General features: G+C 40.9%; 15 protein-coding genes and 1 pseudogene across 15 annotated transcripts; 2 read left to right on the forward strand and 14 right to left on the reverse strand.

Annotated features, from left to right (window-relative positions):
* Positions 1-4,264: 4,264 nt before the first annotated feature.
* Positions 4,265-5,272, reverse strand: LOC117058577 (olfactory receptor 6B1-like). The gene is given in 2 exon segments (XM_033169817.1): positions 4,265-4,578; positions 4,580-5,272. Coding segments are annotated over 2 exon segments (963 nt in total). The 3' UTR covers positions 4,265-4,308.
* A 3,660-nt stretch (positions 5,273-8,932) lies between these two features.
* Positions 8,933-11,284, forward strand: LOC117057858 (olfactory receptor 10A7-like). Its single transcript, XM_033168697.1, has 2 exons — positions 8,933-8,950; positions 10,337-11,284. The coding sequence occupies exons 1-2, from the start codon at positions 8,933-8,935 to the stop codon at positions 11,282-11,284; spliced, it is 966 nt and encodes a 321-aa protein (XP_033024588.1).
* A 2,684-nt stretch (positions 11,285-13,968) lies between these two features.
* LOC117058722 (olfactory receptor 6F1-like) lies at positions 13,969-14,979 on the reverse strand. Its single transcript, XM_033170066.1, has one exon. The coding sequence runs from the start codon at positions 14,977-14,979 to the stop codon at positions 14,008-14,010; it is 972 nt and encodes a 323-aa protein (XP_033025957.1). The 3' UTR covers positions 13,969-14,007.
* A 5,701-nt stretch (positions 14,980-20,680) lies between these two features.
* Positions 20,681-21,625, reverse strand: LOC117058723 (olfactory receptor 6-like). Its single transcript, XM_033170067.1, has one exon. It carries the CDS (start codon positions 21,623-21,625, stop codon positions 20,681-20,683), a length of 945 nt encoding a protein of 314 aa, XP_033025958.1.
* A 5,560-nt stretch (positions 21,626-27,185) lies between these two features.
* LOC117057860 (olfactory receptor 6A2-like) lies at positions 27,186-28,138 on the reverse strand. The gene has a single exon (XM_033168698.1). It carries the CDS (start codon positions 28,113-28,115, stop codon positions 27,186-27,188), a length of 930 nt encoding a protein of 309 aa, XP_033024589.1. The 5' UTR covers positions 28,116-28,138.
* A 5,088-nt stretch (positions 28,139-33,226) lies between these two features.
* On the reverse strand, positions 33,227-34,168 carry LOC117057861 (olfactory receptor 12-like). The gene has a single exon (XM_033168699.1). It carries the CDS (start codon positions 34,166-34,168, stop codon positions 33,227-33,229), a length of 942 nt encoding a protein of 313 aa, XP_033024590.1.
* A 2,193-nt stretch (positions 34,169-36,361) lies between these two features.
* Positions 36,362-37,294, reverse strand: LOC117057862 (olfactory receptor 12-like). The gene has a single exon (XM_033168700.1). The coding sequence runs from the start codon at positions 37,292-37,294 to the stop codon at positions 36,362-36,364; it is 933 nt and encodes a 310-aa protein (XP_033024591.1).
* Positions 37,295-39,016: 1,722 nt separating this feature from the next.
* LOC117057863 (olfactory receptor 12-like) lies at positions 39,017-42,887 on the reverse strand. Its single transcript, XM_033168702.1, has 3 exons — positions 41,941-42,887; positions 40,234-40,266; positions 39,017-39,092 (listed from the first exon to the last, which is right to left on the reverse strand). Exons 1-3 carry the CDS (start codon positions 42,852-42,854, stop codon positions 39,017-39,019), a joined length of 1,023 nt encoding a protein of 340 aa, XP_033024593.1. The 5' UTR covers positions 42,855-42,887.
* Positions 42,888-50,283: 7,396 nt separating this feature from the next.
* Positions 50,284-52,253, reverse strand: LOC117057864 (olfactory receptor 226-like). Its single transcript, XM_033168703.1, has 2 exons — positions 52,152-52,253; positions 50,284-51,228 (listed from the first exon to the last, which is right to left on the reverse strand). Exons 1-2 carry the CDS (start codon positions 52,251-52,253, stop codon positions 50,284-50,286), a joined length of 1,047 nt encoding a protein of 348 aa, XP_033024594.1.
* Positions 52,254-57,127: 4,874 nt separating this feature from the next.
* LOC117058724 (olfactory receptor 6Y1-like) lies at positions 57,128-58,051 on the reverse strand. The gene has a single exon (XM_033170069.1). The coding sequence runs from the start codon at positions 58,049-58,051 to the stop codon at positions 57,128-57,130; it is 924 nt and encodes a 307-aa protein (XP_033025960.1).
* Positions 58,052-65,570: 7,519 nt separating this feature from the next.
* LOC117057865 (olfactory receptor 1E3-like) lies at positions 65,571-78,743 on the forward strand. The gene is made up of 3 exons (XM_033168704.1): positions 65,571-66,526; positions 73,557-74,474; positions 78,629-78,743. Exons 1-3 carry the CDS (start codon positions 65,571-65,573, stop codon positions 78,741-78,743), a joined length of 1,989 nt encoding a protein of 662 aa, XP_033024595.1.
* A 20,966-nt stretch (positions 78,744-99,709) lies between these two features.
* LOC117057866 (olfactory receptor 14A16-like) lies at positions 99,710-100,642 on the reverse strand. The gene has a single exon (XM_033168705.1). It carries the CDS (start codon positions 100,640-100,642, stop codon positions 99,710-99,712), a length of 933 nt encoding a protein of 310 aa, XP_033024596.1.
* Positions 100,643-105,856: 5,214 nt separating this feature from the next.
* Positions 105,857-119,752, reverse strand: LOC117057867 (olfactory receptor 1L6-like). The gene is made up of 2 exons (XM_033168706.1): positions 118,824-119,752; positions 105,857-106,811 (listed from the first exon to the last, which is right to left on the reverse strand). The coding sequence occupies exons 1-2, from the start codon at positions 119,750-119,752 to the stop codon at positions 105,857-105,859; spliced, it is 1,884 nt and encodes a 627-aa protein (XP_033024597.1).
* Positions 119,753-123,864: 4,112 nt separating this feature from the next.
* On the reverse strand, positions 123,865-124,773 carry LOC117057868 (olfactory receptor 24-like). The gene has a single exon (XM_033168707.1). It carries the CDS (start codon positions 124,771-124,773, stop codon positions 123,865-123,867), a length of 909 nt encoding a protein of 302 aa, XP_033024598.1.
* A 4,452-nt stretch (positions 124,774-129,225) lies between these two features.
* LOC117057869 (olfactory receptor 2AP1-like) lies at positions 129,226-130,188 on the reverse strand. The gene has a single exon (XM_033168708.1). It carries the CDS (start codon positions 130,174-130,176, stop codon positions 129,226-129,228), a length of 951 nt encoding a protein of 316 aa, XP_033024599.1. The 5' UTR covers positions 130,177-130,188.
* A 9,528-nt stretch (positions 130,189-139,716) lies between these two features.
* Positions 139,717-140,685, reverse strand: LOC117057870 (annotated as a pseudogene).
* Positions 140,686-144,179: the final 3,494 nt, after the last annotated feature.

Here is a 144,179-nt window from a genome sequence, read left to right on the forward strand (position 1 = left end):
GTAGTGGTTTGGGAGGTCCTGCATTTGTGCCATACTATCAGGAAAGAGAAATTGTGAAGAGGGCTGGCAAAGTGATTTCTTCTTATGACGATTTTGCCAGGGCCAGGCTCCATACTCTTAAATGGAGAACACGATTGCTCTAGACACACTATTATCACAGCAGAAATCACATAGTGTGGAAAACCTGTTAAAACTGCAATTTGTATTTTCATGTCATATAACTGATGATTTTGATTATTTTCAATGTGGAATTTAAAGGAAATACTTTTTCTGAAATTCTGAGGTTGTCAATTCCAGTTTCTAAAATTCGCACTCCTTTATGTCAAAACTTACTGTCCTGTAATATTCTGGTATAGGTTTTCTTTTTTCTTCCCCCCCCCCAACATGTTAATAGCATAAATGAATCATCAGGAGAATATTGACCATTCTACCCAGGCCCATTCACAGTAAAACCAGAAGGAACAAATCAATGGTGAGCTTTGGTCTTTAAATTTTCAGTGGCACTCTGTGTAAGGCCAAAATTTCAGCTTCCATTCTGCTCAATTCCCAATGTTATAATTGCGAACAGCTACAGTACCCTCTGGATGCAGGTGGCGCTATGGTCTAAACCACAGAGCCTAGAGCTTGCCAATCAGAAGGTTGGTGGTTTGAATCCCCGCGATGGGAATGAGCTCCCTTTGCTCGGTCCCAGCTCCTGCCCACCTAGCAGTTCGAAAGCACGTCAAGTGCAATAAGATAAATAGGTACCGCTTTGCCGTTTCTGTGTGCTGCTCTGGTTCGCCAGAAGTGGCTTAGTCATGCTGGCCACATGACCGAAAGCTGTCTGTGGATAAACGCCGGCTCCCTTAGCCTATAGAGTGAGATGAGCGCACAACCCCAGAGTCATCTGCGACTGGACCTAACAGTCAGGGGTACCTTTACCTTTACCTTGCAGTACCCTCTTGTGTCGATGCCCAAGGCAGTGGAACCAGTTGCACCCCCTGAAATCTGCCTGTGAATGAACACAGAGGCCCAGATATTGGAGTAAAATAAGCCCCATTTACTCCTCCTCCTTTCCTGTTTGGGGTGTGTGTGTGTGTGTGTGTGTGTATATATATATATATATATATATATAGAGAGAGAGAGAGAGAGAGAGAGAGAGAGAGTTTATACCCCTCAATTTCTATATTTCAATCATAAGTCTCATACCAGCAGGTTTCAGTAATGCCTATTAGGTCATATCTGCTACCCTCTATTTAGAGCACAATTTCATCTTGCTTGTTTCCCCTACTCTGTGCATTCTTATAGAGACCACTATTCATTTGTACATCTCAGAATTTCTTAGTTTTTTTAGAATTCCCACGCAACAGTAGTGCTAAATTTTTTTTCATTATCTTTCATGTTTTAGTTCAATGTTATACATTGCTTGCAAACAGAGAATTAAAAGTTTTGATATCCACTTTCTGTCCAACATTTCCTCCCTTAATGTATTTCTCAATCATGTTTGGTCACATATTTTTAATAAGGGTTAAGCTGGGCCATATATTTTACCAGTTTCATTAATGCTCACTTTCTTGCTTTCTTAGTGCATGTGGTATTTTACTTTTGTTGTATCTCAACACAGTACAAATTCAGTCTCCTACAGGGATATATTAACAGCTTGCTTCTAATTGTTGAACAAAGAAAGCCCTGCAAATTCTGTGGATACACTAAGGCCTTATTATTCTAACTTCATTCCTCTGGACCCCTGGGTATTCTGCAGTTAACTCTTTGTGTTTTCTTTATTATTATTCCTAACTTTGTCAATTGATACTCCCTCTAGTTACTATTTTAGAGGTAAGCATCAACTTGATATGTGTCCTGTATATATAATCAAAGCCTGTAATTGAATTATATTGAAAACCAACATTGCCCTTTTAATAAACTATTAAAGCTTCAATCTTGGGACCAGAGAGCAATTTGGTCATTTCAGTGTCTTTCACTTTGAACCTGAAAGCAAAATCACTGGGGCTTGATGGTACAGAAGAAGAAGTCACCCAACTCAATGCAGTAGAATAACATTAAAAAGGCAGAAGAAAATAATCACATCTCACCCTATTCACACTTTACACGCACACAGCTGCTTTTGCTTAAAAAAGGTGCCTTGTCTGTATTAATTTTATATTATTATTTTTTCCTCGTCCCATACAGATAGACAAAGCTGCTTGAAAAAAGATAGCAACATTGACAATGCCAGTGCAAAACAAAGAGTATTTGTAAAGTGCCAATCACAAAACACAAATCATGGACAATTAAAAGAGAACCATATCTTGTTACATCTCAAACACCCTCAGAAATAAAATGACATTTAGATGATCCTTAAGCTAATAGTGAAGAAGCAAGATGTTTCATAGCTTGCCATTCAAATGACTCCCCAGCTTTGGCCAGGGAGGGCGGGATACAATTATTATTATTATTATTATTATTATTATTATTATTATTATTATATAATGTGTGTGTGTGTTGTGTCATTTGATTGATTATGTGGGGCAGGTCAAGTTGACACCCATGCTACTGAGAAATTATTTGTGTGTTTCATCAACCCCCTGCACCTCAGAGATGAGGGAACACAGATCAGGGCCTTAATAGTTGACCTAGACCTATAGGTAGGTCCACAGAGAATCTGTTGGCCCATGACATCTCAGGTCCCATATCAGTTACGCAGGGCTAGAGAACATCAGGCCTGGGGGCCCAGTGCACTGCCCCAGGCCTTTCTGTTTGGCCCTCTGGACTTCCCACAGGTCTAAGTCCCTTGCATACATGCTTTTTCTGGCTGGAATGTGCTCTTAAACTGTGATATTTATTATTATTATTATTATTATTATTATTATTATTATTATTATTATTATTATTATTTATACCCCGCCCATCTGGCTAGGTCCCCCAAGCCACTCTTGCTCACCTAGAAGGAGCAAGGAGCAAGGAGATTTGTGGTGCATGTGCAAACCTTTGGCATTTGCATGGCTGGAATGTAGGCTGCTATATAAAGAGTCATAGCTATTCCCCTGCCCATTTTTGCAGCTAGTTCTGCCCAGTGTACAGCCATGCAACAAGAAGCTTTATTAGAGTTCAATGATGCATTCCAGCTGGACAAAAACACTCAATGGGGGTGCAAACCAGGACTTGTGCCCATCTCTTCAAGGCTGACCCATATAGACTATAGTAAAGTTAAGCATATGGCCCACCACCCAGATCTAGTTACCAGCCCCTGGGAAGCAGCTGGCAAAGGATACACTGCACTATGCAGGATGAGCACCTCACTGTTCAGGGGAGATGTTAATTCTGTGCTCCTTTGCAAGCAGCTTCTCTCCTGGGATGCCACTTACAAAGGAGCACCCTGAATCATGCAACATCAATATCTCCTTTGAGGGGGGCATTGAAATTTCATGGAGCACCAGGCCTTGAGGGACAGGCCTCAGGCAGCAAGGAGAGTCAGGCATCAGATGGGAAAATTCAATGGAAAGACTGAGACCTGCCATTACCTCTGACTGCAAGCTCTTTCTTTCCCCAGAAGATGCGGCCAGAGGTCATTGTTTCCCCACCTGATGCCTGACTCTCTTTCCTGCCTGATGCCTTATCCCATGACAAAGCCTCTCCCCTGAAGCCTCTCCCCTTGTATGCATGGCCCTGGGTCATCAACTCAACTTATAGGGATACATGGTTGTCTGTACCAGATTTGTCCAATGCCATAGTCCTTCTGAATATGCCCAATTTGGCCGAGGACTCAGCTTTGGCTCAGGACTCAGGGTTGCCATGTGTTTTCTTTTTCCAGAACACATCCTCTTTTTTTCATGGGTTTGTAAAATGAGAGTCGTCATAGCGATTCATAGTTAAAAGTAGAAGTCGACAAATGTGTCCTCTTTTCTCTCTTCAAAATATGGCAACCCTAATAGATTACTTTAGACAAGTCAATCTTTTTGAAAACTGCCTTTTATCTGTAGTGTGGGGTTACGCAAGAGTTACTGAATCAACCCTTTCTGGCGATCTCTATAAAATTTATAAAACAACTAGACATGGTTTATTTTTTTATTAGTTTTCTCTGAACAACAAGAAATGGGGATTACCAAAATAATCAATGTAAAATCCTGGAGGCCTTCTTCTGGCCATCCAGACTAGCTCCTTCCAACATCATTCTTACCATAATGGTAGTCATATGATAAGGAGAAAAGGAATGACCAGGTTATTAGGGTGGGTTGATTTTCACTTACTTCCCATCCCGCTGGCAGAGACTCCTGACCTTGGACAATGGAATTCTTCAGACTTATTTCTTCTTCGTTTAGAGAATCCCACTTATCTTGATTTGGAAAGGCAGCAATATTCTGAGCCAAGCCAGCATTTTCTGCCCAAATTTTTCTTCAACGTCTCTTTTACTTCTTTATTTCTCAGACAATAGATGAGAGGGTTGAGAGCTGGCGTGACCACAGCATAGAAAATGGACACTATTTTGTTGAGATTAAAGGGATGAATTTTTCTAGGTCGAGCGTACATGAAGACTGTTGTTGAAAAAAAGATGATGACCACAGTGAGGTGTGAAGCACAAGTTGAGAATGCTTTTTTTCTTTCCTTCGGTTGTGGGGATACGGAAGATTGAATTGATGATAAAAAGGTAGGACAGGATGGTAACAGACAATGGGATTAGGAGGATGACCAAAGCTAAAATGAAATCGACCAACTCAGCCACTGACATGTCAGTGCATGAGAGGTTGAGTACAGGGGAGATGTCGCAAAAAAAGTGATTAATGACCCCAGGCCCACAAAAACTCAGTCTGGAGATGAAGGTGACCTTGACCAAGGAGATGGAAAAACCACACACCCAGGAGAGCACACCTAGCTGGAAGCATAATCTATGGGTCATGATAACCGGATAACGAAGTGGATTGCATATGGCTACATAGCGATCATATGCCATGACTGCTAGGAGGACACACTCAGTGCACATAAGGGAGATAAAGAAGTAGAGTTGTGTCATGCAACTCTCGAAGGAGATTACTTTGGTCTGTGACCAGAAGTCTAACAGCAATTTGGGAAGTGTGACAGTGATATACCAGATTTCTAAGAAAGACAAGTTTCCCAGGAAGAAATACATGGGCTTGTGAAGGTTCCGGTTACCTTTTACTACAGAGATAATAATGAGGTTCTCCGTGACTGTTAGTATATAGGTAATGAAGAAGAACACAAAAAGAAAACTCTGGATCTCCAGCCCAGTGGGAAAACCCAGGAGGATGAATTCAGAGATGATAGTTTGGTTCTTCATCTCCAAATATATCTGTAATAATGCAAACCTAAAGAATAAAATGGAAAATCATGATATTTAGTAAAGTAAAATATACAATAGAAATTATTATTATTATTAGTAGTAGTAGTAGTAGTAGCAAAAGTAGTCACGTAGGGCACATTACAGCCAATTTTAAGCATTTTGAATTCTCACTGATTTCACTAACAGAGCAATCCTAACTGGGACCAGGGAGGAGTGAAATGGCAGATTCACCACTGCATCCCAAACCTTTCCAGCTTACCTAAAGGTGGTGGAATAGTTCTTTCTTCAATTACTCTGTGCCAGCTACAGATCAATGTAGCTGAGGAGCCCAAGGATCATGTGCCTTAGGGTAACTACCAAGCTTTGGATCAAGCAGATCTAATGCCACCATTGCCCAAGTCTGAAATGTCCAATACCAGGATTTTCCCACTTGCTACCACCAGCAGAGGCTGTAGCTTTTGGCATCGCAGTGGTCAAGTTATCCACCAGCAGTTTCCTCCTCTACTAGAGGAGAGGCACCCCTGCACCACCAAAGTCCCCTCTTCAGTCATCAACATTGTGGGCAAAGGAGCTGTAGGATTGGTCTCCGAGAAAGATTTAAGCACAAACATTTTAGTAATAAATTAATACCTAAGCTTCAGCAGTGAAATACCAGCATGCATTATAACAATCACCTTTATTGACATACAGAGGATACAAAAGCATATAAGCCAAAGCATAAAATCTGTGGCATCTGTTCAGAAAAGAGAATACTTTAAGATAAAATTAATAAGAAGGTTAAAAATTGCCTCTCAAATCTTACAGTTTCGTGACATCTCTCAGAAAAGGTCCTGGAATTTAACCTTCGTTTCAGCATGGAGTTTAAATATTTATCACAGATTTTTTAAAATGTGTAAAATGGGCAGTAAAATAAAACATGTGCAATGGTTTCAACCTGTTTTATATTGCAAGGATAACGCCTTTCTGAATATGGAATTTTTGAGAATATTCTGTGCAGAATCGCAGGTAGCATGATGTGAAATATTGCAAGGGAAAAAGCTCTATGTTGGTGGGGGTCATATAGGTGATGTACATATGAAGTGGCCTGACCAAGCAAAGGTAGAATCCGTAACTCCAACAGAGAGCAAACCTAGGTGGTATGTCTGGAGGTCCTGGGCTATGCAGATGATAAGACCTTCTCTCAGCCTCACTGATGTGGTCCAAAGGAAAGCAGAACAATACGTTTGATACCAGCTTGGCTGCAGGAGTTGCCAGAAGGAGGCAACAAGGTGCCATCCAACCATCTTAGGCACTCCACTCCAGATTTGTGTAGGGTTTACTCTTTGCCCATTTATTCTCCTGAAGAATTCCCCTCACTTCCCTCTACAGAAGTGTTTCCCAACCTTGGGACTCCAGCTGATTTTGGACTACAGTTCCCACCATCCCTGACCACTAGTCTTGCTACCTAAGGATGATGGAAGTTCTAATTCAGGAGCTCCTGTCTGAGAACTGCAACTTGATTTGAACAATTTTCCATGAGGAAAAAAATCAATTGGATGGGGATAGGGGAATAAAATAAGAGAAATAAGCAATTAAGTTAAATCCATTTCCTATACTTTAAATTGAAATGAATATTTATAAGTCCCATTAATGTTCCCCCAATAAATAAAAAGCACAAAAACAAACAATTTATCAACAAGACTGATTAGATAAATGCCATTATTGCATTTGGTGTTTGTGCATCACTGAACACACAAGGTCTGATAATTTTCTACTCACATTTGCTTTAAATCGTTCCAGAATCAGGCATGATAGTTTCATAGGTAGCTATGTGATGGCTTCAATTTTTTTGCTCTGTGAATAAATCTAATAATGCACGTGCCTTCATTTTGTCTATGGCCCAATTGTAACAGTCAGCTTGCTTGTATTCTTTTTTCCAGTGGCTAGATACTGTAGATGTATTTCCTTTAAATAAGTCCCCTGGCTTTCTGAAGACACACCAATGAGGGCATCTACTAATGTGTAATTAGTTAGCAGGCAGTTTCTCCAACCTGACACAATTGCCTGGTGGGTGGGTTTGGGTGTGGGTGGGTGTAAAGGGGTTAAAGGAAACAACAAAGTCTTAAATGAACTTCTGCCTTGGATTTGCTCTAAAGTATTCCCTTGGTATTAATTTATCCAGTTTAGTCTAATTTAAGTCAGTAATGATGGCGTGAAGGTTAACTCTTGTTCGGATCATTTAATATTATCAATATAGTGAATATGCTACACTTCTGTATTTGGCTAAGTGTAGAGTTCTATTTTTCATAAATGTCCTCAAATGGCTTAATGGATTCATATAATATGGTCAAGGACAGTCTGGAGGTTTCTTGGAAGACTTAGTTTTATAATACTAGATTCAAGGACAGCGCGAAAAAAGATTGTGAAGACCTACCTAAATCCCATCTAAATAAAGACTAAGCTGATGACATGTTACAATGCACACAACTATAAACTGTCGGTACCCAAGTACAGGTGTTTGTGTGGAAGAGTGTACACTTCTTGATTTGTACAGCTCAATCTATTGTTACTGAGGGATTTTTAATTCGTATGATTTGGTGAAGGGTGTGAGATGACAGTCCCCTGGCCATGTCACTGTTTAAGTTTGCTGCAGCCATGCCTCCCACCAGCGCTGATTGGACAGCAGGGCTGCCCATGGGCAGGGCCCTGCCCAGAACCAGCAACATAGCCAGACAGCTATGAGGAGGGTGTTGGTCTACACCCCCAGCTGGATCACTGCGGTGCGTGATGCCCACCTGCAACACTGCCCACCATAAAGGGTAAGCAGACTTTCTCTCCCCCACCCCCCAGTTCTTGGAACTCAAATACTTGTGGGTTGTTTTGGGGGAAACTTGGTGGTTTATAGACTATTAAAGAGCATCTGTTTAACTGAAAGGCCACAGGGTTGTTGTTGTTGTTGTTTAAGAGCTGATTGTGCAATCACTCAGGTGAAATGGCTTCAACTTGACAATTTGGCAATTGACTACGTCAGACCAGAAGGCAAACCTGACTCAGAAGCTTTTAAAATGGTCATGTGTCTTCATCCAAACCACACTGGGTTTATTATAAAAAATTCTCACTGGTGTGTCTGGTATCCCTAGAATTTTGTCTTTTACCCTGAGTTGGCTTCTAATGCACAGAATGGTTTTCTAATCGTCATTTTTAGCTATGGGATAAGGATGAGGGGGATTTACTAATTCAGACCCAAATTCTGAAGGACACATCTTGTTTATTTATATAAATGACAAGGTCTCATCCAAAAGAGAAAGAGGCTGCAAATATTCTCACAGTTTCTGTCTTTTAGAGTTCTCTGCTCTAGCATCTGTTGAAAATCTAATAGCAAGAGGATAAATTATTGGGCAAGTGTCTGATCTTTGGTCCTAGTCTTCACTAACTCTTGCTTTCATTAAATGGGGCCATATGCTCCCTCATATCGTGGTAGGAAAGTGCCGGACAATAAGAGCTGCGCTGATTCCCCAGGCCATATCACAAGGAATCCCCAAGAGAACAAAAGAATAATAATCTCTTGACAGAAAGTGCCACCTTGTAGAAAATAAAACCCTTAAGCTATGAAGTTGTTAGATGTAGTTCTCTTTATTTCAGAGCATTCAGTCATGTTGCTGAGAGACATAGTGGAGTATGGTATCAGTGAATGCGGTAAGTATACAGAAATGTAGGACACAATATCCAAGGCTATAGTCATTGGAATACATATCTCATACCAATAGTCAAATACTTTTCAGATTGTTAGATCATTGTTTGCAGTTATGCAGAGGAACTGCAGTTAGTAGCATATGCATCTGATTATCAACTAGATCTTCTCAATCTTCTACCAAAATCAGTTATTCCCCCCCCCCAGGATTTTTAATGGTTTTAATTCAATTTCATTTGAGATATAAATGAGTAACCATGTGTAAGTGATGATTATACCATGACTATGTGGTAGGCTAGGCTATTGACTCCAATGTCCTGTTGCAATGCAGTGTTCCATACCTAGATAACACTATGCAATTTTAACTCCAGAGTGCATCCAGCAGAGGGGGAAAAATGTCCAGACATATGCAGGGATCAGGTTGGGTTAGAACTTTATTATACATTTGCACATGAGCTGGTCTGAAGGTTGACTGTCTTCTTTTAAAAATGTAATTTCATCTGCATAAGAGCAGCTAGTCACTCACAGGGCTCCTGCCTCTGCACACTTTGAAATCAGTGCGGCAAGTCCCATGGGGAGCAATAAGTACTGATGATGTGTTATCCCTCTCACATGCAATTTTTATGTATTATATGTACATTTTATGTATTTTATGTTCAATTACTCCTAAGACCCTGAGAATAAACTATACGTCAAAACATGTAAAATGCACATAAAATACATAAAATTGCACATAAGAATAATGACATGTGATTAGTAGGAATGTACAAATGTGCCTCAATTCACCCCAATTTATTTGCACTTTATCTTGGTATTTAAATTTACAGCAAAGATGTATGGAATGCATGGGGAAAGATGAGCTGAGTTCAATGTGCTATTAAGCAACTGGAAGCATTTTTTTAAAATACAACTCAGCTTGGACCACCTCGTGTTTTTCCACCCTTGGAATTCTTATATAAAAGGTGTAGATTTTTATGTAGGGTTGCCATATTTTGAAGACAAAAAAGGGAGGAAACATGGCATATGGATATATATGAATTGATCCTCAAAACCTGCACAGAAATGGGATGGAACAGACTTTAGTCTTATTTGGTGGTGAACTAGTCCCAGAACTGATTTTGTCCTTGAAATTTTCCCTATTTGTGATTCATGGACTAATTGCTCCATTCAGAAAGTGCCTTGGTTCATGCATGCCAAACGATAGCTACCATTTTGCCTAGCTCCATTTATCTTATCAATTCACACTGAAATAAAATGTGTGAAGAGCTCTGAACAATATAAACGTTAAGCAGATTGTTAATTTGTTTATCAGGTGTCTGTTATTATTACATTTTCCTGTTAAGAATACCATAGCTGCCGTGATAGTATTTTCATTGCTATTTTTCTCTTAGGTAGCCACCTCAATAAATCAAACTGCCATCACAGAATTCACCCTCCTGGGATTTGGACACCATCCTGAACTACAGATTCTGTTCTTCTTTATATTTCTGAGCATCTACATTATAACCTTAATGGGGAACCTTCTCATTGTTGTGTTAGTTGTGAATGATAGACATCTTCATACACCCATGTATTTCTTCCTGGGGAACTTGTCCTGTTTGGAGATATGCTATACCTCAACTATTCTGCCCAGAATGCTAGTCAGTTTCCTAACAGAGAATAGAACCATTTCCTTTTCTGGCTGCTTTATACAATTATATTTATTTGGTTTTCTGGTGACTGCAGAGACATGTCTCTTATCTGTGATGTCATATGATCGGTATTTAGCAATTTGCAAACCACTGCAATATTCATTCCATATGAACAGCAAGGTCTGTATCTCTTTAGCAGCAGCATCCTGGATAAGTGGTTGTTTCTCTGTCTCTGTGGTAGTCATATGGATGACACAGTTAACCTACTGTGGTTTCAATGGAATTGACCATTTCTTTTGTGATTTCATACCTCTCAGTAAGTTGGCCTGTACTGACACTTCATTGATTATGGCAATAGCCCTTATGTTATCTTCCTTATTCACTTTCCCTTTATTTATGTTGACCATAACATCTTACATTTGCATAATCTCAGCCATTTTGAGGATCTCCACCACTTCTGGGAGGCAAAAGGCATTTTCCACTTGCTCCTCTCATCTTATTGTAGTCACCATTTTCTATGGGTCCTTAATGATTGTTTATCTCCTCCCAGATGATCCCAAACTGAGAGGCTTAACCAAAGTGCTCTCTACTTTTTACACAATCCTTACACCAATGATCAATCCCCTCATATACAGTTTAAGGAACAAGGAGGTTAAGGCAGCTTTGGGAAAGCTGGGCCAGACGTGCATGTTGTCCCTTAGAACTTAGAAAAAACACATTATCTAAGTAGGACTAGATATGTAAAAAAAAATACACAAACAGAAATAACTTCTTCTTTTAATTGGCTGTAAAAATAATGAGAAATAAAATGTGATGGATATTGAAATAAAAACACATCATAGGATTTGATTTTCTTTGAATTTTGTCTCTCTGAACCGGGGTAGGCCACACAATTTCTTCCAGATGTTGCTAGACTACAGCTCACATCTTCCCTGTTACGTTAACAATAACTAGGACTATTGTTCTTTGGAGTCTAACAATATGTGGAGGTATAAATTATTAATTCAAGCTCAACCATATGGTATAACTTTTATTACCATTGTATGTATTCCTAATTAACACACATATCTAAATTCCAAATTATGGCAAATATGTACCTCATGAATACTTGATCAATTGAAATGATAATTGTATTGAAATCAACATGACTTAAGTTATTACCAACCTAAGTCACATTGATTTCAATGTTTCTACTCTAAGCATGGTTAAATCTGGAACCAACTTGTTCTGTACAATACTTTTATCTGCATTCTGTCAGAATATGGATGGAATGTTTGAAAATTAATTTTAATCCAGAGCTATGTAAAGATTAAAAATACATTGACACTTATGCTAACATACAGTGGTACCTCAGGTTACAAATGCTTCAGATTACAGACGCTTCAGGATACAGACTCTGCTAAACCAGAAATAGTACCTCAGGTTAAGAACTTTGCTTCAGGGTGAGAACATAAATCATGCAGCGGCAGCGCAGCGGCAGCGGGAGGTCCGATTAGCTAAAGTGGTACCTCAGGTTAAGAACAGTTTCAGGTTAAGAATGGACCTCCAGAACGAATTAATTTCTTAACCCAAGGTACCACTGTACTTTCTAAAGGATATAACAACCAAATGGGATAAGACCAAAGGTCATGAAGCCCAATCAACTGTTCTCACAGTGACTAACCAAATGCCTATGGCAGGGAGAGCCAATGCTGTATCATTTTTTGCACCACGTTGCATCAAAGGTTTGGGGAAAAGTTGTAGACCCGAACATCTGGAGAGCACCATGGCATGAGTGTGGCAGTACTTTCCTGCTCATGATCCCCAGCAAATAGAACCCATTTTTACGTAGCTAAATAGATAGATAAAAAGTCCTTTGAATTACCACTAGCTATTGTAGTTTATACACAGTAGCTATGAAGCATTAAAAAAAATGTGCAGGTTTCCTATGGGTCAACTACTGTAGGAACAAGATACTGCAGTAGATAGACCTTTGCTTTAATGTAGCACGGCTCCTCTTATGTTCTTAGGTTCAGAACAGCTTTCAAATGGAATTAGATTGCAAAGAAGCATTCGGAATGCATCCTGGTACAGGATAAAAGTCTCAGGAATTTGGACAACTTACAATGGACTTAAATGGACACCAGCTCATATTTTAATCCCATAAAATCATTGAGCTAAGTGTTTAGTCTTAAAAAATCAAAGTGCTGAAAGTATAACAATGTGATTTTGTAAAAATGCATTAGTGTTCAAATACTCTGTAACCCTATGTAAGTGTCCTTCAGAAGACCCATGTATCTCTAGCTATGAATTTCTCTAATGCTCAGTGAACCTGGTGCTGAAAACACATTCTAAGCTTGCAAGAAATCCTAGGAAGTAGACAATTATTCTTGATTCAATTTTGTTGTACAACAAACACTTTGTAAAAACTTTATTTAACACTTAGTGTGGGGAAAGTAATCTCCACCAAGATATTGTAACACCTTTAAATAAATACATACTTTAATTATTACACAAAAATGTTAATGATTAAAATAAATTGCATTACACACAGCAATTAGGCACATGTTTAAATATGGGTGACAATTAAAAAAGGTGTGTATGAAGAAAGGTTTAGTTACATTATAGGCATATATAGGGTTTATATTACTCTGTCAAGTCTTCCCATAAGAAATAGATGTTATTTGAAAGTTGCACTTCTCCAAAGTTTGTGATGCAGCTGAGAACACATACAAAAATCGAAAAATGCAGGCAAAAGAAGTGTACAAAAGTGAAAGTAGTGAACAAAATTGCATTTGTGAAATGAAAAGAGCTTGCAAAAATGCTAGGCAAAACTTTGTACAAAAATTTGTATATGTGGAGAAAAATGTGCAGAAACGTGAAAGAATTTCCATCAGAATTTAAAAATAAAAGACAAATGGGGGCAGAATTTGGGTGAATTGGATTATGACTGGAAAAAGGAGAAACTGAGAGAAACCAAAACTTGACAGATTCATCCAACTGCAAATAGTTGGATGATAAAAATTGTGTGGTAATTCTCACCACCCAACTACACTTCCTGTGGTTGGAGCAAGTGAATGATTTTAAGCCTTTTAGGGAAGGAGGGGGGCATAAGGGAGAAGAAGAGAATAAAGGAGGGAGGAGAAAGAGAGATTTTGGCACCAGGGGTGGAGGAAGGGGGCGGTGGGGGTGGGCCGCCCCGGGTGTCACCATTGAGGGGGGTTACAAACGTGCCGCCCCAAACGGTCCGCCAAACACCTCCCCCTCAGCTGTAGGGTGGCTGAGTGAGAGGAGGCAGGCAGACTTCTTGGAGACCCCAGGGAGCACCCTGCCCCAGCTAGCCCCTCCCCTGGGCTCAGGGCACGAGTGCTGCCCCAGGCGCCCAATCGGCTTGCTCTTCCGCTGTTTGGCACATCAGAGCTAATGAGCATTTTGACCACATATTGTCTTTTCTACCAGCAAACCATGATCATAGCTCCAATATTTTTAACAAAGACCTGGTTCCTACTAATCAACTTCTTCAAAGCATCCTTTACCTCCTTATTCCTTAAACTATAAATCATTGGATTGAGCAGTGGGGTGACTACTGCATAAAAAACTGATGCCACTGTATCTAGCTTAGAAGGGAAAGGGGAAATGGGTCTTGCATATATGAAGATAACTGTGGCATAGTAAATCACCACCACAGTAAGGTGTGAACCACAAGTGGAAAAGGCCTTTTGTCTCCCACTGGCTGAGGGGATCCTAAGTATGGTTGAGATTATAAAGATGTAGGATACCATGGTGAGCAAGCAGGTGCTGAGGATGACAAAGGAGGCCAGAACTGTGACTAGGGTAGAGCTGACAAAGGCATTGCCACATGACCGCCTCAACAGGGGCCCAGCATCACAAAAGAAATGGTGAATCTCCTTAGGCTCACAGAATGAGAGCTGGGAGATGAGGACAATGGGGAGCAAAGGAGCCAGAAATCCACCCACCCAGGCTGCTGTCACCAGCCATGTAGTTACTTGCAGAGTCATAAGAGTCGGATAATGAAGAGGACGGCAGATGGCCAAGTAGCGGTCATAAGCCATAGTAGCCAGGAGGAAGCATTCAGTGGAGCCCAAGGCAAAGAAAAGATAGAGCTGGGCAATGCAACCCGCCACAGTGATTTTACTCCCACCAGCCAGGAAGCTTTCAAGCATCTTCGGTACAGTGGAGGTGGTATACCAGATCTCCATGAAGGAGAAGTTGCCAAGGAAGTAGTACATGGGTCGCTGCAGTTTTGGGTTTGCCTTAATGACTGAGATGATGGTGATGTTGGCGGTAATGGTGAGAACATAGGTGGCCAAGGCTAGGGTGAAGAACAGCATGGAAAGCTGTGGAGAAGCTGGGAACCCCAAGATGACAAACGCCTTTACCACACTCCTGTTGGAAGATTCCATGTCAACATTCTCTCTCTGGTTAGCAAAGTTGTGGAGAAGGAGTGACAAAGGGAACAAAAAGGGGAAAGATTAACGTGCTATATTTAAGAAACTTCATTTACATTTGTTATTAGGAATGTAAGAAATGTGATGAACAGGGATGGAGAACCAAATGTGTCCCTCCAGACTTCTCTATCTATATCCATAAGTGTTGAGGAATGTTCATCCATCGACACTTCATACTTCATGTCGCTGATGAAAAAAACAAATGTAACATGGGGGCATCCATTATGAATATGATTGCCAACTCTAGATCATGGCAAATTCCTGCAAGAGTACATGTGCAGGTATTTCCCCAGTCTTGGCAGGCCGTATGGATATGACTAACTTAACATCATTAATTTCAATAGATCTACTCTGTTTATTCAAATCTTTTTCCATGTCATGTGGGAATTACCCATCCAAGAATTAATGACCCGTGCATTTTTTTGAAAGCTGAAAGAAAGATCTGTTCAGCGATATATTCAACAAATGTTATTTTTACCTACATATTTCCACATGAAAACAGTTACACAGATGTTGTCTTCTTTCTTTAAAAAGAATGGGATTATTTAAAAGAGGATTCATGAGCACATATCAGAAGAAGCTATAGTACCTATTATGACTGATAATGGCTTCCAGAGCCTCAGGCAGAGATGATATTATTATTATTATTATTATTATTATTATTATTATTATTATTATTATTATTATTATTCTCCACCCATCTGGCTGGGTTTCCCCAGCCATTCTGGGTGGCTTCCAACAAAAGATTAAAAATACATTAAAACACCAGTCATTAGAAACCTCCCTAAACAGGGCTGCCTTTAGATGTCTCCTATCATCTGCTACCCGATCATTTTAACTTCCCAGAATGGAAAGGGATTTAAAATAATGGGGCATCTGCATGAAGAGACAGTACTGTACCCCTGAGCTATGCACCCTTCCTGTTTTATTCCTTCTTCAGTGAATATAAGGGATACCTTCTGAGGTTGTGGAACTACAATTTTCATTAGCCCATTTTTTTTTGGCTACCCCAGAAAACTTACCAGGCATCATTCTATGATTACAAAGTAACAATGCAATTGTGCCTTCCTAGATCATACTAAAAGATTATCTATTCCACTCAATATTCTGTCTGAAGCAATGGTGAGCAAAATGCCCCAGGGAATCATGAAGAGCTAAAGAAGGTTATAATAATCATTTCAAGGAAATAGTTCTCAGAAGTGTCACTGAATTCAAAGGGGTTTACATCCAGGGAAACTGACAAATGATTCAATCCTGTAAACACTAATTTGGGAATAACTCCGTTGAAACCAATTTGATTTACTTTGGAGTAGATATTAATAGTATTGTGCTGCAATATGCAAAATAAAAAGTTTTATTTGTAGCAAACAAAGGTAACAGTACGAGCCTCTGATATTCACAATCCTCTTTTTCCCAGGCAGAAAGAAGATCCAAAACGGAAAGATTTCAGGTCTTCTCAGTGTCAATTAGTGCACAGTGTTAAGTAGCAACACATACCACAGTATATTTATAATTAATATTGAAATATTTGGGTTCTCAATCTCTCTCAGCCACCCCTCCTTTAAAATAGGCATATCATATACCTAATTTAGGGCTTTTGTTTTTATTCACATTAGCTTTATCTTACTGTATTATGAAAAAGCTTTAATAAAAATTTATTAAGAAAAGAAAGGATGTAAAGCCTTGTATGCCTATGGATATAAAATAGATAAATGCGTACTGCCCTATATTAATGTTATGGTTTATTCCACTAGAAAAACACAACACAAACACAACACTTATACTGGAAACATGACAACACGAAACTCATAGGTATGGTTTAAATTCTAAAGTACATGCTGATGTGCACAACTTGCAATCACTTTTGTCAAGTTTATCTTCCACTTTATTTTCAGAGATGCCTACATGTTTAAGAAGTAATTAAGTAATTAAGAAGGATTGGTTGGAGAAAATGAAATCCTCCCATTATAGTGTAACCATGTAGAGGCTGCTCTACTTGGCCAACCATTCATTCTAAATGCCTCATCATAAGATTCCAGTGATCTAACTGGGGTGGGTGGGGGTGGGGGAATGTTGCTGGAAACACAAAGCATAATGATTTAAAATGAACAGAATGGTATAGTGGGTATCCTTTCCATTGCTAATAAGAAAGAGAACACTACAATGGATGGATGGAAAGAATGGAGGGGATTGTGCTGGGAAGCTGCAGCTCTTCCTATCTACCTATTTTTATTTAATTAATTTTTATTTAATTTAATTAATTAGTTTTATACCAGGGTTATCCAACATGTCGATCCCTGGATGAAAGTGGCCAATCACGACCGTTTGAGGGATCCTTATCGCTTGTGTTGTTTAGAATCATGTCTCCACCCCCTCCCCCTCGTTCTTTTCCCGCATTGTGTTTAGTGGTCATTCCTTTGTTGTCTGCTGTAGCGTTGCATTCGTTTGTTAGCAGTTGAGTTGTTGGTGAGGGATTTCTGCACCTTTAATGTTAAAAAAAGCTCCAGAGGTTTGGGAAGCTCCCTCTAAAAAAGCTCAACAACAACTTTGAACTGTCCCCTAAAAAAAGCTTGACAACTCTGAACTCCCCCCCCCCCCAAAATGGGTAGATCATTGCCAGGTGTTTTTTTTCTCTCTTGGGAAATTGGACATCCCTGTTTTATACAACCACCTCCTTAGGCAGTATGACCCAGTGTTATTTTTCTGGGAAAAGGGGGAGTTCTGGAACTCACTGTGAACACCTCCCTTGTTCTTTTAGAATGGCAATGGTGCCCACCTGAGAGGTGCTGGAATTGAGTTCTGTTGAGTTCTGGCTGGGAAAAAGTCCTAGTATCACCAAAGGTTGTATCTCACCGACATGTCTTATGCAAAATAGATGCATTGACACCTATAAACATGACTAACTTCACTCCATTAATTCCATTTAGCCTACTGTGAATATTGCTTACAGTGTAATCCTAACCATACCTTCTCAGAAGCAAGTCCTATTGAATTCTGTTGGGCTTTCACCCAAGGAAGTGGAGTCTGGATAGCAACCGTACAGGGGTACAAACCTAAATGTTTTTGTTTTTGTTTAATTATGAACTTGAAAAGCAGTTGTTAGAACATATCTGCATGGAGAAAGACAATCAGTGACAACTTTGAATTGAATTCTTCAGTGTATGCATGCACATGAAAGTTCATACCAAGAACAAACTTAGTTGGTCTCTAAGGTGCTACTGGAAGGATTTTTTGATTTTATATTTTGTGTTAACACTTTGAATATAAAAGTATTTTAACAGTACTACTGGGGATCCAGTCAGCAGATCATAAAGGTACCAATTCACACTCCCATTGTTTGTCTTTAGCATTCATTATTCAGAAGTACACACTAATGAATCATTGCTTATGACACATACTATAGCTGTTGACTATCACTAGAACTAAACCACCTCATTTTAAAGCCATCTAATGTAGAAGTGGTTCCCAGACCCATATTCAGTGGCAGTGACTACTCTAAGTTCATTATGTATTACAGGAAGTTGAATGTATCCATACCTACTTTGTCCACACTGATCTGTAGGTTGTGCCTAACTAAGTTATGCACACAGTAAAGTCACTGAAATGGATGAATCGAAGTTAGTCATGTATATCAGCATCAATAAATCTACTCTGAGTAGAACTAGCATTGGATGCAACCTGTAGTTTTCTAAATTTCTATTTATACTTGTCAGCAAAACAAAACTCATCTTTTTCAGTGTAGAAAAGGTGCTCCAAATATCTGATCATATATATATATATATATATATATATATATATATATATATATATACACACACTTCAACTCTTTGTATTAATGTGTGCATATTAATGCATGCACACACACATAGAAACACAGACACCTATATCTACCAATCCACATCTGTTTAATTCTAAGGATTTATTAGATAGACAGACACACAGACATTATAAAGGATAATATAAATATATATGGTAAATTCATCAATAACATATGCATTCACCTGAATGAAGGGTAATCCACAGGGCTCACACAAGCTGCCAGTTATCCAGGAGGCATCAATACTATTGAGTAGAATGAAATCCTATGAAAATGGCAAACTAATGTAGATTATTGCCAAATGAAACAATGATACTGAATCCTTGCATTAAAAGGAATACAATTTTCAAGAGGCAATTCATAACTTAACCACCTACATCTTTGACCTTCTTATCTCATCTATCCTTGTGCCTAAAATTTCCTGCATCATGTTATCCCGCAAAAAAACATAAGACGGGAAACAGTACAGCCTGAGAAACAGCTTTACATTGTTTGGTGCTGCTATTTCAAGAGTCACTTCACACACACACAGGAGACCTAATCTATATCTCTGAACATTAGATAACCTTTGGGATATGTTTAATAACAATCAATTATTTACATATTTTCTCTCTTCCTCTCCTGCCAATAGCCTAGATCATAATTCTTGTTTACCTAACTTAGAGGTGGAAAATTGTTCCATGCACTTTTTAGGATGCGGATAAATGAACAGAGTAGTAGGCAAAGGAGATCCAAAGGGGCCTGCATCATATGGGAGCCTACAGGTCAACAAATTTTCAGTGTTTGTTCTAAAACAAACAAAGAAAAGTATCCCATTAGTCCTTCAGTTTATGCAGCTGTAAACAAAAGTCACCCTGTGTGCTCTGGCTAATGTTTTCAAACGCACTGGACTACTGGCAACCACTAGGGGAAGGTATTCAAGTATTAAATATATCTTTAAAATATTTTAAATCAACCGTAAACTAAAGGCAGATTAAAACATCTGATATTTCCTACATGTCTGAATAGGCTTGCCAAAACAAAAATGTTTTTAGCTACCATCGGAAACAATCCAGTGGAAGGGGCTGCCTGATGTCAGTAGATAGTGAGTTTCAATGTTTGCATGCTGCTATACCTAAAGATAAGGGACCCAGGTGGCACTGTGGGTTAAACCACAGAGTCTAGGGCTAGCTGATCAGAAGGTCAGTGGTTCGAATCCCTGCCACAGGGTGAGCTCCCGTTGCTCGGTCCCAGCTCCTGCCCACCTAGCAGTTCGAAAGCACGACAAAGTGCAAGTAGATAAATAGGGACTGTAAACAGCGTTTCCGTGCGCTGCTCTGGTTCACCAGAAGTGGCTTTGTCATGCTGGCCACATGACCCGGAAGCTGTCTGCGGACAAACGCCAGCTCCCTCGGCCTATAGAGCGAGATGAGCACCGCAACCCCAGAGTCGGACACAACTGGACTTGATGGTCAGGGGTCCCTTTACCTTTACCTATACCAAAAGATAAATTTCTTACAAATGCTGAATGACTATATGTGACACTTTAAATATTGCCAGTTCTGCAGCTTGAAGTGATAAAGTGGGCATCTATGGGGTAAAGCAACCTAGCAGGTAAACTAGTCCCAAAGTATTAAGGGCTTTCTTCCTATTTATTTCGTAAAATTTATATACTGCTGCATTTTCTGAGCACATGTGTTAAGTGCCAAAGGCACATGACTTTCTGCCTGCCAACACAGGTTATCCTTGCCCACACTGTCTTCATTGTTATATTTTAATAAATATAACCCTGTCTGAAGTCCTCATTTGAAGTGTGGTGCAAGTAAATATATGCCCTTCAGATGCACTGAAATGTAGATATTAGCCCATTCTCATTGATGAAGGTCCACGCACTGATTTTCTGAAGGCATCTTTGAATTCCTGATTCCTCAGGCAGTAGATGACTGGATTGAGAAGTGGTGTGAGGATGGTGTAGACAACAGACACCAGCTTATTGGCATAAAAGGAGGTGAGGGCTCTTGGCCGGGCATAGATGAAAATAGTGGCAGAATAGAAAATTGTGACTACCAGAAGGTGTGAAGCACAGGTGGAAAAGGCTTTGTGCTTCCCTTTGGCTGAAGGTATACGGAGAATTGTGGAGATGATGCAGATGTAAGAGGTGATTGTTACAGAGAGTGGGCCAATGAGAATGAGTAAGGCAAGAAGGAAATCAATGAGCTCAGCCAATGACATATCAGTGCAGGCCAAGTGGAGAAGTGGAGAAACATCACAGAAGAAGTGGTTGATAACATTGGGTCCACAGTAGCTCAAGCGTGAGATGAAGATGATCTTCCCCATGGCGGTGAAAAAGCCACTCAACCAGGATCCAGCTGCTAGACGAATGCATAAGTTTTGACTCATAATAGCAGGATAGCGCAATGGGTTGCAGATGGCAACATAGCGGTCATAGGCCATAACAGCTAAGAGGACACACTCAGTGCATGCCAAAGCCACGAAGAAGTACAGCTGAGCCATGCAACCTATGAAAGAGATTTCCCTCTTTTCTGCCACAAAGCCAGCAAGCATTTTGGGGACTGTGACGGAGACATACCAGATCTCCAGGAAAGAAAGATTACTCAGGAAGAGATACATAGGCTTATGAAGCTTGATGTTCATCCAGATTAAGGCAATGATCACCACATTCTCCATTATTGTCAGTGTGTAGGCAACCAGAAAAGTGGTGAATAACAAGAGCTGCAGCCTCAGATCTCCAGGAAAACCAACCAGGATGAATTCATTCACTTGTGTCCAGTTTGCCAGTTGCATTTCAAATGCTTCCTGGTATCATAGATGAAAGGCAGAAAGATATATAGAGAAGATTAAAACACATGACTTTTTCAAAAGCAAATGACATTGAGTGCCCTTTTACTCTGCAAATTTAATTTAATTTCTTTATTTCCTAAAATTTATTCACCAATTGATTGTAAAGGACCTGAAAGTGATCAGGAAAATGAGAAAACCATACAATCAGGAACTCTACTTTAAAGCACACAAAAGTTAAAATACTAAAATAGATTCAAATTAATTCAACTTTCTCTACATAACTGTTGTTGCATAGAGAGCTTTATGATTTCTTTATTCAGTAAACCATATTTCACAGGGTTGCATCCAGTCTAAATCCCATTCAAATCAACATGAAAGCCATAACTAAGTAAAGCCTTATTGATATCAGTAGGAACTGAGTTCAACTATAACTTAGGCTGTAATCCAAACACAACTTATAAGAAGCAAAGCTTACTCATCAAGCTACCATAGCCAGGTGGCCCACTCTACAGCCCAGGGCAGTGCATCTTGTTTCACTGCTCAGGGAAAAACAGGAAGTTCCACTTTGCCCTACTGCCCCTGCCCCTGTTCCCACCCACCTTCTCTTGCTCCCACCTGCTTTGCTGCTGTCACGTGCCCTGCCCCACCCTCTGCTGGCATAGAAGCGGCACTGCCATCGGTGCCAATTTTCAGTGAGATATTGCTCCAAAGTGGTGCCAATGTTGGCAGTGCTTCTCTGCCACTTGAAAAGGAGGTGAAACAGATGGACCACCTACAGACATGCCACCTGGAGGGGCTTCTGTCACCTGCCTCATGGCTGGGCCAGCACTGTCTACAGTGGATAGATTTTGAAGGACTGTCAGAGGACATTGTCCTCTCCTTGAGAATTGTCCAGTCTAGATTAAAGATAATGAATCAGAAAAAGGGAGAGCAGGAACCTTGAAGATACCCATCAGAAGTTAGTAGCACCTGGTCAAAAGTCTAATCCAGCACCGAAATCACCTGATTTCTTCTCCTCTATATTGAGATGTATTGGATTTCTATTTAAATTCTTGTAATTATTTCTAAATGTGTGTCTATACATATAAAGTACCATATGAAAATTTTATGCAAATATTTCATCCTCTTTTTTTGTGAATGGGAAGCCTCTATTTTTTGGCAATACATAATTGGCCATCCTACATTAAACGTAGACTTATTTCAGATTATACATACATAAGATGGTGCTGGATGCGACTCTTAATGCATAACCGATGACTTAAGTTTTTAATGAGTGTTGCTATCAAGTTGTTTACCAAAACTGATTCATAAATCCATGTTCATAAGCATGTAGGATAAATTTTATAACTGTAAAAGAAAATATATATACAGTATACTTATTCACAGCAACAGCAACTGGAGACAACACAATCATTTTGGCATGGTTAAAAAAATGAACACCCATAGTGGGACAGGAAGCCAATGCATCATTGCAACCCCAAATGGTGAGCATTAGACATTTTCAGTAGTACCAGGATTTCCCTTTGGTGCTGGTAATTGTCACTGCACTTATTTTGTCAACCTTTATTCAGAATGGTGACAGGCTGCACCTTTTGGCCATTTTAACCCCACTTATTACAATTACTGTAAGGAATATGGCTGGATTGACGCTGGCAAACCATGTCGATTCTGCCAAGGTTAGAAATACAGCACTGGCAAAACACGCTGACCCTGGAACGTCAGGATGGGAGACACAGGTCAGCGGAACAGCAAAACAAAGGAGTGGTGGAAAAGTACTGGAAAGTCACAAGATGAGCACGGGAGGGGTGCATGAGAGAGAGGCATGGAGGATAAGCATGTACGCAATGGAGATGTCATGTGGGGAAGTTTTGGGGTGTTGCCGGGGTGCCCTGTGTAGGAGCATGTCCTTATATGGTGTGGATGTACCACCATTGGGTTATATGTTTCCTTATTTGGTCCTTGAAGTTGTTACTGTGGGACTAATCATTAACCAGATTGCCAATAAAAGGGAGCCCTCGGGTGTGGCTCGGGGTTGCCTTCCCGTTGATACCATCCTGTCGTCATGTCATTTCTTTGCCGCTGCAACAAATTACCCTTCGATACATGCCAACTGAGCTGTGCCCCTGTCCTTTGCCATTATAAATTTGCCACCAAACATTTGTTAATTTTGAAGGTGCTTCAAGACTTTGTTGCAGGGCTAGCCTCAAGTAGAACAGCCAATGGTGACTCTCATCCCCCTCAAGTAAATGTTCACACTACCCAAACAAGCTGGTAAAGGTTTTGGGGCATCTTGAGGCATTATATTGCACAAGTGTTTGTCTCCCTCTCCAGCAGTAAAAATATAATAATGTTAGCTCGATGTTAGATGGCTCCCCTCCCCATACTTTAGTTAGTGGGTATTGCTGCATTTATTCATTTAATTCCAAAGAAATCATTTTAAAAAAATATTATCTTCTTTCTCAGGACCTCACATTGTGCACTAACATCCTTAGTTTTTTTTAGTTATTTACATTGTGAATGTCCTCTCCTACATCAGCAGTCAAACTAGAATGCATATACAAACAAGTAAATGCATATTTTAGAGATGCTTCCAAACATTCCAGTGTCATAATTATAAATTGGTTCATTTAAAATATATAATATGGCTGTTAGGTTCAATACTAGATACCTCACATTTATATTTCATTATCTATCCACCCATTTAAAATATCAAACATAATACCCTTCCATTTTAAAAAGTCAAGGGAAACTGATTAATAAATATTCTTCAATAAAATATTGATTTCCGATAATCGTATATTGACTCAGATAGGACTTGATTCTGAATGGACGTGCATAGGAACATGTGGTCAAGCTGCAATTCTATACTCAATTAATTTGGAGAAAGTCACACCAAACTCAGGAGAACTTACATCTGATCTCAAACAGCCTCACAGCTAAATAAGACAACCTTCTGAACAACATTTTAAAACTGAGTTATTAAAAAATAGTCTGTGCTACCAAAAATAAATTCAGCTGCATTTACTGATTTAACCTCACCAAAGACAAATTGAAATTCTTCTAAATATAATCTTGATACAACTGCATTTAAGGAAACAAACAAACTGCTTCCAAAAATTAATCTCATCTTATTTTTTTCCTAGTAAATTTACCACTTGGTGAATGGTTTTGTATATTCACTCTTGGACTAATAAGTACCACCTAGTTCTGTTCCATTGGTGAAAACTACTGATCTCAGAAAGCTGTCCTAAATGATACTAGCACACAAAACCCTTATTTTAAAATATACATAATAGGAACAGAACTGCAAACAAAACAACAACAGTGCATTAATTCAAAACCAAATACTGTTTGTCATACATAGAAAATGAGAAGTGCCTCTTTAATCCAAATATCAAATTTGAATTACCATATACAAATCATAAAAATGCACATGTGAAAGAATGAATACATTGCAAATACTTGCAGATGCTAATTTTGAGGTTTACTTACACAGCAGAGATGAAGAAACTATGGAAAGAATTTCTAGCTTCCCAAAAACTTGTTCAGACAAAAAGTTACAAGAAAATTGAAAAGAAAATAATAATCAAAAAGAGAAACTATTTCATCACTGATATATGGGCACCGCTGCTCATGAAGTGGAGTGATGATGGTCACAAATGTAAAAGGGCAGGGGAGATCAATGCAGAAATGATAGTCAGGCTGGGCTGAGAATCACACCATTGCTGAGTTTTTCAGAGATCTGCCCACAAAAACAGCAATAGGAAGGTTTCTATTATGTTCCTTTGGCAGCCTTTTCCGTTCTCCTTCCCTTGAGTTGCTGCACTTGGAACAAACTCCTAAAGAAAACTTGGAACAAACTACTAAACCAAACCTCTCAGCGGGTGCCACAGCTGTAAAAGCCCCCTCCTCTATCACCATCTGCTGCCCTGTAGATCGAACCTGGGATCTGCAGATACTCTGCCACTGAGTCACAGCCCTTTCCTAACACCTTCATCTCTAAACTCTATTAATAAAGTCTTCTCCTATGTTGACACCATCTGTCTCACTTGGGGGCACCCAAAGGAAAGCTGAGAGGCCATCCTTCTACTTGCCACGAAAGCATCCCAGTGACTCTGGGAAATGTTTTCTTCTTCTAGAAAATGCACTGACAATGCCCCTTGCTCTTAGGATGCTATCATTCATGAAAGCAGGGATGAAGAAAGCCTGGGAGAGTCTTTTAGTCCTCCCAGAACTATGTATCTGATTTAGCTAATATCAGGGGCAGGTAATTGAAGGAGGAGGGGGATGGCCAGGCAACGTTCAGCATAGCAGGGACTTACAACTGACATATAAAACTCCTGATGATATTTGGTGTGGTGGTTAGAGTGTTGGACTAGGACCTGGAAGAAAAGGGTTCAAATCCCTACTTAGTCATGAAGCTCACTGAACCATTCTCTCGGACAAACTTACCACATATGATTGTTGTGAAAGTAAAATACAGAGGGGGAGAACCATGTACACCAGCTTGACGCTTGAATAAGCAAAGAATCCACACACACACACCCAGCCAATCCTTTAAGAAAATAGCTTTAATTATAAAGTGTGGGTCTGAATCCAGCCTAGAGCAGGATAAGGTGCTTCACATCACTAAAACATACTTATGGAAAAACAAAATGAAGGAGGGAGAGAATGATGCAAACATATATAATGGGTGACAGGATAGCAGATACTGGAAAATGTCTTAAGCATGACGCTTAAGAGATTAGACCTCAAAACACTTGGTTTGAAATAGAGCTGCATATCCAAAAACTTTCCTAGTGTTGTTGCCAATTTCTGCATATCCTAGCTTGGAACTATATGGAAATAATAATAATAATAATAATAATAATAATAATAATAATGGATCTCATCTCAGATATGTTCATCTCATGTTCATCTCAAATAAAATGCTTATATTGCAGCTCCAAGAATTTCTCACACCAGTTTTGAACATTTTTTCTTCTTCTTATGATACCAAAAGCATTTGTTTAACTCCCCCCCCCTGCCGCCATGTTAATGCTTACTAAATATTTAGATGTAAAATTCCAGGGACCGGTGGGCAAGATTAGTGTCACTCCCAACATTCAGGGGAAAGTAAGCCATATAGTCCTATCTTATTTAAAAACAATCTTCTTCAACAAAGCTTTTGGCTGATTAACATCTGATGCGCTTTAAAATGCAATGGGAAATGGAGAAATATTGGTTTGTTATTGTTCTTATTTTTACTATAGCTGTTTTATATATATATTGTAATCTTATGAACTGCCCTGGGATCTGCGGATTAAGGGTGGGGTGGTATAAATAAAATAGAAAATACAGTAGACCCTCAGCTTTGGATAATGAAAGCAACAAACCGGGAAGTATATTTCTGGATTTTGCCACTCATACATGCGCAGAAGTGCTCTACGCACCGCACATGTGCGCAGAAATGTTTCCACTGGTTGCGGAAACTTTGTGATATGGACGGACCTCTGGAATGGATCCCACCCGCAACCGGAGGTACCACTGTATAAGTATTAGGAACTGTCTCTTTGCCTTATGCTTAATGTAGAGAAGGTCCATGAACTGTTTTGCTGAGGGCATCCTTGAATTCCTGATTTCTCAAGCAGTAGATGACTGGATTGAGAAGCGGTGTGAGGACTGTGTAGACAACGGACACAAGCTTGTTTGAGTTAAAGGAAGTGAGTGCTTTTGGGCGGGCATAGATGAAAAGGGAGGCAGCATAGAAAATGGTGACTACCAGAAGATGTGAGGCACAAGTGGAGAAAGCCTTTTGCTTCCCTTTGGCTGAAGGGATGCGAAGGACGGTAGAGATGATATAGAAGTAAGAGGCAATTGTCACAGAAAGGGGGACCAGGAGAATGAGTAAGGCCAACAGGAAGTCAATGAGCTCAGCCAATGACATATCAGTACAGGCCAGGTTGAGAAGTGGAGAAACATCACAGAAGAAGTGGTTGATAATGTTGGGTCCACAGTAGCTCAGGCGTGAGATGAAGAAGACCTTCCCCATGGCGATAAAAAAGCCACACAACCAGGATCCAGTTGCTAGCCGAATACAGAGGTCTTGACTCATTATGGCTGGATAGCGCAATGGGTTGCAGATGGCAACATAACGGTCATAGGCCATAACAGCTAAGAGGACACACTCAGTGCATGCCAAAGCCAGGAAGAAGTACAGCTGAGCCATGCAACCTATGAAAGAGATTTCCCTCTTTTCTGCCACAAAGCCAGCAAGCATTTTGGGGACCGTGACAGAGACATACCAGATCTCCAGGAAAGAAAGATTACTCAGAAAGAGATACATAGGCTTATGAAGCTTGATGTTCATCTGGATTAAGACAACGATCACCACATTCTCCATTATTGTCAGCGTGTAGATAATTAGGAAAAGCATAAATAGTGACATCTGTAATTCAGGGTCTCCAGGAAAACCTACTAGGATAAATGTATGTGTCCTGTTCTCCCATTTCATCCTCAATAATATGTTGTTGCTGTTTAGAGCTGCAATAATATTCAAAGTTCAGATTTCACAATTTTATAAATACATATTATTCAGCACCAAATCACATTCAAAATTAATAGATAAATCAGTATCTTGTTGCATCATATTTCTTAATCTGCTAAAATCCCATTGTCTATAAAGATTTACCAGACTGAGTCAGAAAACAATGGCACAGTTCTGCATCTGCAGAAATCCCACCACATATTACAATGCAATAAGGATTATGAGCATGAAAGAAGCCATTGGTTTCTCTTTAGGTATGGTGATAGTCTTGAACATTTTAACTTCTGAGGGAAGAAAATGCTTGACAGCATGTTCAGAAATAACCCAGATTTTCTGATGTGTGTGAAAGGTGTTGTTCGCTATAGAAGCACCACACAGGACCTAGGGAGCAAAGGATTTATGTGGAGAGAGCTAGAGAGTGAAAAGCTTAGTGGCATTGCTAAATCATTTTGGAAGAAGGGGATTGTAATAGACAAGGTACAGCAACATAACCTTCCCTTTTTAAGAGCTACAGCTCATCATAGGGGTCTAACTTGGAAGAAGCCATAGTACAGTTATACAGTAGAACACATGTTTTGTATGCAAAATTTCCCAGCTTCAGTCTCTGGTGCAGGGCTCATAAATGATTCCTGCTTCAAATCTTAGAGAGCTGCTAGTCAGTACCGACAACATTTCACTACAGGGATTTACTTACTTACTTACTTAAGACCATCAAAGCAGTGTACAATGTCCAACATACTGTAGTTCTATGTTTCTAAGTAATGTTAGCTTTAGATAAGCAATGCCCAATATACCCAGTGGTGTTCTTATTCAGTTTTATGAATTGGGTCCATCCATTTAATTACAATGAGTGGATGACATGGGTGACAGATTTCTCTGCCTTTGATTTATTTATTGGGGGGGGGGTGAAAGAGGGGGCAAAAATGCTTACATTTTTTCCAGGGGACGAGGCAACACTGATCTGCTTAAAAACACTATAATGAATAATGGAAAAGCATATCCTTCCTATTATCTTGTTCCTTGTCCACAGTACAGGTGGAAGTATGCAGAATAGAAAATGCTCTGTACAGAGTGTAATTCGAGCAAGCCAGTTAGGCAGAAAGCCAGCCACTGCTGCCACTGCCTGGCTGTATAACTGCTGGGATAGCCAGATACTGAACTAGCTAGATAGGACCACCCTTGACCATGCGCAAGCGTGCACAATAGCACACACGCACACACATGAAAAGGAGGGGGGAATTTTGAAAGAACCACTCAACTTGTTGCAACATACGGGCTAACTAAAATGCTGCTTTCTGTACATACTTGAGACAATTTGTGCAATTTTTGCCTCATTCCTCTGAAGTTGGAAAAATGTTCTCAAGATAATTCTCCCCATGAAAATGAGATTCAAAGGCATGGGTAGGTGGGAAGGTATTTCACAACAGTGGCCTTGCATTACCAAAATCCCATTTGCTCAGATTTATATAATTCTAAAACAAATGTTATACATCAAGTATCCACTTTCATGCACATCCTTTTTTCTTTTTATTTCTTTTTAAAAAAAAGAACAATTCACATAGATTCATTTTGTAAAGTGTTAGCTGATATAAAAAGGAGACATCTGATTGTTCTGCATTGCAAAGATTTGGCATCATTATTGACAAAGTTTACTTACATAGCAGTACATCCACAGGATAACTTGTTAGTTTCCACCCCCAAATATATATACGTATATCTGTAAAGGCAAACAATGCGAGTCTTTTTGTGGTTGTGCCAAAGCTGTAGAGAAGAAAAGTCTCTCTGGATCACTTTTGCAGGCTTACTGGTCTGCTGCATGTGAAGGAAAGCTGGGATGTAATGCAAAGAGACTCATGATAGATGTGTGAGGTAATATTGTTTCTTCCACAACCCAAGGTCAGTCAGTCATAAAATGTCTGGGGAGTTTGCTTGAAGTTCCTCTGGCCCTCTCCTTTTTTTTTTTCTTTCTTGTTTCCTCTGGTCATAGCAGCTGGAACACAATCATCAACTCTACTACTCTATCACATGTATTAGCACAGTTCAGCTCAAATTTGTCAATCTTTAATGCTTGAAGTTAAGCATTATAGTAGGCATAGTTATAGACTACATTTCCCATAAATACAGTTGTGCTCACAGTGATTCACATTTAAAAAGAATAAATGCAGTAGTAATATTGATAAATGTTTAGGGAGGCTTTTAATGTTTAATAGATTATTGCATTTAAATGTTCTGTTGGAAGCTGCCCAGAGTGGCTGGGGAAACCCAACCAGATGAGCAGGGTATAAATAAATTATTGTTATTATTATTACTATTACTATTAGTAGTAGTAGTAGTATGTCACTGCAACACAACACTAACAGAAAGTCACTAATTAACAGTTCATTTAGCATACACAAAAAAACAAATGAGCATAAAACTTGCCAGTATGCCAGGTAAAAAATATGCAATAACATCACATCCAAAAGTAGCCGCAAAACTGGTAAAACCCCCTCCCCCAATCTTTAATACATGAAGCCCAAATGCTGGAAAATCATGCACAAATTCTTCTGGGAAAAGCCCCCTTTTAGTTAAATACTGCAATGTGCTTAATGTTTCTGAACTCTAGCCCTTTGCTGTGTGTGCATATTGAAGGGTGAAAGGATGGTGGTTTACCCAAAGCTCTGCCAATTAGCAACCAAAAAGCCATCTCACTCAAACCTTGTACCACTTCTTGACAAGCAGCTCTTATTAAATGTTAGTAGAATATGTGCTCACCTGGGGCTCGGGGTGGGGGTGGGGTGGGCATTTGCTGTACATGGCCATGGTTGGTCCAGAGAGGCCACCAATTTCTGGCACAGTTAGCAAGGGATAGCCACCTGGAGCTGCCCACACACAGCCATGCCAAACCTTCCAGATGTGGGCAGGCACCACCCATTAGATTAATCAGGGGCAATGACATGACGACTGTGCTCAGCCCACCTCTGGTGTACATAAGGGGATGACTAGGTACAGGCCACCTTCTTTGCCGCCTTCATGGGAATTTTTCACCCACCCACCTACCCAGTCTGTTAGGGCCCTGCCCAGTAGGGGAATATAGAGAATTTGTTTCCAGCCCTTTCACCTGGGTGCCTTTTAGACACAGGTGTCAGGGTGTTGCACTGGCAAAGGAATGATGCGACGGACAGGATGGTTTCAACCGGGAAGGCAACCACGAGCAGCGCCCGCGGGCTCCCTTTTATTGATCATTTTACATAGTACCCTGTTTCTCCTAAAATAAGACATAGCCATAAAATAAGCCATAGCAGGATTTCTATGCATTTGCGAAATATAAGCCGTTCCCCAAAAATAAGCCATACCCCAAAAATAAGCCATAGTGAATTGGTACCTCCCATTAAAACAGCTTGGAGGTGTGGCTATGCAGCGTACCAATGTGACGCGGTTAAAATAAGACATCCCCTGAAAATAAGCCATACTGTGTTTTGTTGAGCGAAAAAATATATAAGACGGTGTCTTATTTTAGGAGAAACACGGTAGTTAAAGATTAACCTTCAGGCACAGTTTCACGAACCAAAAAAGGAAAAACCCCACCCAAAGTGGGACACTCACACCGTATATGGTAATGCTCCTGCCCTGGGTTCCTTAGGTGACACCCCCAGACTCCTCCCATGACATCTCCATTGCGTATGTGCTCTTCCTCCATGCCTCTCTCACATGCGCCCCTCCCGCTGGTCACCCTGTGACTTTCCAGTACTTTCCCAGCCACCCCAGCACTATTACAAGCATCCTCTTTGTTCTCCTGTCCCTGCCTAAACACGTGTTTCCCAACCTGGCGCCTCTATCAGCGTGGCTTGCCAGCGCTGCTTTTCCAACCTTTTCCAACCTTTGCAGAATTGACGTGGCTTGCCAGCGCCAATCTGACCACAATCCCCACATCAGGGACCTCTAGCAATACAATTAGGCTTTCATGCTTTACAAGGCAAAGTAGGACAATTTTGCTGGTCCCAGGCTCTCCACCTTCCCCATCTGGAGCTTGTGTCTTATATCTGACCCTGAGCTTACAGGATTTTGATAACTGAATAATAATGTAATTCGAGACAACGGGGCAAGTGTAGCATAGCATTTGATGTGGCAAAGGACCAGGGAGATCAGGGTTAAAATTCTTGCTCAATAATGAAACTTTGTCAGTGACCTTGAGTCAGTAACAATATCTCAGGTGGTTCTAGATGACCCATTTATTAAGCATTCATCCTTATTTGTTTGCAGGGAAGTTAGATGCAGGTGTAGGAAGGGGGGCGGTGGGCAGTCCAGACAGGGTGTCATCCCTGAGGGGGGTGACAAAATCCCCCTGGGTGGATCACCGCTGTGCTGATTGCCCCCTGGGCTTATCACCACACCCCGTGGGTGGATTGTCCTGCCCCCGGGTGCAAAGCACATGTGCCACTCCGGGTGCCCAAACGGCTAGCTCTGCTGCGGGTTAGATGTTGACTACTTATTAAGCCTTCATTCTGATTTGTGGCATGGGGTGGGTGGCAAGTTATCATGTTGCACCAGACGCATGAGTCAATCACCCATCTCTTACTACCCTCCTGAGAAAAACCCCACCCCACCCTCCCACTATATATAAGGGTCTGGTGACTTCTGTTTCAGTGTATCTGAAAGTGTGCATGCACATGAAAGCTTATACCAAGAACAAACAGTTGGTCACAAGATGCTACTGGACATTTTTTATTTCATTTTTATTTCTTTTTTCTATAAAACATCTGTTTTTAAAAATAGAAGTTAGCAATTTTGGGGGTGGGAGGTGCCTTCCCTAGGGTGCAAAATAACCTGGCACTGCCACTGCTTTCTTGAGTTCAGTCAGCTTCCACAGCCAGCTAGTATGAGCAATTTATGCTGGTGTATGTTCAGAACAGTTCAGTACTGGCTAAGGCATCAGTTAGCTAGCTGAGCCAGAGATTCCATGTTGGTCACCCCAGTGGGTCTTGCCATAGGATTTCTCCCTGTGTAAAACAGAATATTGAGAGTTCTGATTACAAATGAAGATTTTCTTCTGGTTTGGCTTGGTTTATGGGATTTAACCCATAAGGTTTTGTCAGATTTTATCTGTTCATGGAAAAGAGCCTCTTTTTCCCCAGAGTCCTTTTGAGAGCTGCTTTGACATCTTTGTTCCTAAGGCTGTAGATGAGGGGATTTAGCATTGGAATGACTAGAGTGTAAAACACAGAGACAATTTTGCTTTGAGCAGGGGAGGACATGGCTGCAGGCTGAGCATAAATAAAGAAGACTGTCCCATAAAAGATAGTCACTGCTGTTATGTGAGAGGCACAGGTAGAAAATGCTTTTCGCCTAGCCTCCGCAGATTGAATCTTGAGAATGGTGGAGAGAATGTAAGCATAGGAGGTGAATATCACCACTGTGGTGATGGCAATGATCACGTTGCAGAGGGAGAACATCACAGCTTCGTTGAGATATGTGTATGTAGTGGCAGCGTTCATTACAGCAGGGACATCACAGAAGAAGTGGTTGATTTTGCTGAGGTTGCAGAATCTCAAACGGAAAGAGACACTTGTCTGAATCACTCCGTTTGTACAACCGCAAGCATAGGAAGTGGCCACCAGACGATAGCAAGACTTCTTGGACATCTTAGTTGGATAGAGGAGTGGGTAGCAAATGGCCATGAAGCGGTCATATGCCATGACTGCTAAAAGAAACCCTTCTGTAGTAACAAAGATGGTGAAGAGCATCAACTGGGCAACACAGCCTTCATAAGAGATGATGTTCTTCTCCTCGAAAAAATTCGCTAGAGCTTTAGGAGCAATGGCGGAGGAATAGCAGAGGTCCAGGAAAGACAAGTTTTTAAGAAAGTAGTACATAGGGGTGTGGAGCTGAGTGTCAGCACTTATGACAGCAATCATACCACCATTCCCTATCACTGTGGTGATGTACAGCACCAGAAAAGTGATGAAAAATGTTACTTGCAGCTCTGGGAGATCTCTGAACCCCACCAGGATGAACTCAGAGGCTGTGCTGCAGTTGTCCATGATAGGTTCCTGAAATAAATTAAAACATTTTAATGATACACAGCAGACATCCCTTGTTTGGCCAGCCACTGTTAGGAATAAGTTCATCAAATCATTCTGGTGTGGTTGAATTATATTTCCCTTTGTGCTGTCTACATTTATTTTCCTCTTTTTGATAAGTTAATGTTATGCCTTCCTTTTACATCACTATTGATATGATATATCTCAATCACTTAGAGAAAGAAAAAGAAAGAAAGAAAGAGGGGATTTCTTTTCTCATTAGAGCTTGTCATGGTGCTCTCTAGATGTTGTTGGCTGGGGCTGATGGGAGTTTGGGAAGGGAGTGTCAGACAACATATGGAAGACACCAGTTTGGCTAGGTCTTAAATTCACTTGTCTCTCTTTAACATCTAAAGGGGGGATATGGCTCCTGCTCCCAAAAATGTCTTTCTTGATCCTTATATCTTCTCTTTCAACTCAGTGGCTAACCACAAACACACATTCAGCTTCAGTGCAGTAACTCATACTAAACATTCCCTTCCCCATCTCCCTCCACTGTCTCCCTCCAGGCATCTTCTACCCAAATATTGAGTCTAACACCATGTTTAATTTATTTCCATGTTAAATTATTTGGGTTGCTTCAGTTTTATTCCTATAGGCAGCAAACCTAAACACAGTTGCCTGAAATTAAATGTGGTTCAACCCTGCGGGACTTACTTCTGAGAAGACATACATAGGATTGCTCTGTTGGCCATTAGGCATAACCAGAATAAAATGCATGGTACTGCCAAGATACCAGTTAGTCACTTCTTTGAACCCAGAACATGTTCTATCTCTACAACACAAATAATAGCATGATGCTTGGAACAATTAGCATTGAAAGGGTGGAAGAAAATAAGGAATCTTTATAAAGCCATGGCCATGATGGTAAAACTGATGTAAAGATTAAGGGGGGAGGAACCCTACATTTTTTGCAATAAAATAAAATACTTCTTGAATTCAATGAAGCTTGCACCCAGATAAATGGGGTTAGGTTTACAGTCTGATCTGGGGTGGGGAAGATTTCAGAAAAGCCAAATCTCTGCATCAAACTCATTAAATAAGTCAGCAGCCCCACATGCTTTTGCAGAGTTGTCAAAATGTGAAATGATAAAACTTACCCAAGAGGTGGATGGGGTAGGCGGAAAGTCCAACCCCATCAAGTTGTTCTGCAAGAAAGCCTCAACAGTAGCGTTTGCAAGAATTTATAATAAATGAAGTCTTGCAGACCTGAGGGTTAATTTATTCCCCACAGTATCATAAAGTTAACTGCTTGAGAGCAATTAAACCTACATGGTGTATGTTGTAGATATATGTACATACCTACATATTATATACAGTATATTAAATGCACCATGTTTGAACATAAGAAATTTTAGTATCCCTATTCAGATAATATTGACTTCAGAGCAATTCACATTCCGATATATATATATATATATATATATATATATATATATATATATATATATAAAGTTAGGTGCCAGATTAAAGACTAAGCCTCAAAGGATACTGTTTTAGGCATATCCAATAAATGCATTTACCTTAGACCTTTCACTTGTCCCAGATTTTTAAGACACGATGAAATTGTTGAATTACAGGGCAATCTGAGTCATTCTACTCAGAAGTAAGCCCCTATTAGTTTACTCCCCCCCCCCCGCAGTAGTTTCATAAGTTGACTAACATTTCTCGAGCAAATGGGCACATTGCCCTCTGGGAGGCAGTCCTCTATTGGTGTCAGGCAGCAGCCTATGAATAGAAGCAGGCAACAACAACATTTTATTTATTTATTTATTTAGTGAGTGAGTGTGTTTGCAATAAAAGGGGTGGGGAAGGCAAAGGAAAATGGTTTTTTGAAACCTGCTTCCTTAGTTATATGCATATATTGACTGCACTGTGTGTCTAGGTTGGCAAGCTTTCTTGAGTGTTGCATTGGATTGGTTTCCCTGGTATATTTGGCATGGATTCATTTGAACTGCTTTCTTGTGTCGTGTGCTTTGCATGTAATTGGAGCTCTTCTTGTCAAGCAGGAAAAATCCAAATTTTCCTTCAGATTGGTAGACTTATGATATAATGGGCCAAACTAGAGATCCTATACACTCTTACATTGGAGTAAGTCCCAATGTGCTCAGTAAAATTTACTCATTGAGTAGACACACAGTTAAAAACACTGTATCAACAGACAAAGCCTTTCCTTTTGAGTTGCCTGATTACAGCCTGTTTGACCTCCTTGTTCCTTAGGCTATAGATGATCGGATTCAACATTGGAATGACAACTGTGTAGAAAACTGACACCACTTTCCCTTGATTGGGAGAGGACATGGCCCCAGGTTGAGCATACATAAAGAAGACTGTCCCAAAGAATAAGCTTACTGCCATCAAATGGGAAGTGCAAGTTGAGAAAGCTTTGTGTCTCCCCTTGCCAGACGGTATGTGCAAGATGGCAGTAACAATGTAAATGTAAGATACTAGGACAATTATGGCTGTGGTCACAATGATGAGACCACAGACTGCAAGGAGCACCATTTCATTCACAAATGTGTCTGAACAGGAGGCCTTCATGACCGCAGGGACATCACAAAAGAAGTGGTTTACGTGAGTTGGGCCACAAAATGCCAAACTAAATGTAAACCCGGTTTGGGTGCAGCAGTTGACACAACCAAAGAAGTAAGAGATGCACACAAGGCACATACACCTCTTCTTGGACATAATGGTATGGTAGAGAAGTGGGCTACAGACAGCAATGAATCGGTCATATGCCATCACAGCCAGGAAAAAGGCCTCTGTGGTTCCAAAGAGAGAGAAGAAGAACATCTGGGTTGCACATCCATTGTAGGAAATGGCCATGTCCCCCGTTGCAAAGCTCACCATGGCTTTGGGAGTGATGACTGAAGAGTAGCAGATATCCAAGAAGGACAGGTTCTTTAGAAAGTAGTACATAGGAGTATCGAGTTTGGAATCGGAACTGGTGATTACGATCATACCAGCGTTTCCCACCAGAGTGATGGTGTACATCAGCAAAAAAAGCATTAAGAAAACTATTTGCATTTGTGGCTGACCCTTAAAGCTCACCAATACAAATTCAGTGACCTCAGTATGGTTTGCCATAGCTTAGTTATGACAAGGTGGAAAGTCGGGGGGAAGTGTCTTCAAATATCCTTGTATTTACAAACTTCAGAAATGAGTGCTTAAGTATACAATCCTCACAGTGGTGGATGCCAAAGGCATAGGAGCACTCTACTGCTACCTTGCATCAGAAATATAGGTGCTTTGTAAAATGTTAGTAACAGAAACCTAAATGGGAATACAAAGGGAGAGAGGGAGAGAGAGAGAGAGAGATTACACAACAGTGGTTCCTAAAGTAGGTAGTAGTACTGACCCTTGTGGAGGATTCCCTATATTAGCGCTAAAAGCCAAGGGGGGACAGGTGGATGCTGGAGCGTAAATGACTATCAAACTTTGAAAAGGTGGTATCACTGGATCAAGTTGAATAATGTTGTTGAATTAATTAAACTAAATAGTTTTAATTTGATTTTTTTTAAAAGCAGGAAACATGACTTAAAGAGAATGCATCATTGGGCTAACAACAACAAATGCACACCAGTCTTAACTGAATTTTGAATAAATGTGAAATTAATTGTTACTGCTTTCATTTTATTGTGTTATCATCTTCTTTAATGGTTCATGGAAACCACAGTTCTGAATGATGATTTTCATAGGGTAGCATAGGGTATACTTTGATGGATGTCGTATAGTCAGCTGAGTCACACCATTGAATTAAATCATCATCAGGATGAAAACAGTGTCTAATGGTGGTTTTGAGTCTCAGTACAAACTAAAAAAAAAGATAATGCCCTGTGAATGACTAGCCAGTTGTATAACAAAAAAGACCAAAAGAGAAAACATAGAAAATGAAAAGTTCAATATATATCAGTACAATAAACATCCATGGAAATGCCTGTTGATTGCCTGATATTAAAACACATAGGAGGAGGGGAAAGCCAAATAGAGGATTAATTTGGATTTTGAGAATTTGCTTGAAATTAAGAGTGCAGTTACATGAATTAATAGAAAAAGGGCATAAACAAGCAAGGGAAGTATATGTGTCTCAACAAGTAAAACAGTATCATTAAAATGAAGAAAACAAACTGAATAATAAAAAGTGATGGGGCAAGAAACAAAGAGGAATCCAACAGCATGAACCCGCTTAAGAGAAAATCAACTTGTTGTGTACCAAGGAAATCAACTAGTTACCATTAAAATGTTTTGAAGCAGTGGCTTTCCATTACATATTCTAATCTATTCATTGGAAAACCATTATATCCAAATAAATGGGAAAATTTCCCTGCTACTGTTACAGTAAAAATACAGCCAAAGAGCTTTGTGGAATATTAAGGACTAACACATTTGCAGATATAATGGAAAATACTCTATTCCAAAAAAGTTTTTAGCATTGGGGCATTTCCACCAACATGAATAAATGAGCCAAGGTTTCCACAGCCCTTTCAACATAAAGTGGAAAGGGAGGGATTAGTTTTTGACAGCCTGACTGGCATCTTAGTATGGTGTAAGATATCATAGACTATAATTCACTTCATCAGTTTCTTCTGAGAAAGTGGAGTCTTGACTGTGAAGAATTACATCACAATGAATTTATTTGTCCTTTTTGTTTTCATTATATCTCTTAATTATAAAACATTTATTACCACATTTATATATTACTAGAAGCACTCTACCTGTACAATTATAACAAAATCCATGTATTTGGTATCATTAAATTGTTGTAACCATCAATTACAATGCACAAAAAAAGTTAACACACAATTGGCATCACATTTTTATCTCTCCATCCATCCATATTTGAGGTATTTCTGCCTTTGGATACTTTTTATTCTTGTATAGACATCTGACAGTGGAAAAAAAATGAAGAATTGCAATAAAACACAGAACATTTCGATTTTCTGAAAGGCATTATTTTTTGGGGGGAGAGCTAATTTGTTTTTGTTTTTTAAGACATATTTAACAGAAGGAAAAAAGAATGGTGTAAAAACAGACAGACTTATTTGAAAGCCAACTGGAGGTTTTGACTTCTAGTTTCAAGTGATTGTAAGGAGTCCTTCCTAGCCATTCACACAGCTTCTGGGGTGTTATGGTTTATGTACAATCCAACTGCTTAGTAGCCAGATGCAGTTGATGGCAGGAAGGGATATGGAGACCAGAGGAGGCAACATTACTGGCATCTGAATAGTGGAGATGGACACCTGACTTTAATAACTGAGTTAGAACATTGGTTCATGTAACGCAGTATTCTCTACACTTCAGGGTTTGGGGCAAGGGGCATTCTCAGGCCCATGTGGAGATGATGGTGATTGAACTTAGAACCTTCAGCCTGCCAAGCAGATGCTCTACTACTGAACCACTGTGCCAACATGAGAGACTGTTGTGTGAAAAAGACATGTGAGGGATGCAAAAAAATGTATACATGTATTATTAGTAAATTGAAACAGATTACACTATATGTAAAAATGAATAAATTTGAGGTTTTCTTATTGATCTCTGCTCACCATCTTCATCAAAGTTCTCCAATTCCTTATGTACAACTCTTACCTTGTCAGGTTTGTTGTTGTTTCACCATGGTTTGATATTTCTTACAATATGAAGTGTTACTGATCAACAAGGTCAAGCTGATCTGCAATTACTTCCTTTAAAGTGTGAAAATGTCCACTTAGTTGCAGAGATAAGCAACCTACTGCCTGGAAATCTGGTCCTTCTAAGGAAACAACCATTCAAAGTTTTTCCTATAATGTGGCAGCATTTTATGGTGCCCCAGTAACCCGTTTCTCAAATATTTTTGATCATTTCCCCCTGAACTAATTCAACTTTCAAGGACCTAGTGCCCTCCTCTCTCTTCCATCAGAGCAATGTGCCATGTTCCTCTCCTACCCCAGCAGATATTTCACTCTCCATTGGGTCACACTTTGAATCAAAATGAAATGAAAACATTAGATTTTGTTCTGTTTCACTCAACAGTATACATCGGCACCTACCTCTGAAATATGCGAGTCACGACAATGTTCTTTCTGTGTTCAGTGTTAATGCATCTGTAAATAGTCCCGTAACACCTGGGGACAATTGCTTGCATAGTCAAGCTCAATCTCTTGAGAAAAACTAAGCTTCAAGATGCAAGAGCTCCTAGTGGGACTAGCTTCCAGGTGTGCTTTGTTTTGTAAGATTAAAACATACCACTTCTGAAGAAGTGTGCATGCACACGAAAGCTCATACCAAGAACAAACTTAGTTGGTCTCTAAGGTGCTACTGGAAGGATTTTTTTATTTTATTTTGTTTTGACTATGGCAGACCAACATGGCTACCTACCTGTAACATACCACAGCTTAAGAGATACTTCAATGGATGGAGGAGGAATGAGTTTTGAGTGGATTTATACATGGTCTTTAGAAGTCCTGGAGCTTTGCCCACAAAGGTCCATCAAACAGCCTTGCATGCCTTAGTTGCTTCTGCTTTGCTTTTTAAAAAAGTTACCCCCCATTCTCTCAACCGAGAGTATTTTTTTAAGGCTGATTAACATGCAAAATTATTTTTAAAAATACATTCATTGCAAGTATAATATATATAAAAAGTACTATATTTCTGCAACATAATTTTGAAAAAAAGTATTAATAAAGTTATATGCATTGTGGTATGTATCTCTTTATGTACTGGTATGTTAGGAAATATGGAGTGTATTGTGCATATGCTATTATATGAAGAAGAAGAATTCAAAATTCAATTCAAAAAGGAATAAGAACAGAACAGGGAAATGAACAAACTGAAGCATTTATTATTCATGGTCAACAACTCTGACACCCCTGACTATTGGTCATGTTGGCTGGGGATAATTGGAGTTGCAGTCCAACGACATCTGGAAGGTTGCACATTGGCAATCTCTGACATATGAAGATGTTAGTTTAACAATGCATTACTAACAATTTGAGGTAGCCTAATCAACACTAAAGGCAGAAAGTGTGTAAAACAGTGTGTAAAAGCTTTCATGTTTAGCCTATGCATCTATTTTTACAGATAAACATACCTGGCCATTTTACTAGCCCACACTAACAGAAAGTTACTGGAAGATATGCAATACACCATCACATTGCCTAGGCAACCAATAAACTATTTCCGGGCTCTGTAGCATGGCTCAGACACATTCCCAGCACACACACCCCTTACACAATATGGAAATATTGCAGTGTCAGAAAAGAAAATGTTGCTGGAAGAAAAAGAGGTGTCCCACAAAGCAACTTTGTCACCCTCGAAATTTGACACATATTCAAATATCTGTTATTGTTGGAGTCTTCTCAGCTGGGTTGAGGCCATTGCTTCAGGTGGCAGAAGCCCCCCAGGCAGCATGCCCATGGGTGTTTTGCGTGCCCCATCACTTCCACCAGTGGCAGAGAAGTGTCACTGCCAGCAGAGCCAATTTTAAGCAAGAGTATTCCATTGGTGGCAATATATCATCTGAAATTCGCACGATCTTTCCCAAAATTGGTGCTGATAGCAGTGCTGCTTCTCTGCCAGCAGAGGATACAGCAGGGCTCACAGCAGCAGCAGAGCAGGCAGCAGCAATAGGAGCAGTTTGTGGGATTGGCAAGAGCAACAGGGCAAAGCAGCACTTCCCATTTTGCCTCAAGTGGAGAAACTGATTTTGTGCACTGCCAACTATAATATAGCTGCGTGTTCACTGGATGAAAGCAAACCTTTTCAACAGTCTTCCCAAGGCATCTTTGACCTCCTTGTTCCTCAAGCTGTAGATTAATGGGTTCAACATTGGGATGACAATAGTGTAGAAGACAGATACCACTTTGCCTTGATTAGGAGAAGAGAGAGCTCCAGGTTGGCCATACATAAAGAAAGCTGTCCCAAAGAACAAGACTACAGCCATGATATGAGAAGTACAGGTTGAGAAAGCCTTGTGTCTCCCCTCCACTGAAGGTATGCGCAGGATTGTGGCTACTATGTAGCCGTAGGAGATTAGGACAGTTGTGGAGGTTATAATAATGATAAATCCACATATCCCCAAAAGCATCATTTCATTTACAAAAGTGTCTGAGCAAGAGGCCTTCATGACTGCTGGGACATCACAAAAGAACTGGTTGATCTCCCCTGGCTCACAGTAGGACAAGCTGAATGAGAGGCTTGTCTGTGTGCAACAATTGATAAAGCCAAAACAGTAGGAAATGGCCACCAGAAGTGCGCAGGTCTTCTTGGACATGGTGACATTATAAAGCAGAGGATTGCAGATGGCAGTGAACCGATCATAGGCCATCACAGCAAGGAAAAAACATTCGGTGGTCCCAAAGAGAGAGAAGAAAAACATTTGAATGGCACACTCATTGTAGGAAATGGCCTTGTTTCCAGTAGCAAAAGTCAGCATGGCTTTGGGAGTGATGACTGAAGAGTAGCAGACATCCAAAAAGGACAAGTTTTTCAAGAAAAAGTACATAGGACTTTGCAGTTGGTCATCAATAGAGATGATGGTTATCATTCCAATATTTCCTATTAAGGTAATGACATACAACAGCAGGAAGAGAACAGAGAGAGCCAGCTGTAGTTCTAGATTGCCTTGGAAACCCGCCAAGATGAATTGTGTAACCATTGTGTGGTTTTCCATTTTCCTTTCTTGACCATAAAGAACATGGGTTGTGATTATGATGGGGGCTTTAAAGCAGAATCGTGCCTTCTGTCTCCATTGCTGTCTATGTCATATGATAAAATATTATTGGTTTTCCACAGTTAACAGCAACATTCTCCATTTCCCACACCATTTCATTTCTCTCTTTTTAAAATAAGAACTGATGAATACAGTGCAAGGTTTTTCTTTCTTGAAATTATTTCAATTCTGGAAGACAAATGCAAGTGTGAACAGATTTTTGCAAGAGATGGCATTGTGAACTCCTGAAAATATCAAATAAACAACATCTAGAATACAGCAACAACTATAATAACTTAATATATCTGTTTTTACCTAATATTGACTGGTCTGTTATTTATTCTGCAAGTATTCAATGTGTGTAATTTTTCTACACTGCCTTGTGAAAGATGCCATCTGCACTATATGGAAATGAGAATGCTCTGCTGCATTCATTGTGAAGCAACAGATCCAAGCTTGCCACAAAATGTACACTTGACAGAGAATGTCAAGCTCTTGTATGATACATTCATCTGCTGTACAAGGCCATGCTACGACCTCATTAATCTTGCACTTAACTGAGATTTTTCAAATGTATTATACCATCATTCTAAAATGGGCTTCATAATATTTTCCTAAATCAGGCTATCAGAGCTTTTAGCTTGCCCAGTGAAAATGAATTGGTGGGCATTTTTACCGGTTTAGGAAATTGGTCCCCAATTCCCCATATTAGTAGAATAGTGTGATGCTTCACTTGCTGTGCTGTATTATTCCAACTGCAAGCCATGGATAACATCTTTGAGTCCTCTCTTGCCTGTGATTGATAGCTCTTGTTCATCTGATTTAACTACAACAGGTCCCAGGTTCAATCTCCAGCATCTCCAGAAAGGGCTAAGTATGACAGCTGCCTGGACATCTGCTGCCAGTAAGTGTAGGCCAGTTATCTTCAGCCTTTTCAGACTCAGGACTCACTTTTAACTGAAACATGAATTTGGGTACACTTCTCTTAATATGTTACCTTACAACTGCATGCTGGTAGTGCTCCTGGGTCAGGCCATGACTGAGTAGTAGGTCCTGACCAGTTGAAGATCAGTGGGTAGACAATACTGAGCTAGATAGATCAGTTGTGTGAGTGAGCATAAGGAGATCTTTATTTTTCTATGTTCCTAGACAGAGCATCATACAAAATATTGACTACCCCCACATGCAGACAGAACTGTCAATTCTCGCAATATGCAAATCTTTTCATAGTGCTTCATTTTTACCATTTTATTGTAAAATGAAAGAAGAGACCTATTCTCCGATCCCCAGTGGTTCTTATTTAGTTTTAAATAAGATACATTGACCAGGAGCAGAACAAGGTATTTTCCATCCTGCTAATAATTCCCTTATCAAAATTCCAGTTTCTACTCAAGGCTAATATCAGACTGTTTCCCAAGATTGGGGGGCGGCGGGGGGAGACACCATCTGGAGAAACAAGCAAATGTGACTACTAGAAGCATGGTGTGGTAGACTTTTGTCTACTTCCCAGATGTCCTGTACCTTTGAACTGGAGCTGAGAGTTCTCTCTAAGTCCACATATCATTTCCTTCCACAGCTCTGATGCACATGCAGGGCCTTCAACAACTATCATTTTTATTACCCCATGTAGAGTGTGGGCACTCACATTCTGCTTGAAGGACTGACTAATGATCCTCATGTACAGTGCAGGTTCCAAGTACACAATTTGTTGCATTTATCTTATAAATAACTTATGCTATGTATTGTTCCGAAACGTGACTGTGAATGTAGTTAAGAAGTGCATATCATCCCTAGAAAATTCTTCCACAGCCTCCGTAACAGCTAATGGAACAAATAAATATGAAAACATGCAGTTACATGCTTTTTAAAAAGCCAGCTTGCATTACCTGTTTTCCTTTTAGCAGACGTGGAGATATGTCAGAAATTACGTACGGTATGTAAAGATGATCCAAACCCTTCTTCAAAGGATTCACCATCTCTCATCAAATAACATCAAAAGCTTCAGAATAAAAAGAATTAAAAAAATGGATGTACCTTATTTCAAAACATTGCAGCTTCTAGCTATGGAGCAGAAATTTAAAATAGGAAATGCTGAATTTGTGTAAGATACAATAATTATCGGTTTCAACTGTCTGTAATAATTTTAGAAAGTCTATTCATATACATGCTACAACATTACTATGATTAGTTATGGTGGTTATATCATCAAGAATCATCTCTCACCTCTGTTAATCCAAGGATTGTGTACAAACTGTACATTTGCATGACTCAGAAACCTCTCTACTCCAAAGATGTGCACCTTCTATTCATAGTTAAATCAAGATCTTCAGGGATTTTGCTTTCTCCCACTGAAATACATGAATGTATCTATGAATGTATTTAAAGTGGGAAGAACTTATCTCAGTGGGATTGTGTTCTTGTTGCTTGTAATAGTTTTCTCTCTTTAAGTAAATGGTACTCACTTCAGACTCAGTCCCCAGAGTGTTACTATGTTCTGAAATGCAGAGCAGATGCAACATTTTCTAAGTGTAAATTAAACATCTGCATAACGGTGAGGGGTTTTGCAGTCTGCTGGCTATAGATTTGCCATCCAGATAAATGAACAACAAGGAAGTTTATACGTGTAGATTAAATTTGTTGCACATTTTTAGATATTGGTTTTTGAAAGCACTCACAAGAAAACAAAATTTGTCATTTGGGTTTTAAACTCTTTATTATATATATATATATATATGTTGTTGTTGTTGTTGTTGTTCAGTCGTTCAGTTGTGTCCGACTCTTCGTGACACCATGGACCAGAGCACGCCAGGCACCCCTATCCTCCACTGCCTCATGCAGTTTGGCCAAATTCATGCCAGTCGCTTCAAGAACACTGTCCAACCATCTCATCCTCTGTCGTCCCTTTCTCCTTGTGCCTTCCATCTTTCCCAACATCAGGGTCTTTTCCAGGGAGTCTTCTCTTCTCACGAGGTGGCCAAAGTACTGGAGCCTCAACTTCAGGATCTGCCCTTATGTAAAGTAGCAGAAGACATCCAAGAAATGTGTGGGAAATACGTGTAGACTGCTCCTGTACATCCAGGGGCATCAAACTCCTAGATATAACTAATTCTGTGCTGAAATCTGTTGGCCAGAATTTCCATAAAGCTTTTTCTTCTTTCCTGTCTGTGAAAGTGCCAAATTTTGAAGCCGCATAAGGTGCCACTGAAATTTGAGACCCCAAGGTCTGCCACTACTCTACTCCTCTTTTAAAGTCATCCATATTGGTGACCATTATTGCATGTTGTGGGTCCAAATTTGCACAGTTGATGTAAGTAATGTGAGAGTAAAATCAGGGCAGGATTGAGGTTTGATGAGGCCTTAAGCTACTGAAGGTAATGGGGCCCTTTATATGTCCAGCTGTCCATTGTCAACAACAAATTGTCACTGTTTTTTTGTGTTGAATATATGCTATATGGTAATTTATGGACCTAATAGGTATCTAAAGCCATTTGCACATGTTGCCATGTAACCAGTCCATACAGAATGTAGGCACCCTATATACAGAAATGAGCAAACCGGTGATATTTTAGGGAGCAGGCTAGCAGGCGGGGTCCATTCCTTACATCATAGGAGCCTACACAACACAACACACTGTTGCTGTATGTAGGTTTTATTTTATTTGTTTTTTATCTTATATTTTGGAAATGTACATTCAGGTTTTTTTTCCTTTAATTTTTTTGGGGGCCCCAAGAGAGTGGGGCCCTAAGCTATAGCTTGTTTAGCTTATACATAAATCCGGCACTGGATAAAATGGACATTGTTATAAAATTCTACGCACTGAATCCAGCAGCACACATCCTTTCAAGCTGGGAAAGAACAACCAATAAAAGTCTGATTGAACAGGTAGCTCTTAAGCAGGTATGAATCACATTCAGCACATGCAGCTGGTCAGTTGTTTTAATGTGCCGCTTGTGAACCTCGTATAAACATCTTGTGAACTCTTGGAAACATAAGCCAGTGTGGTGTAGTGGTTAAGAGCGGTAGACTCGTAATCTGGGGAACCGGGTTCGTGTCTCTGCTCCTCCACATGCAGCTGCTGGGCTAGTCACACTTCTCTGAAGTCTCTCAGCCCCACTCACCTCACAGAGTGTTTGTTTTGGGGGAGGAAGGGAAAGGAGAATGTTAGCCACTTTGAGACTCCTTCAGGTAGTAGTGATAAAGCAGGATATCAAATCCAAACTCCTCCTCCTCCTCCTCCTCCTCCTCCTCCTCCTCTTCTTCTTCTTCTTCTTCTTCTTCTTCTTCTTCTTCTTATAATGGAACAGCAATGTTCTGATGTATTAGCAACATATTGGAAGGGTTTAGAGAGTTTCTTTACATAGCAGTTGTCACATAAAATATTTTGATAAATTTTGATAAATGAATGGATTACTATGTTGGGATTCCCTTGCCCTGGATCTGAAATCTGCAGTAAGTGTGGAATGCTGTGACCTGATTGCTTACAGGAGTGTGATACTGTCAGCATGTAGCACCTCTGCTCAGAAACCTGTGCTAGTTGCCAATCCGTTACTGGGTGAAGTTCAGGGTGTTACTATTAGTACATAAAGCCCCTAAAAGACTGGGACCAGCTTATGGGCAAGATTCCATTACCCCATATATACCCACTTTACTGTTTCGAGCACTAGTAAAAAAATTATCTTTCAGTGTGGGAGCACCAAAGCTTTGGAATTTCCTTTCTATTCACACTGTTCGCCTCAGCAGGACCCTTCCCTGAACTCCTTTCGAGTGCCTACCATTTCTTTTCTTTTTCTCTCCCCCCCCCCCTTTTTGGCAAGCGTATTCAGATATGTAAAAGCTAACGGGTGCCTTAATATGCCTTTAGCCCATTGCTGATTTAAAATATTTTTGTATACCTAAAACACTTGTTTTAGAATGTTTTCTACTGGTGAATTTCTGTAAACCATTTTGAGATTTCATTAGTCAAGTGATATATAGTGGAAGCCGCCCAGAGTTGCTGGGGCAACCCAGTCAGATGGGCAGGGTACAAATAAATTATTATTGCTGTTGCTGTTGTCATTGTCATTAATATTATTATAATTATTATATAAAGAAATAATAACATAAATGTTATGACACTTTACATATGCTAGCATGCCATAACAAATGAATCTTGCAGGCAAAAAATTCAGATTATCTAGTAAAATACCTTTATTGTTACTGTTATTTTCCTCTGAAACACTGCTTTAAAAAAATAATAATAACTTGTCAGCTCCCTCTTTATAGCTTTCCCTAAGAGTAAAAAAAGAAAGAAAAGACATACAAACATTTTAACCCAATAGTTAAATCCCATTCCTTGCATATTTGGAGATTCCCCCTGTAGATTATGTTATGAGACACAAATGTTAATGCAGGAGACATACAGTAACATGAGAATATACTGTGGTTTGTGAATGAAAATCAGTTCAATTACAAATGTATTTCTGTATTAACTTTTACATAATAGAATAGTTCCCAAGGACTAGACTTTATTTTTCAGTCTTAGAATGAATAGACACCTTAAGCAAGCCTCCTCAACTTATATTCTTAGCTATATGTAATTTCCACGAGGCTTCCTTCCAGAAGGTAGCTAACCTTTTGAAGACACACATGAAAAATACATTTTTGTTTCTCAAAATCTAAGACCGTGGCTCTCTGGAAACTGAGTTCAGTGGAATTAAGAACACCATCCATTGCATACATATGAGGGAGTCAGCCCCCCTGAACTAACTTCTGAGTGGTATAAAACTGAGTCATATTCAGAATAGGGATGCAAAAGAAATTCAACTGATCCAGAATGCAGCTACTCAATGCAGCTATTTCCTCAAAATTTTCTCCTCCCCGAATTTTGCAATGCAGTTCTCCAACAAAACAATATTTATATTGTATACATTGGGGGGGGGAGTGTTCATTAAATTGTATATACCAGCAATATAAAATGCATTATATTAGAGGAATTTATATATTAGTTAGTACTACTCAGAGGAGACCCACTGAAATTAACAAATTTGTCTAACTTAATTTCATTGATTTCAATGAACTTTGTAGGATTTGAGCCATGCAGAGGATCTGGCTACACACCAGTTTAAGTACTCAGCACCATAGCCCTTAGGAAAGTCTTATTATTATTGCAGTCAGATGTTAACGTTTGTGTGTGTGTTTGTGTGTGTGCACGTGTGCACACACAAACACACATATACAAAAGAAATTTAATTTTGGAAGTGTCCTATGAGTATCTTGGTTTGTTAGAAAGATTCTGCAAGGCATTTTACTTGAAGAAGTTAAAAGCTACTGGATATTTATTCCAGAGGGCTGGAGATGCAACCCTAAAAGCCTGTTTTCTTGTACATATTGAGTATACCTGTGGGGCAAGCAGTACTCTTAGCAGTGCCCCTTTATCATTGTTTCAGGATACGTTAAACATCTAAATGTGTGTGAATTAAGGGAATATTGATGTGTTTGAATGGGAAAAGTGTATGGGTATCTCTATGGGCTTTGTAGGTGGCTTCGTTGCCCCCCCCCAAAAAAAAAACTTTTAAATTTGGCCCTGCACACTACCAGCATGTAACCTTTGGAATGTGACCCTTAAGTCAAAAATGCTTCTCCACTCCCTGGTTGGTTAAAAACAAAAATACAAAAAACAGCTGTGCTTGCCATTTTAATAGGCAAGAGCAGCCTGCTACTTACTTCTCTGTAATATTAAATCTGACCTCTTCCCTGGTTTATTATTGTTGCTTTTTGTTAAATTTGTATAGAACTGAATGCCAAAATAGGTTTCTAAGTGGTTTACAAGTATAAAAACCAATTGCACAAATATCAAAATATAAACATCCATAATGAATCCATAACACAGCCAGATGGGTGGGGTATTAATAACAACAACAACAACAACAACAACAACAACAACAATAATAATAATAATAATAATAATAATAATACAACACATGCAATAAAACATTGAAACATAAACCTCCATAGTTAAAACATGCAGTAAAACAATCCCATTAAAACAATACATTGCTTGAAACATTTTGAGAGACCAAGGGAATGTCTGTGTCTTCAAAGCCCAGTGCAATGCCAGTTTAGGTGTGTCCTCTAGTATTTCAGCAGGGAGTGCTTTACATAACACCAGTGCCACCAGACACAAGTTCATGGAAAGGCTAACTTTGTTCAATTTGCTGAGCTTAATGGAGGGCAATTGGTTCTTTCAGGTAACATAGTCCAGAGCTGTTTAGGGCTTTATATTTTAGTAACTTAATAGACAACCTGCAAAGTTCCCTTAGCACAGGTGTGACATGTGTCTAGTAAGGGGCACCACTCAGGCTATGGTATTCTGTGCCAATAGCAGTCTCCAAACCAGCCATAAGGGAAGTCCTTATGGTATCTGCAACAGGGTTTTCTTCAGCGCTTGTTTCACTTCATTGTTCCTGAGACAGTAAATAATCGGGTTGCAAAGGGGGACTATGACAGCATAAAGAAGTGAAACAAGTTTGCTCGAATTGAGGGAGCTGATAGCCCTGGGGCGGGCATAGATGAAAATACTGGCAGAGTAGAAGATCACTACCACAGTGAGGTGAGAAGCACAGGTGGAGAATGCTTTCTGGCGGCCCTTGGCTGAGGGAATGCGTAGGATGGTGGAGATGATATAAATGTAGGACATGATAGTGACACAAAGGGGAGTCAATAGGATAAACAAAGCTAATATGAAATCTGTCAGCTCAGACATGGACATATCAGTGCAAGACAAGTTCAGAAGTGGGGATACATCACAGAAGAAGTGATTTATGATATTGGGACCACAGTATGTCAACTGAGATATTAGGAGGACTTTCCACGTGGAGATGAAAAAGCCGCTCATCCACGATCCAGCTGCCAGCTGGATACAGAGGGTTCGTGTCATGATTACCTGGTAGCGCAAAGGGTAGCAGATGGCAACATAACGGTCATAGGCCATGACGGCAAGAAGGACACACTCGGTGCAGCCCAATGCCAGGAAGAAATAGAGTTGCATCATGCATCCCGCAAAAGAGATCAGATTTCTCTCTATCACAAAGTTCACCATAGCCTTTGGCAGGGTGATGGTGATGTACCAGATCTCTAAGAAGGACAAGTTCCACAGAAAGAAGTACATGGGAGTGTGGAGGTTGTTGTTCACCCAGACTGTCAGCATTATCATGATGTTCTCAGACAAAACCAAAATGTAGATAATGAGGAACAACGTGAAGAGCAAGATTCGGAATTCCAGGGATGTTGGGAAGCCCAGTAGAATGAAATCTCTAACACTGGATTGGTTTTGTCTCTCCGTGACTGAATGCCTGTTCTGCACAGAAACAACACTTACAGTGATTACAAAAAGAACCCAGCACCCAAATTACCGGTCGTTTTGTTTGTTTCAAAATATGAGTTTTTGTACAACCTAATTTTCTGGGATATCCAGTAGCTATAGCAACCTTCCCTAGCCCCCACCTCAGTGCAGATTAAGCAAAAAGTGATGCAGCTTGAGACAAATAAATCCTAATTTCACAACGCATAGGGTGGCCACACAGCCCTGGCCCAAAATGAGGATCAGTGTCATCAAAGCAAAGGGGAAAGCCAGCCAGCCATGCACAAAAGCCACCTGTGCCTGACTCCCTCAGTCCAGTTGGCAGAAGGGCAAACCCTCCCTCCCCTCCCTTATCATTAAACATGTTTGTTGGTCACTTCCCATCTCTCCCAAATCCACACACTTCCAAATATATGCTCCAGAGAGTTGGCAGAGCTTCAAAATGTTGTGGGATGTAGTGCAGCAGGGTGCAAAGGAAAGGGGCAGATGTTATTGCTCTGTTTTTAATTCAGCCTTTCTATGGGACAGCTCCAGCATGCCAGCATTTCCATATATTTGTATCTGAGTACACAGCGGGTGGCGTTGTGGTCTAAACCACAGAGCCTAGGGCTTGCCGATCAGAAGGTCAGTGGTTCGAATCCCCACTACAGGGTGAGCTCCCGTTGCTCGGTACCAGCTCCTGCCCACCTAGCAGTTCGAAAGCATGTCAAAGTGCAAGTAGATAAATAGGTACCGCTCCGGCGGGAAGGTAAACGGCGTTTCCGTGCACTGCTCTGGTTCTCCAGAAGTGGCTTAGTCATGCTGGCCACATGACCCGGAAGCTGTACGCTGGCTCCCTTGGCCAGTAAAGCGAGATGAGCACCACAACCCCAGAGTTGTCCGCGACTGGACATAACGGTCAGGAGTCCCTTTACCTTTACCTTACATGCATTTAACTTGATGTAATGACTAGAATAGCTTCCATCCTGTTTAAGTCTATTCACTGCTTTAGTGCTAATGTTCAGAGGCTCCCAATACATCATGTTGGATAAAATATAACCCTTGATGGTGAAAAGTATTTCATCATTCTATGCGTGTTTACTCTGAATTAAGCCTTACTGGGTTCAGGAGAAGTTTTTTTGTAGTTATGAACTAAATGTAATGTCAATAGGTTAGATCCACAGAAAGATCTTCTGAATCATAAGAGTGTTAAAAAAGTCCTGATGGATAAGAGCAAAGTTTTATTTCATAATTTGTATAAATGTCCTTTCCTAAATAGATAAATAAATCTACTTTCCAAATAGCTTCTCATAATTTTGAGCGGCAATCAAGTGAAAAATGTTTGCTATTTATTTAAAAGCATAAAAAATAAAATATTTATAACTTGACTGAGTACAATGGTGTTCATGGTGTGCTGCAAAAGTATTGAATTTGTTATAATTTTTGTTCTATTCTCCCCAGAAAACAAATATGCATTTCCCCCCTTTATTTTCAGCAGTTTTATTAGATATTTTTAAATCTTGCTCTAATCAGTGTAAAACGTGCCATATGACCTATATATTGAAACAGATGGATATTAAGGTTGCTAAATTGGGAGAAAGTTCTACTGAACTCCATAGAACCCACTTTCTAGTAAATATACATAATAACAAACAACATATTTGAAGAATTTTATATCAGATTTGCATTTCAGTTTATTTTCTCTAATTGTACTTCTAAGTAACAAAGATCCATATCAGCACACAAGGACTTACCATGATTTGCTTTGAAGGATCCTACCAAATCCAGATTTTGCATGGCAAGAGTTGAAAAATGAGAAACCCTTTTCCTTTTCAGAGGATAGATTGTAAATAAATCATTGCGCCAAAATTAAGTCTGCACTGGCAAAAAGTTGTTTTCTGATTGGCAAGACTTGACTGCTTTCACCAACAGTCTGAAGTCTGCATTACAAATGAATCCAAAGATTTTCCTGGTGGAGTAGGTAGTTTATAGTGTCAAACACTTTTATCCTGTACTAGTCTAAGGTGCTGTATTACATCACTGGGGGAAAAGCAAATGACATTTACTAAACTTAGGCAACAACATTGTTTTGGTTTCCAGGAAAGCTTGTAAAGTTTTTTTCAAAGATATGGTGCCAATCCAATTCATAGCAACTGGCACACGGAAATATGCAATTAGGGCACTTCCAGCTGTCACTATTAAAGTTCAGTTCAAGTACAATTAAAGTTAATTTGACTCTCTTTGCAATGAACTCACTTTTGTGTGTGTGTTTTTTTATTTTTAAAAAACGACTTTTTATGATAAGGAGAGTGACAGGAAAACTCACAGGAAAGTGTGGGATAACAATTGCTGAGTGCAATGTCTTATAACCTCCCTGCAAAAAAATCGGCATGAATGCGAATTAAATACATGTGCAATGATGTTATCTAACCTCACTGCAGAACTTGTGCAAAAAAAGAACCTCTCTGAAACCCTGAAGAGCTTCTGCTGGTCAATGAGGATTGGTTTAATTTTAGTATAGTAATTTTTGATTATTTTTTTTTTTTTTTTTTTTTTTCTTTTTTTGTTTTTTAATAGTTGTCTTAAGGGGAAAGGGTCAGGGCTGCCTGGGAACGGGCCTCAGCCAACAGAATGGCTGGGGCAGGTTCCACGGGGGGTGGGGGGGATGCACTGGGCCACCCGATCTCAGTGATCACGGGTAGGAGAAGGAGTTATGCTAAGACCAGACCATGTCATTACCGAGGAGGCAGCTTTAATCGTTGTTTGAAGACTATCCCTGCCTCTGGGTCTGGTCTTGACTGGATGGATACTGGAATCAACAAGGGAGACCCACATGACCTGAAGGTGCTGCTCTGCAATGCCAGGTCAATGAATGGTAAGACCACTCCCATCCATGACTTGATGGTGGATGGAGGACTTGACCTGGCATGTGTAACAGAGACTTGGTTGGATAAAGCAGATGGGCCTGTCCTTGCTGCTGCTTGTCCACCATGTGGGTGGGGAGGGGGGGTTGCAGTGATTTTTAGGAAGTTCCTAGTTTACACCAGGAGTCTATTGGGAAGACCCAGTTCTCTGAGTGCATGTTCTGGAAGCTGGGCAATAAGGGCAGTACAGGATTCCGTTTGGTGTACCAACCTCTCTGCTGCACCAAGGATTCCCTTTCCGAGCTGCTTCAGGTCATGGTGGATGTTCTCCTGGAGACACTTAGTTTGGTTGTCCTAGATGATTTTAACATCCATGTCGACACGACCTTACAAGGGACTGCTTGGGACTTTGTGGAAAACATGGCCTCCATGGGGCTGTCCCTGAATAAATTTGGCCGAACTCATAGTCGCAGACATGCCTTAGACCTGGTGTTCACCTCTATTGATGTGGGTGATCTGACATTAAGTAAAAGTGAAACAAAAGAAGTGCCATGGTCAGATCACTTCCTGGTGCAACTGGATTTCTCCGCGACCCTTCCCCTCTGCAGGGAGGTGGGGCCAATTCGGATGGTCCGCCCCCTCCATTGAATGGATCCAAATGGTTTCCAGAGAGTGGGGGGATGCTTTATCCAGAGAGTGGGGGGATGCTTTATCCCATGTTGATGGCCTTTCAGCTGATTCCCTGGTGGCCCACTAGAATGCGGAGTTAACCAGGGCTATCGATTGTCTGGCTCTGAAGCGCCCTCTCCCATGAAGCGCCCTCTCCCATGAAGCCCAGACAGCCCTGTGGTTTCCCCCAGAGCTAAGGGTGATGAAACAAATACTGAGACTAGAGCACCGGTAGTGGAAAACTCATTCTGAATTGGACTGGATGCAGGTTAGAGCTCAATATTGAGCCCACCAAGTGGCAATAGCGACGGTGAAGAGGACTTTCTTCACTGCCTGTATTGCATCTGCAGAAAATAGCAGCAGGAGACTCTTTCAGGTGGTTCGCAATTTAGTATGCGAACTGGAGTATGCGGACCATTTGGATCCCTTCCAATTGGGATTCAGGCCTCATCATGAGACTGAAACTGCCTTGGTCGCGCTGGTCGATGATCTCCGGCGGGCTAGGGACGAAGGTGAAAGCGGTTTCCTAGTTCTGCTGGATCTCTCAGCGGCCTTTGATACTGGTGACTGGGAGTGGCCGCCAAGACCACATAACACCGATCTTGAAAGACCTACATTGGCTCTCAGTATGTTTCTGAGCACAATTTAGTGTTGGTGCTGACCTTTAAAGACCTAAACGGCATCGGCCTAATATACCTGAAGGAACATCTCCACCGCCATCATTCTGCCTGGACACAGAAGTCCAGCACCGAGGGCCTTCTAGTGGTTCCCTCACTGCGAGAAGCAAAGCTAAAGGGAACCAGGCAGAGGGCCTTCTCGGTAGTGACATCCGCTCTGTGTAACGCCCTCCCATCAGATGTCAAAGAAATAAACAACTACCTGATGTTTAGAAGACATCTGAAGGCAGCCCTGTTTAGGGAAGTTTTTAATGATTGATGTTTTAATGTACTTTTAATATTTTGCTGGAAACCATCCAGAGTGGCTGGGGAAACCCAGCCAGATGGGCGGGGTAAAAATAAATTGTTGTTGTTGTTGTTGTTGTTGTTGTTGTTGTTGTTAACAATATGAGCTAGATGTACTGGTGCTCTAACTTAGTATAAGGCAGCTTGCTATGTCCCTAATATATTTTTCTTAAACTCTACATTGCACAGATGATTTTACTGACTTGATTTTAATTCTTGTGAGCCTCTCCCCCCATCTATTAAACAAATAAACACATACATGAAAGTCAAAATTTTATTTACTAGAAATAAGATGGACAATAGCATTATTATTATTATTATTAACCCATCAACTTGAAATCACAAGGCAGATTGCAAAAATTAAAACACATTGTTAAAAACAGCTCAAAACTACTTCCAAACACAGAAATAAGGTTCTAAAAAATATACATCTCAGGTGTGTCAGATTATCAAAAGTGGAAAACATGGACTGAATCCTGTGTTTAGTGATGCTCAGAGTAGACCCATTGAAATTAATGGACATGGTTAACATAGGTAAAACTTGCTTAGCTAAAACTCACTGTTTCTTTTTTTGTTGACATACCACAATTGCTGGGATTTGTGTTTCAAGGAGGTGCAGAATCTATCCAGCATTGCTGATTTTGCCATTTTATTTCAAGCAAGTTCATTTAATTAAATTTCTCAGCTATAAGAGACTGAAGTGTGTAACCTAAATTCAAAAACACTGGAGCACTGTTCAGGCATTCAGCCTGATCGTGCAAAGTCAAAGTGCATGCAGGGGGGCAGAGCATGTACACCACACCTGTCCCCATTTCCCTTGCACTACCAGGTGTACCGCTTTTACCCCTGACTTTCAAAGATCTTAACAGTGCTTCTAAATAAGTTCAGCTGAATGTTCTTAGGAACCTCCTCATTACAATTTCCAATTGTAAAGAGGCTAAAAAGTGAATTCAGCTGATTATGCTTAGGGCAACCTTCATACATTTCCAGAAATATTGGGTAGAGCAACATGCCTAGTATTCAGGGATTAAAGGTTGCAGTGTGTTCCTATGTCCCACATACACATTTAGTCCTTGTGTGATCAGGCTGAACACCCACATAAGGCATTATGATACAATCCATACATTTCTACTTATAAGTCCTACTGTGTTCAGTGGAGCTAACTCTCAGGTAAATTGGTATAGTCAATGGCCACAAAATTATAAATAATGAAAAAACATAAATGAGACAAACCAAGAGTAAGTTTGACAGAGAGTTTTCAGAACTGCAAATGATCAAAACTTAAAATCAATCAGATCCCCATATCAAGTAGATTAAAAAGAAATCTCCTAGGTGGGTCTGGGACTGCAGCCTTCTTTTGTTTTCCACTATCCAGCAGTTTATGGTGTCCTGTATTCCAACTCCCAACTCTTCATTAGTTCCTTAAACTGAAAGAGTCTTCCTCAGTGCATCTTTTACTTCCTTATTCCTGAGGCAATAAATTAGAGGGTTCAGAAGGGGCACTACTACAGTGTACAGCACCGACACCACTTTGTTGGAGTTGTAGGCATACATCGCTTTGGGCCGTGCGTAGGTGAAGAGTGTGGTAGAGTAGAACAGCACCACAACAGTGAGATGGGAACTGCAGGTGGAGAAAGCTTTCTTTCTGCCTTGAGCTGAAGGGATCTTCAACACCGTTGAGATGATATAGATGTAGGACAGCACAACAATGCAGAGTGGGACCATGATAACCATAAGAGCTAGGATAAAATCTGCCAGCTCAGCCATGGAAGAATCTGTGCAGGATACATTCAAGAGAGGTGAAATGTCACAGAAATAGTGGTTGATCTTGTCAGTGCCACAGTATTTCAGCCGACCGATGAAGCTGAGCTTGATTGCAGAGGTAATTAAGCCGCATGTCCAGCATCCCGCTGAGAGCCGAGCACATAAACTATTACTCATGATAGCTGGATACCGCAGTGGGTAGCAGATGGCCAAATACCGGTCGTAAGCCATAACAGCCAGAAGGATGTATTCAGTGCACACAAATGTGACGAAGAAATACAGTTGTGTCAGGCAGCCTTGGAAGGAGATACGCTTGTCTTGTGTGAGGAAATCTGCCAGCATCTTAGGGACAATGATTGTGACATACCAGAATTCAAGGAAAGAGAGGTTGCACAGAAAGAAGTACATGGGCTTGTGAAGGCTGTTGTTCAGCCGAACAACTACGATGATGACGAGATTTTCCAGTAGGGTCAGCAGGTAGCTAAGTATGAACAGGACAAAAAAGAGAATCTGAAGCTCTGCAGAGCTGGGAAATCCCAAAAGGATGAAATAGGAGACATTTGTGTGGTTGGTTTCTTCCATTCTTGAATGCAGGGTACTTGCAAGAACAAGAAGGAAGAGATGTCATACAACATCTACAGTATTAACCCCCTTTTTTGCACCTTAAAAATACATAATAATGATGATCAGTGCTTCTCCCCCCCCCGAAAAATAGGTGCCAGTACTCACCATGAAGTTGTTACAGTAACTGCCACACTTTTTAACAACGAAAAGAGTTGTCAGTACTGCGTACCCTTGAGTACCCCCTGGGGGGGGGAAACATTGATGATTACAATAATATTTAAAACTGAATTTAAACATTTCATGCATATAACCCATTTTGATTAAAAACAAAAAAAGTAATACAAGCTGGTAAATAATTCTGCTGTGTATTTATTTATTACTTATACTGGGAAGCGGGGGGTAGATAAATCTGTCGATTTAAATTTCCCTATCTTTCCTCCCACCCACTCCAACTTAATTCTCCACATTTCTGCATCACTTTACAGGACTGTCAGGAAGGTTAGGCTGAAAGGCAGGTCATGGCTGAACATCACCCAAGGTGGGATATGAAACCTGTTTTCCCAGAGCTTAGTCCCTGATATACCACACTGGCACCCACACTGTACTAGTTTGATACATGTGTGTGGGGGGGGGGGCTTGGATTGCAGCCTAATACTGTAAAACTTAGGGCACTTTCAGCCTGTTGCTGTTTTGGGTTGGCATTCAATGACGAACCAAAATACTCAGGTTGTACAATTGAAGTGGATATGCTGCACGACATGCCTTCCAGCCTCCAAGATCAGACTTGTTGCAATAAGGAAAGCAGTGGGGAAAATGCACTCAGAATTGTGGAATAAGACTTGTTTGAGGCAACGTGGCATAGCATCCCCGCAAACAAATCGGAATGAATGCTCAGCAAATTGCTGATGCAATCAAAACTCCATGCAAATTTTGTGGCGGGGAGAAGGGGGTGAATGCTTAATAAACAGGTCATCTGGAAGTTATCTTTACCTTGGTATAAATTATGTTGAAACCAACAGGATTTTCTCCCAAGTAAGTCTGTCTTTGAGTGCAAAGTATTTGAAAGAAGTTGGAACTGGCTCCGTTGCATTCATAAATCAGTTTTTAGTAAAGCCCCATCACAGTTTACTATAGAACCAAGGAGAATTTAAGAGGGGGAAATGTGCTTTGTTGTTGTTGCTGCCCACAACCAGTAAGTGTGCTTCAAAAATAAATCTCATCCAAATTTCTCCCCAGATTCCAGAGTTCCTGTTACTTGGCCTTGTTCCAAATGTGGACACAGTACTATGCATCTGTGGATATTCAGGCTATTGCTTAACAACAACCCCTGTCACTTCTGAGGACTGGCCATGCTGGCTGGGACTGATGGGAGTTGGAACCCAACAACATCTGAAAGGTCATAGGTTCCCCATTCCAACACTACACTATACCAACTAAACTGCATTGACATCAGCAGACATTATTCACATGGGCATAAAAATACTAAGCAAATGCATTTACTATGTTTAGCTTCCCTAGCCTATCTGTGCCTGAACTATCTTAATATATGGATATGCAGATATAAGTTTCCTGTAGCTTATATTTAATAACGAATCAAAACATTATACACAGATTTGTAGAAGTAAAGAATGCAATTCACCTATTATGTGTCCAGGTAAGTTTTTTGCCTCCGCCTTCATATGCAGCTACATACAAAGAACTTGTATTAAATAGATTTCTTCCACTGTGGCCATGTGCCTGCCCCACCTTGGGACTAGACCTGAAAATCAGCAGTTCCCTCCCAAGGGTAGCAGCCTCAGAAGATATATCCACCACCCCCCACCCCATTCCAGTCATATTCTTTCCTTTTTCTTTCTTCCTTGTAATTTATAACTGAGTTTAGAGATCACAGCTGTAAGGAAAAATAAAATACAACTAGACCATGGAAAAGATAGCACTGATTTAACACAAGGAAAAATCATAAAAATGCATTGTCTAAATAAAAATAATCTAAGATATGGAAAACTTTAAAAAATGGTGACTTTTTAAGAATGCAATGTTTTCGGTTTTTCAACATCTAAAAAAAAGAATAACACATTAATAAAATAAAACTCAGTTGTTTAAAGGGGGTATTATGCATCAAGTCGCAGCAATCAGGTTATTGGCAGATCCTTTTGAAACTGGCAGTGAACAGTGTTTGTTTTAATTCAGCATTCCATGCTCAGCTTGTTCCTCATCAGCTACTGACTCATGTCCAACAAGGCTTGTGTTCAGCCTGAGTCCCAGCAGCTGGTTTTAGGTTACCTCCCCACCACCAATATTTCTTCTGACGTTGTAGTGGGGAACCTTGAGCCCTTCAATCCTCTCCATCCGGCCTTCAGAAATATGACCACCACTTGAGCTGTGATAAGACTTCTTGCTTGCCCGAATGAAGGGTGGTCTCTGTGTGGCCACACTCACTTCTGCCTCGTCCACAATTTGTATACAACCTATAGAAGACAGCCTATTGGGGAACACCACTTAGAGACTTCGGTAATTAATTGGTATATAAAACAAACAAACAAACAAACAAACAAACAAACAAACAAACAAAGTATGCATCTCAGGCCGAAAATGGTTTTCCTCACTTTTGTAAGATAATCATGTTTCCCTCTTAAATTGATTCTTTCCCAGCTGCCATCCCAACTGTCACCACAGGTTCTACACTTCTGTTAAGAGTCTGCAAGACTGAAAGCTGCACCTGGGGGGCAGGGAGTACACACTGAAGGAGAAGGGAGGGTTTTTACGTGGGGAGCAGGATTTAGCTTCAATAAGCTTCACTTAATGTTCCCCATTTCCTCCAAGCCTGATGACCACAGAAGGGTGACTAAGCAGATTCATGGGGCTAAGGAGGTGGTTGCAGGGTGGGGGACATGCCATTTTTTTTTGCCCTTAGCTGCAAGTGCTGGTCCTGTGGCATGGGTAAGTTGATTGTAGGACACTAAGAGGTGTCTGAGGCTAGAGAGGGAGCTAGTCATCTAGGGAATGGCCCACTGGCTGGCCGGTTTTGAGGGGCATATTCACGGCGCCCTGCAAGCCCAGAGTAATTTTCTGAGATTTGCAAAAATAGCGCTGGGTTCACAGGACACTGTGAGCTGTGGTGTCCTTCTCTGGCACTTTCCAGCTTTCCTTCCTCCTCACAGCCAGAGGGGGCTGAGAAGGACAGCTCACGATGCCCTGTGCCACCCAAAAAACTGTGCCCAGGGTGATAGCCCCTGGTCCACACATGCCCAGCTACACCTGTGCAGCGAATAGATACATAGAGTTCAGGAAATGGGATGACATCGCAGAAAATGCTCCATCACCTGTTTTCTCCAACTCTTCTGGGCAGAGGGGTGCCCAGAATAGGGTCTTCCACAAAGATTGTACAACCAAGTTTTAAAAGTTCAAATTGTAAAATTATTATTTCAATCTCCCCCCCCCCCAATGAATCATGGTTATTACAGTCAATCATCATTACCCAAGGATCTTTAGAGCCCTAAACCCTGCCATTCCCCTTCAGTTCAGGTCTCAAACTATGCCAGACCTGGCATGGCATAGTAATTCCCCCCTCTCCCATTGTGGCCGGTGGAAGGCTTCCTTTCTTTTCTCCAGTTTCTCATTTTCAATTTTAAGCTTTCCTGATGAGAAAGTTGTAGGCCTAGCCTTCTCAAAACCTAATCAAATTCAACAAACAAACAAAATGTTAAGTTTAACATGTTGAGCTTTCTACGTTTACTCAAGCTCCGGGGGTCAGCAAACTTTTTCAGCAGGGGGCCAGTCCACTGTCCCTCAGACCTTGTGGGGGGCTGGACTATATTGGACTATATTTGTGGGGGAAGGAGGGGGGAATGAACTAATTCCTATGACCCACAAATAACCCAGAGATGCATTTTAAATAAAAGCACACATTCTACTCATGTAAAAACAATCTGATTCCCAGATAGTCCATGGGCCGGATTTAGAAGGCGATTGGGCCAGATCTGGCCCCTGGGCCTTAGTTTGCCTACCCATGCTCAAAAATATCATGAAATTATAGCTATTAAGGAACAACCCCTTATCAAGTCCATTACTTAGGTAGTATTGATATGGTATCATATTGTATCGTATCCTATGATTTGTTCCAACTTCATCACTATCTTGGAGTCAAACTGCTGGACCCAAGTCCTAGAATTGCCATTCACTGGAAAAGTTTAATGGAATCCATGTAATTTAAGCCATCATACAGCAGAAGCAACTGACAACAAGGTGACCTGCTTCTGAATATTCAAGAAAATTTCGCTAGGCAAACCATTTATACAGAAGCCAATGTGTTTAACATGACTCATAATATTCATTAATTCATTTTAGCCATTTATACCTCACATTTCAGGATCCAAATCCTTCTGCTCATAGCAAACCCTAAACTAATATTCAGTTAAAACAATATGAAAATTGAAACATAAAGTACTAAACCAATAGACATCAATTCCATTAAGTGGTGCTTGTGTCTAATTGCTTTCTTACAAACTGTTAGTCCCAACTAGGTGAGCTCTAAAATAGAGTTTACTTTGTCTCACTGGAAAAGGGTGTTTCAGAGCTTTTGATTACAACATCCAAGGGAGTTTATTCTTCCTCTCGTTCTTTTCCCATTGTTAAATTCTAACTTAGATTATGGGGAGGGGAGTAATAGACAGGGGTTCATCCAAGTTAAGAAGCTCTGAGGGACAAGGCTCTGATGAGACTTCAGGTGCTGCTTACATGAATATACTAAGCTATGACAGAGCTCGGCCAATTCCAAGCAGGTGAAAATCCTCCCACAGTTACTGGACTGAGCAGAATTAAATGTTCTATGGTACTGAAAGAATAAAGGGCAGGGCAAACAACAGAACAGAGGTTTTGATAGTTTGTAGCTGAAGCCTGTTCATGTTTGTATGTTATATTCCAAACTTCTACTTGTTTGTACTACTTTTTACCTTGTATTTCCTCTCTCTCTCACCACTCTTAAGAAAGCATTCAAATACTCAATCAGAAATTCCAAACATTCTTGTCCACTGCATGTGTGAGTACAATTTTTTTATTTCCTGAATTTGATGTAGTTTGTTGGTGAAGCCTAGACAAATGTTAATTTTTGTGTGGCATGTGCTTATTTTTATTTTTCTTTATTTATATTGTGCTGAGAAACCTGTGGCCTTCCAGATGTCATTGGACTCCACATCCCATCAGCCCCAACCACCATGGCTAATGGTTAGGGATGGTGGGGTCTGTACTCCAGAAACATCTGGAGGGGTTGAGTTTCCCTACTCCTGGTTTACTAGAGTGTGCAGGCTCACCTTCCACTCAATGAATATGCTTATTTTATTTCATTTGAGGCAGTATTCATAGTCAAATTGATAAAGCTAACACATTTCCAACATATAAAAGGAAGCAAAGCTCAATTTCTGTTCAGTTTGAAGCCCTTTCATTATATTTTGGATACAAGAATGGCTTGCTTTGTTCCAAAAACAAAGCTGAGTTCCAACAACATCTGGATCAAGGCTAACACAGCTAAGTCCCTTTGAAATCAATGTGAAAAGTTATTTGTGGCTTATTTAACTCCCATTGGTTTCCAAACCTATGCAAATCTACCTGAGATAAAGTCCTTTTGAGCACAGTGAGACTTGCTTCTGAGTAAAAAAGGAATAGTTTTGCAATTCATATCTCAATCAAGCCTGATGTTTTCTAGATAAGAAGTATATTTTTAATGATAACTTGGGAAAAAGTAAGGACTTTTCAAAACAGTAACTTATGGTTGTATCCAATGAAGTTGTCCCGTTAGCATAAGGACTTCCACTTGCCTCTCGTTGCATCCAGAAGTACTTATGCCAGGCTCAAAAACTTTGGTTGGCCCTCACGCATGTTCACTTCATCAAATCTGGCCCTCTCTGAAAAAAGTTTGGGCACCCCCTGACTTACGCTAACAGAACAACTTAATTGAATATAGCCTTTAGGCTGCAATCCTAGCTCCACTTACTTGGGAGTAAGCCCAAGTAGATATTGTTAGGCTTGCAAAGTTAAATGCCAAATAACTAAGCAAGTGAGCCGCACCTCATTGCCAGTCTCATACAAAAGAAAATGTGGAGCACAATCCATCCGAGTACAGGCACTGAAGTATGTGCGCTCTGAACTCAACAGGACTATTGCATATTAGACCAGATCATGCCCATAACTATGAAAATGGCATGCTGCCTAAACACTTGAATCGATCCTGAGATCAAACAGTAAACTAAAAGTGTAGTGTGATCTAAAAGTAAAGTATTCACAACTTGGCTTAAACGTTGTTTCACTGCACTTGGTACAATGGTTGCATACATTTCTCATGTCCACCATTGGGCTGGTTTGCACATGCTTAATTACTCTGCACTTGCTGACATGGTGGTTGAATGTGCGAACTGGCTGTGGAATCGTGGTGTTTGAGGTAATGTGACTTGATAGAAAAGTTCTGGCTGTGGCATTTGATCTGGCATGACTTGGTCACATACCATGCAAATCAACACCTGATGCTGTATGGCAGTCATTTATGCATGAACTAACCCAGTGGTTATGATATTAGAATGCAGGCTTCTTACATGAGTTGTTTCCTCTTTATTGTATGCTTGATTTCCATTAGATAAGCTTGATTAAGGTGATATATACTATGTTGGTGGTAATAGGAACACAGGGAGCTGGTTCAGACCATTGGTTCATCTAGCTCAGTATTTTCTACATACACTGGCAGTTCTCCAAAGTTTCTCTGGGACTTTCTCCATGCAAAGCAGATGTTCTACCATTCCAATGGACCTGTGATGACACTTTCTCATGTTGTTGTTACGGGAAATGTCATCAGACTCAAATTCCCACTATCCCACATCTGCAGCCCCCTGAATCCACTTCCAAAAGCAGGTTTAAATGCCCTTTTACCCTGTGGAACCACATTTTGGGAAGTGGATGCAGATGTGGAGGGAAAGAGCAAAAGTATGTTCAACTTTTGCCTCTGTATTAGTGTTGAGGGATGTCCTCACAATGTGGTTTGTCCTGTTCTTTCAGGCCAGTGTGGTGTAGTGGTTAAGAGCGGTAGACTCGTAATCTGGGGAACCGGGTTCGTGTCTACACTCTCCACATGCAGCTGCTGCATGACCTTGGGCTAGTCACACTTCTCTGAAGTCTCTCAGCCCCACTCACCTCACAGAGTGTTTGTTGTGGGGGAAGAAGGGAAAGGAGAATGTTAGCCGCTTTGAGACTCCTTCGGGTAGTGAAAAGTGGGATATCAAATCCAAACTCTTCTTCTTTTTCTTCTCTTCTGCTCCTTTACACACTTACAGATAATGCCCAATCAACAGAAACATACTCCTCCTCCTCCTCCTCCTCCTCCTCCTCCTCTTCTTCTTCTTCTTCTTCTTCTTCTTCTTCTTCTTCTTCTTCTTCTATTCTGTCTTGTATTTTTAAACACATTAAAATTATTTTTTGGTTTGATGGCATAATCACCACCCGCATCTTAGCATGATTTTGTTTACTCCTTTTTCTTCAGGTCATTGGATCAGGCATGAAGCTGGAAAACCAGACCAGAGTGCAGGAGTTTATTCTCCTTGGTTTCCCCACTGCCATAGAATTTCAAATACTGCTCTTTGTAATTTTCCTTGTTATCTACATCCTGACCCTTCTCGAGAACATTGTGATCATCACTCTGATCAGGACAAACAGCCATCTCCAAAAACCTATGTACTTTTTCCTTAGCCACCTGTCTTTCCTGGAGACCTGGTACATTTCTGTGACTGTTCCCAAGCTCCTGGTTAACTTCCTAGCAAAGAACAAAAGCATTTCCTTTGAAGGCTGCATGTCCCAGCTCTACTTTTTCATATCCCTAGTCTGCACCGAGTGTGTCCTCTTGGCTGTCATGGCTTATGATCGCTACATCGCCATTTGCAACCCACTGCGCTACCCAGTCATTATGAATTCCCGGCTCTGTTTGCAGTTAGCTGTGGGATCTTGGCTTGCTGGTTTCCTAATCTCAATGCTGAAAGTCTTCTTCATTTCCCGCTTGAGTTTCTGTGGACCCAACATCATCAACCATTTCTTCTGTGACATCTCACCTTTGCTGAACCTCTCCTGCACGGACCGAACTGTGGCTGAGATGGTGGATTTTGTATTTGCCCTCCTTATCCTCATAATCCCACTGTCTGTCACTATTGGCTCCTATGTGTGCATAATAGGCACGATTTTGCGTATCCCCACAGCCAAGGGGAAAAGAAAAGCCTTTTCTACCTGTGCGTCACACCTCACTGTGGTTATTATTTTCTACTCAGCCACTCTCTTCATGTATGCCCGACCAAGAAGAATCCATTCTTTTAATCTCAATAAGCTCGTGTCCATTGTATACACTATTGTCACCCCCATGTTGAATCCATGCATTTACTGCCTCAGGAATCAAGATGTGAAGGAAGCCATGAAAAAGATAATTTGTAGCAGGAATGCTGAAACCACGATTACCACTAGTGACCATTAGACTCATACCAGACAGATAAGAATCCCTTATAGTCTCAAATATAAGAAATGACTCACAAATACAGATCAGACCTCCAATCAAACCCTTTGATCCTCTTCTTTATAATCTCTCTCATGAGAACACTTGCTCACAGTGATTCAAAATGCTGCATGGTCAGAAGCAAATGTTATCCAATTCATACACTAGTAAATTTGGTTTGGAGACAGAGGGCTGATGAAAATGTGCACAGGGAAATAGTGGTTGCTGTCAAAGAATGAACAAAAATGTGGAAGCACACAATTTTATATAGAATTCGTGTGGTTGTTTGGTTTTTTTAAAAAAGTGACTTCTGCTTAAAATTTTCTAAGAAATCTTAGCTCATATCTAAAATCATGTCAAAACTCTTTGACAGTGACTACTTAACTTAGTTTTGAAATGATTTTTTTAAAAAAATAATAATATCCTTTTTATCTCTTACCATAATTGGGAACAAGACTGAAAATGTACATTTTAAAACAATTACAAATATAAAAAAGCTTATCTAGCAGTACATCTAATGGTGTTTGTTCTGTTCATTGACTTTAGACACACACATTCAATGTTCAAACATAGTCCCGTATTTTCCCGTGTATAACATGCGTATAACATATGGAGTTTGGGGGGGGGGGAGGCTTGCCCGGAGTTGTTGAGCTTTTTTTTGGGGGGGGGTGCCAAAAATCACTAAACGCAGGCCACTGCCATTTGACTGTCAACGAACTGCATCACAATTGCCGTAGCAACAGCCAATCCACTATAGCCTTTGCTGAAGCAACCAATCACCCACGCAATTAGCGCAGCAGCAGCCAATCCAAAGCAGCCCTTGAAGCAGCTATCAATCACCCACCAAATCGCTACTGACAAGCTCCTGCTCGCGGCTACAAGCATTCACCTGTCCCCCCCCCTCCATTTGCTATCCATGTATAAGATGAGGCATATTTTTTTAACATTTTTTATTGTAAAAAAATAATTATGATTATTAAAAGTGCAGTACTTAATGTAACTTCTTCACTGAGAAGGCTGAGAGGCTGTTATAACAAGGTATTGATAGTGTGATTCCTTACTGTACTTTGTGGGACAGGAAAAGCTTCCCACCACAGTGTGTATTCCTCCCCTCCCCTCCCCTTTTCATGGTGGCAAACATTTTTCTGGTAACATTACAAGTATCCTAGCAGGACGAAGCATGGAGTCCAGTGGCCATGAGACTCAGAATGAGGCATAGCGAGATAGATGGCTGTAAACAACAGCTCCCCACAGGATCAAAAGCAAGTATAGGAGAGGGGGTTTCCCCAGCAAGGGGTAGCTCTTTAATTAATTAATTATTTTTTTAAAAAATGCACATGCCGCCCATCATCATAAATACCCCCAAGATTGACATAAGATGCATAATTAAAATTATAAAGTACAATATAGCTTATTAAAACCACAATTAAAATCTGCGTCAAACCAATAGCAGAGGGCACTCCCTATTTCCAAATAGGCAACATGGATTAACTGCCTTCAAAAAATGTGGTGAAAAGAGATGTCCGAAACTCATCATATTTCTCACAGGAAGGAGTTCCTTAGCCATGGTGTCACCACAGAAATTATTACTTATTATTATATTAAATTTATATACCACCCTTTATCTGAAGATCTCAGGGCGGTTCGCAGCATAAAAATGCAGGATAAAAGCATGACAGGCCCTGTCTTAAGTCACTGCTGTAACATACTTATTCGTGGGGCAACCAGAAATCATAGGTGGTATAACTGTTGAAAGTTGTGTGTGTGTGTGTGTGTGTGTGTGTGTGTGCGAGAGAGAGAGAGAGAGAGAGAGAGAGAGAGAGAGAGAGAGATTCTGTACCTTTTTTTAAACTTAGGACACCAGGAACACAGGGGGCATAAACAAATTGTGGGATACAGAAGTAGACATCATTTTGGGGAAATGGAGCTTGGCCTACAGTTTGCATATTATGGTATTCATTAACTTTATGTGCTACCACTGTGTCTGTGCTTCAGTCTAATCACCCTTTATGTTTGCTTGCATTTCTACTCACTCTCTCGACAAAGGTGACTCACCAAACAGTTCTGGACACCTCTATGACCATAAGTAACAGCCACGTTGTTTGGTGATTTGTACATCCATCCCATATACCCTACCAGTTTTCTCAGAGGTAGTTCAGATGATATATTTGGGCTGATATAACACATCACATTGGTTGATTAGAAAAGTTCTGCGCTTTTTCATGTTTGCTACATTCCTTCTTCATCTTTTATGAGCATCACATACAAAGTATGTGGCTGATACATGAAGAATCCAGCCACCAGTGAATTAAAAGTGCCTTGATGTAGGCAGAGGGACAAGCTTATGAGGATGATGGGGGTGCAATGTCACACACATGACGTGACATCCTGACATCATGTGTGTGCTGTCAGGATGTCTGGAGGTGGAGTCAAATGTGGCAGTCCTGCGAATCAATGGCCAGCTCCTCGTCTGCCTCTTCTTGACACTAGCACTGACAGGAGGCTGCTTCAACCCTTCTTCCGCTCTATGGCAGGAGAAGGAGGAGCCAGCCACTGGGGACATGCTGCACTCGGCTCCACACTTTGGCTCTGCACTTTTAGGACATCTGGCGGCCACGGCCCTTACCCAAAAAATATAGGGGGAGCACTCAGTACCCAGGAGCCGGCACCTCCTGGATGTAGGGAACAAGGCTACATGCTGAAAATGCCTTGAGCTTATGAACTAATATAAATAAGAGCTGTAGATCAAGAATAAAAATATTGAATTCTTAATTTACACAGTTTTGACCATGTGAATGGACACGGGTTTGAATTTCTTAAAGTACATTCATGCTTCAGAACAGTATAAATTACAATAGCATCTTGTTTACATATTTCATGGTGTGTAGTAGAAGTCAAATAACTCTGAGTTATTGTCCTGTCAGCTGCCTTTGTGAAGGCATTCTACAAGCCAGTTCCTGAGTATTTAGCTCCCTTGATATCCCTTGTTAGCAGGATAACTTATACACTGAGGCAGTTCAAGCTGCATTGCTCTTCTGAGAATTCTGCTGATTTTGGTAAGGCGGCATAAATTTTTCATCATAACTTCTTACTGGATTAGACTTTGTTTAATCCAACACAGTTACAAGTTGTCTTCACAGAAGCTCTAAGTTAAAAGAAAAAATAAATTTGACTTGCTCAAAATTTGATCAGAAATATACCATCCAGTATATGATGAAATATTCATTGGAGTTCACATGTAGATCAGGTAAAGGATGCAACTGGCTTATTTTGTTTATTTCAGTATTGTGTTTTTTTTTTTTAATAGAAATTATTGTCCTGCATTAGTTTTAGCACTTTAAAAAGGAGGTGTTTTTAAGGAGAGGGGTATTTTGAAACAGGTAGTTCATATTTTAATGTCTGTGCAATTGGTTTTTATACTTTGTAAACCATTTACCGGTAATATACATTAAATGATGTTGATGATTAAAGTAATGCTAAAATGGGAAATGCACATATAAATGAGCCCCAATTCTGTGAGGTAATTAATCTCTGCACAAGAATATTGGTATACACAGTGAAGCTTTTGAAAACATTTCCTAAATAGTACAAACTCTGCTTGCAAATGTGATGCAAGATTGCTACTCTTTTGGGAGAGATGTGTGCTGATCTTTCAGTTACAGAACTCTGGAAAGGAAAGAGTATCTCTCTCTGCTGGAATCAATATCCTGAAATATAACTTTTCATATTACTGCAGAAATTAAGGCCACTTCTGAAAATCTTCCCATTTCCTTTCTAATGATAAACAGTTATGTTACTGAAATGTGGCAGAAATTTTATCTGCAAGTAATAATAGAGGAAAAAAACTCATGGAGTAAGGTAGGAAGCGAGGAACTTCACATTCCATTGCATTTCTTTGTTTCAATTTTTGTAAATCTGAAAGGAGATGGTTTCTTCAACAATTATGATATACCTCTATATTTCAGGAAATGCATTATTCGTCCCACATTTTACAATGTGGAAAGATGGATATTTAAACTTTAATGAACACAAATCTAAGACAAACTGTATGGCATGTTCAAATTTGAGTGATTTTTTTTAAAAACAATGCGTTTTCATACAATTAATTAATAATAATCAAGGTTTGATAAATTCTCATGTGGAACTTTTAGCCATAAAATGCAATCCAAATTAATGAACAGTGTTCATTAAGAATTGTTTCCATAGGTGTTATTGCATGTAAGGTGCTGTGCTGTTTTTAGTATAATTACTGGTATGTGTTAAACAGATTTTTATTTGTATATAAATATATATATTAATGCTATCAATGGAGAGCCAGCATGGTGTAGTGGTTAAGAGCGGTAGACTCATAATCTGGGGAACCAGGTTTCGCGTCTCCACTCCTCCACATGCAGCTGCTGGGTGACCTTGGGGCTAGTCACTCTTCTTTGAAGTCTCTCAGCCACACTCACCTCGCAGAGTGTTTGTTGTGGGGGAGGAAGGGAAAGGAGAATGTTAGCCGCTTTGAGACTCCTTTGGGTAGTGATAAAGCGGGATATCAAATCGAAACTACTCTTCTTCTTCTTCTTCTTCTTCTTCTTCTTCTTCACTATTGATTTTTTTCTATTTTTCGTGGATGCTATTTTTATATGTAATCTGCCTTGAGTCCCATCGGGGGGAAAGGAGGGGTATAAATAAAATGATGATGATGATGATATAGCCATCACAAAATATAAGAGAACATTCCCATGCTTTTTAAGTTATCTATTATATTTGTGAGCCACTTCATAATTTATGTTGTAATGTAAAATTCAACTTTAATTTTAAGCTTCCATGACTGGAGACTTTTAAAACTCACTTAATACTAAACAACAAACATTTACAAGAAACAGTGTGAAAATAGGATACTGACAATGCAATCCTATGCTTATCTACTCAGAAATAAGTCCCACTGAATTCATTGGGACTTGCTGGCACTTCCAGTGAATGGTACTACAACCTTGTATAGGATTGCAGCTTTAAAGTTAAATCTGTCCTCTGCTTTCCGCGACACATAACATTGTGGGATGAAAACAGAAGTAGAACTTAACACCACTAAGAGGTGTTACTCTTCTACTGACATGTGCTCAAAGGTCCACTGGTTTTGAGAATCTGCTGTCTGAAAGAACCTCAGACTTTGTTTAAAATATAATATAAAATATAAGGTTCTTTCAAAAGTGGCATGTAAGATTTGTGCTGATGGCCCATCTCAAATTAAGAAGGTACCATTGCACAGAACAAGCATTTCAGATGATTCCCATATCCAGTTAGGAATTTTTATATTGATCAGAATCATTTCTTTGACATCATCTCCTCAACGTCTCTAAGCACAATATAATTTGTGACCTGACCCAGGAATGAAGAAGTGAAATACAGTATAAGTGATGGGTTGGACTAGGGCCACATTTTATTTAAACTATATCTGTAGGGCAGTTGAGAAGAATGGGATCCTAACTTCAGTATTGGGTGAGACAAACCCTACTAATTCTAAGGGGCATAAGAAGGCTAGGCCCCAAAGACTGGGACTCACTCCAGGGCTTCAGAACTCTGTGCAGATGTGGCAGGTGAGCTTCAAGAATGCTTCATATCCAGCCTAAGGGCCTCACAACCTACAACAACCCGACTCTGGAAATGCCCTTCGTGGTCAAAGGTGCCCGGGGTGCTCACCTGATACCTTATCTAACCTTGACCTTTCCTGCACTTTCCTGTCAACAATGTGACCAACTTAACCATGAAACCAAATTAATCAAATCAACCTATTTAACAGTATCAACCCCTAAACACCAATTTAGTCCAAATTGTTAAACAAGATGAGACAGATATTTTCTGAAAATTATCCAGGAAATTAAAGGCAAGAATGCTAAAATGTTAATCTGATATATGACAATTTCAAGCTTAATTCTGAAATTATGCTGGATAATCACTAATAATATTCACTGATGTTAAAATGTGTACATTGAAAGGGGGAGGAAAATAAGAAATTTCAATTTATAAATATCATTCACTTGGTTGTTTTCCTTGAAGTGAAGTATCATTGTTTTCAAATGTTAAGTGTAGGAATATGCTTCAATGAGTTCATTTGATATCACTTAATTTCCAAATCTGAAATGCAGTGTTTTTGGGGTTTTTTTAAAAAAGTTTAAAAGTGCTTTAGTATTTGTCATTAATATTCACCTGTTTTTAGCCTTCTGCATTTTATCTGTGCTGTTTTCATATATATAAGCCATACTGGGAAAAGGTGAGGTGATGGTGATGGTGATGATAGTTTTCTTTTAAAACGTTTTTTAACAATTACAAATATGAAAAAGCTTATCTAGCAGTACATCTAATAGTGTTTGTTCTATTCATTGACTTTAGACACACACATTCAATGTTCAAACATGTTGTTGTTGTTCAGTCGTTCAGTCGTGTCCGACTCTTCGTGACCCCATGGACCAGAGCACGCCAGGCACGCCTATCCTTCACTGCCTCTCGCAGTTTGGCCAAACTCATGTTAGTAGCTTCGAGAACACTGTCCAACCATCTCATCCTCTGTCTTCCCCTTCTCCTTGTGCCCTCCATCTTTCCCAACATCAGGGTCTTTTCTAGGGAGTCTTCTCTTCTCATGAGGTGGCCAAAGTACTGGAGCCTCAACTTCAGGATCTGTCCTTCTAGTGAGCACTCAGGGCTGATTTCTTTGAGAATGGATAGGTTTGATCTTCTTGCAGTCCCTGGGACTCTCAAGAGTCTCCTCCAGCACCATAATTCAAAAGCATCAATTCTTCGGCAAAGAAATTAATTAAAGCATAATTTAGTGCTCTTCTGATGAATCCCAAAATAATTTTGTTACGTAACCAGACTTGGGAGACTCTAGAATGAGCCACAAAGCTTCAGAGTAAAAGAAATTGTGAAACTGGGCAGTTGAGCTCTGTGGATGTCAAAGTGATAAGGATGCATCATTCCTATTTTTTTCTGTTTTCATCCTTCCTATTTTCATTTCTATTGCTGTAGATCCATGGACCATAAGAATAGGAGTGTTGTCCAGGAATTCATCCTACTTGGATTTCCAACCACAATGGAACTGCAAGTGCTTCTGTTTGTGATATTCCTTGTGGCCTACATCCTGACACTCCTGGAAAACACAATTATCATTGTTGTGATCAAAATCAACCCTCAGCTTAACAAACCTATGTATTTCTTCCTCAGCAACCTCTCCTTCCTGGAGACGTGGTACATCTGTGTTATTGTCCCAAAACTATTGGTCAACTGCCTGGTGGAAGACAAGTCTATCTCATTTGAAGGTTGCATGACACAGCTCTACTTTTTCAGCTCTCTCATATGTACAGAGTGTATCCTTCTTGCTGTAATGGCATATGATAGATATGTGGCCATCTGCAATCCATTGCGCTATCCAACCATCATGACCCAGCGCCTTTGCTTGCAGTTAGCTGTGGGTTCGTGGCTAACTGGCTTCTTCGCCTCAATGCTGAAGGTTGTATTTATATCTCGCCTAGCCTTTTGTGGCCCTAACATCATCAATCACTTCTTCTGTGACATTTCACCTTTGCTAAATATGGCATGTGAGGATATGACAGTGGCTGAAATAGTGGACTTTGTCTTGGCATTGATAATTCTGCTGGTCCCACTCTCAGTTACAATAGTTTCCTATGTGTGTATCATTGGTACCATTTTGCGTATCCCAACTGTCCAAGGCAGGAAGAAGGCCTTCTCTACTTGTGCTGCTCACCTCACTGTGGTCACCATCTTCTTCTCAGCCACTCTCTTCATGTATGCAAGACCAAAGAGGATCCACCCTTTTGACCTAAACAAATTGGTTTCTGTCATTTACACCATTGTCACTCCAATGCTGAACCCATTCATTTACTGTCTGAGAAATCAAGAGGTCAAAGGAGCTTTAAGAAAATCTTTCTGTAGCACAAGTGCCCTCCCCAAAATCTCAGTGCCCCTCACTAATGCTGAATGGCACAGATAGATTTATTTATTTTTTTCTCATTGAGAAATATCTTTGTACCTTTTCAACTTTCATTTGCTGGAAGAAGTATGTTGGAGAGAGTGTCATACCTATCAACTGTCCCTGAAAAACTGAGACATCCCATTTTTCTCCACAAGAGCATGGTGGCCATTTTGGGTGCCATACTCTTGCACAATTTAGAGCCTAGATATCCCCCAGCCAAACAACATTTTTTCTAGTACACAATCTCACACATTACCCCCAAATGTGTGTTTTTCAGGTCCATGATCTCACACAGTGCTCCAAAATGTGCATTTTGGGATGCTGTGCCTGAAAATAATACTTTTTCCAGGTCCATGACTGAAGCAGGAGTGCAGACCCAGGAGATGTTCCAGTTTGGGGCCATGTCGCATTGGAGGGTATGATATGTGTGAAAAAGCATTCTCAGATAGCATTTTTGTCTCCCAATTTATTTTGATGCCTGAGGCAGAAAGCCAAAATATTATCCTTCCTTTAGTGAAGATTAAATAATCAATTTCTATTTTGATAAGAAGCAAATAAATATTCAAAAGTCGATGACAATGAACACATACATGTTCATTTTTACGTGATGGGAAAAGGGTAAATTGTAACCCTTTGCCCACCATCTACAGAATTGAGTAGCATAGCCAACCAGTTTTTATTTTTATTATCTAGAATTAGCTCTTGTCACTTGCAACATGTCAGAAACTTTCACGTGTGATTACTTAATATTTGGTGGAGTTCTATTGTGTTAGGGATGAGCATAGCTCCTTTATTCAGATTCTTATTGTGCTATGGGCATGTTCTTCCCTGTGTTCTTCTCCTGCTGAGGCTTAAGTAGGAGCCTCTTTCTGTAATTTCTGAATATGGTATGGACAGATCTAGTAGGAAAAGAAGTGGAATTGTTCAGTGTGCAGTTTAAAACAAAGAGGCTTTTGCTGGTCCCGGACTTGTAAACACCTATCAAGCAAGTTATGTACTTCTCTAAATTTAGAAATACAGTCTCAGGGTTGTTGTTTTTTAAGCATACAAAAATGTGTATTTTAGTGGGAGGGTGTGTACAAAATAAATACTTTAGAGGAAAGTGTGTACAAACTGTGTGTGAGAGAGTGTTTGTGTGTGCGCGCACTCATGTATACATACAAACACTTTAAAATCCACAAAATATAGGACTGGACAAAAATAGGATGAAGGAGAAATGAATTCACTGTTCCTGTCAGTGGGTGTAGGGTGTTGGTTTTATCTGCTTATATTGTATTTTTCTGATGCAAAATTTCACAAACGGGTAACCACCAAAGAAATGTCCCCTTCTTGCTTTGCCACCCTCTGGATTTCTCATGGGGAAAGCACATGAAGAAGGGCCTCAGATGATGATAATAGGGTCCAGGTCAGTTCGTGGGGGAGAGGTGGTCCTTGAGGTATTGCAATCCCGAACCATTTAAGGTTTATAGGTCAAAACCAGCACTTAGAATTCAGCCCAGAAACTAATTGGCAGCCAGTTCAGTTTGGCCAGAATCAGTGTAATATGCTCAAACCATCTTGCATTCAGCCAGATCTTTCCTCCACTTGCATGAGAGCCATCTCCCAGCTTGTTTCCTTGCCCTAAGCTCTGGAGTATAACAAAGAGCGGGTTATGATTGTGTCAATGGCCCAGTATTCCAGAGGTTGGCCAGGATTTCAACAGGAGTGCCAGTCATATCAACCAGAAAATCCCCCAGAGTCACCTGGAAGCCTACTGGATCCATCAGCCTCTAAGGGCAGTCCATCCACTTAGGTCCTCCACCCATGCAAAGGGGGGGGGAGTGCTGGAAGCCTAAGGCTCAACAGGAAGTGATCTGACCATGGCAAGGGACTGATGTCAATGTTCCCCACTTTCAGATCACCCTCTTCCTGCCCAGTTGACAAAAAAAAAAGGTCCAGAGTGTGGCCTGCCACATGCGTTGGGCAAGTGACATGTTGGGACAGCCCCATCGTTGTCATAGCAGCCATTAAGTCCTGAGCCACTACAGAGCCAGCCATCATGGATGTTAAAGTCCCCCAGAACCAGCAGTCTGGGAGTCCTCAAAAACGCCTCTGAGACCAGCTCTGTCAGCTCAGGCAGGGAAACTGCAGGGAAGTGAGGTGGCTAGTAAACCAGCATAATCCATAATCTGTCCTAATTGCCCAATGCCAGGAACACACATGCTAGATTCCTCCTGCATGCTCCTCAGCTGGACAGGGAGCCTGGAGAGAAAAATGGAATCTCTATAGACTACAGCAACTCCCCCTCCCCAAACCTGAAGCTCCACTGAGTACCCGGGGGCACAGCTCAGTAAGACTAACTCCACCCTGCTCACCCACCCAGATCTCACTGACAGACTAGATAACAGTTACAGGTAGGTAGCCGTGTTGGTCTGCCATAGTCAAAACAAAATAAAAAATTAAAAAATCCCTTCCAGTAGCACCTTAGAGACCAACTAAGTTTGTTCTTGGTATGAGCTTGTTTGCATACACACGAAAGCTCATACCAATAACAAACTTAGTTGGTCTCTAAGGTGCTACTGGAAGGATTTTTTTTATTTTTTATTTTGTTTAGACTAGATAACACTTCTCATTCATAACCAGATTATGTGCAAGGGAGTTTAATCCAGTTTAGTATTTTATACATTGACTAGCAGCTAGGAATGAGGGTATACATAAAATTCAGTTTCTATGTTTCTCATGTTTTCCCAAACTTAAATTTTGTTATCCAGATAGTCACATCAGTTTTTGATGGAAAAACAACAACAGTGCCTCATGAAAATTCATCAGCATGGTAGCGCAAATCTCTCCCCATATAATCATTATATGTAATTTTCTCAAATACAGACTTTTTTTTGCAAAGCATTTCACTGTGCAATAATACATTTTTGTTTACATTATTATATTGATTTATATGTATACTTTGCATATAAGACTGGAGGCTCTCCCAGCCTCAGCTGGTGATGCCAGGGATTGAACCTGGGACCTTCTGCATGCAAAGGAGATGCTCTGCGCTACAGGTAGAAGACAGAAGGTGCTTCTCAAAATGTATTTGGTGAGCAAATGCCAGTTTGTCATTTGAAAACACCGACTACATGAACTTTGAAAACAAATTAAATATCTTCATTTGTTAAATTTTCTACACACCATATGATGTAGCGCTCTCTTCACTTCTTGGTTACGGAGGCTGTAGATGATGGGATTTAACATGGGTATCACAATAAAGTAAATGACAGAGGGAGCCATTTCCTGATCCTGAGAGTTCTTTGAGGTTGGCTTCAGGTACCTGAAGAAAATTGTTCCATAGTACAGCACAACAACTGTCACGTGAGATGTGCAAGTGGAAAAGGCCTTGCGTTTCCCTTCCATGGAGCGTATCCTCAAGACAGCGGATATGATGTGAATATAGGAAGCCAGTGTAACGAAAAGAGCCCCCATCCCTAAAAATGAGCCAAGGGTGAAAATCACCATTTGGTTTGCAAAAGTGCTGCTGCAGGAAAGTTTGAACAGTTGTGGGGCTTCGCAGCTGAAGTGATGGATTACATTGGCCCTGCAGAAGTGCAGAGTTGTTAGCAGAAGGGTGTTCAGTAGAGCATAGAGAACGCCAGTGAGCAACACACTGCACACCAGCTGAGAACAGACCCGTTTGGTCATCATCACATTATAATGCAAGGGGTGACAGATGGCTACGTACCGATCATACGCCATCACAGAGAGGAGGAGACCCTCTCCCACTGAAAGCGTCATGACAAAGAAGACCTGGGTAAAACAACAATCAACAGTGATTGCTTTTCTGGCTGAAAGGAAGTCTTCTAACATTTTAGGAACTGTAACAGAAGAAAAAGCAATATCAAGGGAAGCCAAATGAGAAAGGAAGACATACATGGGAGTGTGAAGATTAGCATCCATTCTTATAGCCAAAATGATGGCCAGGTTGCCAGACAGAGTTATCAAATAAATCAACAGGAAGGTTGCAAAGAGTAAGATCTGGAGTTTTGGATCACTGGAGAAGCCTAAGAGGATGAACTCAGTGATGTGGGTTTGATTCTCCATATGTGCAGCGTGTTTCCTCCTGTAGAAAGCACAGGGGGGGGGGAACAAAAATAATTGTTTTATGTGTGTTTTGTGAGATTTGGAGAAACTTTCCCCCAATCCAACTGGGAGGCATAGATAATTTATGCATGGGTCAGGGCAAAAAGTCCTAACATTAATAGATACTGATGGGGCCTAAGCTGGCAGTGACTAACCAGAAAATAATAGTTGAGATAGATGTCTTGAAGAAAACATTAGCTCAGCATGTAATAGCTGTGGGGGAAATGTGAGTCACGGGTGTGGGGGTGGGGATTTTTTGTGAATGAATAAAGTACAGTGGAAGACTCTAAAGGTGATGTGTAATTTAGAACAGAATAATAATACCAATAATTAGAAACAACGCAACAATAAAAGCAGTTTTGAAAACTCAATGAGACTCCTGATTAAAATGACTAACATCACCAAAGGACCTAGGTGTACTTTTAAGGGTAATTCTCACACATTGTTGCATATAAAAGTAACCTATGGTTTGTACAGGTTCTGGGGTGGGAGCACTTGCAGCGGATAAAGCTCAGAAAAAGTCATAAAGATACAATTAAATCCATCTGTGAAACAAACTAGAATGCCTGTGCAATTTTTTAAAAATGTTTGCCAGACCCTAGGAAAAAGAAGCTTGGAATCAAGCAACCTTTTCTGAGGAGAGCTTTCCACATGTGGATTCCTTGGTCAGACAGGAACCCAGCCAACTGAGATAATACGCACACATGGGTGTGTTTGGAGGGGATCTGATGGAGAATAATGCTGATGAGGAATAAAGGGTCCAGGCAGGTTAAGGCAATAGGAAGAGGTCCTTCAGATTCCGTACAATTGAAAAATGTGCAGAAAAGGGCAACAAAAACAACCAGGGAACTGAAACTCCACGAAGCATTTGAGTTTGCTTCCTTGTTTTTATTTAGCAAAATATGACTTGGGGTAATTGTTGGAGGCTGTTATAATTAGCAATGGTGAGCAGAAAGTAGATAGAGGTAAATTTTCTCTTTCTCTTGATCTTGGGTTTGTCCAATGAAATTGATTGTTAACAGATTCAAGAGACATGAAAGTGTTTCTATGGAATTTGTGCCCTTAAGATTGTTTTGTATGCCCTTTTCTTAAATACATTTTCCAACTCTGAGATTACTGATGGAGTATGCAACCAGAACTGTGCACAGTATTCTAATTTCACATAAAGAGCTCCCTCTACCCCACATAGACTTCAACAATATCCTTGATTCATACAACCACTAAACCTATCAGTCTATCACACTATGTAACCCAGGGGTAGTCAACCTTTTTATACCTACTGCCCACTAATGCATCTTTCTTGATGGTAAAATTTCCTTACCGCCCACCAGTGCTCGATGGAAGGAGGATTCAGCTTGTGCCGTAGAACCCCCTACCGCCCACCTAGAATCCTGAAATGCCCACTAGTGGGTGGGTGGGACCAGGTGGACAGCCCCCTGATATAACCAGATATTAATTCAGATATTTACCGCTAGATAAAGCTTTATTATTTCTGCTTTTTCTTCATGACCATCTTGACATCATTACAGTTAGAGATGAAGAATTGGCTTCCCTGTGCTTTCTTTGAAGAAGAAAAAAACTTTATTCAGTTTTTTGTATTCTTAAACTCAGCTGTGGTCCTATAGGATTAGCTTCATAACCTAACTATAGGACACAGGGGTAGCAATCCCCAGGGTTCTACAGTGAGCACCATATATTCTGTATGCTTTACCTAAAGACTTCACTAAGAATGTGCACTGTTACTATGCATTATTTCCCTCTTGCAATTTTCTAAAAAATATATGTGAGCAAGTCCCAGGAGCAAAACACAGATAAGATTCTCCCTCACCCTTCCCTTGTGCATTATATAGGGATGTTTTCATTTGCTATCAAATTATGCTCAATAAAAAAATTGTGAATAAGAAAATGATTCAATTGTTTTAATATTTGATTAATAATTTCAAAACATCCCCCTTTGGTTGTATAGCCCCATTGTTGTTGTTCAGTCGTTCACTCGTGTCCGACTCTTCGTGACCCCATGGACCAGAGCACGCCAGGCACGCCTATCCTTCACTGCCTCCCGCAGTTTGGCCAAACTCATGTTAGTAGCTTCGAGAACACTGTCCAGCCATCTCATCCTCTGTCGTCCCCTTCTCCTTGTGCCCTCCATCTTTCCCAACATCAGGGTCTGCCCCATTAGCAGGTGATAAAGTTGCGGGAGGATTATGTTCTGCTTTTGGTTTTTTTCCCAGCTGGGGGACTTTACAGAAGTTTTCGTTGGATTTGGGGGGGGGAGGTGAAAATGCCCTCAAAATATTGTATTACTTTTTAAGGGATGGGAATCACCAAATTTTCAGGTCAGGTGTGGATCTTTGCCTCTGCCTGTTATGTTTTTGAAGGCTGTCTTGCTTCAGATAGAAGTTGGTCATTTATTTTCACTGGTGCAATGCTGTGAAATGGTTTCTCCAACAATGCTTACTGCTCAATTCCTTTTTATGCTGAGAGGCCTTTTTATTTATTTATTTATTTTTAGGGGAGCCTATCGTTTGTTTTTATGGTATTTTATACTCCATTGATTTTGTATACATTGTTGTATACCACTTGGACACATTTTATATGAACGGGTGATTTGCTAATATTATGGCAAAACAGCCCAGGGTTCTTCCCTCAAAATATGGAACTGAATGCCCCATGAGAACAACACCATGGTATGATGTAGCATCATATTTCTACAGAGTAACAAAAGCACAGATCTGTGCCTCCAAACAGTGCCTCCAAGTCCCATCTCAGGAAAGTGTCCCAGAAGGATACCATGGTTGACGGTACTGAAAACCACTGAGAGGTCCAACAGAACTAACAGAAACACACTCCCTGCATCTAATTCCTGGTGTAAGTCATCAATCATGGTGACCAAAGCCATCGCTGTCCCATAACCAGACCTGAAACCAGATTGAAATGGATCTAGTTAATTTGTTTCCTCCAGAAACACTTGGTGCTGACATGCATTTATTGCATTTATATTCTACTTTCCCCCCCAAAGAGCTCTGTCTTGTTATTTTTTAACTTTTATGAAGTTAATTTTTGAGTAAGCAGGATTAGGAGTAAAGCCTTATTTTAATTTCCAGTTTATGTTCAGGTTATAATCTGCATATGAAAAGTGCCACTCCTTCAACTGCCACAGGAGCCCAACAAAATGTCTGAAGAGATCTCTACCCGCCCAACAGTCATTCTCCTCTGCTGCTTCTGACCACAAACTTTCCACCTTAAGTGGGATTCAGTGGTGCCAATTCAAAATTAAACTTACTATTTTATTTTATAAGACCATGAAAAATAAGAGATTATTGTGCAACGAATTTGTGATGAATACTACATATAATATCAGAGTAATATCAGAGTGCCTAGTTGCGATTCTGCATTGGCATCCCCATTAATGCTTTCTTTAAAATAACCACTAGATGGAAGCACAAGCTAGAGAATAATCACATGAATGTTCGTGTAAGAATGCTTTGAAGGAAAGGAATATGAAAGGTGTATAGGCAACATCACGGAAGTTGCACGTTGAATCATAATTTGGGAGAAGAAAGGAATACACCTCCCGTTGTTAGAAATGATAAATATTAATCATTTCCACAACTGGGGTCTAATCTGTACAACACAGGAAGCTATATTTTCCGTTTCCTCTTGATGGTAGTGAGAAACCACTATACTGTACTTAGAAACCTGTTTGAAAAAGAAAAAGTCCAGCACACCAGAGAGTTGTCCTAAAAGCCAGCTAGTTCCCCAACACACATACCTATACCACTTGAAACATTAAAACACCTAGACCCTAAATTTGATAAATAGGCTGCTTCCCTATGGACATACAGTATACTGTGGGAATATTAAAAAAATGGATGTAGATTGTGGTCTTTTAATGAATCTCCATTTAATGTAAATGTTATCCATTTATCCTTTGATGTCAGTTGCCTGGATTATACAGTGATCCCTTGTTTAGTGCTATGATATCAAACAACTTCCATAAATCGTCCTTAAAAATGGTAACAGTAACATGACTTGTGCTGAGACTGGCCTCTTCATGCCATTGGGACATCTACATAACATCACACATAAATGTATCTGACAGACACCGTAAGATTCCTCACTCAGTTGAACAATTGTTCGTGGTACTTTTTAGTGCCACCCTTTGGTACTGCAGATGTCCAGAAGGTGGTATTAGTGCTACCAACACAGAAGGCATCAGGTGACGAAAGGAGCAATTGAATTTGACCTAGCATGGCTCCATATGGATTGTATGAACCAGGGGCATAGCAAGGGGGGGCATAGGGGGCGGACCGACCCAGGTTCCATAATGGAGGGGGTGACAAATTATCAAGGAACAATTACTGCCCAACTAGGGCGGTTCATAAAAAACTTTTTTATTTAAAAAAATGCCTGCTCCAAAGGTCTTAACTTACTATACTAGGGATTATATAGCTATATATGAAATTTCATGCATATCGGTTAATATCTTGACCCTCCTCCACCAAAATAGCTGTTTACTTGGCTGTTTTCCTATGTCGTGAAGGCTGAAATTTCAGTTCAGTGGAGCACTTACTGTTCCCAACCCTAACCCTGTGGAAAGCCATCTAAATAGACTTTAATTAGATTTTGAGGTGTTTTTAGGAGGTGATTTAATTATTGTTTGATTTTATACCAATGTTATGTATCTGGTGTTAGCCACCCTGAGCCCAACTTCAGCCGGGGAGGGCGGGATAGACATAAAAGTTTTTTTATTATTATTACTTGTTATTATTCCTTTGTAAGAAAATATGAAATAATGTAAAACCATTTTTGCAGGGGGGGGGAATCAATGGGGGGGTGGTAACAAGAAATTTTCTGCACCGGGTACCACCTCACCTTCCTACGCCTCTGGGAACAATCTGTTGCTCAAACACAGGTAGAATTGGTTTGCTTTTTTGCTGAACATTAAAATATATTAAGTGTCCATCTATATGTATCATCATAACACGGACTATCTAATATTTTAGATAGACCACTTCCTGGTGAAGTTTGGACCATTGACAGCTATCTGCCGTGACAAGAGTGGGGGACTAATGAAGATGGTCTGCCCTTCAAGATTTATGGATCATGATGTATCCCTGAATGTTATGGGGGACTTTCCAGTGGATAGAGCAGGTGATCCTGTTGAGGCACCCATCTCACTGTGGAATGGTGAGATGCAGAAGGCTACTAACATCATCACTCCTGAGTGCCCATAATGCCCCCTGGTACTCTTATCAAGTTGCATGTGATAAGACATGGGTGTCAAATAGAACACTGAATATCTTGCTCGAGGCCAACTGAGCATGGGTTAGAGCACACAATCACACCAACAATGTGGCAATAAGAGCAGTGAATAAGTCTTACTTCATAGTCTCTACCGCATCCTCAAGTACAGGCATACCTCATTTCATTGTGCTTTGATTTACTGAGCTTCAGAGACAATGTTGTTTTGAAGGGTTGCTGCAGCTGCTGAGATGGAGACTAGGCTGCTGTTGCCTGTCTTGCAGCACAGTGACTCCTGCTGCTCCTTACATGGATGCAGGTGTAGCTGCAGACAGTCAATCAAAGCAGCAAACTTCATTGCTGTTTTATTTTAAGAAATTGCCACAGCCACCCCAGGCTTCAGCAACCACCACTCTGATCAGCCGGCAACCATCAACAATGAGGCAAGACAAAGCAAAAAAAGATATGACTCACTGAAAGGCTCAGGTGGTAGTATTTTTAGCAATCAAGCATTTTTTAAAAATTAAAGTATGCACATTGTTTTTTTAAAAATAAAATAAAATGCTATTTCACACTTAATAGTCTGCAGTACAGTGTAAAGGTAACATATATTCTCGGGGTGGGTGGGTGTATAACTTGCTTTATTGCAATATTCACTTTATTGCAGTGACCTGGAACTGAACTTGCAATTTATCGGAGGTATGCCTGTAATTGTCCCACAGAGCTCTTCTGGCTCATCCAGCTTCTGGTCTTACCTGGTGTGGTGTGAATAGGACTCTGGAAGCAACAGAGGCCTGCTGTGAAGATAAAGTATTTCACCTCCACAGTGATTTAGACGCTACCATCTTGGTTCAGTCTCAGATAAAGTGTTCACTGCTACATATTCTCCAACTTCATGGGATCAATTTCCATGTATGAGGCCTGATTATGTGGACAGGGTGCTTGCAGAGAGATGCATCCAACTACACGCCTTCTTAATTCCTGCTCATCATGGCTGATGAAATTGAGTTGGGGAGGGTGTTTAATAGATGGGTCCACGTAACTGCCACCTTAAAGGAAGTATTGTTGCAACTACTACTAAAACAAATTAAAAATAAATAAATCTCTGGACCCAATGTATTTTAACATCTATCACCTGGTTGCAAACATTTCCTTTCTGGAGAAGGTGGTTGAGTGGGTTGTGGCATTCCTAGATGAAACTGATTATCTGGATCCATGGCAGCCTGGGCTCAGGCCTCGGCTTGCGACTAAATCAGGCTAAATTCCTCTTCCTGGCACTCAAGTGTCGGAAGCGTACAATCAAATGCCTTGATGTGGGTTATCTGTATAAGGTTTACTAGTGCTGTCCTATTTTATTTGTGTATTCTTCTGATTTTTTATTTTATTTTTAGTTGTATAATTTTGTATTGAGAAATGTTTCTTTTGACTATCGGTAGAATAAAGGATATGTATGTATGTATGTATGTATGTATGTATGTACGGTATGTAATCAGCCTTGGGACCTCTGATGGATGAGCTTTATTTAGAGAGGGAGAGGGGCAATGAAACCCTGCTCCTTCTGCTGAATCTCAGAGTGGCTATCAGCTCCATTAACTATGGTATTCTCCTTGACTAAATCTGTGGGATGGGTACTAATGGTTTTGTGATGCATTGTCTCTATTCCTATATGCAGGGTCATGTGCAGACAGTAACAGTGGGAGAGTGTTCTTTGGCTCTCTGGTGTCTATAACATGGTGTATCACAAAGACTATTTTGTTCCCAATGATTTTCCCAATGAAGTTGTGGAAGTGGCCATTAAGTGTTTTGAAGCAAGGTATCATCAATAAGCTGATGATACCCAAGGCCATTTCTCCGTTATATCTGAGTCAGTAAAGGCTGTGCAAACCCAGGGCTGGTGCATGAATGCAGTGGTGAAATAAATGAGGGTCAATAAACCAAACTTGAATATGGAAAGATGGAAGCCTTTTGGGTGGGTGGTTCCTATGTCTCAGAGATAGGTCAGCTGCCTGTTCTGACAGGGTGGCACTTCCTCTGAAGTAAAATGTGTTGTGTATTAAATAAGATATTCTGTCAGCCGGGTAGAGTAATGTCATTGGTCAATTTAAAGAGTACAATCACAATCCACAGCCTGATTGGGTCCCGCCGGAAAGTTTGAATATTATTGGTTCCCGCTAAAATGTATGTTTTCCCTCTGTTCCAATGTGTCTATAAATAGAGCTTTCCCTACCCCCTATTCCCCAGTCTTGTCCTATCCTTACAATAAAGAGCTGTTCACTAAGAAGTGTTGCTGGACTTATTGCTACCAGAACCCACGACACAACAAAATATATGTGGGGGGTACTCCTTGCTCTGTCACTAAGGCCCAAATGTCCTCAGTGGCCAGGAGTGCTTTTTACCAGCTCTGGTTGGTATGAAGCTATGACCATTCCTGGACCATGACAACCAGACTACAGTGATTCATAATAGCAACCGGTTAATCCACTGCTGAGAGAGCTGAGCTTTTTACCAATTCACTACCAAGCCAGGTTCATCTTGGGCCCAAAGTACCTAAGGGACCACCTAATTCCTTATGGTTCAACCTGATTGCTCAAATCCTCTGATGGGGCAATTCTGATGGATCTCCATGGCCTCGAGGTTCAATTGGCACTCACTAGGGATTGAGGGTGTAGGTCTCACCCTGTAGAATTTCCTACCAGCAGAGATTTGGTAACACCAATTGATCCTTCCCTTCCTTGGGATGTCATTTGCAAACTTTTGCTGTTGTTGTTTAGATGGGACTTTGTGACCTGACTTTTCTCTCAATTAACCAGCCAGTATTTGTTGATGGTTCTAATTATTTTTTATGGATCTTTTGTTAACTTTATCTTTCTATGTTGCATTTCAACTTGCTATATTTTATGAATGTATAGATTATAGATTCTTAAATAAGAAAGAGGTGGGTTAAAAAAAATACACAAGGGCATGGATGATGCCTTCCTAAAGCAGATTACCAAACATTCAAAAAGGAGAGATGCAATATTCATGGGAGACTTAAACTACTCTGACATCTGCTGGAACTCAAAATCTGCCAAGAATGTAAGGTCCAACAAATTCCTCTATGCCAATTTCATCCCCCAGAAGGTGGAAGAAGCAACAAGGGTGTCATCTCTCTTGAACCTGGTCCTCACCATCAGGAAGGAACTGATCAATGAAGTGAAAATACAGGGAGCCTTGGGAGGAAGTGATCATGTCCTTTGAAAACCAATACCAGATAGGCTGCAATAAATGGGAATAGAATATAATTAAGTCAAATTATAGCTTACATTGAGAGACAGAAACCATACTCTTGTATGGCAGGGGGCATCACTTTGCCAGGGACTTTCTGTTGTATGTTAGGGCTCTGGATGTAAGAGATTTCCATGTGTACATTGAGGAGGGGACTGTTATTACACTGGGCACCATTTCCAGGGGGTCTTGGGGGCCTGGGCACACACAAAATTATCACTGTGGGTGCCTGGCCTCTTTCCATTACTGGTGCCACCATGGCAACTGGGCCAGGGCACCCATGCTCCACCCCACCACTGCTATGGAAGCACAGCCATAGCCACCACAGGTCCCATCAGAGGCCCCATAGCAGAGGCAGAGGCCCCTGTGCAGTTGCCACCATGGCCCTGGAGAGTGGTATGGTGACATCATGACGTCATGTTGTGAACATGCGCCACTGGGCACCCATGCTCTGGGGCCCAAGTTGGTGCCTGCAGTCATTACTGTGGCTGGCTCACTCCTGACACAAAGGAAATGGGAGATCCCTTTACATATGCAGGTCACATCGTACACATGTAGGTCACATTCACACCATGCATTTAAAGCACACTTTAGGAGTCATGGTTTTCCCCAAAGTATCTGGGTAACAGAAGTTTGCTATGGGTCCCAGAATGATTCCAGTTACTTTTATTAAGCTATAGTTCCCAGGACTATTTGGAGAAAACTATGCCTCTTAAAGTGGTATGAGATTGTTTTAAATGTATGGTGTTGCTGTGGAAATGTGTAGCCATTGCAGCCACTTAGAGAATGGGTGACCTGGTGTTGGTGTCAGCATACATCCACACACTGTGTCATGCCCATCAACTGCCCTGCTTTGAGCGGGATATCCCAGAATTACAGAAGCCGTCCTGGCTTCTGATTGGATCCTGGGATACCCTGTTTTGGCTCCCGAAAGAATGCAGCCCCCAGAAACACCCATTTAGGGGGGGGCAGTGCTCTCAAGCAAATCACCTGGCTCCTACAAAAGCACAGCCCCTAAAGACACCTGTTTTGAGAGGCCATGCTCTCATATAACATGTGCAGGAGCCTGAAAGACACACGTCCCAATTTTCCTCTATAGGATGTTGGAGGGTATGCTATGCCAATGTTGGATGCAGTGGCGGAGGAAGCCTCTCGGGCACCTGGGGCGATGTCATCCCCCTCAGGAATGACACATGTGGCAGACTGCCCTCACCACCCCCACCTTGCTCCACCTCTGGTTGGAGGGAATGGCTGACTTGAGGCAACCTTGCATCTCCTGCAGCCTTCAATCACTCATTCCTCCACCTCAGTGCAGGTGAATTCCTGTAGGGTGAAACAGGAAAGGATGAAGCAGGAGGGCCTCTCCAGGCAGGGGTGTAGCAAGGGGGGTGAGGGGCGCGGTCCGCCCCGGGTTCCATAATGGAGGGGGTGACAAATTATCAAGGAAATTTTTTTGGAAAAAAAAATTCCTGAATTTTTATTTATTTATTTAAAAAAAAAAAAAATGAAAATGCCTGCTCCGAAGGTCTTATCTTACTATACTAGGGATTATATAGCTATATATGAAATTTCATGCATATCGGTTAATATCTTGACCCTCCTCCACCAAAATAGCTGTTCCCTTGGCTGTTTTCCTATGTCATGAAGGCTGAAATTTCAGTTCAGAGAACACTTACTGTTCACAACCCTAACCCTGTATCTGATGAAAGCCACCCTGAGCCCAACTTCAGCCGCGGAGGGTGGGATATAAATAAAAGTTTTTTTTATTATTACTTGTTATTATTCCTTTGTAAGAAAATATGAAATAACGTAAAACAATTTTTGCAGGGGGGTGGTGTTTGACAATGTCTGGAGGTACAGAGTAGGATATTGAAATTGGAAGGACAGTAAGTGTTCACAATATAATTTTGCCAAGGTTATCCCCAATATTTCTCCAAAATGTGTGTGTATAATGGTGGGCAAGCAGAGCTGGGAGAAGCAGGTTGGAGGAAACGCAATATACCTGTATGCATGGTGCCTGCCAATTAGGAAGGCGGTATATAAGGCAATTTAAGCTTAAGCCAAATGAATTTGGTAGGGCTGTCTCCCTACACATCTTGGTGCTGAATTGGAATGGCTGCACTGAAATTAATAGTGTTGAAGTGTAAATCTATCTTTAGATCACGTCCTGAACATAATTCCTAGGCCCTTTCGTGAAGCAGGCCATGACACAGGCATCTGCTGATGAGAAATGATTTTTTTTTTAATTACTCTTGTTCCCCTTGACAACCTTATGTCATTAATGTGCAGCCTAGTTAACAAGGTGCTTCGTATTTAGTTGTTAGCAGCAGCCCAGGTCATTAAAAAGTTTTAACCAAAGTAATTATACGAGTGAATGTCTCTCAGCCTTCTCCCTCTGGGAGTGAGAGTTCTGTCAGTTTCTCTGAGGGCTTTGAGCAAACACAAAAGCCCTAATTATAACTTGGCAAAACTCTTGAGGCCTTGTTGATGAGGGAGGGAAGAAAGCCTTCTGGCACCAAAGTTCGGAGCTGAACTGTGCATGGGAGTCTCCAAGGTACAGCACTGGCTGTTTGACAGGCAGGTGGAAGAGAGAGAGAGTGAGAGAGAAATGTTATGCCAAATGATTTTTTAACTGTACAGAACAAAGGCCTGAGGTCTAATGCTATTGTTCACATCAATAAGACACTCAGTTTTATTGTTTATAGCCAATGGCCAGCACAATACAGTATGACACAAAACAAAAGACATTACGTGCACCTGACCAGAACAAATCTACAATGTCCAAGATTTAAGAATGTTCCTTCTAGTCAGCATCTCTAGGGTTTGGCAGTTGCACTATCCAGAAAGGTTGCCCTTATCTTTCTTGCCACTAGTGCAAATAGTGCCACTCTTTGGCTGATGCACTTATCGACATCTCTGTTGTTCACATTGTTAATAAGCCAGGAAGAATTTGCAGCAAATTTTCAAGGGGCTTAAGAAAAATAAGGGCAATGCTGGATGTGGCCAAAATCCCATCTAGTATGGCATCCTGTTCCCACAGTGGCCAACTGGATACCTGTAGGAAGCCCACCTTAATGCAACAGTTATATCCTCACTTGTAATTCCCAGCAACTGGTATTCAGAGGCCTCTGGCAGTGCTTGAAGAATATAGCCATTGTGGGTAGTCCCCATTGATAGACTTATCCTTATGGCATGGAATTTACTGTAAAATTATTCCAGTTTTGTGGATAACTGCCTGAGGGACAGAAGAATGTTTTGCCAGATAACCAAATTGCTACATGGGTGCCCAGGCCCCTATGATAAAGTACATACCCTCCATTATTTCTCACATGAAAATAGGGACATTCATAATAATAATAATAATAATAATAATAATAATAAAAAATACCCCACCCATCTGACTGAGTTGCCTCAGCTACTCTGAGCAACTTTCAACATATATAATAATAATAAAATATTAAACAACCTCTCTATACAGGGCTGCCTGCAGACGTCTTCTAAAGGTTGTCTAACTACTTATCTCCTTGGTGGGGGGCGGGCTGCATAATTCCATACCCTCCAACACTTCTCCAATGAAAATAGGGACATTCTAAGGAAAAGTGGGACATTGCGAAATCAAATCAGAAACCGGGATGGCTTCTGTAAATCTGAGACTGTCCTTGGAAAATAGGGGCACTTGGTCTGAAAGTAGGAATTACCTAGTTGTAAGGGCTTCATAGTTAAGAACCACATGCACTCAAACAAGGCTGGGTTGTAGCATGACAGCATCCCTCAACCTGGTGGCCTCCAGATGTTTTTGACCTACAACTCTTATCAGCCCTGGCAGCATAGCCAATGGTCAGGCATTATGGGAGTTGTAATCTAGAACATCTGCAGAACATCCCATTAAGGAGGCTATTGAAAGGTATATCTCCACATGACAATTTTCTTTCCTTAGGCTGAAAGTGAGAGAAAACTTTCATTTCCTTTGTATGGGACCAGACGGAACTGTTTGGGGTAGGCTATATCTAGACCACTAGTAGGCCAACCTTGCTGTAACGATCTGCATTTCTGAAACAGTAGTCCTGAATCAGTGTATAAACTGTGTTGGGGGACACTGGGCTGTGTGCACCACCCCATTCCAAGCATCCCTGCATATCCTATTGCCACTCATTCCACCCCAGTCTCTCAAAGCATTTCATCACTACAGATGTTAATGCAATGGGTCTGTAGTCATTTAAGCAGTTAATTGCTGTTTTCTTTGGGACTGGGACAATGGTGGCTGCTTTCAAACATGATGGTACAAAAGCAGTCTGCAGGGACATGTTAAAAATCCTTGTCAGGACCCCTACTAGTTGATCAGTGCAATATTTTACCACTATCCCAAGCACCCCATCTGGTCCAGCAGCTTTACTGGGATTCACCACCCACAATGAAGCTTTCACTTGATGGTCATATAGAATAAGTGGCTGAGAGTTTATAGGCTGGCAGGCAGGAGCCGTGATACTTGATCTTTCTATCTCATAGCGGGTGAAGAAGATGTTCAGCTCCTCTGCTAACACATCATCAGCCTTAACCGTGTTCCTCGTATTGCCCTTGTAGTTGGTTAGGTGCTGCAGTCCCTGCCACACTTGTTTCATGTTGTTATCGGCTAGGCAATTCTCCACTTTAAGCTTATATTGTTGTTTTGCCTCCTTAATGCTTTTCCTGAGCTTTGTTCTTGCCTCTCTGTATATGTCCCTGCTCCCTGGCTTAAAGGCATTATCTCGAGCTTTCAAGAGTAACCTTACTTCAGCAGTCATCCAGGGTTTGGTGTTCCCATAAACTGTAATGCAACTCCCCATTGTTACATTATTGGTGCACACTTTGATATAGGAAAGTACAAGTGTCTGTGTATCTGTGCAGATCTTGTTGTCCTTGCAGTTCTTGCAGGAGCGAAGCTCTTGTGGACAGCTCCTACATGAGTTATTTAACCCAAATTCTAATAATACCTGAACAGAGCTATACAGATGTTCCAGTTCATCAATGTGTAATGAACGTGCTCTATTTGGGGCTATCGTAGGACCAGTTGATGAAGCTCAAGCTCCTGCAAAAGGCTATTACCAAACTGTTGGTGGTGACAGACTACTGCCAGCTCATAACTCCGACTTCTTTGAGCCAAAAGCCAGGGCACCCCCACACACATGCTGCCACCCCCATGTCCTCAGCTCCCCCACACATCCAATTTCATCCCACCATCACTAGCGCTACCCTCCGCTGCCTTATCTTTGCTATCTGGCCTCCCTCATTACTTTTGCCGCTGCTGCAACAAGGCCAAGGTCTGCCGCTGGTGCCGTAATGCTACCACTGTCCGCTGCCATAAAGTTCAACCATAAAGTGCCACCACTGCCACAAGATCCTGCAAGGGCTGCCGCTGAAAGACCCTGCAAAGCAGGTGAGGCCCACCACTGCTGGGAGGCCCAGCAAACTGAGCCACTGCCGTGAGGCCTGATAAACTTCACTGCCGCCACCAGCCTCCACCATGGCTGCTGACATACTTCCAGAAGTGCACTTCCAGAAGTGCAGCCTGGCTTCCTTTCAGCACATCAATGGCCATGGTCAACATCTGGACCTAATTGGAGGCCTTGAGGAGGCCTTGCAGAGCCAGCGGCAGAGAAACTGGGACTTCATGGATTGAGGAGTCAGGGTGGCTTTTGTCAATTTGTGATGTCCCAGAGAAATTGGGACTATTGGTGGGTGTGTAACTCAAGTAATTTAAAGCTTGTCCATCTGCTACCAGGCCAGGTTCAAGGTTTTTGTGTTGATTATAAGGCCCTTATAAACTTGAGTCCAGGGTACCTTAAGGAGCAATAGATGCCTTATATCCCTGCCCAATCACTGAAGTGTTTAGTGGTCTTCATTCACAGTCTGTAGTCCCCCGTGGTTGAGACCGATAGATCATAGCCATTAGGAGTTGTGTTCAGTTCTGTGGAACTCCCTTCCTGTTGAAAACAATGATTTGATTATTTATTTGTTTAAAGGCCTGAGGGGCATTAATGTGCCTAATATGGAAGATATAATTATTTTCCTTATATTTTTATTAATGGTTGTCAGAAATCAAGAGCAAAGATTGCAAAACAAACATTCACAATGGTGGGGATTTTTTAAAAAAACCCAGCTGCCAGCTGCCTAATCTAAGTCTTGCAGAATAGTATTTTGCACTGGGTTGCCAGGTCAGGTGACTGAGCTGAAAGTCTTGTCCTTTTAGGGGGAATTACACCACCCTCATTTCAGATCAACTGGCCGAGCAAATTACTTCAGCGTATCTTTGAGCTGGGTTGGGGACATAACACTGGCTGAGCCTGGCTGAGCTGAGAATCAGCTGGCTGAAGCATAGACCCACTGCATCTTAAACTGCTCATCCTTGCAGATCTTGTCATAGCTCTGCCCCTGCCAGGGGCATAGCAAGGGGGGCGTAGGGGGCGATCCGCCCCATGTTCCATAATGGAGGGGTGACAAATCATCAAGGAACAGTTATTGCCCTACTAGGGCAGTTCATAAAAAACTTTTCTTTTAAAATGCCTGCTCCAAAGGTCTTATCTTACTATACTAGGGATTATCTATATATATAAAATGCAAGTGTCTCTGCGTCCAGTCCGTGTGTCTCTGGGTTTGCGCTACTGCGCATGTGCTCCAGGGACACAGGGATTGGATGGAGAGAGATCGGCGCGAGCAGCGTCTAGCAGTTCAAGCGGGGAGGCTGAGGAGGAAGGCCACGCTGCCGCTGCTAGGGAAGCAAACAGGCGCTTTTCTCCCCTTTCGGTCGCTTCGGTGCCGGCTGGGCTGCAGAGCCGCAGCCCAGCCAGCGCCGATAGAATCGTCCGAAAGTGAAAAGGGGGGTGGGAGCAAACGGGCGCTTTTCTCCCCTGTCGGTCGCTTCTCCTGAGCCCTCCCATGCCGCCCGCATCCATTCTGGCCGTCGAGCAGAGAGAGAAGAGTTTCCCGGGGACGTGGCAGCGGCGGCGGCATTTCCCTCAGCCTCGCCAGCGCAAAGAGCCCCGCTGCCTTTTCCAACAGCCCCATGCCTGCTGCTGCTGCTGCCTCCTCCGCCTCCTCCTCCCCATCCCACCATCTTCCAGCCCCCGCGGCATCAGCTCCTGCCTTCGTTTCCTTCCCACCCTCTCTCTCCTCAGTCTCTGCTGAGATTCCTGGGTCAGAGTAGAAACAACAACAGACAGTCACGGTATCTGTACTTCAAATAAATATACAAAACCGTGTAAATAACTGGAGGAATGGCATAAATATGAAAACTAAACTGACAATATCGTAATGCAAAGGATGTTTATAAATATTCCATCAAAGGCAAACCTATATATGCTCTGAATCATCAAAGTGCTAATATAAAGTGCTACTACAACGTGCAAAAATACAAAGTGCCATAAATGTTCAATATAATGATGAAGATGGTATAGAAAATGTCTATCAGACACGAAAGTCCAATCTCACAATGTTGGGGAAGGTGCTTCAGAATCCCTCCAACATGTGGGTGTGTTCTCCCGACGGGTGGCTAGCTTCCAACTTCCCGTTTCACCGACGGTTTCCTCAAGGTCTGGACTTTTCATCACATCAGAACAAAGAAAACATAACAGCTATTCTCAGTGCCTCAGACTCACATCTTTCATTAGCTGTATTGGAAAGATGTGAGTCTGAGGCACTGAGAATAGCTGTTATGTTTTCTTTGTTCTGATGTGATGAAAAGTCCAGACCTTGAGGAAACCGTCGGTGAAACGGGAAGTTGGAAGCTAGCCACCCGTCGGGAGAACACACCCACATGTTGGAGGGATTCTGAAGCACCTTCCCCAACATTGTGAGATTGGACTTTCGTGTCTGATAGACATTTTCTATACCATCTTCATCATTATATTGAACATTTATGGCACTTTGTATTTTTGCACGTTGTAGTAGCACTTTATATTAGCACTTTGATGATTCAGAGCATATATAGGTTTGCCTTTGATGGAATATTTATAAACATCCTTTGCATTACGATATTGTCAGTTTAGTTTTCATATTTATGCCATTCCTCCAGTTATTTACACGAGATTCCTGGGTCAGGCAGACGGAGCAAGGGCGGGCGGGGGGAAGAGGAGGAGGGCAGGGGCGCGTCGCATCGGAAAACGGAGATAGCCGAGCGTCTTCGGCACTGAGGGGATCGGGAGTTGGGTAGCCGGGACCTAGGCAGGTCCTCCTAATGGTCATGCGCGAGTTCTCTCGGGACCCTCCGCTCGCCAGGAATGCGCAAGCGCAGGTGGAAGCGCTGACGGGGAGGGTGGAGTGTGTTTCAGGCTTCTCAAGCGGCGGAGGTTTGTTTTTCTCCTCCTTTGCTTCCCCCGCCTCCACCCTTTTGAATTTGGTGTCAAGTTGAAGGGAGGAGTGGGAGGAGGCGTCAAAAAGCGCTCGAGCCCTCCAGACAGCCGCCGCCTCGCAAGGCTAGGTTTAAGGCAGCAGGAGGGTTGCTGAAGCAGGAGTGGGTCAGGATGCGGCCCCGGAGGGAAGGAACAGGTTGAGATGCAGAGGAATGTGAAGCCAGAGGATGAGAGCTGCCCATTTTAAGGCGATCACAGCATCTTGAATTATAAAGCTTCCCGAGGTCCCTCAGCTCTACTCTGTTGTTCACTAGCCTTTCTCAGCACGGTTTAAGACCTGTACTTTTAACATGAATGACAGGGGGGTCCCAACATTTTGAGATCTTTAGCCCCCTTCCTGCAACAAATAATCCACTTTTTTATCTTGCTAATTTCCTTCTTTCTCTCTCTCTTTTAAAATTATTTATTGATACTTATTCAAAGAGATCCAAAAATACGTACCCCTTACAAAATTTCCTTTTATACTGATTATATATAATTTGAACACAATTCTATCTGATTACTCCCAGGCCTCCCCCAAAATGTTTCCTGTTCCCCCCAGCTTCCAGTCCCTATATTAAAGTATTTCCATCCAACATGGATTAAATCCTGCACTAGGAGTGCATTTAAGTGTATTTTCCTTTTGATGATTCAGTCACTTGATGTCAAGGCCTGCCCAAGACATTTTGCACCTGAGCTGGACCCCAGAATGGTGGACCCCTCCCTCCCAGCCAGGGAAGAAGAGCTGAGGGACGATCTACATTTTATTCTTGCTGAACTTCATTGGGACAAAAAAAGAATAAATATTTTTAAAAAGTGAATTTAAAAAAATAAATCACCACATATGTTCTAGCGCCCGTTATTTTAACGGGCTGAAACCACTAGTATAGCTATATATGAAATTTCATGCATATCGGTTAATATCTTGACCCTCCTCCACCAAAATAGCTCTTTACTTGGCTGTTGTGAAGGCTGAAATTTCAGTTCAGTGGAGCACTTACTGTTCCCAACCCTAACCCTGATGAAAGCCATCTAATTGGACTTTAATTTGATTTTGAGATGTTTTTAGGATGTAATTTAATTATTGTTTGATTTTATACCAATGTTATGTATCTGATGTTAGCCACCCTGAGCCCGACTTCGGCCGGGGAAGGCGGGATATAAAGAAACGTTTATTATTATTATTACTTGTTATTATTCCTTTGTAAGAAAATATGAAATAACGTAAAACCATTTTTGCGGGGGGGGGGGGTGATCAATGGGGGGGTGACAAGAAATTTTCCACACCGGCTACCACCTCACCTTCCTATGCCTCTGGCCCCTGCTATGCACTAACTGCCTGGATGGGCTGCATTAGAAGTTTAGCAACAAGTCAGTTAAAATAGGAGGAGTGGGGTTTGTGTCAGAGGTTGAAATTCCAATTGCACTTGCATCATTGATTTATATAAGGAGATTGTGATGTTGGCAGTTTTATTTTTGATCCCCTTTTCCAATGTTCCCTAACACAGAATTCACCTTTTTCACAGCTGTTTCACACTGAGTCAGCATTTTAATGTAGCAGTCCACCATGACCCCAAAGTCTCTTTCCAGGTCAGTCACCAACAGCTGACTATTGTGTGAAGTTAGCATTTTTGGCCCCAATGTACACTTGCTTAAACTAAATGACATTTGACATGTTAATGCCCATTCACTCCATTTGGATATATGTTTTTTGGGTTTGTATTGAACTTCCACCACAAAAAAATTGCTAGCCTTTGCTAAAATCTTTTTGGCTTTCCTTGACATTCTTAGATTATTATGCATGAAAAGAAACCCCCACATTTCACTGTACAGTTTAGGTATATTTCATTAACACCTAACTGATCTGTTACGTGAAGTGGGGAACATGTAGTTGCATCAGTATATGACTTTCTGCACCCTGGTGTTCATTATGAGTACCAACTAAAAATTTAGTCCATCTGTCTGTGCCACACTCGGTGTTGCTATCTGTTGTCTTCTACCGCCCTCTTGTGCCTGTTATGCAAACTAGCTGCTGTATTATTAATCCAGATCACCCTGTTTAGGGACCTGCATGTGTTCAGGCTTTCCCAACACAGATCACGAAACACGGAGCAGCCATGCTAGATTCTTGCATTGAAGAATCTTGTGGCACCCTAAAGACTTTTAATAGTTAAACATTATCATACTTAAATGCTATTTTTAACTCTAACAGTAGTTACAATAGTTCATGATTTTTGGTTCCTTTGTTAATGCTGGGCATTATGGGTTTGATTGCAAGGAATGAGAAATACACAGAAATGGGTTTTGTTGAATTTTTTTTAGCCAGCTTTTATTTCAGACAGTGCATAACGACCCCCTTTGTAGTAGAGAAGGTGCATTTCCTGAAACAGCATCATATCCACCTTTAAGAAATTACACTGTTCTCCACTTTGGGGGCAGAGACCTTTAAGAAAGTAGATGGATGTGGTTATCAAAGGAAATCAATCTGACTTAAATACCATATTTTTCCATGTATAAGATGCCCCCATGTATAAGACGCCCCCTACTTTTGGGGACCCCAAATTAGAAAAATAGGCATATGCACTATCAGTGTATAAGACGCCCCCAGATTTTTAACCTTATTTTAAAGTAAAAAACAACAACTAGTCTTATACACAGAAAAGTATGGTAAATATAATCTATAGTTACCTTCTCCAGATACACACATACACATACAGGAATAAAACACACATAACATATTATTATATATCTTTTTTATTTTAGTATATATATTTAAGTACATAGAAGATAGGTCAGCTGTGATTATGTTGTCTGATCTTTTCCAGGCACCTTGATTTTATTTTATTTTTAGCTTTGCACATGTAGGAATTATTTAAATAGAAAGAGTGAACTAGCTGGTTTGGGTCATTCTATATTTCTAAACTAAAATACCCACAAATATACACACCTGGCCTATAGTCTATATGTCATACATACAAACAAAGCAACAACAACAGAAAATTAAACATGTGTGGCATCTACCTATTTGCTAATTTGTGGAAAGAATCATAGAAGCTTTCACTCAAGTTACAACCTGGGTTCTAAAACCATGTGTCAGGATATCCTTAGTGGGTTTGAAAACACATTTATGAAGGTAGTGAGTGCCAAAACTTTTAAAATTGGGCACTACTGCAAGAAGACAAGCAACAACTGGGAGTTCCTCACTCCATCGCTCTCACACACAGGAATACACACTCTCTTACACACAAACACACCAAGGAAAAACTTCCTCAGACCAATACCTAGAACATTTGGCTTCCAGTTCTGTTCTGCCTGAATAGAGGCTGCCTCCATGACAGCAAGAGATTGTTGGCGAAGGAAAAACAAGGATGGTTGCAAATTGCCCCCAGGGAGAGGGGGGAATGGGCTTCACTCACAGTTCATCTTGGTACCTGGCTCTGGCTCCGGCATGGAATTTTGGGGGCAGGGAGGTGCTGAGTGCAAAAGCACTTCGTCTGTTGAAAACCCTCCAATGCTACCATTAAGAAGCAGAGGTTTTTCTGTTAATTAGAGCTTCATTGGACTAAAGTACAGATGTGTGCTAGAAGAGATGAGATCACAAACTGCAGACCAAACCAACTGCAAGGACTTTAAGGTTTGAACTTGAGATAAGACTTCATTTGGTGCAAAAGACCGGGGGGGGGGGAGCCTACGGTTTCTTTATTTAAATATTTTTTTCTCTCTACATTTATGATTAAACAACCTGAAAATATAGAATATCATAAAACCACCAAATCTAGCATGCAGGGGTGAGTTTATCTAAATTAAATCATTCGTTATTTAAACGTTTGGTATTAATAATTGTATTATAAATGGGTATTGTTATAATGACACTACTATTGAACTGTAATTGAAAACTAATAAAAAATATTATATATAGAGAGAGAAAATACCTAGAACATCTATGTAGGTCCTGTTGTTAGGCAAGTGATAGAAGATCATGAGGGCCAGGACAATTGGATGGTACACATGCATTTTATATTTACTCCCAGTGTTTCCCATAATGTTCAAGCAAATAAATTTAAAATGAGTTAAAATATCTGCTGTTATATGACTCTCCTTTTTGTTTAGATGCTAGATGAAGTATTGGGCAGGGGGTTCTAGAGGATTAACACGCACGCACTCAAACAAACAAACACACCAGGCAGCATACTACGAGATAACAAGTTTCATTGTAGGGGCTTCAGTTTTTTAATTAATTTTCTCAAAGCCCCCTTTAGTTCTTTGTTCCTTAAGCTGTAAATGATGGGATTTATCAATGGAGGCACCACAGAATAGAGAACAGCAGCTACAAGGTCTCGACCAACTGAGGATGCTGACCTTGGTCTTGTATAAGTAAAAGCTCCAGTGCCCAGAAACAAACAGACAATGATTAGGTGTGGGAGGCAGGTGGAGAAGGCTTTGTACCTTCCTTGGGTAGAAGGGATCTTTAGCACAGTGGAGAAGATGTAAACATAGGAAACTAGTATGATAGAAAAGCACATAGATGCCAATGAATAACCCAGGACATACATTAAGATATCATTGACGTACGTGTCCGAACAAGAGATCTTCAGCAGTTGTGGGACATCACAGAAAAACTGTCCAATGGTGTTAGATTTGCAGAAGGATAACCTGAAGGTATTAGTTGTATGCACAACAGAATAAAGCATGCTACCAATCCAGCAACCAGCTGCCATTTCTACACACACACACCAGCTCATGAGCACCCTGTAATACAAGGGGTGGCAGATTGCAGCATAGCGGTCATAAGCCATTGCTGTGAGTAAGAACAATTCTGCATCTGCAAAAGTGATGACCAGGTAGACCTGAGCAACACACCCTGAGTAGGAAATCTGTCTGGAGTTGATCAAAGAGTTCACCATGGATTTGGGAATGGTGACAGAGATATAGGAGATGTCAAGAAAGGAAAGGTTCGCAAGGAAGAAGTACATAGGGGAGTGGAGGTTGTGATCAAGGCCTACAGTCGTAATGATGAGAAGGTTTCCTACCAGAGTTGTCAAGTATATAAGAAGAAATGTGGCAAAATGTAGGAGCTGCAGCTCCCGTGTGTTCGAAAATTCCAGAAGCAAGAATTCACCCACAGAAGTATGATTGGACATTTCTGATGCAGAAGCAATCCCCTGTTAAAACAAGCAAACAGAACAGAACAGAACACCATATATTGTTGCTTATGGAAACAGAAGTAGGAAAACTGGGTGGTAGCACATTATTTGTTTAACAGCATTTATATACCACTTGCTAGGACAAAATACCTCTATGTGCCTTACAACAGAATCTAAAACAGTCTTTAAAAATACAAATGAAAACAAATATTGAACAGAAATTTAAAACACTTACTAAAAATAAATGCCAAAAGCACATTACATGCCTGGGTAGGTTTTCTGGAACAAAAAGGCTTTTAGCAGGCACTGGAAACAATACCATGAAGGCTCCTGCAGGAAGTTCCAAAGTGTATGTCCTGCCATATGAAATGATTGATTGATTGATTGATTGATTGATTGATTGCAAATGTGGAATGAGCATTATGCGGCATTTGGAAAAGTGCCAGTTCCAAATGTCTAATCAGAGTTGAATTTAGGGCACTGAGCCAAGGGGGTGCTGCAGGATGCCACGACTATGACATAGCGCACATGCAGATTGAAAGGCAGGGGGCATCAAATTTGGGCCTCACACAAGATGCTGATGAAATTTAATAGACCAAATCTGACCCTGTTCTAAGGCATCGGGTGTGCCCGTATGGGGTGGGGCGATCCTTGGTGTAACATAATCATGTCTTTTAAAGATGCACTAAAGGAAGAATGGAAAGGATTAGTGTGGCCACAGAGAAAAAACCTTGTACAAATTCACATTAGAAAAGTGCATGATTCCCAAGGACCTCACCAGTCTGACCATAATGGATCTGTAAACAGCAGGTAACTTTTTGCTGACCTTATCCACGAGCCCTAAACTAAGACCAACATACAGGTACATAGTTTTGCCAGCCCAATTTCACCCCCCCCACACACAAATCATCAATGTATTGTGAAGTAAACCTATGCAAGCTATACAATTTTCCCCTCAAGCATAAAGTGCATTGAGTTGTCTTTAAAATATTTAAAAAGGTAAAGGTAAAGGGACCCCTGACCATTAGGTCCAGTCGCAGACGACTCTGGGGTTGCGGCGCTCGTCTCACTTTATTGGCCAAGGGAGCCGGCGTACAGCTTCTGGGTCATGTGGCCAGCATGACTAAGCCGCTTCTGGCGAACCAGAGCAGCGCATGGAAATGCTGTTTACCTTCCCAGAGCAGTACCTATTTATCTACTTGCACTTTGACGTGCTTTCAAACTGCTAGGTTGGCAGGAACAGGGACCAAGCAACGGGAGTTCACCCCGTCTCAGGGATTCAAACCGCTGACCTTCTGATCGGCAAGCCCTAGGCTCTGTGGTTTCACATAGCGCCACCCGCATTCCTCAAAATATTTAGTTTAATCCAAATCATTAAAAATGATGGTGCCAAAGGATAAAGAGCAGCATGCAAATACAGGCAAAAGTATTTTCTGTGTATTGTAATTTTACCTTTCTGGTGATATATGGTGGTATGTCTGGGGGGAAATGTAGATATTTAAAAAGGTGCAATAACAATCTTCTAATGACTGTGCAAAATTGCCCGCTTCAAAGCCAGAGTTGGAAGTTCTTCGAGCAGCCATAGAATGAAGACCACCTGCAAGAAAGGCAGTAAGTAGCATTTGACAAAACACGTGATGACAAAAATCGGAATCATTAGCAGGGCTCTTGTGAAAATCTGTGTTCCACATAGGGAGTTTAATTCCCTAAGGCCAACATGAACTATATTCTGTCTCATTGGCATCTTATCCCTGAGGTTTATTATTCACGATGAATGCTCTACTGTTTTAGAATCTCGAACAGTTATCACAGATTGGAAGAGTGAGCAGCCTATGGTCTGATGGTCACATCTTGGCCTAGTTTCATGCAGGTGACAAGGAGAGGAACAATGGGGGGGGGAGTGACAGGAAGAGAGGGAGTGAGGGAGCAGAAAGAGGAAAAGGGAATAGAATCTCAACTTTTGGCACTGCCCACATTTAGCTCTGAAGTTACCATTGCTGGTGTCAACCCACCCAACTGACAACATATGGCAAGGAGGCATCCCTCAATGAACTGTGTCATTCTACAGAGAAAATGTTAATTTCCTCTGCTATATGGTGTGTGCCTTCTCAGTTCTCTGGATCCCTATGTAAACAAAACTATAGAAAACTATACTCTCCACACACAAGAGAAGAGGTATCAGTAGCCTAAATTGAGGTGGGGTGGGGGTTGTGGGATCCGTTGGGGTCAGACGTTTAGAAGACATCTGAAGGCAGCCCTGTTTAGGAAAGTTTTTAATATTTGTTGTTTTACTGTGTTTTTAATATTCTTCTGGCAGCTGCCTAGAGAGGCTGGGGAAATCCAGCCAGATAGGTGGGGGTATGAATGAATGAATGAATGAATGAATGAATGAATGAATAAATAGGCAGTCATCCAGGGCTGAACCCTGTCATGGTGCAAGCCAAGCTGGCAAAGTCTCACTGGGCATCTGGGCTAAGGATTCCAGGCAGGCAGAGACCCAACCCAAGCTTGGGGCATGCCAAGGCCAACCCTCCCCTCAGGTCCCTTATGGGGCCCCCTTTCACTATGTTGATCCTTCCTAATACCATTTTTCACCCCTATACATACAACATCATTCTGCCTAACAAAAGGAAACCATACATTTTATTGAGGGAAAGGTGGAAAAACCCCAACCAAGAGTCAATCAGGTTGAAAGGGGGTGGGAATCATTTCCAGCCCTGTCAACCAGCAACCAAAATAGCTGTGTAAAGGCTCTAACACAAGGGCTGGTGGGCAGGAAGTTTGAAGGGCAAAATTGCCCTAATCACTGGTGTGGGAAGACATATATAGGCTTTTCTCCTCTCAACCTCCTGCGAGGGCCTGTGGGCAGTGCCAGATTTATGTATAGGCTAAGGAGGCTGAAGCTTAGGGCCTCTAAATCTTGGGGGCTCACCAGCCTGCCCGCTCCCCAGCAGACAACCTCCCCTCCCCCAAAATTGCAAGTCCAATACTTCATGTGAGGGCAGGACAACATGGGCCTCTAAATCTAGGGGGCCTCGCAAGCCTGCCCACTGCCCAGTGCCACAGTCTCCCCTCTCCCAAAATTGTAAACCCAAGATTTCATGCAAAGGTAGGGCAACTCAGGCCCAGCAACTATGAGACCCGTGGCTAGCCAGTGGGACCCAATTTGAAGCTGTGGGGCACAACTTTAATTTTTTTGTAGGGCCCCAGTTCACAACCAAAGTCTGCAAAAACATATAGATATAAATAAAATCCATCTATATTGCCTTGGTGCCGGGGGGGGGGGGCTTAGGAGCGGCACACAGGACCCAATTTGGCCAAATTGCTTCATTTGCCTTAAGGTCAGCTCTGATGAGACTGTGCATGGGTTGGACTGACAAAGTCCTGCACCTTCTAGGTCCCTGGTGTCACTATTCAGAGTACAGAGCTCAGCCCTTCCACTGTTAACTAAACACCCCCTGCTGTGCAGATAATGGAGAAAGCTTGTAAATTGTATCCCTTCCGGCATCCTGGCCAACTCTTTTACGCTGGTGTAAACCCTGGTGCACGAGGAGCCCAGAATAGCAGCAAATAAAATCCGCTCATACATCAGTGACTGACAAGACTTGTCAACCAGTTCTTCCAAAGTCTTCCTAGTTTATAAAGCTCCAAAATACAGGCCAAAAGAGAGCAGGTCTGTAAAAAGTGAGGCATACAATGGGCACCACCAGTGAAAAGGCCCTGCTCCATGTAGATCCTGCCCTGTCTTTTGATAGGGTGCCCACTTGCCCTCCTTCTTGACATGGAATGCTCTCTATTGGAGTCTCTAGGTCCAGTTGTTGTTGTTCAGTCGTTTAGTCGTGTCCAACTCTTTGTGAAACCATGGACCAGAGCACGCCAGGCACGCCTATCTTTCACTGCCTCCCGCAGTTTGGCCAAACTCATGCTAGTCGCTTCGAGAACACTGTCCAACCATGTCATCCTCTGTCATCCCCTTCTCCTTGTGCCCTCCATCTTTCTCAACATCAGGGTCTTTTCTACGGAGTCTTCTCTTCTCATGATGTGGCCAAAGTATTGGAGCCTCAAATTCCAGGTCCAGTACAAAGTCCATAAGAAGGGAGAGCAGGGACCTTGAAGCTTCCAACAGCTGTTAATCAAACAAGCAAGCACACAGGTCACCTTTGTTACCATCAGGACGCCTATGCCCTGGCCAGGCCTGCACCCAATCTTTTTTTTGTACAATCTTGTTTGTCCTCAGGTATCGCTGTGGCGGGAAGGTAAATGGCATTTCCATGCGCTCTGGTTTCTGTCATGGTGTTCCATTGCGCCAGGAGCGGTTTAGTCAGGCTGGCCACATGACTCAGAAAGCTATCTGTGGACAAACACTGGCTCCCTTGGCCTGAAAGCGAGATTAGCGCCGGAACCCCATAGTCGCCTTTGACTGGATGTAACCGTCCAGGGGTCCTTTACCTTTTTAACTTATGGGGGAATCTGTCCTGTGGGCATCTGTGGAAGCAAGCCATTGATGGAACTCCCCTCATTTTCTGCTTCATTGGGACTCACACTGCCAGGCAAAACCACCCTGTGTAGATTGGGCTTGGAATGGAATTATACACATAATTGGGTATAAGTGTGTAGTAATAATAATGATCAAATTAATAATATGAAGGATATGAAGAACAGAACAAAACAAAAATGCCTCCCTTCCTAGCAAAGAAGGTAGGAAAATGTTTATAGAAACTCTCGTTCATTGGAAGTTTCCAAACATATGTTGGATGGCCACCTTTCCAGGACTCTTTAGCTGTGATACATGCATTGCTGGGGGTGGACTAGCATACTTTTGAAGTGCCTTCCAGCTCCAGAATTCTGATTCTATGAAACTCACAGGCACACATAAGCAGGGCAAGGAGGATGAAAGTGGGTTGCAGCTGCAGATATTGCTGTTGATGTGGAGAAAGGAATGATTCAAAGCAATGACAAAGTAAGAATACATTATTTTTATTAAGCAGAATAATAAGCACGGTAAAGCAGTATGAACAAAAACACATTTTAGAGACAATTTACTGTAATATTCCATTACAATATTAGTAAGAGAACTAGGTCAACTTGCACACTATTTCGGCATTTCCTTCGGGGTGGGGGCTAAATGAGCTAAAACAGTTCAAACACCTGAAATTCTGATTATGAAGCTGCTTCACCACCACCTTTTCTTAATCATTATAACAATTCTCCTCAGCTTCTTGGAGGAATGCAATACTTCCCAAATAATTTCCCTATGGCATGCTTTACCTCCTTGTTTCTCAAGCTGTATATAAGAGGATTTGCAACAGGGGGCAGGACTGTATACAAGAGAGAAAAAGCTTTGTTGAGATCACGGAGTGCTTCTCTCTTTGGTAACATATACACTATCATGATGGCTCCGTAGAAGGTAGAAACCACAATAAGGTGAGAGGAGCAAGTGGAAAAGGCTTTTTTCCTCCCAGTTGTAGAAGGAATTTTCAAGATAGTAGTTATGATGGATATGTAGGATGTCAAGGTGAGAAGAAAGGGCGGCAGGGTAAATATGAATGCCAGGACAAAACTCATAACTTCCACCAGGTTGGTGTCACTACAGGAAAGTTTTATAAGTGGTACAGAATCACAGAAATAATGATCAATTTCATTGGGGCCACAGTATGTTAACTCTAGCATAAAACTCAAAAGTATTAAAGTAGCTATAAGTCCATTTATCCATGAAGAATCTGCTAGTTGGATGCACATTTGCGCATTCATAGTTGTTGTGTAATGCAGTGGTTTGCATATTGCTAAATATCTATCATATGACATTACTGAGAGAAGATAGCATTCTGTTGCCATTAGGTAACCAAAGAAAAAGAACTGCACAAAACAGCCACTGAATGAAATCACATTTTCCTCAGTCAACAAGCCCACCATCATTTTGGGCATGACATTTGATATATAGCAAGTCTCTAGGCACGACAAGTTTCCCAGGAAGAAATACATGGGCGTATGTAGATGCTGATCAACTACCACTAAAATTACAATGAGTACATTCCCAATCATGGCTGCAATATAGATCAATAGGAAAACAAAAAATAGGATATTTTGCCATTGACCGAATTTTCCAAAACCCAAGAGGATATATTCTGTAACATTCATCTGCTTTCCTCTTGTAGTCTGTTCCATAGTTTATGAAGTGCATTCATCAGAGGTTAAAGAGATCTTGCAATCTATCTTTGAAAAAAAGAGATAACATTAAAGTTAATAGATTAGCATGTCGGGTGAATTATTTGATCCAGAAGAACAGCAAATGAACAGACAGGACACCAGGAGTTGGGATGAAATCAGGCCAAATCTTTATTGATGGCACCAAGCATGGCAGTAGGGCCAGGATCAGTTCATCATTCCACTCGCCTGATGCCAGTGGAATGGAATCTACTGAGTTGGATCTGCTCCATGGGAGTTGGCCGGTGCTGAACATGTCATGGTGCAAGCCAAGTTGGCAAGTTATCACTGGGCAAACAGAATGAGGATTCTAGCCAGGCAGAGACCCCAACCTGAGTTTGAGTGTGCCATGGCCAGTCCCTGCAACCTTGGGCCCTTTAAGGGGGCTCTCCTTTTTAACAAGTTGATTCTTCCCAGTGTTGTTTCCATCTCCCATACCAATACAGCAATTTCCCACCTAGCAAAAGAAAGCCATCATTTTCACTGAAAGAAAGGTGGTGGTGGGGAACCCAACCAAGTTTCAATCAGATCATGAGGGGGGGAAATACTTTCTGGCCCTGTCAACCAGCAACCGAAATAGCTCTGTGAATACACTAACCCTAGTGGAGTGAAATGGCTCCCAACTCCAGAAAGGAAAGCATTATAAAGCTTTCCATCCCCTCCTATGCATTAACTTGCACAGTAGAGAGGGAATATCTCAGTTACCATAAAGGATCATAATGCCATCTTGAACATCAAGGTAGCAAGGTGCTCTCGAGTCTTATGAAAATCCTATGTAAAGTGCAGCACAGGGTGGGGAAAATATGTGCTGGTACTCATATATTGCTAAAATTGCCACGTTTGCCAGCAGGGTAAGGGGGTGGTGCTCTGTTCTCCTGAGTCCCATCACACACAAAAAATCCTTATATGTTTTATGATGCACGTGTCCAATGTTTACAAGTTTGCATTTCAGAAACATTTATCATGCACATATCGAAGCATGACATGGGGCTCCCAGTGGTCATCCATAAAAAGGAGACCAATATGGTCCATACCCAACTTATCTCTGCAATTTCTCAGCATCAGGTGTACTTGTAACACTGGTTATGCATTGCCTAATTATTACAATTTCTGTATGTTTCACAGCATGATTGTTGAAGTTCATGCATATAATTCTGTTTCTTATTAAATTGATTAGATTGAAAATTTGCAGAAGGATAAGTGAGACAGAAAACTGCTTACCTCCATGGCATGATGTCGGAATACGTTTCACGGATCCGCCATGGATTCATATTTATTTGGTTATTTTATAAGTTTTTCGAGGTCTACTTTTGGTATAATTGCGCGCAAAAGTGAAAGTGAAAGCATGAATGAATAGTGTGATTCACTTACAAGATTAATCCGCCTTTATTTTGTAGATCCGGTCATGTTCAAAGTTGTTAATGAGCGTTAAACTTGCTTCCCGCCCTTTTGGAGGGCAGCAACAGTGATTTTATTGGTTAAAGTACTAATGATGATGTCACGTTTGTTCCCTAATAAAAGGCAGAGGCACCCCGCTTAGGCACGAGACCGCACGTTCTTTAGAAGAAGTTCGTTTATGTTCTTTTAGTTGGGTTTTAGTTGAAGTCAAGTTTAGTTTAAGGGACTAGGAGCGGGCTGGACGGGTTGGATGGGTTTTTCTTTTAGTTAGAGTTAGATCGCGGAAGATCATTCGGTTTAGCCTTAGTTAGGTTTTCTTTAGGTTAGCCTAGGGTTAGGCCCGCGGAAGATATTTCGGTTTTAGTTTATTTAGTTAGCCTCGCGGAAGATTGGGCGCGCAGGGTCTTTAAGCTTAGGAGAACTTAGCTTAGGGGACGAGCCTACGCGGGTTCTGCCGAAGCCACTAAAGATACAACCGGTGTCTGTCTTCCTTTGGGGTTAACGGGGGGAATAAAGTAAAATTTTTAATTTTCTTTAAACTGGTCCGTCTATTCAGAGTCAGGGTACATATTTTATTTTACGAGGCAACGTTTCTTTAAAGAAGGCAATTAGGAACTCACACACCACCAGAGTCTTCAATTGGCTTACTCATCATCCTTCAGACTGTGAGGCTTGGCCGGCGACCGTGCTCAAAAGCACGCGGAACGCTGGCCACTTTCCCCGCAACTGGTACCTCGTGCATAACCAATCCAAGGCCGTGCACGAGGAGCTCCAGCACCCAAACCCCGACAAGTGGTGCCCTCTCTGAGGCAAAGCGTAGTCAAAAATCGCTTCCACGAAGACTCCGGTTGAAGGCAACATATCGGAAGTGGCTCGGAAACAGACATTGAGAGGTGAGGTATAACGGCCCGGTTTATCCAGGACTTCGCTGCAGTAGCGCGAATCCACCGCTTGCCCAAAAATAGTGTAAATAGAAATTGCGCGCGTGTATTTTGCCCCAAGGGGTCCCCGGGTAGAGCGGCAAGGAGTTTAGTGTAAGCCTACGGGCAGGATAAGGTCTTCCCTAAAGCCTACGGGTGGGAAGGGTTCTGGCAAAAGCCTACGGGTGCCAGGGTCTGGCAAAAGCCTACGGGTGCCAGGGTTTTCGGTCAAAGCCTACGGGTAGGGCCGGTGTCTCCCGAAAAAGCCTACGGGTGGGAGGGAAAGGTTTTCTGGCTAAAGCCTACGGGTGCCAGGTTTTTCGGTCAAAGCCTACGGGTAGGGCCGGTAGCCCCTAGTAGAAGCCCACGGGTGGGGGCGGAGGTTTTCTGGCTAAAGCCTACGGGTGCCAGGTTTTTCGGTTAAAGCCTACGGGTAGAACCGGTGTCCCCTAGTAGAAGCCTACGGGTGGGGGAGGAAAAGTTTTGGAAAGGTGTTTAAAAAATGGGCTCCTCACTCTCAACTGCTCAAGTAAAATTTTGTGAAGATTTATTGTACCTTTTGAAAAGAAATGTTCACCCTGTCTCTGAATCAGAAGTAGAGCTTTTAGTTAAAACCATTGGGGAAATTTGTCCCTGGGTCCCTAAGGAAGGAACGAAAGATTTAGCCTCATGGGAAAGGATCGGGTTAGAATTTATGGCCAACCCGAAAATCGGAATTCCTGTACAATTAGTATGGAGCAAAGTAAGAAACTGCTTTCAACAAATCGCTCCAAGAAATGTTTTGCTTAATGGAACAGTGAATTTAGGAAATACTGCTTTTAATAGTGCCCCTGTGCTGCCGCTTGCGGTTGTGCCATTTTCGGCCCCCTCGCAGCAGCCAGTTCAGGCCCCGTTGTCGTACACGCACTCGCCCTTGTCCAATTTGTCATTGCCAGATTCATTGCCGCCTGTGCCGGTGCAGCAGACGCCGTCGGCCTTTCAAGCCCCGCCGCGGACTGCCCCACCGCCAGTCGCTCAGGAATCATCGCAGGCCTTTTACCAGCCAGCGATTTCAAGTCAGCAGCAGCCGCGGACCTCGCTCCAAGCAACGGTCCCGCTTCCTCCATCGCAAGCCGCGCTTTTGCCAGCGATCCAGCAGCAGCAGCAGCAAGCAGCCTTTTTGCCAGCAAACCCTGCTGCCCTGCAGGCCGCGCTCAAGCCAGCAGCTCCAGTTTTGCAGCAAGCTGATTTCCAATCAACAGCAATCCAAGCTTCAATGCAAGCAGCACAACAGCAATTTACCAGCCCTTCAGCACCTCCAATGCCAATGCAGATTCCAAGACAAGAGCAAAGCCAAACAATGATGATCCAGATGCCAGGACTTGCAGTACAGAGCCAACAACCTTATGCTCCAACTCCAAGTCAGCCATCTTGTCTTCATCCAACTCCAAGTCAGCCATCTTGTCTTCATCCAACTCCAAGTCAGCCATCTTGTCTTCATCCAACTTCAAGTCAGCCATCTTGTCTTCATAGTCAGCCATCTTCAAGGCATCCAGATGTCAAAGACTCTTTAGCACCATCTAGTGGCTCATCATTTGGAAAGCATCAAGAAGATTTAAACTCACTGATGCCACCTGCAGACCCTACAGCAATGCAGCCCATTTGCAGAACCCAAGCTTTGGAAGCAGCTTTGGGACAAATAGACTTTAGTGCTGATCCAATGCACATCTTTCCAGTGATTCGTGCTAATGGAGGACAACCTGCAAGATATCAAGCCATTCCTTTTGAAACACTACGTGAACTGCGAAAAGCCATACGCGAAAATGGACTTCAAGCTCCTTATACTAGAAGTTTACTTGAAGGACTGTCCACTAGTAGACTTCTGCCATCTGATTGGAAGTTGATTCTTCGCACCTTCCTGTCGCCTACAGATGCTCTTCTGTGCCTGCAAGAGTGGAAAGAAGTAGCAGCCAGACGTGCAACGCCACTTGCCACAGAAGATATGCTCACAGGATCAGGACATTACTCCAATCTCAATCAACAGCTAGCCATACCTGATGCGGCACTTGTCACCATAGCAGACATTGTAGTCAAAGCTTGGCGCAGACTACCCAATCGCACAGATGCTAGCTCAGTATCAGGATTCGCTGCAGTTAGGCAAGGTCCAAAAGAACCTTATGGGGACTTCGTGGATCGCCTGATTGTTGCAGTGGAACGCCAGATAGAAGATCGTCATGCCAGAAACATGCTGACAAAACAACTTGCCTTTGAAAATGCCAATGATGACTGCAAGAATGCCCTAACAGCAGTTGCAGCTCGTCCAGATGCCACATTGACTGAGATGCTACGCGTCTGCCAGAATGTCGGTACCCACTCCTACAAAGCACAGCTCTTGGCAGCTGCGGTACAGATGCCACGTCAAGACAGCTCTACGCCAGTCAAGAAGTGCTATGGGTGTGGAGGCGATGGGCATTTCCGGTCGCAGTGCACAACAACGCCAAGGCCTTCTGCCAAGCCGCCAGAGAGATGTCCCATCTGTCAGAAAGGATTTCATTGGGCGAACGATTGTCGTTTGAATCCACAAAATACATCACCTACCTCATCTCCAGTTCAGGGAAACGGTTCTGCGGGCCGCGCCCCGGCCCCGGTAAAACAATAGGGTGCAAGTTCAAGAACATCATGAAGGTCAATCGTCCCAGAAAGGTGAACAACGCTACTCCTTATCCAGGTCATCAGGAAAAAAGAGTGATCCAAAGAGATATCTACTCTCCAGATGTCCAGAGAAAAGATGTGACCTCATCAAGCATTCAGGTTCCAGAGGTTTCATCATCTGCCTTAACTATTCAAAGGGTTCCAGTAGAGAACACAGCATTCAGTTCACCTTCTGCTGACCGCCCTTCAGTTCCTGCTGATGTTGATCCTGCTTCACAGCAAGCAATCACAGTCAAGTCTCTGATCGCAGAATTGCCTTCAACGTTGAGAAGACATCCTACTGAAGTCAACCTTGCAACACCTGAGCTTTATTCATCTTCAAATCAAAGTCAGCCTGTCATTGAAGGACATTTGCCCTTGATGAAACAGCAGTGTTCAAGTTGCAACCCAGCTGATGATCACTTTCCATGTGGCCAAAGAATGCAAGTGAGTGAGCCAGCTCCCTCTTGTGGAAGCTTCAACATCACTCCAGTTAACAATGTCCACACCTTTGTGTCACCTCCAGCCTTTAAGCTCAGCCCGCCACAATCAAGCAATTATCAGGAACAACAACTTCGACTGCCTCGTGTCAAAGAAGAAGCTCCATCCTGTCAGTTTGATGCACAACTGACTGAATGCCAACAGGTTCAACAGCATCAGCAACTCTTACCAACGGAAGAACCTCAAGTTTGCCAACTCAACGCAAAGCAGCTTCAGAGTTGCCAACTTCAGCAGTGCAAAAAACCTGAAGCCAAAAAGATATCTTCAAACACTGCCAACGAAGAACAAGAAGAATCTTCTGTCCCAGGTATACCACTCTTCTTAACAGAGGACTGTTACTTTTCAAATCCATGGTTTGCTCAGCAATTGCCAACATCCATTCGTGGTCCATTCCCAGACACCTCAATTTGCCTTATCCTGCCTAGGATGGATCACCTCCCTGCCACAGTCACATTGACTGCAGGCCTAGTTCGAATCACAGATTCATCGCAGTTGCTGATTCCAGGATTTTCAACTGTTCCTTGTGTCCTAACAAAAGGTTTGGAAATTGCCAGACTCTATTTGCTTACTTCCACACCTACAGCTCCTGTAGACTCTTTGCCTCCTCAGACAGCAATGGCGCTAATCAAGATTACAGAAGAACGCCCTCATCTCGTCTTAGAAATGGGTGGACGAAAGATCAAGGGTCTTCTTGATACAGGCGCAGATGTCACAGTGATCGCCAGAAAAGATTGGCCTGACCAGTGGGCAACGACTGTCACCCAGGAAGTCTTCGGAGTCGGAGGTTTCGAACCCGCCCACCAGAGCGTGCATCCGATTACCTTCCAGTCAGACTCAGGCTCCATGGTGCAGCTCCGTCCACTTGTTATGGATGTGCCTATCACCCTTTGGGGTAGAGACTTATTGTCTAAAGCAAGAACTGTTGTCCATACACATTTTTGATGTGGGCCTTTGCATCAGCGCCAGTACATGCTCTTCCACTCACATGGAAGGAAGGACCCCCTGTATGGGTCGACCAATGGGCGCTGACGTCAGAAAAGCTCGCTGCAGCAGAGGCCCTAATTAAAGAGCTGCTTCACCAGGATTGTATGCAACCCCTTACTCTCCGTCAGTACCTCATGGATAAAGCTCCACAGTCATTAACCTTGGAGCGTTCCCTTGATAGTCTTAAAACTGTCCTTTGCAGAAAGCCTATTGCAAAGTCCCCCTGGAAAGTTTCACTGCTTGGTAAGGTGAATTCTCCTGTCTACAAGTTCTGTTCAGCAGCATCTTCAAGCGCTCTCATGCCGTTGAAACTTTCCTTTGTCTCAGTGATCCAATCGTCAACCGTGGGACGCTCCTTGCTATGTTCCGTGCTGTCTTTTGCATGGGCATTCTGTTGGCTGGTTTTGAATGGTACTCACCGTGCCTACAGATTGCTGCCATCACTTCTTGCAGCATACCTGTTTCCAACCAAAACCGCAAACCCTTTTCACCTGCTTTCTGTTGCTCTCTACCTGATTGCAAATATGCTCCGCATCTCCCCAGGTATTCTTCTGGAGTATCTTTTTCTGCATCAACCAAGAACTCTACTACAGGCTCTTCAGGCAGTTCCTCCTTGTGCTCAGAAGTACTGTCTTCCGCAAGGAACTCTTCACCTGAAGATCAAGTCATGTAACCCTGCGTGGTACTTGCCAGCCTGCATCTTCAACGACAACCCCTTGTTGCTTAATCCTCTCAGCGAAGGACTGTCCCTACTTCTGCGGAAAAAACCCCTATTTCCCACACCTGTTTGTGTGTTCAACTCCATTCTTCACTCAAGAAACACGCTGGACAAACTTTGCGTGAAATTCGATACTCCCTTTTCATCACAAGCCGTGATGTCTAACTCTGGTTGTTAGCTATTCGCTAACTTCTCAACTTCCTGTCAAATGCAGCAATTCTTCAAAAGTGCTCAACTAACAGCACCAGTTGAGTTCTGGGCAGTTTGCCTTACCCTTCTACTGCCTAGGCCTTTTGTTTGCCTCTGGGCAGCCCCTTGGTTCCTGGCTGCCTAGATTTGTTCCAGTTATTCTCATACCTACATTCACTAGCAGATCACCTTGATTTGCTTGCTTAACCTCCTTTCTTCTACAGGTATCGTTGTTTCTTCAGAACTCGATGTTTCAGTACTTTCCTGAGCTCCATGAACTTTTCCTGAGTTCCAGGACTATTTCTTCTACATGGTCGTGTGTAATCGGAGAAGAAGACGACCGGCAACTCATTCATCGTCTTCATCCTCCTCTCCAACACCATTTTGCAGTTCTAAACCTGTCTTGTACTTTATATTGTACTTGTAAAAATTGCATATTTACCTTTGTATGCTTCTTGAAATATCCGCCTCGCATATTACATGTGTTTTCCATATAGCTTGGTAATTAATGATATGGATGCTTATATATGCAAAGCTTTTCTGAAATGGTTTCCATTTAGAGCGTCACAATTTTGATGATATGGAAATGTTTATGTAAGGTAAAAGCATCGTCTTTGTGCAGTTCTAGTCATAGACATATTCATGCATATATGTTTTATTTCAATAATCCTAAATCTCCCCGTTGTGCTTGCAAAAGTTGCAATTCAAAATGTGGTAACATTTATATACCTTATTTGAGATATTTCCTTTGGTCAAAGAATTGGTCATTCTCGGATTTGTTCAAGATATATATGTCAAGTCTGGTGGCGTCCTACCCTTTTGGTACCCCTATTTTCTTTGAAGAATACCCCTCTATATGCTACCTTTTGGCAGTAAACCAGGTTCCCAGCTTTTCCTTTCACTCTGTTTCCTGCTGTTGATGGGAGACCCTTATGTAGCTGGTTTAATTTCCATCTCGTTTCGCTGGAAACCCTTGCGTAGATGGTTTAAATCCTCATCCTGGCTGGGACACCTTTATGTAGGTAGCTTAAATCCCCTCTTGTGGCGAAAAACCACTTGTACTTAGGTGCCTTAAATCCTCTCTCTGGAATCGGACCCTAGTTCCCCGTTACCTGTGGTCGCTGTGGTAAGTCCAGAATCTGTCTTCCTGAAAGTTCCCTCGATTCTGTAGCCTCAGTGCCACACACCTTTTATGTTTCCTTATCCATTTTCCTCAGTTTTCCAAATAAAAATAAAAAAAAATGGGGGAGGGGTCTGGGTAGGCCATGTAGCCCCAGCTCTAGTTATACTTTGATTTTGGGTCCCGGATCGGGACCTCTCTTATGTTTGGGCAGTCGTTATCCGTTATTTTTAATTTTGGACCTGTATCAGGTCCTCTCTTGTGTTTGGGGAGTAATTTGTTGTTTTACGCTGCACGCGAAAGTATACATGCTTATAAGGTAATTTGTTGTGTTACACTACATATTGAAGTATTTATATATGCCTTAAAGGTTTACAGTGTATCGGATCGATCACTTTTTATGTTCGGCTAGTGGTTTGTTATTTTCATGACTTTATTGCTACATTATTGTACAAGTATTTCCTCTTATGAGGGGGGTGGATGTTAATAGTGTTACTGGTGTTTATATCACAGTTTTGATGTGGACGCTGTTGGCACTGTTGATGCTCTGCCCTTTCATGTCGAGTTCTATATCAAAACAAATGGTAATGTTTGTGTCAGATAAATGCTTATGATATCTCTAACCTTCTTTTTTTTATATAACTAAATCAAAAATAATTTAATTTAAAACAAAAAAAGAAAGATGATATGTCGGAATACGTTTCACGGATCCGCCATGGATTCATATTTATTTGGTTATTTTATAAGTTTTTCGAGGTCTACTTTTGGTATAATTGCGCGCAAAAGTGAAAGTGAAAGCATGAATGAATAGTGTGATTCACTTACAAGATTAATCCGCCTTTATTTTGTAGATCCGGTCATGTTCAAAGTTGTTAATGAGCGTTAAACTTGCTTCCCGCCCTTTTGGAGGGCAGCAACAGTGATTTTATTGGTTAAAGTACTAATGATGATGTCACGTTTGTTCCCTAATAAAAGGCAGAGGCACCCCACTTAGGCACGAGACCGCACGTTCTTTAGAAGAAGTTCGTTTATGTTCTTTTAGTTGGGTTTTAGTTGAAGTCAAGTTTAGTTTAAGGGACTAGGAGCGGGCTGGACGGGTTGGATGGGTTTTTCTTTTAGTTAGAGTTAGATCGCGGAAGATCATTCGGTTTAGCCTTAGTTAGGTTTTCTTTAGGTTAGCCTAGGGTTAGGCCCGCGGAAGATATTTCGGTTTTAGTTTATTTAGTTAGCCTCGCGGAAGATTGGGCGCGCAGGGTCTTTAAGCTTAGGAGAACTTAGCTTAGGGGACGAGCCTACGCGGGTTCTGCCGAAGCCACTAAAGATACAACCGGTGTCTGTCTTCCTTTGGGGTTAACGGGGGGAATAAAGTAAAATTTTTAATTTTCTTTAAACTGGTCCGTCTATTCAGAGTCAGGGTACATATTTTATTTTACGAGGCAACGTTTCTTTAAAGAAGGCAATTAGGAACTCACACACCACCAGAGTCTTCAATTGGCTTACTCATCATCCTTCAGACTGTGAGGCTTGGCCGGCGACCGTGCTCAAAAGCACGCGGAACGCTGGCCACTTTCCCCGCAACTGGTACCTCGTGCATAACCAATCCAAGGCCGTGCACGAGGAGCTCCAGCACCCAAACCCCGACAGCATGAGAACCACATTTTTACCTCCCCATCTTCACTTTATTATGAATTAAGGCACATCTGTCTTCTTTCTTTTTTCCTTCCTTCTTTCCTTTATCCTGCCTGTCTGCAATTGAGATGACAAGATGTGACATTCTGTTCTATATGTGTTGTATGGCATGAGTTGTCCTGCAGGGAATATCTTTCCTGGTTACCATTGCTTCAGTTCAGAATCAGAGGAGACTACATCCCTAGATGTTTTAGAGATCAGTGTTTTTCAGATCAGTGCAGGATTTTTTTTAAAAAATCAAATCAAATCAAAACATAAATCATTATACCCAGCTTCTTCAACTTACACACACAAAAATAAGAATAAAATAAATAATAAGAATGACTGGATTATTTAAACAAGTTCATGATTTTCAATAAAATGTATTATTACGTAATCCTGGAAATGGATGGATTGATGCATCCTTTCAGAGACTGAACTGTATAACACCCCCTCCAAAAGAGAGAGAGAGAGAAATTCCACAGAAAATGCACAGGTTGCTTCTATTACATATTAAATTGATTCACCTCACAAGTTTCCTAATATTATTCCTCAGTGAATTTTTTTACCTCCTTGTTCCTTAGGCTGTATATAAATGGGTTGGCCAGTGGCAACATAGCTGTGTACAAGAGAGAAGAAATCTTTTGCATCTGTCTGTTCTTTACTGACTTCGGTATCATATACTCAATCAAGAGTGTGCCATAAAAAATTGAAACCACAATCAAGTGAGAGGAGCAGGTGGAAAAGGCCATTTGCCTCTGGCCAGGCCTGCACCCAATCTTGTTTTTGTACAATCTTGTTTGTCCTCAGGTATCGCTGTGGCGGGAAGGTAAATGGCATTTCCATGCGCTCTGGTTTCTGTCATGGTGTTCCGTTGCACCAGAAGCGATTTAGTCAGGCTGGCTACATGACTCAGAAAGCTGTCTGCGGACAAACACTGGCTTTCTTGGCCTGAAAGTGAGATTAGCGCCGGAACCCCATAGTCGCCTTTGACGGGATGTAACCGTCCAGGGGTCCTTTACCTTTTTACCTTATGGGGGAATCTGTCCTGTGGGCATCTGTGGAAGCAAGCCATTGATGGAACTCCCCTCATTTTCTGCTTCATTGGGACTCACACTGCCAGGCAAAACCACCCTGTGTAGATTGGGCTTGGAATGGAATTATACACATAATTGTGTATATGTGTGTAATAATAATGATCAAATTAATAATATGAAGGATATGAAGAACAGGACAAAACAAAAGTGCCCCCCTTCCTAGCAAAGAAGGTAGGAAAATGTTTATAGAAACTCTCGTTCATTGGAAGTTTCCAAACATATGTTGGATGGCCACCTTTCCAGGACTCTTTAGCTGTGATACATGCATTGCTGGGGGTGGACTAGCATACTTTTGAAGTGCCTTCCAGCTCCAGAATTCTGATTCTATGAAACTCACAGGCACACATAAGCAGGGCAAGGAGGATGAAAGTGGGTTGCAGCTCCAGATGTTGCTGTTAATGTGAAGAAAGGAATAATTCAAAGGAATGGCAAAGTAGGAATACATTATTTTTATTAAGCAGAATAATAGACATGGTAAAGCAGTATGAACAAAAATACATTTTAGAGACAATTTACTGTAATATTTCATTACAATATTAGTAAGAGAACTAGGTCAACTTGCACACTATTTCGGCATTTCCTTCGGGGTGGGGGCTAAATGAGCTAAAACAGTTCAAACACCTGAAATTCTGATTATGAAGCTGCTTCACCACCACTTTTTCTTAATCATTATAACAATTCTCCTCAGCTTCTTGGAGGAATGCAATACTTCCCAAATAATTTCCCTATGGCATGCTTTACCTCCTTGTTTCTCAAGCTGTATATAAGAGGATTTGCAACAGGGGGCAGGACTGTATACAAGAGAGAAAAAGCTTTGTTGAGATCACGGAGTGCTTCTCTCTTTGGTAACATATACACTATCATGATGGCTCCGTAGAAGGTAGAAACCACAATAAGGTGAGAGGAGCAAGTGGAAAAGGCTTTTTTCCTCCCAGTTGTAGAAGGAATTTTCAAGATAGTAGTTATGATGGATATGTAGGATGTCAAGGTGAGAAGAAAAGGTGGCAGGGTAAATATTAATGCCAGGACAAAACTCATAACTTCCACCAGGTTGGTGTCACTACAGGAAAGTTTTATAAGTGGTAAAGAATCACAGAAATAATGATCAATTTCATTGGGGCCACAGTATGTTAACTCTAGCATAAAACTCAAGAATATAAAAGTAGCTATAAGTCCATTTATCCATGAAGAAACTGCTAGTTTGATGCACATTTGCGCATTCATAGTTGTTGTGTAATGCAGTGGTTTGCATATTGCTAAATATCTATCATATGACATTACTGAGAGAAGATAGCATTCTGTTGCTATTAGGTAACTAAAGAAAAAGAACTGCACAAAACAGCCACTGAATGAAATCACATTTTCCTCAGTCAACAAGCCCACCATCATTTTGGGCATGACATTTGATATATAGCAAGTCTCTAGGCACGACAAGTTTCCCAGGAAGAAATACATGGGCGTATGTAGATGCTGATCAACTACCACTAAAATTACAATGAGTACATTCCCAATCATGGCTGCAATATAGATCAATAAGAAAACAAAAAATAGGATATTTTGCCATTGACCGAATTTTCCAAAACCCAAGAGGATATATTCTGTAACATTCATCTGCTTTCCTCTTGTAGTCTGTTCCATAGTTTATGAAGTGCATTCATCAGAGGTTAAAGAGATCTTGCAATCTATCTTTGAAAAAAAGAGATAACATTAAAGTTAATAGATAAGCCTGTCGGGTGAATTATTTGATCCAGAAGAACAGCAAATGAACAGACAGGACACCAGGAGTTGGGATGAAATCAGGCCAAATCTTTATTGATGGCACCAAGCATGGCAGTAGGGCCAGGATCAGTTCATCATTCCACAAACCTGATGCTAGTGGAATGGAATCTACTGAGTTGGATCTGCTCCATGGGAGTTGGCCGGTGCTGAACCTTGTCATGGTGCAAGCCAAGTTGGCAAGTTATCGCTGGGCAAACAGAATGAGGATTCTAGCCAGGCAGAGACCCCAACCTGAGTTTGAGTGTGCCATGGCCAGTCCCTGCTACCTTGGGCCCTTTAAGGGGGCTCTCCTTTTTACCAAGTTGATTCTTCCCAGTGTTGTTTCCATCTCTCATACCAATACAGCAATTTCCCACCTAGCAAAAGAAAGCCATCATTTTTACTGAAAGAAAGGTGGTGGTGGGGAACCCAGCCAAGTTTCAATCAGATCGGGGGTGGGGAATACTTTCTGGCCCTGTCAACCAGCAACCAAAATAGTTCTCTTAATACACTAACCCTTGTGGGGTGAAATGGCCCCAAACTCCAGAAAGGAAAGCATCATAAAGCTTTCCACCCCCTTCTATGCATTAACTTTCACAGTAGAGATGGAAGGCTCAGTGGAACAAAGGGGTGACCTTTGAAATATCTCAGTTACCATAAAGGATCATAATGACATCTTGAACATCAAGGTAGCAAGGTGCTCTCGAGTCGTATGGAAATCCTATGTAAAGTGCAGCACAGGGTGGGGAAAATATGTGCTGGTACTCATATATTGTTAAAAGTGCCATGGATGCCAGCAGGGGAAGGGAGTGGTGCTCTGTACTCCTGAGTCCCATCAGAAAAAAAAAATCCTTATATGTGTTATGATGCACGTGTCCAATGTTTACAAGTTTGCATTTCAGAAACATTTATCATGCACATATCGAAGCATGACATGGGGCTCCCAGTGGTCATCCATAAAAAAGGAGACCAAGATGGTCCATACCCAACTTATCTCTGCAATTTCTCAGCATCAGGTGTACTTGTAACACTGGTTATGCATTGCCTAATTATTACAATTTCTGTATGTTTCACAGCATGATTGTTGAAGTTCATGCATATAATTCTGATTCTTATTAAATTGATTAGATTGAAAATTTGCAGAAGGATAAGTGAGACAGAAAACTGCTTACCTCCATGGCATGAGAGCCACATTTTCACCTTCCCCATGTTCACTTTATTAAGAATTAAGGCACATCTGTCTTCTTTCGTTCTTTCCTTCCTTCTTTTTTTATCCTGCCAGCCTGCCTGCAATTGAGATGACAAGGTGTGACATTCTGTTCTATATGTGTTGTATGGCATGAGTTGTCCTGCAGGGAATATCTTTCCTGGTTACCATTGCTTCAGTTCAGAATCAGAGGAGACTACATCCCTAGATGTTTCTAGAGATCAGTCTTTTCAGATCAATGCAGGGATTTTTTTAAAAAAATCAAATCAAATCAAAACATAAATCATTATACCCAGCTTCTTCAACTTATATGAGTGCCTAGAAGCAACACTAACCTCAGATGTTTACAGTGGTACCTCTGGTTAAGCACTTAATTCATTCCGGAGGTCCGTTCTTAACCTGGAACTGTTCTTAACCTGAAGCACCACTTTAGCTAATGGGACCTCCCACTGCCGCTGCGGCGCCAGAGCATGATTTCTGTTCTTATCCTGAAGCAAAGTTCTTAACCTGAAGCGTTATTTCTGGGTTAGCGGAGTATGTAACCTGAAGCGTATGTAACCTGAAGCGTATGTAACCTGAGGTATCACTGTATAAGTAAATAGCAGGTTCACAGCTGATGGAAGGTGGAAGGCCACCTTATCCTATGCTATAGTACATAAGAATGTAAAAATAGCTCTGCTGGATGTGGCCAAAAGCCAATCTAGTCCACAATGACCAACCAGATGCCTTTGGGAAGCTTGCAATTAGGACGTGAGTACAACAGCAGCCTCCCTAATTGTTACTGCCAGTAACAGGCATACAGAGGCATACTCTCTGCAACAAAGGAGGTAGAATAGGAATGAGGGCTCCATACCTCCTTTTTTTGCACTGGTGGGAATTTTCCTTTCAATGTAATTGGACTGAACTGGATTGAGATCAGGGAGCACAAGGTTAACGCTCAACATCTTCTGTCAGAGTCTCAGTCCAGATTGGTCAACTATGCCTGCTATTTACTTTCAAAAAAAATAATAATTGCTCAGTTGCTAGTTGCATAACTGGCACCTTGTTTTACTACAAGCTACCCAAATTGCCTCGCAATAAATGTTAAAAACACAGTATGCTAATTTTGGAAATGAATCATCATCCTATTCATTTTTAATTTGACAAATGTTGATAAATATCACTACCATAAAATTATTACAGTATTATTATTATTTACTAAATTTGTACACCACCCTTCATCCACAGATCTCAGGGCAGTTCATAGACACACAAACACCCATGACTCATCTATAAACTACTGTTTATAGCTCTGTTTGCATACACATTATTCTGTATTTTTGAAGGGAAGGGAGAGGTATATAATAAATTCTTAATTGACAATAACCTAAAATGTGGCTATAATGGTGATTTTACTATTGCCAGTGTCTTCCGAAGGATAAGGCTCAGATGAAATACTTGTATACAGGTTCCCTAATCTCTAAATGGTGATTGTCTATCAAAGCCACAAGCACACTATCAGTGTTATGTCCAACCTGATAGCCAGAGTGGGAAGGGTCTAAGCAACTGGTAGTATCCCAATATGTCTGCAGCTGAGTAGCCAACTCTTAATAAACTACCTTTTGTGGAACTAGCTTCATTCTGTAAAATTGACCTCCCCCCATCATTTGGAGGTGCCATTTTAATCTTCTTTATTTTTGTGTTTTCTTTATTACTCTCTTGATATGTGTGCAATCCCAACCAAGTCTACTCAGAAGTCAGTTCCATTGCAATCAGTGAAGCTTACTCCAAAGTAAGTGAAGAATTGCAGCCACACTAGCTAACTAACTAACAAGCATGCACAAGCAATGAAAGAGCTGTGTGCTCATCTTCCCTCTCCCTATCCTACTCTCCCTCCATGTACCAGGCAAAATACTTTTATTATAAAGAATAAGTGACTTCACTTCCTAACCAGTGCAACAGTCTCTCATGTCATGTAAGTGGAAGGTCAGGGAAAAACTATTGTGCAATACAGATTTTTTTTTTCCATGTAGATTCTTAACCCAGATTCAGATTGTATTAGGAAAGAGGTTTTTTTTAAAAAAACAAAACGAAACAAAAACAAAAAACTATGATTGATTATTGGCTCTTTCTGTTTCTCTGACTCGAGTGGAAAAACCTCAATGCTTCATTTGTTTTTGCCCTCCCAATTGGCATTCCATTTGTTTTACAAACAAATCACTAGGGAACAAATATTTGTGAAGATATATTTATTGAATTATGTTACATAAAGTGCAGAATTATGATTACCGTTATTGTTTGGTTTTGAATGTGGAATGTGGACCGAACCCAGCCATACGCCACTTATTTGTTTTTTATCGGTGTAGCCACCACTGTTTTCAGTTTGGGCTTTCCCACACCTTTATTGACTGATTGCAGAGATGATATTCTCCTCACACAAAAATACGCTAGTTTTTACAAATAGTAATCCAATGCAATTCATGAAATATATAATCTCATTATTATTATTTTACAAACACTATTAAAAATATTTTATACTACACACTCATCTAAAATATGAAGAGGGTGGACAACAATATATGGAAATAAAATAAAACACACAAAAATAAGAATAAAATAAATAATAAGAATGACTGGATTATGTAAACAAGTTCATGATTTTCAATAAAATGTATTATTAATCCTGGAAATGGATGGGTTGATGCATCCTTTCAGAGACTGAACTGTATAACACCCCCTCCAAAAAAAGAGAGAGAGAAATGCCACAGGAAATGCCCAGGTTGCTTCTATTACATATTAAGTTGCTTCACCTCACAGGTTTCCTAATATTATTCCTCAGTGAATTTTTTACCTCCTTGTTCCTTAGGCTGTATATAAATGGGTTGGCCAGAGGCGACAGAGCTGTGTACAAGAGAGAAGAAATCTTTTGCATCTCTCTGTTCTCTATTGACTTCGGTATCATATACTCAATCATGAGTGTGCCATAAAAAATTGAAACCACAATCAAGTGAGAGGAGCAGGTGGAAAAGGCCTTTTGCCTCCCAGTGGCAGAGGGGATCCTTAAAATGGCAGCAATAATGTATACATAGGAAGTTATAGTTAGAACAAATGGAGGGAATGTAAATATGACAGCCACAATGTAACTTGCAATTTCCAACACACTGGTGTCGCTGCAAGAGAGTTTGAGAAGAGGGAAGTATTCACAGAAGTAATGATCCATTTCACTAGGGCCACAAAACATTAACTGTAATATCAAAATGAGTAATATCAAGCAAGCTATAAATCCGCTGAACCAAGATGCAGCTGCTAAATGGATAGAAGTCTGGGTTTTCATAGTTGTCGCATAGTGCAATGGTTTACAGATTGCTAGGTACCTGTCATAAGACATCACACAGAGTAAAAAGCATTCCGCAGCTTCCAAGGAACCAAAGAGATACCACTGTGTTAAGCAGCTGTTGTAGGAAATCCTTCTGTCTCCAGTAATGAGAGCCAAAAGCATTCGTGGAAATATATTGGAGCTACAGCAGGCCTCCGGGAAGGAGAGATTCCCCAGGAAAAAGTACATGGGGGTATGAAGGTGCTGATCAAAGACAATAAGGGCAAACGTAAGAATATTTCCAGTTATGGTCACAACATAAATTACCAGAAATGTCAGGAAAAGAAGTGTCTGCAATTCATAGAATTCCTGAAATCCCAGGAGGATAAATTCTGCCATCTTTGTCTGGTTTCCCAACATTGAGACAAATGAAATCTTTGTGAAAAGAACAATACAGAGAGAGGCGTCATATGATATACCACTTCATATTTCAGCAGAATTCTTCAAATATTTTACAAGATTGAGCATGATTAACAGTGCAAATGGTGGTTCATTAATAAAAAGGGAAATCACAGATTTTTTTGTATAAGATTTTATCAAAGATCATGAATACAGTTCAAAGATCCTCATGAAGGTTTTTTACTTTCCTTTTAATGTAAAACTAATTTCAAATAGGTTTTTTATTTTTATTTTTGGGGCATCTGTTGAAGGCATCTCTAGTCCTTGACAACTGCTGCCCTAATGAATTAATCGGCCATTAACAGGTTGCAAAAAAGAGAAGAAGAAAATGTAATTCTTTTCCTGCAACAATTACCACGGTGATAGCTTTGGAAGAATAGTTTGGGGGACATGTTTATCTTATAACTTAGGGACTTAACTGAATTTATATTACTTCATTATACCTTTTACCTTTACCTTTTATATGACTGTCTATAGTAAATGTTCCCTGGGCAAGTTTAAAAAAAACAAAACAAATTATGTCACATACAAATTTAATAATAATAAGAAAATTAAAATATAATGGAAACCAGTAGAAACCACAATTTAAACACATATGCTGAAAGTAAGTACCAGACTGTGGGACATAAGTTAAAGATCTGGGTGAATATGTTCACCTGGCACTGAACAGATCACAAAAATAGTGTTGGAGAAACCTCCCTAGGAGGACAGCCATCTCTGAAAAGGCCACACTTCCTGATAGTTACCCACTTCTCTTCATTTATGATTTGTCTATAGCTCTATTTTTGCTGTTATTCAGTGCAGAGATATTTTATGATAACAAATGGATCAGTTCCTAAGTCCTTTTCTTTTCCTCATCTCATTCAGTGTCTTTGTGTCTTTCAGTGCTATGAAAAAAAACACCATACCACTAATACAACCAGTGATAATACATCCTCTGGGGTTTTTTTTAAAGCAATGAACAGAACCTACCTTTCAACCAATGGGACATAATATATTGCAAAAACCATGAATGGGGAGAGAGGGAATTCATTACAGCAAATCAAATGTCATAACATTCTGCAACACTCTGAACCCACAGAGCATATGATATCCCTCTGATCTTTCTATAGCCCTTATCAATCTTCCTGTTATATACCTGCTGGGATTGACAAGGCATCTGACCCTCACCTGATTCTCATAGCTCTCCTGATGAGTGCTTTAGTCTGCAGCCACAGTGTGGAAATAAAGGATGAGATTGCCCACCAGATACCAGGCACTCAATTAAGTAATTAATTTTAATCTAGAATTTAAATTCTCAAAACTTTCTTATTTGTTAATTCGAGCAAGTAAACTATTGCTCTCACTTCATTACAAACAGTATTTCTACCTGCAACACACTTGAGCAAATCTGTTCCTCTTTCTTTTACAGATATTTTGTTGCCATTTGCAACTGTAGCTGCCTCTGATTAGTTATCATTTAACTCTTGGGGGAAATAATTAGCATCACACGTCATGTGCATCGAAGTTGCCTAACCAATTAACCAACTAGAAGGATTATTGTTAATAGCACGAGTTTTCCTATAACTTGATATTGCTGGATAGTTTTGCTGAACTTTAAAAGCATTTTTAGTTTGCTTTCTGTTGCCACCCGGGAACTTTTCTTTATTAGTGCCACTTTGTTTTGTATGATTCCTTGCAGATGAAGGAAAACAACTTTTCTGCTTGTATATGTTGATAATATAATTTTGGTTACTGAGGACAAACAAGATTGTACAAAAACAAGATTGGGTGCAGGCCGGGCCAGGACATACATCCTGACTGTGACAAAGGTGACCTGTGTGCTTCCTTGCTTGATTAACAACTGTTGGGAATTTCAAGGTCCCTGCTCTCCCTTCTTGTACTGGACATAGAGATTCCAATAGAGAGCATTCCATGTCAAGAAGGAGGGCAAGTGGGCACCCTATCAAATGACAGGGCAGGAGCTACACGGAGCAGGGCCTTTTCACTGGTGGTGTCCATTGTATGTCTCGCTCTTCCCAGACCTTCTCTCTTTTGGCCTGTATTTTGGAGCTTTATAATTTAGGAAGTCTTTGGAAGAACTGGTTGACAAGTCTTATCAGTCGCTGGTGTATGAGCGGATTTTATTCGCTGCTATTCTGGGCTCCTGGGTTTACACCAGCATGATAGAGTTGGCCAGGATGCCAGAAGGGATACAATTTATGGGCTTTTTCCATTATCTGCACAGCAGGTGGTGTTCAGTCAATAGTGCAAGGGCTGAGCTGAAACATTTCCTGCTGGTTACCTGCTTTCCGCAATAGGGGTCGCTGTTTAATAGTACCCAATTGGTTAGCTGTCAGATTCTAGAGCTCCCTATAGGTGGATCTTAGGTAATTCACAAAATACAGAGTCCATTCACTAAACACAGTGTTCATTCCTAAAGCAGTAACATAAGTCTCCACTGCTACATATTGTGTGTATATTTCAGTGGTTGAACGTACAGGTTTATGGCCATGCTGTAGTGTAGTGTTTATGCGACTGTGAATAAAAGGTGACTGGACTCATTGTCTTGGGGTTTGGGGTGGGGAGAGAGGTGACAAAACTGATTTCCAATAAGTGCCCCCCTCCTTTATTTCCATAACAAGTCATTGAGTCTGTACTCTGACTAGTGACACCAGGGACCTAGAAGGTGCAGGGCTTGTCAGTCCAACCCCTGCACAGTCTCATCAGGGCTGACCTTAAGGCAATTGAAGCAATTTGGCCAAACTGGACCCCATGTGCCGCTCCTAAGGGCCCCCCCCCCCCGCACCAGGGCAATCTAGGTGGATTTTATTTATATGTTTTTGCACTTTGGCTGTGAACTGGGGCCATACCCCCCCAAAAAAAAAATCAAGTTGTGCCCCACTGCTTTAAATTGGTCCCCACTGGCTAGCCCTGAGTCCCATAGTTGCTGGGCCTCAGTTGCCCTTCCTTTGCATGAAGTCTTAGGTTTGCAATTTTTGGAGAGGGGAGGTTGCCTGCTGGGGAGCAGGCAGGCTGGCAAGGCCCCCTAGATTTAGAGGCCCTAGGCTTCAGCCTACTTAGCCTATACATAAATCTGGCCCTCGCAGGAGATTGAGAAGAGAAAAGCCTATATAGGTAAGTATTCCCACACCAGTGATTAGGGTAATTTAGAGGCCCAGGTTGTCCTGCCCTCACATGAAGTCTTGGGTTTGCAGTTTTGGGAGAGAGGAGACTGCGGCACGGGGGAGCGGGCAGGCTGGCGAGGCCTCCTAGATTTAGAGGCCCTAGGTTTCAGTCTTCTTAGCGTATACTGTACATAAATGCAGCACTGCCCGAGAGAGAATCCTAGCAGATTGAGGTAGCGTAAAGCTTGACCCTAAATATATATCAGAGCCTAGGGAGTGGAACAATGAAATTGGGAGTATGGAGCTAGATCTAGAGGAGGGCTGAAGCAGATTTACAGAAAAGTGTTCCACTCCTGTGACGTCAGATGCTTCTAGCTAGGCACCTCTGATAATAAATTCACAGTTTCCAGCCCCCCCCCCCCCCAGTTAGTGAAGCCCCTGCCAGCATGTTGGAGAGCTGAATAGGAGTAATTTGAGAGCCGATGGTTGTATTACGGTTAGAGTAGCAGAGCTGGACCTGGGAGAATGGGTTTTAAATAATATGTCATATACTGAGTCCGACCTATTTCCACCTCTGTCAACCAGGACATGGAGACATCAGAAATGGAATGCCTGTTTGCTTCTTCATTCCTGAGACCCCAGCTGTTTGCCATTTTAAGAGGTTTTTTTCCTGCCCCACTCTTCAAGAGGAAGCAGCAGGGGTGGGCAATTTATTAAACAGATTATTTCATTCTTCTTATTTAAAATATTCATTTATTTATTTAATTTTATACCATGGACTCACAGAAAAAATATGAAAAATGTATGTAAATACAAGAAAACATTAAATCATTTTAAAATAGAACATAAACCTAAGGCTGACGGACATAAAATAAAGAGATTAAACAATTTTGAGTGATTTTCAAAATTTATCATTGACCAATTTCTTTTGAGGGGATAATTGAAAACACTTTGAGACATTTATTTCAAGGTTGGTTTGTTTTTAATAGTCACTAACAAATTCAGATAAAACAGATCTAGTAATGCCATGATCACTTCAAATTGAGAACGAAACACCATTTAAGGATGTGTGTTATAATAAAATATGCATTTAAATGTGTTTTTAATTGTCATTTATATTTTTATGCCAATTTCTTTTTCTACAGGGAAACAAAAACAACCCTAAAACTGCCATGCACTGGAAATAGACAGATCAACACATCCAAATCTTCGCCTGAACTTTATAGCACCCAGCCATAAAGAGATGCTAGAGAAAATCACATTGTTGCTTCTTTTTCATATCAATTCACTTCATGAGAATTGCTTTGCATGACAAAAGTTTACCAATTTTATTTCTGAGGGCATCTTTGACCTCCTTATTTCTTAGGCTGTATATGAATGGGTTGGCAAGAGGCGGCAAAACTGTGTACAAGAGAGAGGAAAGTTTTTGCATCTCTTTGTTGACTTTTCCCTTTGGTAACATGTACACAATCATTAGCGAACTATAAAAAATTGAAACTACAATCAAGTGAGAAGAACAGGTGGAAAAGGCCTTTTGTCTCCCAGTGGCGGAGGGTATTCTCAAGATGGCAGCAATAATATATGAATAGGATGTTAAAGTTAGAACAAAAGGAGGAAGTGTGAATATGACAGCCACAATGAAACCCATATTTTCCACCAGGCTGGTGTCACTGCAAGAGAGTTTAAGAATAGGAAAATAGTCACAAAAGTAATGATCCATTTCCCTGGGGCCAGAAAATGATAACTGTAGCATTAGAATGAGTAATACAGAACACCCTATAAACCCATTGAGCCAAGATGCAGCAGCTAAATTGATGCAAGTATTGGTTTTCATAGTAGTTGCATAATGTAATGGTTTACAGATTGCTAGATACCTGTCATAAGACATCACACAGAGTAAACAGCATTCAGCAGCTTCCAAGGAACCAAAGACATACCACTGTGTGAAGCAGCTGTTGAAGGAAATTGTTCTGTCTCTAGTCAGGAGAGCTGAAAGCATTCTTGGAAATATATTGGAGCTGTAGCAAGCCTCCAAGAAGGAAAGATTCCCAAGAAAGAAGTACATGGGAGTATGTAGATGGTGATCAGTGACAACAAGCACAACAATCAAAGTATTTCCTGTTATGGTCACCATGTAAATGACTAGAAATGTCAGGAAAAGAAGTGTCTGCAATTCATAGAATTCCCCAAATCCCAGGAGGATAAATTCTGTTATCGTTGTCTGGTTTCTCAACATTGAGCAGAATGAAATCCTGTTGAAAAGAGAAATCGATAAGTATCTATACGAAGACGGAAAGGTAATTTATATTCTGCTTCATGTTTCACTAGAAATCTACAAGTGGTTTACAAATCTCAACAGAAATGAATCAGTTTTAGAAATAAAATAGCAAATGCACATGGAAAATCAAAGTCTACTTCTCATTTTAAAGCACAAAAATTGTATTTCTAAATGTAAGTAAAACACATAATAATCAGAAAAAAACAAATATTTTGCAAAGTATCAAAAGTTGATAGCTCAGTTGCTTAGAGTGTGGTGCTGATATGCCCAAGTTTTCAGGTATGATCCCCGTATGGAAGAGCTGCATATTCCTGCATTGCAGGAGATTGGACTAACTGATCCTCAAGGTCTTTTCCAACTCTACAGTTCTATGATTCTGTGATATGAAGATATGTTAAAATGTGACATAATCTCAATATAGGATAAACATTGATAAATATTGCGAGAAGAACACCTTACATTATACAATCATCAAAGTCATTCACTTCCACATTCAAGCTACACAGAACTACATGTCCGCAGTAGGCAGATAGCAAATAGTAAGAATCAATTATTTCCCTTATTTAGTAATTTGAATCCAGACCCAATTTTGCATAAATCAATCCAGACCTGATCTGGATCTTGACCCTTATTTCAAGGAAGTCTGGGATAGCTCAGTGGGTAGAGCTTAAGACTCCTAATCTCACAGTCGTGGGTTTGAGCCCCACATTGGACAAAATATTACTGCATTGTATATGACTGTCCTATAACATAGTTTCCCTGGGCAAATTGCACACAAGCACACATATTAAAATATGATATTAAACAATATAAACTTTTAAAAACAAAAACCACAATGAAAGGAAAGGGACAGACCATAAGACATAGGATATGAGTTAAAGATCTAGCTGAGAAGAAAGTAATCTGCCAAGTTTTGAAAAGATCACAAAGATGTAACAGGAGCACAGCATTTAAAAGCCCCCACTTCCTCTTCCTTTACCCATCTTTCTTCATTTTTTCTCATCAATTGCTGTCATTCTCTGGTTGCTATTCGGGGCTGAGATATTTCATGAAACAAAAAGAACTGGTGGTAGATCACACATTTCCTAGAGCTTTTTCTTCACTTCACCTTATTCATTGTTAATGTATCTCTCAATACTGTGACATGAATGCCATACCAGTAATGCATACCCCTTATCAGAACAACAAAATCAGATATATTTTAAAATTATAAACTGTTTGTTAATAAAAATTATTGTCCTCTGAATAATTATAGGCTGAAAGTGAAAATGTGAGTTTTCCAAGTTGTGGCTTGTAATGGAAGGTGCACAGCAGTGACTGCTCAAGCATTACGGAAATAATATTTTGCAAATACAAGCTACTGTACACAGTGAATGTATGGATAGTGAGACGAGTTCTGTACAGCAATTAAATGTCACAACACTGAATCTCCCTGAGCTCAAAGAGCAAATGACATCCACCTGGTCCTTTGAGAGTCCTGGTCAGTCCCCATAGCTTGGCATCCCAGCGCATCCTTTGATATATCAACCTTCTTTATTGCTTTATTTCTGGGACCAACAGCACAATTCTCTGTGTGTGACAAATAATAAAAAATAAAATAAGCTCTGTGGGTTTCAGTAGGATGTACTCTCAGGGACTGAGATGGTCTTAACCCATTGGGAATGGAAACATTGCACATTCTGATCATTTGTTGCAATTTTGCAGGAGGAAATATTTCATAAATGCAGTTTTGACATTAGTTTTGTGCACAACAGATGCTGCTTTCCCCATCAAACTATGCACCACTCTGTAAGGTCTTGTCTGCAAAAAAATATTATGAAGTAGGATAAAGTGTCCACATATCAAAATATTATAACACCCCCCCCCCCGATAAAGACAGTAAATATTCAAGGGGTATTTTTACTATTATTTTATATTAAAATCCAGATCAGAATGATATCCTCTGTGCCCTTCAATTATGCAATGAATTTAAGGCTTGATGCTAAATGGTAGAAGAGTATGTTAGGGGAAAATACTGCCACGTTGTCAAGGTTTCTGTAGAGTTATAGGAGGCAGCCTAGATTTCTTCCCATTCCATAAAATTGAAGTTACCAACTTCTGCCATTTCCCCCCCTCCCGCCAAAAACAAAACAAAAACCGCCCACAATTTATTGATTGCAACTTCAAATGCATACAAACATACAAAACTTTAGCAATTATGTTTAGTCTTAGAATTTAGAATTTAGCCATTCGGCCTCTCCAATGGGTTTCGAATTTATCCCCTTATAAGGTCTTTGTCTGTTTTGTTTTTTTTTTAAAAAAAATAAGAAATATGGATGGCTTGGAAATGTTATTCATAGGGGCTGTTAAATAAATCCCAAGGGTTATAATTATATGTGCAACTGTTGTTCTTGTGCAAGAAAAAATGGATGGTGCTGCAGAACTTTTCCTGCTTTTCCTTCCTCCCAGCAGTTCCTTGTTAACCCTCAAAATATGCTGAAAATCTGAAGAACATATTTTGGTAGTATGAAGTGTGGGAAGAGGAAGAAGAACTCCAGGTGCAGAGCTCCATTCATATACCTCAGTATATTTAAGAATTATATATGTCCACCAAACCCCAGTGGTTTTGTTATGCCATTTTTAAAAAATATTTTCTTTGACAGATCTATCCATATCATTTCTGATTGAACATATACCCATAAACATTTCTATATAAGCAAATTTATTTGGTAAAGGGGCAAAGCAGTGTAGAAGAGGAGACTTTCAATATATGACTCTTTCCAGTCTTTGATAAGATAAAATGAAAGTAAAGAATTTGTGGTCTTCCAACTGCTGTTGGACTGCAACACCCATCAGCCCCAGAAAACATGGCCAGTAAAAGGTATTGTATACACAATATGGCTAGCATGGGGGCTTGGCATAACACAAAGTGGATGTTGTAAGTGGCTCAGATGCCTTCAGGTGAGAAAACAAAACACAATACACAACAAACAAAAACCAGCAATGAATGTATCATGTGTCTGTGTCAGGGGGGAAAGATGTGAGGAGGTTTAAGGAGTCTCTAATTCTATGACTGTTTTTGAATTATGGTGCTGGAGGAGACTCTTGAGAGTCCCATGGACTGCAAGAAGATCAAACCTATCCATTCTTAAGGAAATCAGCCCTGAGTGCTCACTGGAAGGACAAATCCTGAAGCTGAGGCTCCAGTACTTTGGCCACCTCATGAGAAGAGAAGACTCCCTGGAAAAGACCCTGATGTTGGAAAAGATTGGGAGCACAAAGAGAAGGGGACGACAGAGGACGAGATGGCTGGATAGTGTTTTTGAAGCTACTAACATGAGTTTGACCAACATGAGTGCCTGGCGTGCTCTGGTCCATGGGGTCACAAAGAGTTGGACACGACTAAATGACTAAACAACAACAACAATTCTAAGACCTTGAGGGGCAGAGGTATGCACTGGGGGATAGGAAAAATAATCAGAGGAGAGTGCTGAGCTCCCACCCCATAGAGACTTAAGTAGCCTGTGCTCTCATCTTGTAGTGTTGTTAATGTTTTCTCTGGGAGCTTGTGGTTTCTCCTTCACTGGAGATTTTTTTAGCAGAAGTTGGGTGGCCATCTGTCATGGATGCTTTAGTTGAGATTTCTGTATTGCAGGGGGGAGGACTACATACTCCCTGTGGTCCCTTCCAACCCTGAGTGGCGTCTAGTCTATGATTCCGTGATTCTATGACAGGCACAACCTCTAGTGCCTCATTGACCAATATCTTTTGATGGGATGATTGAAAACACTTTGAGATATTTATTTCAGGGTTGGTTTGTTTTCAATAGTCACTAACAAATTCAGATAAAACAGATCAAGTAATGCCATGATCACTTCAAATTGAGAACGAAACACCATTTAAGGATGTGTGTTATAATAAAATATGCATTTAAATGTGTTTTTAATTGCCATTTATATTTTTATGCCAATTGCTTTTTCTTCAGGGAAACAAAAAACAACCCTAAAACTGCCATGCACTGGAAATAGACAGATCAACACATCCAAATCTTCGCCTGAACTTTATAGCACCCAGCCATAAAGAGATGCTAGAGAAAATCACATTGTTGCTTCTTTTTCATATCAATTCACTTCATGAGAATTGCTTTGCATGACAAAAGTTTACCAATTTTATTTCTGAGGGCTTTCTTTAACCTCCTTATTTCTCAGGCTGTATATGAATGGGTTGGCAAGAGCCGGCAAAACTGTGTACAAGAGAGACGAAAGTTTTTGCATCTCTTTGTTGACTTTTCCCTTTGGTAACATGTACACAATCATTAGCGAACTATAAAAAATTGAAACTACAATCAAGTGAGAAGCACAGGTGGAAAAGGCCTTTTGTCTCCCAGTGGCAGATGGTATTCTCAAGATGACAGCAATAATATATGAATAGGATATTAAAGTTAGAACAAAAGGAGGAAGTGTGAATATGACAGCCACAATGAAACCCATATCTTCCACCAGGCTGGTGTCACTGCAAGAGAGTTTAAGAAGAGGAAAATAGACACAAAAGTAATGATCCATTTCCCTGGGGCCAGAAAATGATAACTGTAGCATCAGAATGAGTAATATAGAAAACCCTATAAACCCATTGAGCCAAGATGCAGCAGCTAAATTGATACAAGTATTGGTTTTCATAGTAGTTGCATAATGTAATGGTTTACAGATTGCTAGATACCTGTCATAAGACATCACACAGAGTAAACAGCATTCTGCAGCTTCCAAGGAACCAAAGACATACCACTGTGTGAAGCAGCCGTTGAAGGAAATTGTTCTGTCTCTAGTCAGGAGAGCTGAAAGCATTCTTGGAAATATATTGGAGCTGTAGCAAGCCTCCAAGAAGGAAAGATTCCCAAGAAAGAAGTACATGGGAGTATGTAGATGGTGATCAGTGACAACAAGCACAACAATCAAAGTATTTCCAGTTATGGTAACCATGTAAATGATTAGAAATGTCAGGAAAAGAAGTGTCTGCAATTCATAGAATTCCCCAAATCCCAGGAGGATAAATTCTGTAATCGTTGTCTGGTTTCTCAACATTGAGCAGAAAAAATTCTGTTGAAAAGAGAAATGGATATGTACAGAGACGGAGAGTTAATTTATATTCTGCATCATGTTTCGCCAGAAATCTCCAGGAGGTTTACAAATCTCAGCAGAAATGAATCAATTTTAGAAATAAATTAGCAAATGCACATGGAAAATCAAAGTCTACTTCTCATTTTAAAGCATAAAAATTGTATTTCTAAACGTAAGTAAAACACATTATAATAATAAAAAAACAAATCCTTTACAAAGAATCAGAAGTGGATAGCTCAGTTGGTTAGAGTGTGGTGCTAATATGGCCAAGGTTTCAGGTTTGATCCCCGTATGAGAGAGCTGCATATTCCTGCATTGCAGGAGGCTGGATTAACTGGTCCTCAAGGCCCTTTCCTACTCTACTTTTTATTATTATTAATCATTATTCCATGGTTGTGATCAGAGATCACAAACAATCCTCCTATATTTACAATCCACAACAGGAGTTTTCCTCCCAGGTTTCATGGTTTTGCATTTGTTGAAATGGACTCTATTCCATGCCAGCTTCTGCAATAATAATTACTTGGCCCTTAACATTTTGCAGAAATGTTTTTTTTATGACTGTTGCTGTGACAGAGTGACATAGCTACAGCTCAGGAAGATTATTTTGCGGGTATGTTTATTTCCATTATTTCTATTCATTGCTCTAAAGGAACTTAGAGGAACTTGGCTGTCTCATTACGTAAGTTTCCTGGGCAACTCGGAAGAAGTAAAAAATACCTCAATATTTCATGAACAAAGAGACACATTAAAGATTTCAGTGAACGCAAAGTTCTCCACTAGGCACTGAACATATCACTACTATGGTGCCAGGTGAGCCTCTCTAGAAAAACTTTTGCAAATCTGGTAGCCCATCCTTGAAAAGACCCCACTCTCTGATTGTTACTCACCCCTCTTTAATTTATGTTCTTACAATGGTTTCATTCTGTTGCTGTTTTTTCCATGCTAATATACACTATCATGACAAACAACCAGTTCCCAGATCCTTCTCTTCATCTCATCATACTCCATGCTAGTGTAAATCTCAGTTCTATGGCATGAGTGCTATGCCAATAATACAAAGTAGGGATATGTGTACTCTAGGATGTTGGTTTTATTAAGAGAAACACAGAAGTGACTGCTCAATCATCAGGGACATATAATATGCTGCAAAAACAAGCAATGCAGCAATGTATTGGGTGGGGAGTGAGGGAATTCAGTGCAGCAAATTAAAGGACAGAACACTGTGCAGCCTTCTGAGCCCAAAGAGCATATGACAACCCTCTGGTCCTTTTGAGAGTCTGTACCTATCTCTTTATACTGCAACATCAGGGAATCAGTTGGTCAACTTGATTAGATTTTCACCTTTATTACTGGAAGTGCACCTTGAAAAATAAGTTCTTTGGAGTTCAACACTCTTAGGGGACAGGTAGGAATTCCCTATCCTTGACTTGACATAACCATTTGGGAGTTATTGTGCATTTTTGTAATCTGCTATGGGATAAGCCTGCTATCTGTAAATTAGGAAGAGGAATCCTGCATAAATTCAGTCTTAATATTACTTCTGGACATATTAGAAGCAGCTTTCCTCATCATAATAAGCACTGCTCCAGGAGGTCTTGTCCCTAACCATACTATAAAGTAAAAAAAAATCAAAAATTCTTTCCAGTAGCACCTTAGAGACCAACTAATTTTGTTATACCAGTTTTCGTGTGCATGCACACTTCTTCAGATACCCGAAAGCCCATCCCAATAACAAACTTAGTTGGTCTCTAAGGTGCTACTGGAAGGAATTATTTTTATTTTGTTTTGACTACGGCAGACCAACACGGCTACCTACCTGTAACATACTATAAAGTAGCTTTGAAGGATAGGATACAAGAAGGAGATTTACGCACATATATGTAGGAATATCAGTTTATTTCCATATGATTGCCCCGTGTTTCACCACCAAAACAAAATCTCATGTAATTATCAATTGGAAATATATTTACAACTTTCAAGCCCCTCTTTTCTATCACACATTCTTGGTGCTGGGATTCTCCATGGTGAAATTATACCAGGTTCATCAACCATTTTGGTCCAGTGGGCACAGTTGGACTTTTGAGAAAGTGTTGTTTAGGCAGTAACAGGTATTGTATACACAAGATGGCCATCTTGTGTATGGGGGCTTGGCACAACACACAGTGGATGCCATAAGTGAAGCAGATGCCTTCAAGTGAAGAAAACAAATCAAAACACAATACACGAACAAACAAAAACGAGCAACCAAAATGTCTGGGTCAGAGGGAAGTTTAAGGAGTCTCTAATTCTATGGCCTTGGGGAGCAGAGGTATGCAGTGGGGGAAAGGAAAAATTATCAGAGGAGAGGGGGAAGTAGATACTTAATGTTGGTCATTGGTGGCGAGCCCCCACCCCATAGAGACTTAAGTAGCCTGTGCTCTCATCTTGTGGTGGTGTTAATGCCATGTCAGTGCCCAAAACAAAACTCTCATCCATGAACTGATAATGCATGTGGTTACTGACTTGGTGTCCATTACCAAAACCTGACTGGGAAAGCTGGGAGGAGGAGATTGACCTTACGTAGCTGTGCCCACCTGGTTGGTGGTACTGCACCAGTTAAGGTAGGAGTTACTGGGTGTATGGGACCTTATGATGCAATGATGAAAAAAATATAAACAAATTTAAAACTAGCTGTGAGGGGATGTTACAGATAAGTATCAATATAGTCAATGCTTTTTTTCTGAGTTGACGCAGGGGTACGCATACCCCTAAACATTTTGTGAATCTAAGTTTGGCCTCATTGAAAGGCAGTATAGAATCATAGAATCATAGAAGAGACCACAAAGGCCATCCAGTCCAACACCCTGCCAAGCAGGAAACACCATCAAAGCATTCCCGACAGATGGCTGTCAAGCCTCCGCTTCAAGACCTCCAAAGAAGGAGACTCCACCACACTCCTTGGCAGCAAATTCCACTGTCGAACAGCTCTTACTGTCAGGAAGTTCTTCCTAATGTTTAGGTGGAATCTTCTTTCTTGTAGTTTGAATCCATTGCCCCGTGTCCGCTTCTCTGGAGCAGCAGAAAACAACCTTTCTCCCTCCTCTATATGACATCCTTTTATATATTTGAACATGGATATCATATCACCCCTTAATATTTCAATATGAATAGGAAAATGAGAGTACCCCTAAACATTTTTTTAGGGGAAAAACACTGAATATTTGTATAAAGAATAGTTTCTTTTCTATAATCAATTTTTATTGAAAGTTTTCAACACAGAATACAATAAAAGTCACAATAGCCTAAATAAAAATAAACCTGAATAAAAATAAATCTTAACTGTTATTCTACACAAAGGAGGGTAAGCCCTCTCAGCTTTCACCTGGTAGTTTTCCTGTCTTCCCCCAGCCTCCCACCCTGGGAAATGCTCCCTACCCTGCCCCTCACTTAGGGCCAAAAAGGGTATGTTTCTGTTGATTGGGCTTTATCTGTAAGCGTGTAAAGGAGCAGGACAATAGATTGCAATATTCATTTTTATGTATATGTACAGATAAAATAATAATGAACCCTAGCACAAGACGAAAACTATTCAGTATTTTGTAACATCAGCAAAGTTTAGGGGGGAAACTGAAATGTGTTTGTTCCACAATGTAAGCAAAAAAATTCACAATTTCCAGAATGACACAGAGATTAGAATGTAGCTGGATATTACCATTCTCAAAATGTTTCAGTACATGTCTTGGATTGAAAGCCATACCAAAATGTGTAAAAATGTGTATATTAGAATAGAGTGTGTCTAGAAATATATGACATAAGAGATTAATTTAAATATCTACCTAGTTGAGCGGGGGATGCGGGTGGTGCTGTGGTCTAAACCACAGAGCCTAGGGCTTGCCGATCGGAAGGTCGGCAGTTCAAAACCCCACTACAGGGTGAGCTCCCGTTGCTCAGTCCCTGCTCCTGCCAACCTAGCAGTTTGAAAGCATGTCAAAGTGTAAGTAGATAAATAGGTACTGCTCCAGCGGGAAGGTAAATGGTGTTTCCGTGTGATGCTCTGGTTCGCCAGAAGGCTTAGTAATGCTGGTCACATGACCCAGAAACTGTCTGCGGACAAACACCTGCTCCCTCAGCCTATAGAGTGAGATGAACGCACAACCCCAGAGTCATCCGCAACTGGACCTAAAGGTCAGGGGTACCTTTACCTTTACCTTACCTAGTTGAGCATTTAATATGAAGTTTCATACCTTTTTTACAGATTAATAGAAACAAGTTGGAATGGGTTTATGAATGTATGCATTTGAAACTGAGTTGGAGTGGAAATAGATTAATCAGCTGATCCCCATCAGAGTCTGAAATCTGTGTCACCCACCATAAGGAAAGTGCTGGGGGCGGCATGGAGACAACACATAGCACGTTGCTTCTATCACACATGACCACACTTCATGTGTCTTCCTTTGTGTGGCACAAACCTACCAATATTATTTCTCAAGGCATTTTTGACCTCCTTATTTCTCAGGCTATATATAAAGGGGTTGGCCAAAGGGGGCAAAGCTGTGTACAAGAGAGAAGAAATCTTTTGCATCTCTCTGTTGACTTCAGCCTTGGGTAACAAATACAAAATCATTAGTGAACCATAAAATATGGATACCACAACCAAGTGAGAGGAGCATGTAGAAAAGGCCTTTTGCCTCCCAGTGGAAGAGGGGATTTTCAAGATGGCAACAATTATATATACATAAGAGGTTAAAGTTAAAAGAAAGGGAGGGAGTGTGAATATGGCAGCCACAATGAAACCCAACATTTCCATCAAGCTGGTGTCACTGCAAGAGAGTTTAAGAAGAGGAAAGTAGTCACAATAATAATGATTAATTTCATTGGGGCCACAGAATGTTAACTGTAGCATCAGATTGAGCAATATCAGGAAGGCTATAAATCCATTGGACCAAGATGCAGCTGCTAATTGGATACAAGTCTGGGTGCTCATCGTTGTAAAATAATGCAGTGGTTTACAGATTGCTAGATACCTGTCATACGACATCACACAAAGTAAACAGCATTCTGTAGCTACTAGGGATCCGCAGAGATACCATTGCATTAAACAGCCGGTGAAAGAAATCCTCCTATCTCCAGTCAAGAGAGCTGGCAGCATCCTTGGAAATAAATTGGAACAATAGCACGTCTCCAGGAAGGAGAGATTCCCCAGAAAGAAATACATCGGGGTATGAAGATGCTGATCAAAAACAACCAGGACAACAATGAGAATGTTTCCAGTCATTGTCACAACATAAATCACTAGAAATGCTAGGAAGAGAAATGTCTGCACGTCGTAGAATTCCCCAAATCCCAGGAGGATGAATTCTGTAATCTCTGTCTGGTTTTCAAACTTCATCTAATAGAGAAAAAGTCAAATCCTATTGAAAAGAGCAATTATTTTATTAATGAAATAATGGATGAGTGCCACCCTAACATTAATGCAATATGTTTGAGAGCTGATGTTGTCCCACAAGTGGTAGAGCATTGCCATTGACTATAATAACAATCTTGGGATTGTGCAACATTTTTCAAAAGTGCAAGACATCCAGCTTTTGTGTGAGTAAGCTACCACAACTGGGTATCACTCATTTTCATAGGCACACTGAAACATTATATTAATAGGTAGTGAGAAGCTGATGCAAGGATCAATGGAGAAAACATTAGTTGAAGGCACTTGACCTAATCTGTTTTCATATTCACCTTACTATGCTCATGATGCATGCTCAGAATCCCACGGTAGGTAGGGATGGAGGAAGGAAGAAACACCCTGAACACTGTTGCTTCTTGAGCTTAAGTTTCAGTCTATTATAGCAGTGCACTGGGAAATTCACATTACATATGTGAATATGAGAAATTATATTAAAAATAAATGTGTTTTTTTTTCAAAAAATTGGAAACTAATGAAGTACTTTTCTATAACATAATATCCTGTGGTATTGATCCATGACTCTTTGCTTCTAACGTATAGTTTGTTTGTTTTTTAATCCTAACTTTATTTATATGGATTTCATATCATAAAAAAACCCAGAATCTTCTTCAGCTGTCAGTACAGTGGTACCTCGTGTTATGGACGGGATCTGTTCTGGAGGCCCGTCTGTAACGTGTAATGCCCGCAACTTGAAGTACTGCGTCTGCGCAGGCGCACAGCATGATTTGGCGCTTCTGCACATGTGTGAGCGGCGAAACCCGGAAGTAACCCTTTCCTGTACTTCCAGGTTGCTACGGGACATAACAAGAAAAGACACAACATGAAGCTGATGCAACATGAGGTATGACTGTACCACTCTTTTAATCTTTTGCTGAGTTCATTTGGAATCAATGATCAACACCATATTAATGTTGAATTAATATTATGAAAAGGAATGGAAGAGAAAATGTAAGTTCAATGATAACTTACACAAGTGAGTCGCTTTGGGTTACTCTGGGCAAGATAAAGCATAATAATAATAATAATAATAATAATAATAATAATAATACAGCTTCGTCATTTTCTCTAAGAAATTGTTTGAAATATGTGAGCTGAAACACAGCCAAACTTTAAAATTTGCACTCCAGATTTTAATATGCAGCACACAAAGCAAAGTGTAGATATTAAGGAGAAATGTGAATAAATAAAAATGCACATATCAGTGGAAAATATCATGCAAAATGCATTATAATTGAGAAAATTGTTTGCAAAGTTACATATCTCCATCAGGAAAGCAGACAAAAATGCACAAAAGTGCTGATGAATTTTCATGGGGTCTTTTGTTTATTTTTCATATATTGAAAAGCATTCAAACTGATACAAAAATTTTGGAGAACTGTTAAGACTAAAAAAGTGATAACTTTGTATATGCCTAAAAGTAATAAATGTTTACCTTTCTGGTGAGATTTCTCAGTGCTATTTTACTGATCCATAAGTTCCCAGCTTACAGTGGACAGAAGAAAACATTATAAGTTCCTTTGCTTCTCCTCAAGTCATCTAATAGCATTACCTCTTTCACTATCGGGAGTTATGCATGCCTACATATGTAAAGCAGTTTTGTTGCCCTGTGCTGTTCAAGATTACTAGGTGTCTTCAGGTGTTTTTATGTGAAAGAAATAATAATTTACTCCCTCCACTTCTAATTACCAGAACAACAAACACTTTTATGGACACATATTTTAAGTGCGCAAGTGTATTTAAAAATGCTGTCCTTAAGAGAATATGATGGCAGAATATCGCTCTCCCAGGATGTTGGTTTTATTAAGGGACGGAGCCATCTGGGAAATAATATCTTCCAACACACTCACAAAACCCCAGAGCAATAATAATGTAATGGAAAAGAGAAAGTTTCTCAAGCACTGATTTTTTATTGCCACTAAAACAGATGTGTGGGTTTGAGCCTTTGGGAAAGCTGCCAGAGCAGTATAAGAATCCTATGTTGAGTAAACAAGCTTGACAGAGGATGCCCTAAGAGATTAGTGGGTAATACTTTCAGTAAAGCTTCACAAACATTACAAGCTGACCTTTCAAGAAAAAGAGCCCAGGTACCTTCTAGCTATTTAAATTGTCATTTAATATTCAATAGCATCAGAAACAACATACAGGGTAGCATAAAGAAACACTGGCATGTTGAACAGCACATATCTGGTTGTCAGGATGAGCCAATTAAGCTGTTCAAAAGAACCAGGAACATGCTGGCAAGAAGTGAATCGAGAGAGCATAGGATGACCTATCCCAATAGCTTACCAGAAACAGGTGCACCAAAAGGAGAACAGTCTCTGTGAACATTGTGCACATTTGAGGTACAAAATGTGGGAGGATTTGAAGACCACTCAAACCCACAAAAACATGTTTGGGTACACTTTGTGGCCTGTACTAGTGCCTGTGTACTATATTCTATACTGGGATGTGGGTGGTGCTGTGGGTTAAACCACAGAGCCTAGGGCTTGCTGATCAGAAGGTCGGCGGTTTGAATCCCCATGATGGGGTGAGCTCCCGTTGCTCGGTCCCAGCTCCTGCCCAACAAGCAGTTTGAAAGCACGTCAAAGTGCAAGTAGATAAATAGGTACCGCTCCAGCGGGAAGGTAAATGGTGTTTCCATGCGCTGCTCTGGTTCACCAGAAGCAGCTTAGTCGTGCTGGCCACATGACCTGGAAGCTGTATGCTGGCTCCCTCGGCCAGTAACGCAAGATGAGCAACACAACCCCACGACTGGACGTAGTGGTCACGGGTCCCTTTACCTTTACCTTTACTATATTCTATTAAAAGTGCATATTTGTTATATGTAAAATCCAGAAAAACTGGCTAAGCCAGTCAATTTATGAAACAAAATTATTCTGTAAATGCTTTAAGTTTTGGGGCTCTAGAAAAAGGTGCATACAAATGATAATGGGGGAAGTGGGGCAGATTGATGCAGAAAAATTCAATCTCATATTTTATGTAACAAAAATGAGTCAAATAAAAAAAATTGCTTTATGCATGGCATAACTAATCAATTTTATAATAGCAATCAAAAGAACCATTAAAGTTAGAAGACAATGAGAATATAATGACTTGAGTAAATAATGGGTTTTGTATTTGTTTCACACATATCATAGACTTTATGGGAGGTTTTCTTAACAAAACATCAAAACTCATATGAATCTTTCCTCAAACACCTATCCATTAAAAAAAAAAAACCTTCGGAAAAAACTTAAAAAATATATATAAGAACTCACATTAGTTAGTCAAAAACTTATGGTGAACAAAAGGTTTATAAAAAAATAAGATAATTACTTAATGTTTCGCTTCTATTGAACATTATATCCACTTAAGTCCACAGAAAAAGTATAAAGAGATGATGTTCAAGATGTGCCCTTTGAGAAATTTGGTTTTGACAACTGCAA

This window comes from Lacerta agilis, chromosome 14, assembly GCF_009819535.1.
Source record: "Lacerta agilis isolate rLacAgi1 chromosome 14, rLacAgi1.pri, whole genome shotgun sequence".
NCBI lineage: Eukaryota > Metazoa > Chordata > Lepidosauria > Squamata > Lacertidae > Lacerta > Lacerta agilis.

Excerpts from the sequence above, each read along its gene's own strand:
- LOC117057869 (XM_033168708.1), bottom strand. The coding sequence starts at position 130,176 with ATGTTGAGAAACCAGACAACGATAACAGAATTTATCCTCCTGGGATTT.
- LOC117057862 (XM_033168700.1), bottom strand. The coding sequence starts at position 37,294 with ATGGCAAACCATACTGAGGTCACTGAATTTGTATTGGTGAGCTTTAAG.
- LOC117057867 (XM_033168706.1), bottom strand. The coding sequence starts at position 119,752 with ATGGAACAGACTACAAGAGGAAAGCAGATGAATGTTACAGAATATATC. Across the intron at positions 106,812-118,823 it reads ATAGGGAAATTATTTGGGAA|TATGGAACAGACTACAAGAG; the intron begins GTATTGCATTCC and ends CACTTCATAAAC.
- LOC117058723 (XM_033170067.1), bottom strand. The coding sequence starts at position 21,625 with ATGCAACTGGCAAACTGGACACAAGTGAATGAATTCATCCTGGTTGGT.
- LOC117057860 (XM_033168698.1), bottom strand. The coding sequence starts at position 28,115 with ATGAAATGGGAGAACAGGACACATACATTTATCCTAGTAGGTTTTCCT.
- LOC117057868 (XM_033168707.1), bottom strand. The coding sequence starts at position 124,773 with ATGGCAGAATTTATCCTCCTGGGATTTCAGGAATTCTATGAATTGCAG.
- LOC117058722 (XM_033170066.1), bottom strand. The coding sequence starts at position 14,979 with ATGGAATCTTCCAACAGGAGTGTGGTAAAGGCGTTTGTCATCTTGGGG.
- LOC117057865 (XM_033168704.1), top strand. The coding sequence starts at position 65,571 with ATGAAGCTGGAAAACCAGACCAGAGTGCAGGAGTTTATTCTCCTTGGT. Across the intron at positions 66,527-73,556 it reads ACGATTACCACTAGTGACCA|ATCCATGGACCATAAGAATA; the intron begins TTAGACTCATAC and ends CTATTGCTGTAG. Across the intron at positions 74,475-78,628 it reads GGAGCTTTAAGAAAATCTTT|GGGGGGAACAAAAATAATTG; the intron begins CTGTAGCACAAG and ends AAAGCACAGGGG.
- LOC117057863 (XM_033168702.1), bottom strand. The coding sequence starts at position 42,854 with ATGGAAAACCACACAATGGTTACACAATTCATCTTGGCGGGTTTCCAA. Across the intron at positions 40,267-41,940 it reads TTGGGAAGACTGTTGAAAAG|AAAGAACATTGTCGTGACTC; the intron begins GTTTGCTTTCAT and ends CACTGAACACAG. Across the intron at positions 39,093-40,233 it reads GTGACTCGCATATTTCAGAG|ATGTCTATACAAGAATAAAA; the intron begins GTAGGTGCCGAT and ends TTCCACTGTCAG.
- LOC117057866 (XM_033168705.1), bottom strand. The coding sequence starts at position 100,642 with ATGTCCAATCATACTTCTGTGGGTGAATTCTTGCTTCTGGAATTTTCG.
- LOC117057861 (XM_033168699.1), bottom strand. The coding sequence starts at position 34,168 with ATGGACAACTGCAGCACAGCCTCTGAGTTCATCCTGGTGGGGTTCAGA.
- LOC117057864 (XM_033168703.1), bottom strand. The coding sequence starts at position 52,253 with ATGATGTATTGGGAGCCTCTGAACATTAGCACTAAAGCAGTGAATAGA. Across the intron at positions 51,229-52,151 it reads TCAAGTTAAATGCATGTAAG|AACAGGCATTCAGTCACGGA; the intron begins GTAAAGGTAAAG and ends GTTTCTGTGCAG.
- LOC117058724 (XM_033170069.1), bottom strand. The coding sequence starts at position 58,051 with ATGGAAGAAACCAACCACACAAATGTCTCCTATTTCATCCTTTTGGGA.